The 143,523-nt window shown below is 46.1% G+C and overlaps 2 protein-coding genes across 2 annotated transcripts; one reads left to right on the forward strand and one right to left on the reverse strand.

Annotated features, from left to right (window-relative positions):
* Positions 1 to 624: 624 nt before the first annotated feature.
* On the reverse strand, positions 625 to 2,715 carry Slc18a3 (solute carrier family 18 (vesicular acetylcholine transporter), member 3). The gene has a single exon (XM_005412568.2). The coding sequence runs from the start codon at positions 2,410 to 2,412 to the stop codon at positions 820 to 822; it is 1,593 nt and encodes a 530-aa protein (XP_005412625.1). The 5' UTR covers positions 2,413 to 2,715; the 3' UTR covers positions 625 to 819.
* A 46,305-nt stretch (positions 2,716 to 49,020) lies between these two features.
* On the forward strand, positions 49,021 to 116,061 carry Ercc6 (excision repair cross-complementation group 6). Its single transcript, XM_005412569.2, has 21 exons — positions 49,021 to 49,123; positions 52,077 to 52,517; positions 54,242 to 54,362; positions 56,380 to 56,491; positions 61,655 to 62,387; positions 75,839 to 75,967; positions 81,181 to 81,339; positions 87,004 to 87,139; positions 95,350 to 95,520; positions 96,001 to 96,177; positions 97,701 to 97,817; positions 100,400 to 100,495; positions 102,152 to 102,367; positions 102,761 to 102,871; positions 103,271 to 103,390; positions 103,767 to 103,861; positions 104,681 to 104,826; positions 104,911 to 105,594; positions 111,699 to 111,888; positions 112,411 to 112,489; positions 113,433 to 116,061. Exons 2-21 carry the CDS (start codon positions 52,087 to 52,089, stop codon positions 113,853 to 113,855), a joined length of 4,446 nt encoding a protein of 1,481 aa, XP_005412626.1. The 5' UTR covers positions 49,021 to 49,123; positions 52,077 to 52,086; the 3' UTR covers positions 113,856 to 116,061.
* Positions 116,062 to 143,523: the final 27,462 nt, after the last annotated feature.

Consider the following 143,523-nt stretch of genomic DNA (forward strand, 5'->3'; position numbering starts at 1 on the left):
GCCCTGAAAGATGGGCCCCATTTTTCTTCCGTGGCGCATAGCTTCGTTCCTGTTCCTTTCTGGAAGCCTGGACGGGCTGGCGCGCGACGCCGGCCTGGGAGGGAAGCGCAGCAGTGGCTTCCCAGCGCAAAGGCGGGGTTCTGGGCGTGTCCTCAAAGGGCGGCCCGGCGCAAAAGGCCTCAGGCTCCCCCAGGCGGCACCCCTGGGCGCTGCGCTGGGCTTGGGGAGGAAGAGCTGTCTCTAGCCGAGGGGAACTTGTGCGTAGGGGGTCTGTATTGAGAGCCCCTGCGGGGTTTGCTTTCTTTGCACCGCTTTCCAGGCAGCAAAGCGTTTGCTGTTCTTCAGTGTTTGCTGGACAGGCCTGGCCTGGGCTCGAAGACCACTCTCCCTCCCCTCTGCCCGGGCTCCAAGCAGGCCTCCCACCCCCAGCAGTAAAGAGACTCGGCCTCCTCGGACAGACACAGTTTATTAATTCGGCCCGAGGCACCTTGGTGCGACACTAGTTTGACACTGGGAGGAACGCAAGGGAGGACAGACAGACGCGCGGCTCTACCCTGGGCAGCTTCTTGGCTGGCTCGCACACCGCTTCCCCTCTGCCCAGGGCACAATGGCTTCAGGGTCGCCAAGGCTCTACGTGCCCCATGGGCTCGAGAGAGAAATAGGGAGTGGGTCCTGAGAGGGGCTTTGGGCGAGCGAAAACAGGACTGAGGTGGGGTTGGGGTGCTCGCGGGAGGGGCCCTGAGCCTGAGTTGGCGCTAGCAGTGAAGCCACCTGGACCCAAGGATTAAGGGCGGGTGGCCTGGAGAAGGAGTGGGGCTGCTAGCTGCGGGTATAGTAGTAGTTGTAGTCGTCCTCGCACCCATCAAAAGGGCCGGGGGAGCTGCTGGGCTCGCCGTCCTCACTAGGCGCGGTGCGCTCACGCAGGCGCACGGCATCGTACAGGCCCTGCGGCGGCTCATCCAGCAGCACGTCGCGCTCGGAGCGGGAGCGCGTCAGGAGGCCCACGTTTCTCAGGAGCAGCAGGACGGGAGCGTAGAGCAGGTTGGCCAGGCCCATCCCCAGGCTGAGCTGCTCAAAGCCTAGCGAGTGCACGATGTGACCAGCCACTATGGGCCCCAGCGCATAAGCCACCGAGTAGGAGATGTCAGCGATGGCGTAGACGCTGCCGTAGACCGAGACGTGGCGCACGTCCACCAGGAAGGCAAGCGTGGGCAGCAGCGCCGTGTCGACCAGTGCGATGCCAAAGCAGAGGCCGCAGAGCGAGACTACGAGCGGCGCGAAGGAGCGGCAGGCAGGCACCAGGCAAGAGCTGGCGCCGATCACAGCCAGCCCAAGCGCGCCGTAGAGCCACTGTAGGTGCGGGTAGCGAGCCGCTAGGCGCACAGTGAGGTAGACGCCCAGCACGTGGGGCACAAAGGCAGGCAGCCAGACCATGCCCATCTCCCATTCGGACGCCGCCAGCGTGTGCTTCATCCACGTGGCGATGGTGGGCTCCAAGAAGGCGAGGGGTATGTTGCAGGTGGTGAGTGCGCCTGCCACCACGGCGATGTAGGGGTCCAGCATGAGACGGTGTATGGGCGTGCCCACCGGCAGGTTGGCCCGAGCTCTAGCGGCGGCCGAGAAGGGTTTGGCCACCACCAGCAGCAAGAGCGCGTCGAGGAGCGACACAACCGCCAGGACCAGGAAGGGCACGCGCTTGCCGGCAAACTGGTAGAGGATGCCCCCGAAGGGTGGGGCCACCAGGCTTCCGAAACTGATGAAGGCCAGGGCCAGACCCAAAGCGCGGCTGCGCTCGGGCTCCTCCGGATACTTGTCCGCGATCATGGCGATGCCGGACGTGTCAGCGAAGGCCGAGCCCAGGCCCTGCAGGCTGCGCGCGGCGAAGAGCGTGGCGTAGTCCTCAGCGAAAGCAAACAGGGCCGTAGAAGCGAACATGACGCCCAGCCCAATGAGCAGCGGCACGTCGTAGCTCATGCGGTCGATGAAGGGCCCACTCAGGGGGTTCACCAGCAGCTGCAGGATGGCCTTGGAGGCGAATAGCACCCCAATCTTCACGTCCTCGCTCTCCGTGGGGTAGCGGGGCCGCAAGGCTGACCAGGCCGGACCTGCCGCCGTCGGGGGCGCCGAGGCGTTGGCCAAGGAGGCATTGGCTGCTGTGGGCGGCGGCGGGGTGATTGTCCAGCTTTCAGGGTCCGGGGTGGCGCTCTCGCTGCCCCCGCGCATGTGGGCGATATAGTCCGGCACGATGGGCACGATGACCATGTACAGCATGTTGTCCAGCAGCAGTGCCACGCACACTATGACCAGCACCAGGCGCCGCTGCCGCCGGGGCTCCTGCAGCGCTGCGCCTACCGCTTCCGACAGCTTGGCTGCAGCGGCCCGGGCCTGATCCGCGGGCGCCTCGGGCTCCATGCCTCTGGCTCGATGTTCCTCTCAACGCCTCCACCAGGGTCAGAACGGGCGCCCCGCAGTGCAGAGAACCGGAGCCCGGGGGCGCGGTCCTCCCGCGCAGCGCCCCCTGCGCCTCAGGTGGCGGTCGGGTTCATGTCCGGCGCCCAGGCAAAGGCAAGAACTCGCGCGGCGAGGCGCAGCCGCTGCTCTGGGCCGATTGGGGCCTCGGGGCGCCGTAGCTGGGGAGATGGGTGCACAGAGAGGCGGGCCCCAGGGACCGGGCGCGCGGGACACCTTGCCGCTGCCCGCCGCTCGCTCGCCCGGCTGCCGCACTCCCCTCCCTCGCGCCGGCTCCTGCCTCCGCCGCCGCTGCAGCCGCCTCTTTTTTTCCCTTCCACTCGGGGCTGTGACGCGGCGAGTCCCGGCCCCCGAGTGGTGCCCGGCCACTTGCGTCGCTCATGCTAATGCGACGTGGGCGGGGCGGGGGCCGGGGGCGGGGCGCGGCCGGGCGGGGGTCCGCGCCCTAGAGGCGCCGGGGCTGTGGGCCCCAGGAAGGGGTCTGGGTGCGGAGGAGTCCTGGGCTAGCAGCTAGGGATGGGCGCGGTGTGGGCAGAGCTGGCGCTTCGTTTCCCCAACTCTGGACCGGTGGGGTCAACGCCTATTCTTCTCCCACTGGAAAGAGGGCGCGGCGGCCGGGTCCCCACGACCCCGCGGGGAGGGCGCAGCGCGGCTGAAGATCTCCGCCTCAGCCTGGATCTCCGCGCACAGCGGGCAGGGCGCCCCCGAGGTGAGCCGCGCCGCGTCCACCTGTGTTCTCAGCAGGCGTGCGGAGCAGAGACCTGAGGGGTGCTGGGCACGAACCCCCAGACTCTACTCGGCCCCTCCCTCTGCTCTTTCCACCCCCGGGGAAGGGAGGGAGAGGCTTGGAGACTCTGGAGCCGACTCCCACTGGTCAGCCCTTGGGCAAAATGTCACCGCAGCTAATCCCGACTGTGAGCCTGGAGGGACTGAGGCAGAGGTCGCCTCCCGCTAGCCCAGGGTCCGGAACATCAGCCCGGCCGCGCGCTCAGCCTCCCGCGCCGCCTGTACGCCCCAATCCAGGACTCTTTCTCTCCCCCGCTTCGCCATGGGGTGCCCCCTGCTCCGCCTCCTCTCTTCCTCCTCATGCTAACTCCTCCCAGGCCCTCTGCGTTCCAGCCCCGCGCCCTGGGCTCTGGGAGCCTCCGCCCACTTGCTACCCTCCCTAACCCCCACCTCCCAAGCCGCCTGGATTCGGGGCTCCCCGAAAGGTGCGGCCAGGGTCTCTCCCTAGCCTAGGAAGCCCCGCCTCAGCCCGCGACGCTCGCCAGCCAGGAGCCCTCTCTCTGCGGCCATCAGAGGCTGAGGAAGGAGGCTCACCTTCCCAGAGCGCTGCGCCCCCAGCCCTCTTCTCAGTGCCAGGCTGAGCTGGACCTGCCGCGTCCTCAAAAGAACTTCGGCCTGAATGGCACCAGAGCCACCCTGGGTGTTCCAGTCCCTGGGCTGGTAGGAGGGAGGCTGGGAGCTAGCGGAGGTTGAGGGGCTGGTGGTGTTGAAATTACAAGTTGTCTCTCACCCTGGCCCGGCCTTAACCCCGATGTAGTATTAGGCACAGCTGCATTTTCCAACCGTTTCTGGCCTGCAGCAGGCATCCGAGGTGGGCAAGGAAGGTGGGCTGTAGAGGCCAACAGACAGCAGGATTTCTCCCTGCAGTGCCACTCACTGCACGAGGGCTTCTCTCTGTCCCTCCCTCAGTTAGTTCACCTGAAAAATGGAGTAATAATGGCACCTGCCTCTTAGTGTGCATGTAGGGCACGTAGTAAAAGCAGTGCAAACACTTGCTAGTGTTGTCTTTATAAAATGTGCTGTCTTATCCTCTTCTTCCAGTCTAGGGTCTGGGGCAAAGCAGATAAAAGACATATGCATTCCCTGGCTGCCTGGTTGGTCTGCTGGCTAGGTGGGCACTGCGATTCCAGGCTGTGCCTGAGCTGGTGGAGGGTGGAGGGCACTAGGGAGTTGGCTTAACCGGTGTGATTCCAGGCTGAGGGCAGCTGAGGGAGGAGGTGATGGAGGCCAGGGCGTCAGGGTGAGAGGCAGCAGCCTTGCCCTCTATTGCTCAATCTCTCCATCCTCCAGGCATCCCAGAAAGGTACTGCCACATGTGCTTTACAGTGCCCAAGCTTCCTGTCCCAAGAGCGCCAACCAGGGGCCAGGCCTGGCTCGTGACAACCTTGGTCATAGCCCCCCTTGGGGCCCCAGCCCCAGTCTTTGTCTAGAAAGCAGTTGGATGAGAGCCCTCATTACAGCTTCAGACAGAAATGGCCCCTGCAGAGGACTCCTTTGGGTGGGAGAGTTACGTTAACTTATTTGATGGCCTTTATTGGGTGCAAATGAGGCCTCTGACTCATCCTACAACTGCCTCTCCCTAGCTGGCCCCACACACTTATGTCTCCTGTCTGGCTCTTCAGTCATTTGAGTTTAAGACCCATGAGGTCCTTGGCTCTCTCATTACGAGGCTTTTCAAGGGGCAGCCTCCTGGAGCAGTGCTATTTGTGCATACTTTGCCTGTCTGATCAAAAGCAGGAAGCAGGAAAGTACTTGAGGTAGAAAGTTTCCTACTTGTGGTTGGAGAACAATGGACTCTTCAAGAAGAGAAATGTTCCCAGTGTTGTCCAAGTGCAGACACTTCTCCAGTTCTCTGGTGTACACAATGCAGGGCCATTCCTGAGCATGGAGCCAAATTATCTCTGAGCTCTGAGTTCACTTCTACCTCTGTTGCTGTAAGGCAGGAAGTGGTCTTATTTATTAAGTCATTTCTGTGTGGCAGGGATGATGTGGGGCTGCCTTTCTGCATCCCCCTGGGTCCTGGTACATCTCCAGCTCACTAGAGGAGGAAGCCAGACATAGAGAACCTCATTATGCCCTCTCTGGTCCTTCAGCAAAGTGACATTCTGGAGTAGAATAGGGGAGAAAAGTAAATGAGGACTCATAGGAGAAGGTGCTGGACTCGTTCCTTCAGGGGGCTGGGGACACTAAGCTTCATTCCTCAACTTCCAGATCACAGGCAGCCCCCTCCCATCTTTAGCCTCAGGGATGGGGTGCAGGAGTCACAGGTATGTGAGGACCCACTTCAGCAAAATGCTCAGCAAAAAAAACCCTGAGCCCAGGTAGGACACAGAACAGCTCTGCTTCCCGAGCTGACTGTAGCTGTCCGTGGTGCTGACCGGGCTCACGTGTGCTACCCTGCCTCCAAGGGTGTCATCCCCTCTGTCTTTCCGTATCTGTGGTATCCTCTTCTTTAAACTCTGGCAAACTCTAGTGACTTTTTTATCTGAGCATAACCTACATACCAAAGGGAACTTCTCATCCAACCCCGTAGGACAAAATAGAAGCTTTTTCTCTCCTTTCTCCACTGGACACCTCAACTGTTTTTAGCTGGCACATATCTGGTGCCCAAGGTAAGTTGCATGGAAAGGAAAGAATAACTAATTATTGGACACAGAGAAGTGCTTAGGTGTGTCAGGCAGTTCTCAGCATTGTGCAGATATTAACTCATTTCATCCTCTCACCAACCTTCATATCACCTATTGATAGTCAGAGATGCTAAGTTAGGTGATTCAGCCACAGTCACAGAGCTGAAAAGTGCTGTGGACTTACTCCAGTGCAAGCAACCTAGCCTAACTCCAGCTCCCAGCTCTCAGTCACTATGCCATCCTCCTGCAGGAAGCCTGTGATAATGAAAAGACTTGCTCAACAATATCTACCAGTGCATAATGCTTAGTAGGAACTTCATTATATCTTTTATGCTTGGAGATTTGGGGGGACAACTTTGCTCCTTGTTTTCTCCAAGAGACACAGCAGAGGCCTTAGTTTGATAAACCAAAGTGTGTTCCATACTGAACCAGTGCTGTGCGGGAGTGGTGTGGGTTCTGGGGAGTCCTGGTGGATGGGATTTGGGGGAGGATGCGAGGACAACTGCTGTGTACCAGTGTCTGGGTGAGGTCTGGTGCATCGCGTAAGAGGCTCTTGGGCAGGTTGTGGAGTGGTGGGTACTGCTGTGGAGGGGTTACCAGCCTGGCCTGGCCTAGTTTCTGGGGAGGTCACAGGACAACATCGATTCTAGGGCTTTGTCATTTGTTGCTTCTCAGCGATGTCAGTCTCAGAGACCGAGTGTCTGAGAAGAAGCTGGGTGGTGTGCTGGTGGCAGCATGTGGGCCTGCTGCCTGCTCCTGATTGATTATTTCTTTGTCTCCCGGGAAGCACTTAAGTGCAGGCTTGGTTCCAAGGAAGCTCATGAGCCTCTTTGGATTCCAGCACTGGGGGTGGGGGTGCAGCATGCCTGGCCTCGTTATCTGTCCCTTTGCACTACCCTGGGAGGGCCTAGGGGCCTCAGCATCACTTAATTAATTTAGGCTTCCCCAGCCACATATTCTCAGATCCAAGGAACAGAGTGGCCCGTGTCAGCCTTTCCCGGAAACCTGTGAGCCTGGTGGCTGGGAGCCAGAAGACTACGTGCCTGCCCTTGGCCAGCAAGTCCTTAGCTCAAACCAGCCACATTGCCATGCATGAGTAACGATAGAGAGGGTTTCAGCTCCTGCACTCTAGCAGGCCTGCAGACCCCTCTCAGCTCCCAGCATGAGGTGCTGGCCCCCTGCCTTCCTTCTGGTCCTGACTCTTCTCCAGGATCACTGGTTGGAAGCAGAGATTAGCAGGATCTCAAGATCCCTTTGGTTTCCACCTTGCACTTATCTCCACCCAACCTGATGAGAGTCCCTCTCCTTCCTCCAGGGAGACCACCCCTTCCTGCCCAGCCCAAGATTATGTCTCTCCCCAACACTAGGCCTGCAGCACCTCCCAGCTTGGCTTCTGCCTTGCTGCCTGGATGATCCACCCCTGCATGGACACCAAACTTCTTTTCTTTGTGAAATTCTAGGCAGCTCTCATCTGGCTCACAGAACCCCCCAGAAAGTTCTGTGTTGCCAGGGACCAGAGCCCAGCCTCCTCCCCCTACCTGGTGGCCTTTCCATCTTCCTCTTTCTCATCAGCCCCAGTTTGTACCTGTGCACCTGGGAATCAGTGCTCTTGGGCTTCACACTCCTTCATTCCTGATATGTTGAACAGCACCCCCAAACCTTGAGTCCTGTCATTTCCTGTTCTTCTGGAAGTTATAGCATGCATCACTGGGGTGATTCTATTCCCCACTCTAGCCTGAGGGCTGGCTTTTTGCAGGGAAGTGGGGCACTGAGGATTGAACCTGGGGCCTTGCAAATGCTAGGAAAGCACTCTACTACTGAGCTACAACCCCAGCCCTTTTATTTTATTTATTTATTATTTCTTCCAAGACAGAGTCTCTCTGGGTTGCTTTAACTGTTCTCAAACTTGTGATCCTCCTGCTTCAGCCTCCCAAGTAGTTGGGATTACAGGAGTGCCTCTCTGCACCTGGCGCTTGAGAGCTCCTTGAAATAGTCTGTGATTTTTCTGCCATGCAATCTGTATAGCATTGGCTGTAGTACTTGATGTGGGATCCTAATGTGTGAGTGGTTTTTAAATTCATCTCTGTTTATTAAAACAAAAATTAATCACATATGTATCACAGAAACACATTTTTCCCATGGAAATTGGAATGTTATGAATGGCTGGTTCCCTCTGCCACTGTTACTGTTTTTATGTGTGTTTTCCAAGTCATGCCTCACTCTTTTCTATACATTCATAGGAGCTCAAATAAAATTTAACAAACAAAGCTGGATGTGGTGGTACACACCTATAATCCCAGCTACTTTGGGAGGCTGAGGTAAGGGGATCACAAGTTTGAGACCAACTACTTAGGGCTACTTAGAAGGACCCTATCTCAAAAATAAAAATAAAAGACTGAGGATGGAGCACTTGCCTAGCACATGCAAGGCCCTGGGTTTAATCCCCAACACCACAAATAAAACAAAGAACATCAACTAAGAACACTGAACAAGTATTTTTTTAACATAAATGTCACATACATATCATCCTGCAGTTTGCATCTTTTCTGCTCAGAGTTTTATCAACAGCAGTCCATATCACAAGAGTATGGTCTGCAGAACTGCTGTACAGTGGGGTTTTGTTATGAATGTACCAGTGCTTTGGCCTAGTGGCTGTCTTGACGTGTGGGTGATACATCAGTCTGGGATTCCTGGGTGAAACCGAGCTCTGCACACATTTTGCATTTTTAAAGGAGTCTCCAAGATGTCTTCCAAAGGGGCTGTACGGATGGCCAGCCTGCAAGCAGCTTGTGGGAGTGCACAGCCCCTGCCCAGGCCAGCAGTTGCTCTGTGGGTCTCCTTCCCTTTTGTTGGATGAGACAGAGAACTACCCACTCCATTTCAATTGCTGGATTAATTGGCTAAGAACTTTGTATGCTTCTGGCCATATGAACTTTTTTCTTTTTTATTGCAAAATGCCTGTTCCTTTTTTTCCTCATTTTTCTATTAAGTTGTTTGTGTTTTTTTCTGGGTCATAAACATTTTCAGTATTTTAAACTGGGGTATCTTCACTCTGGACACACCCATCATAGATGAAGATTACTGCCACTCCTCCACTACAGTTTGACATTTCCTTCCTGTTGGGCAGGATGAGCTGCATCAATTGAGGGCCTCCACCTGACAGGAAAGGTCCTTACAAGTCACCCTACTTTATGTCTCATAGGGATACCCAGACCTATGGCTAATCCCTTTGCCTTCTCTCCATTTAGCCTTGAGCAAACTTACTCAACTGCTGTATATCCTGGGCCTGTCTTTTTTATGTATTACAGGTTGTCCCTCCTTTGCAATTTTCTGTGCTCTGACCTTATGTAAATGACTTAGCCTCTCCAAACATTACTGCCCTTCTGTAAAATAGGTGTATTGGCAGTACCTCTTAGGGTTTGGTAGAGCTGGAATGTTCTTATTTGTAAGGCACACAAATGCTCCTGCTCCTGACACCCGCTTCTCTATGATCAAATCAAACTCCCTCAAATAAACCTGATCTCTCCTCACTCGGTGTCCTGACCATGTGTCTGGTACTGTGGGTATTGCCATTGTGATAATGTGCTCTGTCCCTTGGGGCCTGGCCACAGGCAGCCAGTCAAGCTCCCGGAATACATGGCTGTGGAATGGAAGAACGTGCCTGCTGGTCAGCTTTTTTTTTTTTTTTTAAGTTGGGCTTCTGCCAAAGTTTTGTCCAGCTTGGAATGGACTGGGGGACACTTAGTGGGAAGCTGATGTGTTACTGAAAAATACTCCAGAAATACCCTAGGGAGAACAGAAAACAGTTTCTTGATTTACTGTTTGGGTAGGCAATGAGATGGTGAAGGAAAACCACATTCTCTGTTGGGACAATGAAGAGCATAGAGCCAGCTGCAGCCACCCTCCTCTATCCCAAGGCTCTACTGATTGGGAAAGCAGAACTGATCAGCCAGCATCACTTCCATCTTCAGATGTGAAGAGTGCATTTGGGGTAGGGACTCAGGTGGTCAGAGCCGAGGGGATTGGCTAGGGAGGAGACATCTGCTGTATTTCTGGTGGTGCTCAGTGACAGTTATGACATAGTTGGGGGTCACTGTGGGATGGGGAACAGGAAGCATGCTGAGCTCTTGGCTGCTGCTCCTGAAAAGCATGATTTATGTTATCATCTGGGACAATCAGGGACTTAAAAGTCATTTTTGAATGAATTCTGACTCCTCACTGGGGCCTACCAATGCCCAGTAGGTAACCAAAAGCAAGCAAAACCTGACCATTTTATATCCTATGTTACTGTAAATCTTGGGTCAAATCTCTGCTCTGCATAGGGTATGTGGATCATTTAGGGAGTGTCTGTGTGGGAGCTGCAGGACAGGGTTGATGAGCACAGAATTTACATCATCTCATCTCCATTCAAGAAAGAGGACACCAAGATAAGAGGCTTACAGAGACATTCAGCCACACACAGGGGTCTCCTGCCATTGTCCCAAACCTGTGGTCACCTGGGCTGCCTGGAAGTCAGAGCAGCTGGGATAGGACAGAGACCCCCCCAGACAGAGACAGTCCTTTCCTGGGATAAAACTGTCCCTGCCTGAGCCAGAAAGATTCCAGAACCATGACACCAGGACAGAAATATTGACCAACCGAACCCCATGCCACTAGCTAACCCCTGAAAGCTGGCCTTTGCATGTGGGGTGGTCTGAACCCTGTTCTGAGTGCACCGTCTCCAGCCATCTAAACTTACATCCATTCCTACTTTCCCTTTAACTTTCTAATTAAAACCTTTTCCTATAAGTTCATACTTTAGTTTTAATTTCTATTTCTACTAAAGCAAGGACTCTTGCTAGCTGGTGAGAAACTTTGGTACTCAAGGTGAGGCTGTTCCAACCTGCTGTAGGACTCCTGTGGACACTGTAATGGACCAATATTGGATACCATGGAGGGGTGAGGCCCCAGCAGGAAAGTCAACTCTTCAGTCCATCTTCTGACCCTTTCTTCCCTTCCCCTGAGCCTTCCACATTAAATTTCCCTGGGGTGCCAGGGAATCAGTCAGAACTTTTGCTAATCAGAACTCATAGGCCCCATGTCAGTTTAAAAGGGGTATTGGTTCTTTTCTGAAAGTGCTCCTTGTTTCCCATTTTCTTGGCCTCTCTGTTGTGTTAGCTCCTGGGACACTAGGGAATGCTTTGATTCATACTTTTATTAATTGAGAATTGCAGGGCCCATTGGCTGTATTGGTTAGTTGCACATTTGTCTTGGTCTTTGGTTTTTGGTCTGGAGTGGTGTTAATTCTTTTCCTAAAACCTTTTGGGTTAGAGACAGATCTTTTGTTGGGCAGGGTGCCCAAATGCCTCTGAGTTTTTCATGTTTCTCTCTAGCTGCTGTCTGCTCTATGCCACCTCTATACTCCCACTTCTCAAGCAGGGAATTCCCTTTCTGGTAAGCTATAGCTTTCATCCCTTGGAAAATATAGATTCCCCAGATAATGCATTAATATTATCCTTTAGCTGTTGCAGAATGATCAGGTCCACAATCTCCCATACATATGTAAAGTGAAAGCTAAATGAAAGCATCAAATGATATGATTTTAGGGCTCCAGGAGGATTAAAACTCTCTAACAGAATTTGAGATTCTCTGGGGGCCAAATCAAAGATCTTCTCTGGGTGGTCCACATTTCTTTAGTTATCAAAACAAGGGAAGGGAATACTGAAGAAAAGCAGGAACTGGGAACCACTCAAGGACTTCTCCAAGTAAGACATTATGTTAATTAAGAACTATGCTATCTCCAGGAAGGTCTCCACCCAGGAGATGCCTGCACCTACAGTCGTTATCTAGTTAATTGAGGTTGGAGCCAGGCATCCTTAGCTGTGGCCTTGTCTTGTGCTTTGAGGCCTCAGGGCTTTGCCCCCCATGACAGGCCTCAGTCAGAACCAGTGACTCACCGAGGTTCACTTATTATGTGTCCACTGCCCATCTCCAGACAAAGGGCCTAGGCCTTGGACAGACTCACAAATAAACATGGAGAGCCAATTGGTTAATTTAAATCCTGCCCAGAGATGCTTGTAGTGGTCTCTATCACCCAGATTTACATGAAAATCTTGTACTACTCCTTTTCTTTTTTAATCTGGATCAGTGGACATCAACTCCCACTGTTTTGCTCACAAGTCTTTGCTTTTCAGTCTGGTGGATTCAAGTGGAAAGACTGGGTTCATGTGCACCTATCACCCTCTACAGTACCAATCATGCCTGGTTTATGGGAAACTTCTACACCCTACACCTCCTTCAGCTCCACTCCAACCCAAAACCCTTGCTTCAGCAGATTCCCATGATGGCTGGGAAAGCAAAAGACTGATTACTGCAATTGGACAACTTGTTGTCATAGTGGAGGAATTTTGGCTAATCATTGACATGGTAGGTAAGAATATCAATATCCTCTTAAGACACTGAAGCCGTATATTCAGTTTCATTCAGATGGCTAGACCTCTGTTCTCCTCCTGCATGGTCACAGGCGTAGATGGGCAGCCTAGAGTCAGAAGGTTTACTCTGTCATTGTCCTGGCTAGATGACACCCATATACTTTATCACAGTTTTCTTCTCATACTGGAATGCCTCATTCTCTTATTAGAAAGAAATATTGTGACAAATTAGGCATCACTATTTTGTTAACTTTTGAGTGGACTCATCCTCCCATGAAATGAACCACTCCACTGACTTGGGATGTGCTTGCCAGGGATTTGGAGATGGTGTCCATCATTTTGGAAGTGCTCTGGCCCATGAGCCAAGGGAGTTCCACCTGCTCCAATGCTCCCTCCTCCAATATGTAGAAGATCTTCTCATTTTAAGTCACTCTATGGAATTTTCTGATAAAAATACTACACAGGTCCTAAATTTTCTAGTTCAGTGAGGATATCAAGTATCACCCCAAAGGCCTAAATTTCCTCATAAGAAAGTCCCTGGGCAGATGTGAGGGTAATCTAGCTGCAACATCTCTCACCCCATTGATCACCAGGGTTTGTTTGGCTGATCTGGCTGTCTAGGCGGGTGTCCTCTTCCTTCTTCACTGCTCCATGTGTGGCCCTCCTGAAGCTGTGCCCTGGTGAAAGAGGAGGACTATTTCTTTGGTCAGGGGTGTATGAGTAGATATGCTCCCTTGCTCGAATCACCAAACAAGTTCTCAAGAAAGTTCCTGAGCTATGGACCTTGAGAAAAATGGCATTTCTTGAAGTACAGCATCCCCAAACTAGAAAGCAAGTCAGGGCTTTTTTGAAATGGCTGGCTTTTGCTGAATCTGGACACGTGGTTTAGCCTGGTAGCCCGGCCTCTGTATGAGGCTCTAAACCAGAGGAAAGAGAAGCATTAGAGTGGATCATAGGGACAAACTGGCTTTACACATCCTAAAGACCGAGTTTGCTCTTGCCTTTGCCCCAGGTTTACCCAATATGGAAATGACCCTGTATGTCTCAGAGCTATGGGAGGTGGCAATAGGAGTCCTTACAAAAAGGCTAGGCAATACTCCCCTGCTGGTAGCCTGTTTTCCCACACACTTAGACCCAGTGACAATGGATGGCCTCATTGTCTGACGGCAGTGGCTGCAACTGCCTTCTTGGTAGGAGAAGATACTGAGCTATCCCTGGGTCAATCTTTGGAGGTGCCAACCCCTCACCAGGTTCAAGCTCTCCCAGAGGCAAAAGGACACCAGTGAGTAATTGGAGTAACTGTTGCAGTGTCTGGCTGTCCTTTTGACTGCCCTGGTATCACTTTGAGAGTATGTCATTCTCTAAACCCAGCCTCCCTGTGTCCAGTGGAGGACACTCAAACAGAGACTGGGGCTCTTTCCTATGAGGGAGTGGGAGTTACTGAATAGATCTATTCCAATAGTATGGACCTAAAGGATGAACCCCTTGGCAACCCTGATTTGGATAGCTTACTGATGGAAGCAGTTTTGTTTTAGATGAGATAAGACAGGACATGCCATTGTCAGTCTCCAGGAAATGATCACGACTAGGGTTCTGTCTCCACATACTTCTTCCCCAAAAGCCAAATTCATGGCCTTGACCAGAGCCCTCTTACTAGCAAAGGACTTACAAGGCAACATATACACAGACCCCAGGTGTGGCTTCTCAGTTCTTCATACCCATGCAGCTATATGGAAGGAAAGAGGAATGCTCCATGCTAAAAATTCACCCACCAAGAATGGATCAGGGATTCTGACCTTGCGGGAGGCAGTACTCTGCCTAGGGAGGGGGCTGCTGTCCACAGCAGGCAGCATCAAAAGGAAGACTCACTTGTTAGTGAAGGAAAATCCTGGCTGATTGGAAAGCCAAGGCAGCTGCCCAGGAAACAGTGCCCTGTAGGCAGCAGCTCTGGTCCCCAGGACACCCCTGAGGATTTTCAGATTCAAGCTAGGATGCTTCCCTGACTCAGCCTGAGGACTTCATTTTGCTTCACACATGGAAAGAGGGATCCCCAGCAGACTAGCTACAGCCTCAGTGAGAAGGTCATACCAGGTTTCATTAAGTACCCCTACTACAGTTAAACTATAGGGGGGTCACTAATTGGATCCATAGCTTTAGACTCAAACCTGTTTCTTATAAGCCCATGCAGGATGTGGACAATGTGACAGCTCCCTTTGGTGTAAAGCCTTGCATGAACTCAAGCTTTTGTTCCAAAACAGATGAGACAAAAGGTCCAAGACACTCAGCCTATACATTTGTGTACCTGTAGACTGCAAGTGCCTGTTCAGAGGGCTGTCCTGCCAAGGAGAGAAGCAATGTGGGTGACATTGTGTCTGTGCATGTGTGGGTCTGCTCATTGCTATTCTACCCCTGCCCCTCTATCCTTGTGAACCACCCCTGCCCTGGGAGGGGGTCTCCTTTACCCTTACTAGATCTAATTTGGTCTTAACTACAGTCAAAATTCATGCTCTCTATGGTGATATTGCCCATTATCTATCTTATCTCCCTTTTCCCTTTGGCTTATACTTTTGGACAGCCCCCTCCTCAGCTCTGCAAAAGGGAGAAAGCTAAAAGATTGTTAGCCTTGTGCCCAGTGAAACTTCTCCAGGGATGGACCACTCTGGAGGGGTAGGAGCCCCATCGCTCCACACACTCCTGTTATTGTTGGCTTAGAGGGGCCTTTGATTTCCCTCTGTACACCTTGGTTAAAATGATGGAGCAGGAACTGGCCCACGACTATTGAAAGATCACCACTGGCAGAAAAGAGCCATTTTGGCTGTCCTGTCTGAGGTGTTAGTACAGGCACCCTCCTGACTGTTCAGGGTCTCCCCTGCACTAAACATTAGTTACTTTCCTTCTTTCTGGGACACAGTACATGTATTAGTCAGTGTTTGCAAGAGAACAGATTCAACACAGGACATAGAAATTTACAAAAGTAGCTTATAATAGTTGCCCACAGAGTCAAATGTAGAAGAGTGCAAGAGATCTGTCCTCACACTAGAGGATGAAGAATCTGCAATGGAAGAATGAAGGATCTGTGCCAGAAAGTCTAAGGGCTGGTATCGGAGGCTAGAGGATCAGAAAGGATGGTGCCAGAGGCTAAAGAATCCGTGCCGAGAACCAGGAGATGATGCCCAAGGCAAAGGTGAAGACCAGAGCTCCCAGCCAAAGTAAATGTCTGTACCAAAGGCCAGAACATGAGACTCCAAGTGAAGGTGAGAACCAGAGCTCCTTCCAAGAGAACAACAACCATTCTCAGCAAAAGCAAAGAGAGCCGTAGTTTCTCTGAGGGAAATCAGCATGACATCTTCCCTTCCTGTTCTCCTATTGTACTGTTCCCTAGAACCATGCTAACTCAATTCAGCTGGGCATTTCCACTCAAACGGACCACTAATTAACCACTGCAGTCTCCAACACCCACAAATTAAGAAGGAGAGGTTTATTCTAGCTCACACTTTGTAGAGATTTCAGTCTCTAGTCAGCTGGCTCCAAGGCAGGGTGACATTGCAGAGGAGACGCAGCTCATGGCATGGCAGCAGGAAGCAGAGAGAGAGAGATCAAGGGAGGAGGAGGGAGACAGACCATTCTAGGCCATGTTTCCCAGTGACCACCTCCCCCTACCACGCTTCGCCTCCCAACATCACATTTAGCTATAATCCACTGATGAGTATCAACCCCTCATGATCTAATCACCTACATATAAACCATAAAACAATCATGGCTAAGGCCCCTTCCTGGGAGTGCCAGGCCCCTCAACGTACAATAACCTTATTGAGTACACTCCTCCCATTCATGCCTTTCATCCTGTGAACAATCACATTGAGTATCAGGTGACTGCAATCTACTGCTCCCTTACCTGGGAACAGGCCAAAGAAAATGGGACAGCTAGCTGGGAGGAAGATGCCCTGTATTTAGTAGATGAACATGGTGGCCCAAAGTGGGGAATGGATCATTGGCCTAGAGTAGTCTGGTATGTTTCTTTACAGGCTGATAAACTTCTCCTGCACAAGTCCTATTGGTCATATTACATCGCAATTTACACTGTGACATCAATCACCCCTACCAGCTTCCTCATATGCCACCCTTTATGTATGGATGAATACATCCAGGACCATGAGCTCCTTGGGTCCCCAGGACCCTTCTCTTGATTCAGTGTGTTTCAATATTCCTACTAACCATTCTTACACCTAAGTCCTGGGACCAACAACGGCCCTTTCCTGGAAGGGCACAGGGTATTTCTTCCCATATGGCACTAATATCCTTCTAACTCGCCTCATTCCTGGAATGTACCATAGTTAGTATCCTCCCAGAAATTTACTAGTTAACTTCTATGGGTCCCTCCACTGCTTAATTTTGACAAAACTCAACTTACTAGTTGTGTTTCTTAAACTATTGTGCTAACTGGATTTTTTTTCCTCTTTTTATCTTTGTTTTACATTTTCCTTGTGAAATCTTGTAACAGTGGTCTGTTGATGTTCCTTACGAGTATGGCTTCTCATGTGCTCAAAGCTGGGGCTTTGGGAAGGTGATTGGATTATGGGGCTGATGGCTGGCTTGCAGTTAAGTGGGCTCTGGTTGGAAGGGTTTTAGCTTGGAGGGTTTGTGTTCCTCCCTGGTTCCTCACCTCCCTTTCTGCTTCCTGGTTGCCATGATCTGAGGCACTATCCCACTGCCAGGCCTCTCTGCCATGAGGCCCTGCCTTGGAGCCAGCTGACCACGCAAGGACTGAGACCGCTGGAACAGGAGCTAAAATAAACCTCTCCTCCTTTAATGCAAGTGCCATGTATTTTGTCCCATTGACAAGAAAAGTGGTTAAGGCAGCTGGGATAGGACATTGATACCCAATGAAATTACAAAGTATTAAGACTTATTACACTCACTTTAAGACTGGAGTAACTGGCCTTTTGTATGTTCAACAACTGAGGCTTAGAGGCTAAAGCTAAGGAAAGCAAAAAAAGCTAAGAGTATAGCGGGCATTCTGGCCCTTGCCCTCTAAGGTCAGCCATGACCCAGGGCACAACAGGATGCCTTTGAGGGGTCCTGCAACTCTGCTGAGTCACCCGACCTCCCAGGACGGGGGATTATTGGGCCCTAGAGCACAGGAGTCAGCCAACATGCATTGTGCTGAAAGTTCATGCAGTGAGGAGTGCCCCTATACTTCCAAGGGAAGTCATCTTGGCAGATGGCATCACGGGTAAAGAGCTAAAGAACTAAAGGCTTTTCATGTGTCCCCAGAAGTAACCCCCAAGGAAACCTGGGCTGACCTTAATAGTACAGAGAAGTCAAATTTGATTACCTACTCTATTTTAAACAGCCAACAGGAAAGTAGAACCAGAGAGTAAATAATTAATAACATAGAATAAAAAAGGATTTATTTCACTTATGAGTGTGGTCTCTAGTTGTATCCATTTACCTATAAAAGCCTCGAGTTTATCTTTTTTATAGCTGAGTAATACTCCATTGTATAAAAATACCACATCTTTTTTATCCATTCCTCAGTTGATGGGCATTTGTTTTTTTTCCAAGACTTAGCTATGGCACGTTGTGGGGCTATAAATATGAGTGCACATATATTGCTGTGGTATGTGCAATATAACAACCATTGGTGAATTCTTACCATCTTGCTTAGTGAGGCTCTGTATCATTTCTAATTTTTTTGTATTATTTTTTATTCTCTTTAATGGTTTGATTAACCTTACATTCTTACTTCTGGTAATCTAAGCAACCTCGTAGAAGATAACAATATGTAATATAACAAACACTGCTAATTCCTATCATTTTGCTTTGAAACTCTGCATCATTTTTACTGTTTTTGTGTTGTTTTGTTTTTGTCTATGTTGTTATTTTGTTATTCATTATTCTCTTTAAAGCAAACAAACAAACAAACAAACAAAGAATAAAAAAAGAAAGCGAGATCTTTTTTCTCTCCTTCCTTAAGATGAAGGAGGATAAAGTCTGTGAAGGGGAGCAACACAGTAGTGGCACAGTCAGCAACCACCAGGGTTGGGAGGAGGCAGAGCCCTGGGCACCTCTGCTGCTCCTGAAAAGCATGATTTGTGTTATCACCTGGGACAATCAGGGATTTAAAAGTCACTTTTGAATGAATTCTGACTCCTCACTGGGGCCTACCAATGCCCAGTAGGTAACCAAAAGCAAGCAAAACCTGACCATTTTATATCCTTTGTTACTGTAAATCTTGGGTCAAATCTCTGCTCTGCATAGGGTATGTGGATCATTTAGGGAGTGTCTGTGTGGGAGCTGCAGGACGAGGTTGATGAGCACAGAATTTACATCATCTCGTCTCCATTCAAGAAAGAGGACACCAAGATAAGAGGCTTACAGAGACATTCAGCCACACACAGGGGTCTCCTGCCATTGTCCCAAACCTGTGGTCACCTGGGATGCCTGGAAGTCAGAGCAGCTGGGATAGGAAAGAGACCCCCCCAGACAGAGACAGTCCTTTCCTGGGATGAGACCATCCCTGGGCCAGAAAGATTCCACAACCATGACACCAGGACAGACATAATGATCAACCTGACCCCATGCTACCAGTTAATCCTTGAAAGCTGGCCTCCTGCCTTTGCAAGTGGGCTGGTCTGCACCCCTCTGCGAGACTATACCCCTTGCAGCTCCCTAAACTGGAAGGTTCTCCTTCCTTTCTTCTTTGCAATTAAAGTCTTTTATCCCTGCAAACTTGTGATTCAGTTACATTTTCCATTTTTACTGAAGCAAACACCCATGCTGGCCAGTGCCATCAGAACCTGGGGCACTTCTGGGACTATGTTAGCACTCAAGGGGGTGGCTTGTCATGGAGCTAGTTACACTACCTGGGTAGGTCATGGCCCCATGAGCTTGGTCAGTGAGGCTGGAGGCTCAGGACCAGATGTCTGGGACCCTGGACAGATGGGAGGGAGGGGGGAATGGAGGGAGGGGGGAATGGAGGGAGGTGGGAATGGAGGGAGGTGGGCAAGGCGGGTGGTAGGCACGACAGCTGGAGCCATGGGTGGGAGCCTCATTCTGGGATCAGCTGTGAACAGGGCCGAGAATGGGCAGTGGTGGTGGCCAAAGTCAGTCCAGTTGCATGGATAAATGTCTGTATGAGCGGCTGGAGGTCAGCCTTTCCCACTAGTGGTGCTCTGTGCAGAGGCTCTGTGCCGTGATAGTCTGGAGCAGCAGGAGTGCCAGCCCCAGCCCCGTGTCATCCCGGGCATGGTGAAAGCACTCACTGTTCATAGCCTTGTGTTTTGTGACTCCCTGGGCAGCTGGCCCTCTTCTGGGCCTGTTCTATCAGCTGCAGGTGAGCAGTGAGGGCAAGTGGGGTAACTGCCCAGGTCAGGGGCCACCTGACTCACCCCCACCTGTTCATCTGCTTGGCCACCTGGCTTTGGTGCTTTCGGGGCTCTGAGATTCCTCCCTGGCCTTCAAAGCTCTGTTCCCCCCAACTGTGATGCAGGATCAACACTGCACCCTCCCCTGGGTGTTGTTGGTGGCCCTGCCCCAGGCTCAGAGGTGCAGGCACCCTGCCCCCTCCTTCCCCAGACATTCCGAGCTCTGCTCCTATTAGCTCCTGCTGGGACTGTTGCAGCAGCCCTTTGGAAGCTCCCCTGACACCAGATGACTATAGTTCTGAGCGCCCCAAAGTGCTCAAGAGTCAATTTCTTTTCTCTTGCTGATTATTTGTAGTATGCAATAATTACGTCCCTGGTGGGGAGACAGCGCAGGCACATAACACATCTTGATACTCTGTGCTTCACCTTGCCTTCCCACCTCCATCTCTGGGTCCCCTTAACACTTGAGAATATCCACTGCCCTGGTGCCTGTTATGGTAATACCTCAGCTCACATACGCTTCTGTTTGCAAACAATTTGATTTGCAAACAAAAGCGATCAGCAAAATTTTGCCTATTCTGCATCAGGTGAGAAACACAATTGTGGTCATCTTCCCCACACAAACATGAGCTCAACCATCTTCCCCAAAGTTAGGTTCACAAACTGAGGCCCCATTGTATCTGTGTATTATTTTAGTTTATATTCTATTTGAGTCTTTTTGAGACAGAGTTTCACTATGAAATTTAGGCTGGCCTTGAACTCACTTTGTAGCCCAGGCTGGCCTCGAAGTTGTGGTGATCCTCCTACCTCAGCCTCCTGAGTGCTGGGATTACAGACACGCACCACCACACCTGGCTGTTTTATTTTGATCATTATTTATACTTTGGGTTTCTCGTATGAGAGAAATCAAACTCATGTGTCTGATTTATTTCATTTAATGTTATAGATTGAAATTCCTAAAATAAATCTTCCCCATAGTGGTGCACAGGTAAACCAGTCAGGCGCCTGCTTCAAACTCACATTGCCTGGGGTCAAGGTCATCACTAAACAAGGCTCCAGAGGCCCCCACATGAGGTCCCACAATCTGTCCAGGATGCTGGGGCCCTGCTGTGCCTGCCCCACTGTGACTGCTTTCTGTCCCCCCCACCCCCACGCCTTGGGTAAACCCTCAGCGGGGGGCACACAGCCCCGCAAGACCCATCTCCCAAGCCCACTGCGGGGAGCATACGTGCGTGTGCGTGCACTTGCACACGCACTCACTGTTGAGCATATGCACACTCTGCGTGCTCTTCCCCATCATATTTATGTTAAACGCCATCATGAAGCCGCTGATTTCCTCACCAACCAAGGCACCTGGCCGCACTGCTCACCACCACCTTGTTGTGCCCATCCTGCTGTTCCCGCCCATATGCTCTGAGATGAAGGAGGTGCAGGATAGGAAGGGATCTACTTCAGGCCACACCTGAGGACAGAGCCCCGAGAAACGTCACTCTGATGTCTCCTAGGACAGGAGGCCATAGTGTGCCTGCCGAGGGTGCAGCTCCCACCCGCTGTGGAAGATGGCAGGAGAAAAGACTAAGCCGGTGTTACCGCAGCCCCCTCCCTGCCGGGTCCAGCATCAGCTGGAGGCATCCAGAGCAATGCTTCCATTCTGGGCATGTGGGGATGTGGGGACCATCACCTTGTGCAGAAACCACGGGCGTCGGACCTGCTCCTCTGAGCTCAGGGACACGGCTGGGACCGGTAAAGGGTGAGAGGAGCCCCATCAGAGCAAGACGAGGACCACAGCTTTCCCTGGGTGGGGAAGAGCACAGGCTGGTCAGGTTGGGTGCCGCAGTGAGACGACCTGACCCTCTCAGTGGTGACATGGGCAGGACTTGGTGCTGGAGACAAGATTGCAGGTGTGGCCTTTGTCCTTCCTTAGGTGGGGAAGGTCACTCTGATTTAGTCAGAGACAAGATCTGCTTTGAGTGTCAGGAGCAGCCAGAGCTGTTTCCTGGTGATTAATATGCAGCAAATTGAACTACATTTAAAGCTGGTGTTGGGCTAATTCCTGAAGATAACTTCCTTCGTGCCCCCGTCTCGCAGGAGCGTGCCTGTGTCCCCACGGTGCAGCCGCAGCAGGTCTGCCTGTGTGCCCGCTCCAGCTGCCCGCTGTCTGGGTGGCCGCCTGTGGGTGTGGCAGCCTCCATGCTGTTTCCTCACTTGAGCTCCGCCCACGCCATCTGGCAGCAGACTGTGCGACCTGAACCCCGATACTAAGCCAGGCCCAGACTCCCTTGTGGAATGTTCTGCTTGCACAGTGGTTGACAGCTCAGAAACCTCTGTCCCCCTCCCGGGTGGCTGGCAGGGCACAGCAGCTGGACCAGGTCTCACCTGGAGCTGCCCATTCAATGTTCCCAGTGAGCAGCAGGACTAAGCCACACGCGAGGGTTCAGGAGGGGCCCAGGCTCTGTCCCGCTCAGGACATCCAGAAAAGACCATGTAGGGGTGGTGGGAGTGAGGGGGGCCCCGTGGGAGGATGTAGAGAGGTTCCCAGGCGGGGGCATCTGCGGAAGGAAGCAGGGAGGGCAGGGCTGCTCCAGACCAGGGCACACGGAGGTGCCCCTCATCTGAATTCCACCTAGCCGCGCTTCTGCTCTGCCTCCCTGCCACCTTCCCTGCTGCGGTGCCCACTTGACAGCTTGAGGACTGGGTCTGCTGTCTGTTTCCCTCTCTGGAAGGCAGGGAGCAAAGTGGGGTAAAGAGCTGAATGTCAGCTAGAAATGGGAAACCTGGCTACCAGGGCCCAGGGGGGCCTGGGAAGAGCGGGGTGCTCCCTGCGTTGAGTACGAGGGCCCAGTCATGTGTGGCATAAAGCCCGGGCTGAGCACAAGGTCCCCTCTGCCCGGTGCAACAGGTGTTGCCTCTCAGAAGGGCTGGAGAGGGAGGGTGGGAAGGAGATGGTGTCCCCGAGAAAACCAGCATCCAGGAAAGCCGGGGTGGGGTGGAGCAGGCAAACAGCAGCGGGGTGGGTAGGAAAGGGAGGCCCAGCCCAATCCTGAGCAACCTCGAGAAGAGACACAGGGAGGACACTGCTGGGTTTCTGACTGCACCAAAGCACCACCCAGTGGCCCCACAGTGCCCTCAGCCCAGGAGACTGACCTCTGAACCCACAGTCATTGACCATCCAGACCTGGCTTTAGCCTGTTCATAGTCTCCAGGGAGCTGTCCCTGTGATTGTCCCCAGGTCCCTGCACCCCCTCTCCTGGGCCACATCAACCCTTTTAAAAGGATCCTGGCTTTGAGGAGCCAAAAGCTGCCAGCTGTTCGCCCCCCACGTGGGTTAGAAAGACACTCAGCCCAGCCTCTTTGCCCCAGTGCTGTGTCCCCAACGGCTTATGCAAGGAAGGGAAAGAGACACAGGACTCCAAGACCCTAGTGGTGGAGGTGGCGCAGGGTTCCCCTTTCTCTCTGCTGAGGAAGAACCAGAGGAGCAAGCCTGTCCCAATGCATAGGGGGGGGGGACTCAGGGACCTTCTCCTCCTCTACCTCAGTCTGCAGCCTCAGGCGTGGGGAGTGCAGGGTGAGGGGAGAGGAGAGAGTGGGACTCACCTCACACAGCTGCAGTCCTAATGGCCAGTGTGACGAAGCACTTGCCTCTATGTCACAGTGTCAGGTGTCCCCCACCACCTTCTGATCCTGCCACCAAAGTACCATGGATCCCTATCCTAGGCCCTAGGGCCTGTGGCTCTTGGAGCCAGAATCTCAACTATTTTAGAGATATGAGATGTGCATGTGCTGTGCATTTGGAACATTCTGTAGCTCCCCCATGGGGCCTGAGCAGCCCCGTCCTCAAATACATTCATACCTGCACAGAGAAATATACAGACACCCTGCTTTGCAGGATCAGTAAGGACCATGATATACTTGTCTCATTCCAGGTATGATTTTCTCACCATATGGCTTAGGTCCTGACAGGTTTTAGAGCCACAAGAGTCACAAGAAATCTTTTGGCTGTCAGTGCTCTGTAGAATTTGAAATGGAAAATTCTAAAGGAGGGACTGGGGATTTAGCTCAGTGGCACAGCGCCTGCCTGGCAAGCGCCAGGTCGTAAGTTCTATTCCCAGTACCAAAAAAAAAAAAAAAAAAAGAAAAAATTCTAAAGGACTGTGAGTCTGTCCTTGTCCCCAAATTGAGGCTCGGAGGATTTAAGGAAAGAGCTAAGGTGGCCGAGCTGGTACAGCCATCTGGGTTCAGAGGAGGCTCTGTGGTCTGGGCAAGGGGTTCCTAACCCATGCAGTGCAAAGCAGGGTACCTATGACAGCCACTTCCCCACGCTGCTAGGGACTTCAGGGTCCAGGCTGACAATCGTGTTCTCTAACGACACAGATGGCCGGAGACAAGCTCCTGAGTGAGGAGACAGCTCCCACTGCCTCTGGAGGACCCAAGCCACAGTATCCCGGAGGCTCCGAGAAACAGCTCCCATTCCACCCCCAGGCTGGGATTTCGTTGAATTAAACCTCACGCCTTCTGGGCCTGATCGGATCTCGCTGAGAACCACATCTGAGACGACTCCACTGCTGGTCTTTGCTGCCACCGTCTGGTCACTGTGGAGAACAACATGCACTTCCTACAGCCTAAATCAATTTCATGTTCGTGCATTTGGCTGTGCGTTTTAATTTTAATTTCACTAAAAGTAGTTTCACTGCAATAAATTCTTTTACTTGTAAATTCCTTAGTGAGCAGTTGATTTATCCCTTGACTTTAAAACTCTATGTTATGTTTTACCATTACAGCTTCTAAGTTTTCATTAAGGGCTATTGCTGTTATTCATTTGTCCAATTTATACAATTAAAGTTTTACCTGATGTAGTTTGTGTTATTTCTAATACATCTTTTTTTACCCTCCAAGTCAATTTGATCAGAATGTAGCTGGAGAGTAAATGGCAGAGTGAAAATGTCCTGCTTGGGTTAGGGACTGAGCTGTTTTTAAGGCAAATCAAGAAACTCAAAATCATCAAAATTGGAAGGCTTGGATCTGAATTCAGGATGTGGGCTTGTTGAGGGAATCTTGGGTAAATTTCTGATTTTCTATTTTTTGAAGGTTAAGTGAGATGCTGTCTGCAAAGCCCCTCGCACAGATGGATGTTGGGGGCTTGCCAGGACCTGTTGTTGGGCCGTGTCCCCTTTGGATTCTGGGCCAGACTGAACTCTGATGCTCTGTGCCCCCGCGAATAGAAACCACAGAGACTGAGTCACCGCCCTTCCTGCCGGGTTACATGCAGCACCCATGTGCAGGGACAGCTGCAGTGAAGGTTGGAGGTGACCACCCAGCCCTGCCCACAGTGCTGGCTGGACTCCTCGCTTGGAGATGGGGCTTTCTCCTGTAGCCGGGCCACGCCCCTGAGGACCACTGCACAACAGCAAAAGGTGAGGAATGCTCTCATTGTCCCTGGGGCAAAATTGTGTGTCAACAGTGACAGTCATAAAACACTTCCTTAGCCATATTTGGGATGTGAAGATAGAAATTTTTTTCACCCATTTTATTTATGGAGGCAGTTGTCAAAAGTAAGCAAATCTGATTTTAAAATGGGTTGTGCACGTCTTCATTTTATAACTCAAACTGGCCCATGAGTAGATTGAGCAGGGTTGTTTGTTGTTTTTTTTTTTTTTTTAAGAAAGCAAACTTTGACCTTGTTAGGCAAGGTTCATACCCTCTTCCCTCACAGCTGGTTTGCAGAGCACCTTTCAGAAGGCACACCCAAACCTCCCTGGTATGCCTCTCAGAAGGGCCAAGGTGAGGAGCTGTGGAGGTGCAGCTCCATCCACCTCCACAGCCCATTCCTGACTGCTACCTGCACACATGCTGCTCTCACGTGTAATTCGAGGTGATGAGGCTCCTCTTGCCTAGGCAATGTGGGTTGGGCACCTTAGTGTTGGGAGATCCCAAAGGAGCAAAGTAATCACACCTGTTTGGGAAGGGAGAAAAGAAATCACATTCAAAAGTGAGAAATCAAACCCAGGAGCCAGCAGCCTAAGGAGAGGAAATCCATCCAATAGAGTAGAGATGCCCTCTGGAGTCCTCAAACGGACCTGACAGCAAAGGAGCAACCAGATCCAGAGAGGAGGGAAGTGACTGTCCAGGTAGAGGGACAGCTGGTATGCTATGACACTGAGCAGACCTTGGGTATGTAGGTGGGAAAGATGGAGGGAGAGTGCATCAGTTAGCTTCCTGTGGCTATAGCACAGTATCTGAGGCAGCTACTATATGAAGAGAAAAGGTTTACTTAGCTCCCAGCTTTGGATACTGAAATACCAAACAGCACAGCACAGGCCTGGCAGGCTCCTGTTAGCAACATCAATTCAGAGCATGGGTGGTGATGTAGGCTGTACACACTGAAGCAACCAAGTAACCACACCTCCAACTAGGAGGAGAATGTCGGGGCGGGCGGGGGGCGGGGAGCAAACTTCAGCTTCATAGCAATCTACTCCTGAGAAGCAAGGAGTTCCAGGAGCACAACCTGGGGAGACCACACTTCCAGTGCCCAAATACCTCCTATGAGCCCTACCACTTGAGGTCCCTTCTTCCACCAAGGCTGCCCTGGGGACTCAGCCTTTGCCCATGAGCTGCTTGAAGACATTCAAGACCAACACCATAGCAGGAAGCTAATCAGGCCAAGGTCAGGTTGTACTGGCAGAGGGACCAGCCTGGGATCAGGGTGCGTCAGGCCTAAGTGGACAGTGTTAGAGACATGCATTTGCTCCTTGTGTTCCCAAGCCTCTGTGACCTTGGATAAACTAGCTCTATACAACCATTCACCCACTGACATTTATCCACCCTTCCACTCATCCATCGACCCATCCAGTGTGGGTCACTTTCTCTGCAGGGTGATGGGAACACAGAGGAAAAAGAGGTGTGTGCACTGCTGATTCCAGACCCAGCAGCCTTTGTCTGGAGAAGTCTCTCATCCTACACTCTACTGTCCATGAAGTCTGTTCACCAACCCAGGACTGTCCTTCATTGAACCCTCCTCTGTGAAGTACCTGCTACCAGCGGTAGGCAGAGTCTGTGGTTCTCTGCATGCTGCAGAGCTGGAACTGGAAAAAAGGGATGGATGAGCTGGAGAGGTTACTTCCTGTTTATCTGCTTCAGTAGACTAGAGGATTTTTCTGGTGGTCAAGGAAATGTGGGCAAAGAAGAAGGAAACCAGAGCAATTCATGCTTTTCTGCATTGTGTGGCTCAGAGATGAGACCAGCTACCAGCCTGCCCACCCCAACCCCATCTCAGGCCCTGAGCAACTGGAAACGTGCATGACTCCAGGGAGAGCAGACCCTGGTATGGACATGTGGCTGGCTGGTCTGCCCTTGCTTTTCCCTCCAGTGCACACCCTGCCTCTGCCCTCTGCCCTCTGCCCTCTGCCCTCTGCCCTCTGCCCTCTGCCCTCCGCCCTCTGCCCTTCTATCCATCCTGTGCCCAACAGCAAGGGGTAGGGAGGGTAGCCACAACTCAGGCATGTAAGAAATATGAAATGTTTAAGTTCTGGTCTCAACCTTGCAGAAGAGAGAGAATCTTAATCTCAGCCATGCAGTATCCTCCCCATCCTTATAGCTGAGGCTGAAACTGGGGAAAGAGAAGGTGCTGTGGTTTGAATGTTTTTCACTCAGAATTCATGTTTCAAACTTAATCCTGATAATCTTATGGTAATGGTATTTGGAGATGGGACTTGGAGAAGTGATTGGTCATGAGGGCTCTACCCCCCTGAATGGATTAATGGGTTGTTGAGCGAATGGGTTAGTTAACAAAAAAGAGTCTGTTGTGAAAGTCAATTTAGCCATATCTTGTGTGTCTTCTCACTGTGCAAAACCCTGTACTGCTTTGGGACTCTGCAGAGAGCCCCCACCAGTGAGAAGGTCCACTCTCAGTATAGCCCCTCAACCTTGGTCTTCCCAGCCTTGAGAACTGTGGGAAGAATTGTATTAGTCACTTTCTTGTCACTGTGACACAACCCCTCATACAACTGGAAGCAAGAGAGTTTTATTTTGGCTCACAGTTTCAAAGGATTCAGTCCATGGTTGTTATGGTTTTTCTATGTGTCCCCCCCAAAGCCTCATGCGGCCATGGGGCAGGCTTTTAGAGTTGATTGAGGTGTGAGAGCTACACCCACCCTGGGGTGGATAGTTTGCATATGTAAGGGAGAGGAAAAGAGTGCTTGAGGCCATTCCTCCCTTTCAGTGCTTGTTGCTTTTGCTGTGTTCTGCCACCCTGAGCTGTAGCTCTCTGCCATGTGCCACTCTGCCTTATAATCTGCCAAGTACAGACTGAAACCTCCACAAACTGTAAGTGAAATAAACCTTTCCTTCCTTAATTTTGGGAGTCGGGTATTTTGTCCCAGCAACAAGAAAAAAGTAACCAAGACAATGGTTGTCTGGCTTCAAGGCAGAAACATCCCGGCATAAAGGTGTAGCAGAGCAAAGAACCACAGTTCACGGCAGGTGAGAAGCAGAGGAGGAGAGTAGCACCAGTAAGTAAGAAGAATCAGATATAGACCCCAAGATCATGCCTCCATGACTCAGTCAAACACACCCACAAGTGTGCATTACTAATCCCTAGGTGACACCCAAGCCAGTCAAATTGACACAATCACATTAACCCCCACCTTCCACCTCTTATCAACTTGAAAACCAAATACACCTCCTTAAACCACACATAATCTCCAGATAAACAGAATAACAAGTTAATATATTACAACTATCTTGCATACAGTTGAGAATGTGAAAATCCCTTCCCTAAAGTCTTAAAAGTCCCAGCATTTTTTTCGAAAGTCCAAGTCAAAGTTTTTTCTTGGACTCAAGGAAAACTCTCAGCAATGATTTTCTGTAAAGAGCACAAAACAACTTACATGACCCTAAGTTATGATGGCACATGGTAAACATTCGTATTCCAAAAGGAAGGAATAGGGAAATAGGAAAGAATTGGACCAAAGAGAGACAAAATCCAAGCAGGGCAAACACTAAGTCCTGTAGCTCCACATGGCCTCTCTCTTGGGCTGGCTCTGCTCACATCTTGACATACGTTCTACATTCTTGGCATCTCTGGCTTGCTGTGTCTCCACTGCATCTTTTGCTTCATCCACACAGCTTCATGTTCTGCCTTCTCAGGGGCTCCTTAGGTTTCCCTTTGAAATCTAGGTGGAAGCCCCTGACCTATAACTCTTGCACTCTACGTGCTGGTAAAATAAGCATCATGTGGATGACACCAAGGTCTGCAAGCAGCATAGCCGGTCACCAGACTCACTTGGACCATGGAGATATCAGCCTCTGAGTGCTTGGGTGTCTGCGCATGGTGAAATGAATCCCAGGCAATCAATTCTCTAAAAGGCCCCTCTCATGCAGGGTGTCCAGGGAATCTCTTCTCAAGTAAATGCTACACATTTGCATGTTCGAGCCTTTGATGAGTGAGGCATTGATCCCTGATGTCTTTTGTCTCTAGAGGTCACAAGAGCAGAGGGGAGGACATCCTTCATGCTTGTCACATGACCTCTTAGGCCCAGCTGCTTTCCTGACTCCTTCAGCTTTGTCTTGCCCTGTGGCTCTCAAGGTTACTCCTGCTGTGAGCTTGCCCAGGGTGTTCTCTGTATAGGTGTCCAGTGCCATCATTTTCCTGATGACAGCCCCTGACACCGGACTGGGGTTGATTCAGCAGGCAAGCAGCTCGCAGACTCTACAGACTTGTCTGGGTTTAATGTCTCTATCAATCTCTGGTGAAGGGAACTCACAGAACCCTGTCATTAGGACCCCCTCAAATTTATACTGTCATTGTTCCCTGCTTGCTGGTAGCTTAGGGAAGAGCTTTATAATTGGTGACAGACTGGTAGTGGTGTGATCAGGAGAGGTGGTGGAATCTTTACTTTTCTCCATCATATTTTCCTCCCAAATCTATTGTCTGTGTCATGTAAGGGTCCTGTAAGCCTCAGAAACTCAAAGCCAGGAAGTTTCCTTTTCTAGTATGTTTGTGGCCATCCTCCTTCTGTGAGACCATGGTAACCTGTCTTAATCCACTTTCTGTTGCTATAATAAAATATCAGAGACTGGATTCTTTATAGAGGACTGAGGGTTACATACCTTATAGTTCTGGAGGATAGGCTGTCCAAGCGCCCTGGTACCTGTCTGGCATCTGATGAGGCCTTCTTGCTGCACCATGACACAGTGGGGGACATCACATGGCAAGGCAGAGCAAGTGTGCTAGCTTGACTCTTTATTCCTCTTATAAGGCCACTAATGTGTCATAGGGCCACCCTCATAACTCCATTGGTATCATTTTGATCTTGAGTGTCCCCCAAAAGTCTGTGTAGCAAAGGTTTCATCCTCAGGGGAGACAAGAGGTGGGGCCTACTGGAGGTCTTTAGATCACTGGAGGTGTGGCCTTGAAGGGACCCTCCCCCTCCTTGTTCTCTTTGCTTCTTGGCCATGAGGGGAATTCTTCTGCTCCATCATGTACTCTGCCATGCTGTGCTACCTCACTACAGGCCCAAAGCAGGGTCAACTGAACATGAGCTGGGATAAAACAAGCTTCTCTCTTGGTAAGCTAATTATCTCAGGTACAGTATTTCATCACAGTGGCTGAAAACTGATGAATACACTGACCTGATTACCTCTTGTTATGGTTTACATCCAGATGTCCCCCAAGAGCCTTATGCACTCATAGGTAGGGCTTTGGGAAAATGATTGGATTATAGTGTTTAGAGCTAACTTGTTATTAAGAAGCAGGGTCTGGTTAGAAGAGGTGGGTCACTGGGGTATGAGCTAGAAGGGTATATCTCTCCCCAGCTCCTCCCTCCATCTCTCTGCTTCCCAACCACCATACCATGAGCAGCTCTCCTCCACCACACCTTTTTGCCATGCTGTCTGCCTCAGAGCTAGCCAACTATGGATTGAGATATGAGTCAAAATAAATAAATTGTGGATGTCAGGTATTGTGTCCCAGTGATAAGAAAGTGACTAAGGTACCTCTAAAGGTCCTTCCTCCAAATATCATTAACACATGCTTTAAGGGCTAAATTTCCAACACAAGATCTTTTGGGGGACCCTCAATTAGTAGTTCCTAGGAAAAAGGCCTGATGTGGGTAAGGTAGTAGTAGTCAGGGAAGAGAGTCACCCTTCTTGACATAGCTCTGCTGCTCAGTTTCCTAGGCACCATGGCCGCCACTTACACCATGTGGTCCTTCTCAAATGCACAGCCATTGCTGTGAGATATATTGTGCCACTGCTGGAACCCAACCCTCTTTCTGTCCCTCTTTGCCTAGGGCCTCCAAATTTTTGTGTCGCCTACTCACTTCTTATCTCCCCTGCTTTTCAGCTCACTTGGACCCAGAATCCTTCCCTTCCTCCTAGTGTTTCCATCTCCTCTTAAGTCTGGAGCTCTTCTTGTGGTAACTGAGGAAGACCTTTAGGGCTTGAGCTGGGGTTTGGGTCCCAAGAGTTTAAACTGGGGCAACTTATCTAAGGGGACTTGGTAGAACCAGCTGGGGCAGAATGAGGGCCTGTTCCCTGCACTCCAGCATACATATTAAACTTTCTACTCACCAGTGCTACTATGACAGCTTCTAGCCCTATCCCTTTCTATCCCCTTATTTCTACTTCTCGAACAAGAATGTGTATCTTGTGCCATTAGATTCTGGAAGTGTTTAACTTCCTTTTCATCTTTACAGGGACTCACAGCTAAAAGTTTGCCTTAGATCTGAGAGGAGGACTTGGACTTTTCAGTAGTGCTGAAACTGTTAGGACTTTGGCAACTCTTAGAGATGGACTAAATGCATTTTGCATAAAGGGATCTGCATGTGTCTTTTGGGGTCCAGGGACAGAATGCTATGGCCTATATCGAGATGTCTTCCTAAACCCCTAAGCACTCATTGGGAGGGTTTTGGGCAGTGGGTAATAATCAGTGTATGTTAACTAGGTTGCTTTAGCATGGTTGTAGGGGACAGAATTACTAAAGAAGAAAACCCCACCCTGTGTGTTGGTGGCACCAACCCATAGGCTTATAGCCTGGATGGAATAAAAAGGGAAAGAAGGAAGGCAGGCTTGCTGCTTCCTGTTTGTCACACCATGGACTATTTCTCCTCTGCTATACTGCCTTGCCTTAGAGCCAGCCAACTATGGACTGAAATCTCTCCAAACTGTGAGCTGAAATAAACCTTTCCTTCTTTAACATGCAGGTGTTGGTTATTTTGTCCCAGCAAGGAGAAAGTAACTAAAACAATGGGGCATACAAAGGAGTGAATAAGTGGATAGCAGTTGAGTGGATGCATGGTATGTACATGTGGGAATTATGGCAGCCAGATTTTTGGTAATGTATTGTGTGAAAGTGGAGTAAACTTCTGGTAACTGTGGTCTGATCCTGCTTCATTTTATTTGGCAACTCCAGTAAGGAGTGTTACCAACTAAACAAATCCCAGCACTATGGGCACATTGCAGGTTGCTGTGATGGTCCTAAGAAAGAAATGACGTGGAAATCCTGAGGTATAAGGGGCTCATTCTTGGAAGAGTGAGATGAGCTGGTAGCTTGCAGGAGGCACTGAGGAAGCCAGACAAGGGGCTGGTCAGTGACATCAAGGTCTGTGTGTCATGCTGTGTATGGGCTACTTTTCATGGTTTAAGGTCTGCTTCCCACACCTCTTCCTTTTGGTACCAGAAGCCAAATCAATCATCGTTAGCAGCCAAGTATGCATTTTTAGTTTTGGGCTTTGGCCTTTTCTGTTTGAGTATGAGTGCTGTTATGGTTTGTGTCTGCATGTCCGCTCAAAGCCTTGTGCAGCTATGAGGCAAGCTTCTAGAGTTTATGATTGATTCATGGTCCAAAGTTGAGATTATGGGTATGAGTGCTACACCTGCCTTGGGGCAGGTAGTTTGCATACAATATAAGGGAGGGAAAGAGGCTTTCTCTTTCCACCTGCTCCTCATTTTTTGCTCTTGTGGCTTTTGCTATCTTTCACCACCATGAACTGTTGCTGTCTACTATGTGCCACTCTGCCTTGGAGCCAGCTGAGTATGGATTGAAACCTCCACAAACTGTAAGTTAAATAAACCTTTCCTTCCTTAATTTTAGGAGTGAAGTATTTTGTCTCAGCAATGAAAGAAAAGTAACCAAGCTAGATGCATTTGTGTGCATGTGGGTATGTGTATCTGCACATGTGTGCTGTGTTACTGGGGATGGGACCCAAGGCTGCTCTACTATTGAGCTACAAATCCATCCCTTTGCTATTTATTTATTTATTTATTTATTTATTTATTTATTTATTTATTTATTTAGACAGGGTCTCACAATATAGTCCAGGCTGGCCTCAAACTCACAGTGATCCTCCTGCCTTAACCTCCCAAGTGCTGGGATTACAAGCATGTGCCACTATACCTGGCATGGATTTTTTGTTTGGAGACCAAGTCTCACTAAGCTGCCCAGGTTGTCCTAGAACCTGGCATCCTTCTGCCTCAGTCTCCAGAGTAGCTGGGATTACAGTTGGGCTTTTGTCCCTTTAAGGTGATCGGATACTCAGGCCAGCTTGGAGCTCATCTGGATCCAAATCAGTGTGCATCATTTAATTGGGTTTTCTTTTTTCTCTAATATGGGTAATGCAATATGGGACTTTAGCCAGGCAGAGTTATATTTGCTATGTCAAATTTTAAGAGCCAACAGTCTTTTGAGAAAGAGAAGAAGTGATGGGGGAAGAAAGGAGGTTTCTCTGGGATGCTAGAATAGCAATTTTTTGCCCCAGTACTGGGGATTGAACTCCAGTAAGCTACATCCCTGGCATTTTTTTAAATTACAGTTTTTATCTTTGAGATAAGGTCTTGTTGAATCGCTAAGTTACACAGGCTGGGCTTGAATTTTCAATCTCCCTGCTTCAGCCCCTCTAAATGCTGGCATTACAGTTGTGCACCACGATGTCCTGCTAACAGTTTATCTTTTTAAAAGCAATCCTAATTTTTAAGGGTGTATTTTAAATTCTATGCTGCAGCAGGGTGCAGGGTGCTGCTGGTCCTGAGAATTTCCTCAACATGCCAGTATTGTGATGGAGCCTAAAGACTGAGGACACCAGGCGCATCCTGGCTGAGCCCTCCTTCCGACAACGTCCAGGAGCTGGCGCTGCCTCCCAGGGCTCCCTAGGAATGGGTTGTTTGGTTGGAAGCTAGTCCCCTGAGTCAAAAAGGGGTCTCCTGAGGCGAGAAGGGGCATGAATCCCCAATCCTGCCCCCCAGAACTCCCATAGCCTCCTCCCAGGGCAGATCAGTAACCCTGGGATGTGTCATCCTTCTGTCATTCCCTCAGGGCTGAGCCCAGGGTGCTCAGAGCAGTCCCCAGTCTTGCCCTTGACAGTCCAGATTCACTGCTTCTGAGAGCACAGACCTTGCCAGGCCAGGGTTTGTGTTTTTCTTGCTTCATGATGTAAAAGATGACTCATTAGGTCGGTGTGAGCATTACTGATTAATCTCACTTATGCACATGTCTTATTTCTCTCTGAGGGTTTCTGGGCGTGCTCATTTCTGCTACACCAGGAACAAAATCACAGGCAGTCCCTGGAGCCTTGCATATTGCCGACTCCATCTCTTCAGCCGTCCCCATTACTTTCCTTCAAGTGACATCAGGGGACTAATCTACTGCATACACACCTTTGCTTTGATGAAATTTTTGCTTTCACTTCTAATCATTTGTGTAAAAAGCTCTGGTTTGGGTTTGCTTAGACCTTTTGGGCCGGGAATTGATCTCTAAACCCCTTCCAAATTGCTTCCATGCTAGAAACTTGCTGAGATCGGCCTTTTCTCTGCTGGCCCAGAAGCTTCAGTTCTTTCATCAGTCAGAAAACAACAGACGCACCACACCAGCCATGATCCCAGTTCTCGTTCCCAGTACGGATTTTGCATTTTTTAATTAAAGCTGTGATCCCATAGTGTTAATTGGTTGAGAGACATTCAGAGCCTTTTCTTAAATATTGTTTTGTTCAGCTGGGATGCGTCCTGGGACTTTGCCAATTTCTGTACCTTGCCTGCTGCTCCCTACCTATGTCACCTCTGTATTGACTCCTAGGTTGGAACAGGTAGCTAAGAATAAAATGTCATATTTCTCTAGTGGGAAATATAAAACACAGTAACCTTTATTTTACTCACTTTTTTTTTTTTTTTTTTTTCAAGAAAGTGTCTCATTATATAGCCCAGCCTGGCCTAGAATTCACAATGCACCTCCTGCCTCAGCCTCCCAAGTGCTGTGATTACAAGCATCCACCACTATGCCTGGCTCAGAACAGTGTAACTTTTAGAAAAAAGCACTACCATGGGACGCCACAGCAGTTATTCTGGTGAGCAAGACACCCCAAGCTAATGGTAGGGAAAGTCAGGAGGGGAGGGAAATTTAAGGAAACAGCGATCAAGGTGAGAGGGGGAAGTCAGGAGGAGGAGGAGCTTTCCTGGAGAGAGATGGAGTCATTAATATGCCCCTGCTGTGGAGCTGGGAGGTGCACACTCCCCTGGAAGCTGGGAGATACCCATTTCCAGGGAACCCTGAGGATTCTGCTTCCAGGGTCATAGAGGGGGACTTAGGAATTTGTACTTAGTGACAACGTTGTAACAGAGAACATCTGATAGTAGCTGTGTGCCAGCCATTGACCAAGTTTCATGTACAGCTAGATGGCTCTGACTTGTAATGGATCCATTTGGTACTTGTGGACTTCATGTGGTGCAAAAACAATGATACGCAGTTGGTAGAACTTGTATTTTGTATTTCAGTCTTTCCCTCAGCCAGCGATATATGGTACAGTATTCCTGGGTTTGCTGGGCAGCAGCAGTGGGCTGTAGGTCCCAGTCAGCCATGTGGCCTGGAGAGGAAGCAACAGCTACTCTACAGCATACCTGGGATGCTTGATAAGTTGAGTGTACTTGAGGCACACTTAACTTATAATTCTTTCAATTTACAATAGATTTATTGGGGTGTAGCCTCATCCTGAATCAAGAAGCATCTCTGTATAAAATTATCTGATCTTTACAACAGTACTATAAAGTAGGGCCTTGTGTTGACCTGAATTGTGAGATGATCCCCAGGAACTCTTGGGTAAGTCCTTCTTTTTGAGTCTGGGCAGAACCTATGAATATGCATCACTCCTATGATTATGCTAAATTGTATGGCAAAGGAGCCTTGTGGACATAATTAAGGAACTAAATAAGTTTATCTTAAGAGAGGGTTATTCTTCTGGGTGGGACAGACCTAATCAAGGGAGTCCTTAAAATGGAATGCACTCTTGTTGGCAAAAGAGATTCTAAATGTGAGGAAGATTTGACATGAGAGAGACTCTTGTGGCTGGCATTAAAGACAGAATGGGTAACATGGCAAGGGTATCCTCTAGGAACTAACAGCAGGCCTAGGAATGGAAGCATTGGTGCTATGATCCTGCACAACCAGGTGACCATGGCCCTGGGCTCCACACAAGACCACAGGCTTGACCAACACCTTTATTTGAACCTCATGAGAACCTGAGCATAGAACCTGCTTATGTGGTATGAGGACTCCCAACCTGCAGAACTGGTGGCTGATGTGCGGATGTGTCCAGGGGTTAAATGTGTGGCACTTTGTTGTACAGCAATAAAAGTCCAAGGCAGATTTAGGTATTATAGAGCAAAATCACCATGAAAAGCACCAAAAATGTGATCATGGTTGTGGAGCCAGGGAACAGGCAGAAGCTGAAGGGATTTTGAGGAGGGTTTTGAAGATCATGATAGAGAAAACTTAAGTTCACTTTAAATGGACTTGGTAGCAATCTGGACCTCATGGTTGCTGTCCTGAAGGCTCAGAAGGAAGCAAGGAACTTTACCGGGAATTGGAGGGAAAGATTTAGTTATGCAGCGACAGAAAGCTCAGCAGAGCTGTCAACTCAAAGTTCCACAACAAGCACAGTTCTGGATATTCATTGAGAAGATCTTCAAGGGCTGGTAAAGGCGCAATCTGGGGTCTTCGTGCTGTCTGTATTACAGTGTGAGGGCAGAGATATGTTGAAGGGAGAACTTTTAAACAAAGAGCAATGAGTGATTTGGAAAATCCTGTCTATCTAGATGGTAGAAATTAAGAGATTGTGCATGTCAGTGTAGCATAGAGAATAAGCCAAGGGTGTGCAGTACAGCCTTTTGCCAAAAGCTCAGAAAGGCCAGAATGTCCAAGTATCTAGTCACACAGAAGACTTTTTAGGGAGTAGCAGTGTGCTTCATGGACCTCCTGGGTCAAATCAGAGGGCTTCTAGGAACTTCAGTGTTGCTTTCTCACTGGGAGGCAAGAATAGAGAAGAAACTGCCTCTAAACAATGCATGAATGTAGTTTTGTCTAATGGAGGTGAACCCAGGGTAATTCACATCAGACCCACAGGGTTCTAAGGAAGATTACTTTGGCAGAAACATAGCAGCTTGGACTAAGGGTTCTAAAAGGGACAAAGAGAACAAAAGCAAAGAAACCTGCTGGGTCCCCAAGATTATTGGCAGGGAGCAGGTAGATCAAACCACCTGGTTCTACCCACTTTCATAGTAAACCAGGAGCTCCAGGGTGGAGGGTGGGATACCACAGCCAGTTGGCTTTGGCCAGTGAGACAAGGCTAGGAAAGACAGAGGGTGGGCTCAGAGCCCCGGCTCCCTGGGTTGCCACGGGCAGGCCTGCTCCTGCTGGCTGCTTCCCTTCCTAAGGTCACAACTCCTCTCAGGAAGTAATCTCCATGACATGCCCATCTGTCACCGGGAGCTGATTAAGAGGTACTTACTAAATCAGTACAGCACGGTTTGTGGGCATGTCTGGGAGGGCAGTTCTAGAGATGATTGACACGTGGATCAGCGAACCGAGTGGGGAGACCCGCCCTGAAGGCCGCACCTGGACTGAAAGAAAGTGGAAGAAGGGTAAAGATCGCAGAGCCATAAGTGCTGTAAAAGTGTAAGCCTTCTTGGGAGGGTGCGTTTATTTGCTGCTGCCATTGCTTGTGGGCATCAGACTCCAATATCTTCAGCCTTTCGGTGCAGCCTTGCACCAGCGACTCTCCAGGGAGCTTCCAGGCCTTCAGTTTCGGCTGGGCTGTGTAGCTGGTGCCCATTGTTCTGAGGCTTCCAGCTTCTTGGACAGAGAAGCTAAGGGTTCCCAAGCTCTCCAGCATGCAGATGGAAATTAGTGGGACTATTTGGCCTCTAGCTTTTTAAGCCAATCTAGTAAACCACTTCTTACAATCACATACATTTGGTTGCTTCTGTTCCACTGGGGAACCCTAAGGACTGCAGGCCTTTTTTCTCTGTCACAGGAGCACCATGGAGACTTCTTGGATCCAGCAGTCCTTGGGCCATAGCCTCACCAGCAGGGGCTGGATGCCAGCCTGAAGACTTCTGTCAGACTCTACTTCAGCCCCAAGACTTTTGGCTCCTTCTTAAAGCTGCTATGGTGATATTGTTGAGAGTTCTCTCTTCTTTTTCTTTGTTATCAGCTAATTTGTTTTTCCTCTAACTCCCAGTTACATTAATAACTCATTACATTAACTTTTTCTTGATAAAATTATGGTGTGGTTTTTTGCTTCTCTGATTGGAGCCTAATAAAGAGCAGACATCAGGAGTCTTAGTCACTTTCTCAGAGTTGGAGCATGGTACTGACACTCACAATTGAAAGGAGCAAAGGTTTATTTTGGCTCACAGTTTGTAAAGGTGCAGTCCCTAGTTGGCCAAGAAAGAATGGCATGGTAGAAGCATCTAGTTGGGGAAAAGTTGCTCACTTAATGGCATCTGGGAAGCAAAGTGAGTGAAGAGAAGAGTCAGGGAGGGAGAAAAATAAATCCTTTCAGATCATGACTACCATGACCTGGCTCTTCCAACCAGACCCCACTTTCTAACAGCAAATCAGCCATAAGACCCCATAATCCAATCACTTTCTAAAACCACCACCACTACAGTTTCTCACCCCATTGCTATACTTAAGGCAATTCATATGCTCAGTGACCCTTAAATAAAGAAGCCCACTGAGGAAGGACCTTGCATCACTGCCACAAATATATACTATAAATCATATTACAGGCCTTCTCCAAAGGGATCTATGGCTGCTTATTAGAGTGACTGCATTTAACAGAAGGAAATTCCCAGACTTTTCCAAGATTACTAGGCATTGGCTCTGAGTTAATACTAATGCCTGGAGGCCTAAAACACTGCAGTGGATCCAAAACACTGTGGGAGTTCCTGGGGTCAGGTCTGGCTGTGGTCCAGTTCTTGAGTGTGTAATTGGAATAGACATACTGTACACCTGTGTGAAAATCCCCACATAACCTCTGACTTATGAGGTGCAGATTGCTCTGAGAGGTATGGTCAGGAACTCACATCTACTCTCTTCAGACGAGAAAGCCAGTAGTGATATTACATGCCTGGGGGAATTGCAGAGATGATGTTACCACAGAATACTTGAGAGAAGTAGGAGTGATGGTAGCAATCACATCCCTATGTAATTCATCAGTTTGGTCTGTGCAGAACCCAGAAGGATCTGAAGAATATGGGTTATTACATACTTAATGAAATGATGACCCCAGTTTCATCTGTCCCAGATGTACAGATTTACTAGACAAAATAATCACAGCTCCTGGAAGCTACTGGCTAGATAGTATCATTTTCTCCGTACTTATTGCTATATGGTTTGAGCATAATTTGAGTATCCCATGGAGGTCTTTATGTGAAATCTTGGTCCCTAGACTGGTGGTACTGGAAGATATTTGGACCCTTCAGGAGGTCCTTCAGTCACTAGGGGCATGACTCTGAGGGGATTGTGTGACTGCAGCTGGTCGGCTCTCTTTCTGTTCCCATTCATATAGGACTTCTTTCTCTGACATTACTTTCTCTGACATGGCAATGTCCCTGCCATTTCCACGGTCATCTGCTTCCTGCTGTTGGCTGCACTGTCCTCACCAGAATTGACCTGATGCAGGTACCATGCCCTTCAGTCTCCAAAACTGTGAGCTAAATAAACCTTATCTCTTTAAAGCTAGCCACCTCGTGTATGTCATTGTAGTAACGTGAGCTTGTTAACACACCAATCCATCAGGACCACTGGAATCAGTTTGCTTTTACCTATCAGGGCCAACAGTATACTTTCCCATGCTTATCTCAGAGTGAAGTCGATTCTGCCATGTGCCTTATCATAGTCCACAGAGATCAGAGATCTTGATCATCTTGACATTTGATAAAACATCTCAGTGGCCCACTGCATTGCCAATATTATGCAGATCAGATCTGATGAGCAGGAACCAGGAAGATCTTGAGATCCTTTAGCAAGATGTATTCATGGTCATGTATTGACATTCACAGTGGTTCTCAAATTTACCTGTACAATGCACCTGCTGCTATTAACAACTATTTCTTAACACTCTAGATACACACATACAAATAGTTTTTGAAATCAGTATGCCCTGGTTGAATAAAGCAGAAAGGAAATAATTTACAATAAAAGAATATTTCAACGTGTAGTTCCTTGGGCAGACCTACACTCAAAGACAACATGAATAGTAAGAGATATGTACCTGCATGTAAAATTGTCATGATTGTGATAAGCTCTAGAGCAAACTGATAAGTTGTGCTATACCAGGACTATAGATACTAGGAGAGGAGCTGCTACCAGGATGTGGTTTGTAAAATGCTGCCAAAGTCCCACTTTATCCCATTTCAGACAGTAGTTGCACTTTTGGAAAATGTCTTCCATCCTGTGCAAGAAAGGACTTTATGTTTGCAAGAAGTTTAAGTCTCAGCTCAAATAATTATAAACAGGTTTCTCATCTATGAGAATGTGTGGGAAAACATTTGAAAGTCAAAACAAATGTAGAACAATTCTTTTCTCATCCTACACATTAGGCATAATAGGATTCCCAAGCCCTTGCCCACCAAATGTGTACGGGTAACCCATCATTGTGTCTACTGCTCTCCTTCATGAGGAGTGAATAGTGGGCATCCTGGATGCCATCCTCTTTCTTCTGGGAGGGCCATGATGTGGCTTGAATGTTTCCCCCAAAATTCCTGTTAGAAACTTAACCCCCAATGCAAAAGCTTTGAAAGGTGGGATCTTTCATAGGCGATTTAGTCATAAGGGCTCTGCTGTCATGCATGGATTAATGCTCTTACTGGGGAGTGGACTTGTTACAAAAGTGGGTTATTCTGAGAGTTCACCTCTCTCCCCTGTCTCTCTTTCCTGCTTTTTTGTCCTTTCACTTTTCCCCCTGCAGCTATGTAGCAGGAGGTCTATGCCATGTGCAGCCTTTGATTTTGGACTTTTCAACCTCCAAAAACATTAAGAAATGCTTTCTCTTCATTGTAAATTACCCCATTTGTGTTAATTCTGTTATAGCAGCCCACAACAAACTAAGACCAGCCAGAAAATTGGGACTGTTCTTGCAGAATTAGTTACTAAGATACACCAAAATAGGGATTCCACAGTCTTACAAATTGTACCCAGGAGGAAGAGTGCTTTGTGATCTTGTTTCTGCTGCCCCTACACTTCTGCTAAAACACATCACTTGATGTGTGACACTTTCATTATTTACTGCTCTGAGGCACAGAGAGCAAAGCGGCTAGGCTGGTCTCTGCTCACTCATTCATTAGTTTTAATTAAACCCTCTAATTTTATTTATGCTGCCACAAACTGATTAACAATTTGCCAGCGTATAGCGGGAAGTCTTAAAAAGTACCTAGAGGAATCTGTGGGTCTCTAAGCACAGACTTTATAGAAATAAGGTGGGTTGTGGGGAGGGGCTCCTACCAGGCTGAAGGAGGCAAATTTTTGAAGTTTCATAGTTTGTAGAACCTCTGAGCAGCTGACAGATCAGAGAACTGGAGCCCCCAGGGGCTACTGTATCCCTTTGTCTGCAGTGCCCAGTGTTGGAGAGGGGATAGTACTGTGCATGGCTGAGGCTGTGGGGCACAGAGATCCCGTTCCTATACCAGTTGGAGAAGTGTACACTTACACAACAAACCCAGAGCGTCAAGGTCGAGTTGTTAATAGAAAAGAGGAGGACTTCAGACAGTTTGAAAGTAGGTGGCAGGAAAGCATTCTAAAAGGGCTGGAATCTGAGCTATACCAGGAGGATACAGAGTATCAGACTGACGTCCTAAGGGAGGAACATGGGCAAAGGCTCACACACTTATGTCTCTGCTCTCTGAGGGCCAGGCCTGGTGCTAGTTCCTAAATTAGGGGAGAAAAAAAAATAAATGAGAGATTGGAACAGGCTGAACTGGGCAGCTTTGATTGAGCAATGTGAAAATGTGATTCCTCTTTGCCTTTTCAGATTCTTTTTCTGTTCCGGAAAGTGGAAGGACAAACAAAACTACTTCTTGCTAGATAATATCCAGGCCAGTATTCTGATGTGGGGTTAAAACTTCCGCATCCTCTCATGACAACACTCAGTTTACTTGGGTCTTCAGAAGCAGCAAGCTTTCTGGCAGAGAACACGTGTCCTGCCCAGATATTCTCTTTCTTCTTTTCCTCTATTTCATGACTAGGTATACAGGGGTGGCTCTGGGCAGATCAGGTGTAGTAAGTGTATCACTTAGTCACTGGCTTTTGGTGAAAGGAACAGCTCTTTTTCTTGCTAGCTTTTTCCTGTATTACCTTTAAATGCTGGTGATCTATGGACTTTTGAGGTGCCATGGATCTTCTTGCTCTAATGCTGACTGTGTGTTAACTGTTGGCTGCTTTGTCTCTTGATGTAAATGGCAGGACCTCTCTGGTTCTGCAAGCCCTCATGGGAAGCTATCAGCTGTCTTCTACATCTTAGATGCTGGATATTGTGACTGCTTACTGGGTCACTTTCCATATCAGCTAGCTTTTGCTGCATAAATAACAAAGCATTTCAAAGCACACTTTTATGGGTCAGATAGGAATTTACCTTGCTGGCTTGGCTGGGCCTGGCTTGCTAGGTTAGCTTCACTTACACTTCTTGAGTTGGTTTGCTATCCACTGAGGTGCCAGAAGTGACCTGGACTCATTCACATGGTGGCTGTCACAAGAGTACCAGGAGAAAATTTTCATAGAATGCAACTGAGCTACTTTTCCTTTTGCTGCCCATGTTTTTGGTGTCAGGTCAAAGAAGCCATTGCCAAATCCAAGGTTAGAATGGTTTTTTCCTAAGTTGTTTTTATAAAAGTTTTATGGTTTTTTGTACTTACATTTAAGTTTCTGATCCATTTTGAACTTTTGTATATAGTGTGAGGTAGGGGTCCAAATTCATTCTTTTGCTTGTGGATATCTATCTATCTTGGTACCATTTATTGAAGGGACTGTTCTTTCCCCCACTGAATGATCTTGGCACTTTTGTTGAAAATTAATTATGCATTGAGGTATGAGTTTATTTCTTGACTCTCAGTTCCTATGTTGATCTATATAACCATCCTTATGGCAGAATAATCTTTTAAAAATGTAAATTCAATCACATCTCTTCTTCACTTAAAACCTTCACTAAATGTTTTTAGAATAAAATATAAACTTTGTCCCTTACTTATAGAGCTCTAGATATCTGGCCTCTCTGTCTCTGGGCTTCAGCCACAGAGGCCCCAATTTCTAGTCTTTAACTTTGCCAAGCTGTGCTCACCATCCTGTCTTTGCATCACTGTTTCCTGTTGGGACTCTTCTTCTGCCTGATCTCCCCACTGCTGTCTTATTCCTGTCATTCAGGCTGTAGCTGAGATGTCTCCTGTTTAGATACTGCTTCATATTCATGCAATTGTTTGAATTCCCTCAAGGCCCATGTATTAGAAACTTAACCCCAGTGTAGCAGTGCTAAGGTGGGCCTTCAAGAGGTGATGAGGTCATGAGGACTCTGCCCTTGGGAATGGATTAATGTTACCATGAGTATGGGTTTATTGCAAAAGTGAGTTCAATTTCCTATTGCTCTTCTGCCCTTCCACCTGCTGCATGGATGGTACATCCATAAGCACCCACCCTAGGTGCCGGCCCCTTGATTTTAGACTTCCCAGTCTCCAGAACTGTAACAGATAAGTCTATCTTCTTTGTAAGTTATCCCACCTCAGGAATTCTATTATAACAGCACAAAACCAATTCAGACATCCACTAAAAGATTGCCCAGTCACTCTCTGTTATCTTATTTCCTGTTTCTTAACAGTATTTATTATTATTTTTGTTTATGCATTATTTTCTCTGTCTGTTAGAATGCAAGTCTCATGACAGCAGGGACCCTGTATGCTTTGTTTACCTCTGTATGCCCCACAACCAAGGGAGGTTTAGATCTAAAATGTACCCTAAAATTTTCATGTATGTGGAAGGTGACTGAATTAAGAGGTGCTGTACTCATCAGTGGACTCATTCAGTGGCAGGTGGAGCTTGGTTGAAGTTGTGTCACTCATGCCCTGTATTCTTGTTCCCAACCCCTCCCTTCTCTCTCTGCTTCCTGGCTGCTGTGACATGAACAGCTTTCCTCTGCTCAGACTCTTCCACAATGCCATTTCTGCCTTGGAGACAACACACCACGAACTGAAAACACCACCCTTTAAGGTACGGGTGTTAGAAACTGTGTCCCAGTGAAAGAAAAGTGACTAGATATTGGTAGCGCTTTTTGCATTGGAGCCAGCCTATTATGGACTGAGTCTTCTAAAAACTATAAGCCAAAATAAACCTCTCCTCCTCAGAGTTGTGGTGTGTGGCACTTTTTCCTAGCAACAAGAAAGTGGCTAACACATCAAATCACTCAATGAAATGAACCTGTTGAAAAACACCCATCCACCCCTATTAGTGGATACTCAGGTTTCCCTATGACCATTTGTTGACCAGCATTCTCTGCAGGGAGCTATTCTAATAAAAAAAAACAAAGATTGCTCCACAGTTTACAGTATGCTCAAATCACATACTAAGATTTACAAATTTGATCTGTAGAATTGCATGTCCTGTAAACGTGTTCCCATCCTCAGGTTATTCTTTATTATTGCTACATACTTATGTTCATACTCTAATCAGTTAACATTGATCTGAAATACAGATCAACAGTAACTTTTCTTTTCATGTGTTCAGAATCGTCATAACTTCATTCAAAACCTCCTTCATGTTTAACTATACCTGTCAGTCACATGCTGTTTATTGATAGTAAATGCACAATGAGATAGTGGAGCCTGCTAAAATCAGGGCATCCTGAGACTGACCTTCACCATCGTCCAAAATAGAACTTATCCATATCTACTCTCTTCTTTTTAGACCTGCTTTGGGTATTTCCATAAATATATATACATGACCATGCTCCCACCAACAGAGGCAGCCACTGCTTTTAAGAGGATATAAGGCTGGGACTTGTAGTGCTCACCTGTAATCCCAGAACTGTGTTTTAGTTACTTCCTTATTGCTGGGACAAACTATCTGATACCCACAAGTTAAAGAAGCAAAGGATTATTTCAGTTCACAATTTGTAGGGGTTTCAGTTCATAGTCAGCTGACTCCAAGGCAGAGAGGCATAACAGAGGAGAAATAGTCCATAGTGTGGCAGGCAGGAAAAAGCAGCAGTAAACCTTTGTTTCCCTTTTATCCCATTCAGGCTATAAGCCTATTGATTTGGCCGTGGTGGGCCTTCCCATTATCCATGAAGAACTATGCTTAATCTATCACACACCCTTAATCTATATTCATACCGTTCCAGCTACCTCCAAAAAGCCCCATCTATGAACACATGAGGCTTTAGGGGGATATCTAGATACAAGCCATAACAGAAGCTGAGGGGGAGAATCATAAGTTCTATTCCAGCCTGGGCATCTTACAATTTAGAGAGACCTTGTCTCAAAACAAATGAAAATTTGAAAGGCCTAGGGATGTAGCTCAGTGGGAAGGCCGTGGGTTCAATCCTCAGTACTGGAAACAGAAGGAGAATATGAGACTAGCAGGTACCCATCAAGGAGGCCTCAGTGATATGCAGGCTGGATGCACCCATGGATCTCCAGAAATGGCCAGTATATTAGTCAGCTTGCAGTCACTGTGCCCAGTTACCTGAAAAAAATATCTCAAAAGGAGAGATGTACTTTGGCTCATCATTTCAGAGGTTTTAGTCCATGGCTGCTTGGGATCATTGCTTTCAGGCCTGAAAAGGCAGAAATACCAGGGCAGAAGCATGTGGTAGAGGAAACTACTCACCTCACAGTGGTCAGGAAGTAAAGGAGAAAAGGCCAGAGGGCCCAAGATCACTTCCAGCCCTCCGCCCTTGCTGTGAACTAACTTCCTTCCACTAGGCCCCACCTCCTACAGGTTCTACAACCTCTTAATGATGCCATAAGGCTACTGATGAAGCCTTCCACACATGGCCTTTGGGAGACACTTAAGACTCAACCCACAACACTGAGAGAGAGCAGCAGCGGGGATGTGAGTGGAGATGGGGCCTTTAGTATTCAGGTGGGCACAGCAGTCATCAAATCTGAGTTGTCACTGCTCATGGATCCTTATTACTACTGTAAGGCTGGAGAGTTTAAGGGAACTCGGCTTAGAGGAAGTAAGTAGATCCTTTAATTAACTAATTATGATTTATTTACAAAGCCCCACTGAATTAATAGTGACTTTGTTCTTTGGCCTTTTCCACAGTAAAGGCACACTAAGAATTGTGTGTGGGATGATGCACATCTTCAATCTGTTTCTCCAGGCCCATGCTCCATTTCTTTCCTCTCTGCTCTGTGTCCTGGAGGCTGCTGACCTACATGGTCTGGCACCAGGCTCCCTGGGCACCCAGATGACAGGTGGTTTTGACAATGAAATAATGGAGGCAAGTGAGAGTATTTATTTATCTCCATTCTGCTACTCTCTTCTGTGTCTTCACACTGCCTGTTTGCTAGGGCTGCTGAAACAGTATCACAGACAAAGATACTTAAGCAACAGAAATCTGTTTCCCACAGTTCTGAGGGGCAGAAGTCCAAGATCAAAATTTTGGCAGCACTGGTCTCTTCTGAGGCCTCTCAGTCTTGGCTTGTAGACAGAACCTCCCTGTATTTACATGGTCTTTCCTCTGTGCATATGTTCATGTCCCAATTTTTTTCTCTTCATGAGTGTAACAGTCACATTGGATTAGGGCCTTCCCTAGGACCTAATTTTACTTACCTCTACAATATACTTATCTCCAAACATGGTCACATTTTAGCTCGTAGGGCTTTTGCCCATGAACTTGGGGGAAGTTCATGTGTTCATTTCATTTCAGCCAATAACAGATGGAAAGAGCTCCTGGTCTCATGCTTGTCCTGAGGGTATATATGGACCCATCTTGTTTTCTGAAACACTTCCTGTATTTTTGTACAGATTATTTTCTTGAGCCACCCCATTTGTGTGTACCATGTTTCTTCTGATGGATACAGAGGAGCTCTCCTTAAATAGCATCCTTTCAGGCATTGAAACTACTATCCTACCAACTGCCTTTCTACCCTCATCCATATTAGGGATTGAATCCAGGTTCTCCTGGATGCTAAACACATACTTTACCACTGAGTTATATTTGCAGCCCTTGTCAATGTTTTATGTAAGAAATCACTGCAATTCTCCCTGTTACTGGCCATTTAGGTCCACATACTCAGGTTTGTTTGATCACCATTACCCAACTCAAAGGAGATCATTTATTTTGGTACAAAGAAAAAGGATTTACTCAAAGCCAGCTCTGAGGAGATGGAGGGCCTCATCACTCAAATCACCACCTCCCTCTGTACAGGTATGTTAGCGTCTTTTACAGCAAGGCACAGTGTGGGAGGGAATGCAATGAGATAGGAGACATGTTCAGGCTTGTTCCATTTCTTCCTCATGGAAAGGAAACTGGAATTTGACCTGCTGGTGCAGCTGTCTGCATATTCTGTCCATTCGTCTGGGCTGAGAAGTGGCACAGTTCATGCTCTAGGCCTGAGGAAGTCTGGAGAAATCACCCGTTTCTACAGGAAAAAAAAATCTAACTTTTAAAGTTACATTTTGCTGTGCAGGCAACATTACCTCCTTTTTAAAATTTAAGGCTCATTTTTATTTGGGATGATCAGAGATGGACAGAGGCAAGGTTGCTAACGGAAGTAATATCATCATTTATTGAGACCCTAAAGTCTCTTTTTACTCTTTTGTCCCATGATCTTCAGGCTTCAAGATGAGGAAGACACATTTCCCTACCAGGCCCCACAGTCACCTCTGCTTCCAAAGGATTTCCAGTCCCTGGGCCTTTCCCCAGTGCTGGCATCCCAGGGCTGAGCCATTCTGTCTGCCACAGCCACCACCTCTTTCCTGAGGGAAGCTCAGCTTCTCCCTATTCTAAACCTATAAGTGAACCTTATACTTCTTAAAAAGCTCCAAACTAAAATGCTCACCTTGTTCAAAATCCTCCCTACCACTGAGATCTGGGGACAGTTAAGCGATATCTTCACGCCATCAAGACATTGTATAGGTCCACCGTGGACGCACACACTCCCCGATGCCCAAGTGTGTGTATGTTACCAGGTTCTGAGGTTATGGGCTCTCCTTCCAGAGGTGGTTTTCTAGGTTCTACTTGTCTTGAACAAATAACTGGACATGTGAAAAAGACAGAGAGGTTTTACATTCATGAAAAGAAACATTCTGTAGAGTGAGTTTCGGCCAAGTAGGAGAAAAAGTCTACTCTACAGTTTGAGAGCAGAGGACCAGGAAGGAGAACATACTAGCACCCACCTCAATGGTGGCTGTCCTGTATCTCCCACTCATCAGGCTGATGTCTGGTCTATTCCACCCTAGAGAAAGAAGACTGGGCTGTCTGGTTGGTTCCACTGGCGGGTTTTGGGAACTGTTTTGCACATGTGTCCTGGGGCTTTGTAATTAAGAGAACAGGCTCACTTCTCTAGCCGATTTGTCACACCCTAATTTCCTGCCCTCAGGTGTGAACTAAGATTAGACTGGATAGATTAGATTGGAGCTAAGACTCCTTTCCACCCCTCACCTGTTTTGAGAAGTCCAGATGGCTAGGGAGGGAGACATCCACTGCACCGGGAACTGAAATGTGAGATACTCTGGGAGCTAGCTTGGCTCCCCACAACTCTATTCTCTTTCTGGTGTGTAGGTGAGGGCTGGGGATACAGTTCAGTAGTGGAGCACAGGCCTTGCAAGTGGGAGGCCCTAGGTTCGATCCCCAGTATCTCCCAGCCACTTCATGGGCTCATGAGTTAATTGTAAGCATTTACATCGGTAAGGGCTGCTCCTTTACGGCCCACCTCTTTGGGAACATCTCAGTGCTTATAACCGCCTTACTAGATAAATACTTTTCACCAGGGCGAAGCTCCGGGTTCCAGGCATGCCCGGGCAAATCCGGGCTTTTAATCCCAGCTGGCAGCCCAGCGCGTGCGCTTTCGGCCCCGCCGCGCAGCTGGGGGCGGAGCTTCCGGCGAGCAGTGGGCGCATGCGCCTCGCGGGTCACGTTTCATCCCTGGGAAGCTGGCTTCGGCGACCGTCGCAGCTTGGTTTACGCGTGGTGCAGGCACGCTGCCTGGGGTGAGTGTTAGTCAGCATGGCTGGCTGTGGGTGACGGGGTCTGGTGCGGCTTGGGCTTCCCGGGAGGTCGCAGCCCCGCGCCCGAAACCTTTGGCCGCCCTGAAGAAACCCAGTGGCTGTGCCGGCGGAGTTGCTTCCGGTGGGCGCACCTGTGGCCGGAAGTGACATCACAGCGCGCCCACCTGAGCGGCGGGCTGGGGCGCGGGGTCTCTGTCAGTGGAGCTCGTGGGGGGGCGCTTGCGCGGGTTGGGGGAGGCTGCTGTTTACTATGCGTTGCACTTCCGGGGATGCTTGAGAAACAGAGTCGGCTGGCGCACGTCGTGGGCCTGCGACATACTCGAATGAGTGTGCGAGAAGTACGGAGCCGTCGCCTCCCAGTGCTCTGACCTGGTTTCCCATCGCATCCTCTTCCCCTTCGCTACCCTGTTCCAAGCCGTCATTCTCCCAGAATATCTCCCAGTGTCGCCTCCTCGCTCCCTCTACAGCTTGTCACCTGTACCGTAGCTCCGCTGGGCTTCTCCAGACACAAATCGGGCCATGCCGTCGTCGCCCTGCCTAAAGATTAATATAAATCTTTGCTTTGGGGTGAGATTCAGGCTCGCGCTTTCTGGACCATGAGACCTGGCCCCTCTGCCCTCCCCCGCTCAGCCAGCCGCCGCACCAAAACTCAGCTGCTCCGGCCACGAAGCCCGGAGTTCCCTGAGGACAGAGAAGGGACAGTTGCCCCGATGATGAAGCTTGGCTGTGTACTGTATGATACTCCTTAAGATTTACAGCAGTGGGGAGGCCTCATCAGCCAACCCAAAGGAAAAAATTGCTTTTCCCCCCGGCCTTCTGTGTTCCCAAATTCACCAGCTCTTCAGCACTCACCTGTCCTGTCTCATCGTGAAGTGTTTATTGTGTGGCCTGATTAAAGCCTATTCTTGCTCCAGATGGGACCGAAAATGTTACTTCCTCAGAGAGGCCCCTCAGCCTCACACCTACCTCTATGATTTCAATTAGGTTTCTCTTATTTTTTATTTTCCTCAGCGTTTCCTTATATTTCTGTCCTGAGTATCTTCAATTCGGGGCCCTTTTGTTCTACCACTTCGATTCTGAGAATCCCTAGTGGTACTCTTTCCCTAGGTTTGCTTATTATTGGAGGAGGAAGTTATTCAATACTGGGGAGTGTTGGCAGTCCATGGTTTTCGGGGGCCAACTTCAGGTACCCTCAATGTTTGTTTCCTATCAGCTCCTTTTGTCCTCTGACATTTGTTTGAGACTGTTCCCCAGGACCTATCCCAGTTTTGACCCTTGACTCAGGAACTGCCCAGATTTCCTACTTTGTGAAACATTTTCTCTGTGGTCCAGTTCAGCCTCCCTCTGTACCTACACAGATTTAGGTGTGTCCGGAGTCTTCATTTTGCCTCTGCCTGAGAAAAGTGTGTGGTGCCTTTTGGTCTCTTCCACTCTGGTCTCTTGCCGATGCTCAGCTTTCTGTGTAGGTCATCTCCCCATGCCCGTGCCAGCCATGGCATTCTCTGGTTCTTCCTCCCTCATCTTCCACACCTTCCAGCAAACCCATTGTTACTTCATTACTCCAGCTGTCCCTTCGCCACAGCTAAGCTCCTTAAAGGCATGCCCACCCCGCCACCCCCGTGGTCTCCATTGTCTTGTGTCCTGCTGACTTCACAACCCGCTACAGTGTAGTTTTTGTCTCTGTTGCTTCATTGAAACTTCTTTTACTGGGATAACAAGTGACTTGCTAATATCCAGATCCAATGTACCCTTTCTGGCTTTCTTATATGAACATGCTCTGTTGTTTTTCACTTTTAATTATACTCTCTTTCTCTTTTATCATGAGTAGTTTTCTCCAAACTTCATCATTTTTAACCTTACCTTTATACTGCAGTACTAATAGTCTTGGCTGAATTGACTTTTTTTAACTTGAAAATAAATCCTTGTATGCATGCAAATAAGAAAAACAATGGGAGTGTTGAATTCCAGTTCGTAAATGGCTCTGAATCAGAATTCTGCCTTCTATTGGAAAGGGATACTGAGCTGAGCCATCCTCCTGAAAATAATCAGAAGGCCCCCCAGAGGAAGGATTTTCCCCTCCGATGTCCATCTCTAACATTTTCAGTGTTGCCCAGATGCTTGGCATGGGATAGAACCTTGGAAACCCTGGAGCTGCTGCTTCTGGTGGGGCACCTACTTCCCACCCAGACCTTTCTCTTGAGCTCAGATTTGCATTCTGACTAATGGGACAAGGGCTCCTTGCCAAGCCCCCCTCTCCTTTCTGCTTTCTCTCTCTCTCTCTCTCTCTCTCTCTCTCTCTCTCTCTCAATCTCTCTCTCTTTGTTTTTTTTGAGACAGGGTCTCACTTTGTAGCTCAGGCTAGCTTTGAACTCACTGTATATCTCAGGTTGGCCTTGAACTTGTGATCCTCCTGCCTCAGCCTCCTTAGTGCTGGGATTACAGACATGTGCCACTAGAGATTCTGATTTGCTCAGAGCTCCTGTTCTCTGGATAGATGTTCAGCCTAGCAGTTCGTAGTGTCAGATTCATGCTGGTGTTCTCCCCTTATTGCTCTGACCCTCTGTATTAGAGGTGGCAGTGCTACTCCAGTGCAAATGATTTGTGCCATAGAAAGACAGCAGCTAAACCACTCCAGTCCCTGGATCTCAAGATTAGGTTGCTTCTATTCTGTCACCTCTCAGCTGGCTGCCCAAGTGTCCTTTGTTGACACCACTGCATTTCTTCTTTTTTTGGTTGATTTTTTTCTTACTTACAATGAGAAGCCATATACTTTGGGTCCCTTAGGAAATTAATGCCTGGAAAATTGAACTTATGTAAGTAGGAAGGTTATCACCTGAGGATTTGAGAAATCAGTGCATTAATTATAAAATACTTAGGAAACTCTAATGATCAATGAAGCCAAGAGCCTTATCACATTTTTTTCTTTTCCTTTTAGTCTGTAAAGGATGCCAAGTGAAGGGAGTCCCCACTCCTGTCAAACTCAGGAGCAGGAGCGTTTGCAGAGTCTGACTGTCAGAGCTGATGAAGAAACGCGGATGGAGCAGGAGCATGGGGGTGCTGTGGAGGTGGGGGAGCGTCTGCCCTCTCCACCCTCGGCCCAGTCTGACACTGGACCATCCACCTCTGCCGAGGGCTGCACATCAGCAGCTGTGAGGAGAGGCCCAGCCCTGCTGCACATCGACAGACATCAGATCCCTGCAGTGGAGCCCAATGCACAGGCCTTGGAGCTGCAGGGCCTGGGTGTGGACGTCTATGACCAGGCTGTGTTGGAGCAGGGTGTGCTTCAGCAAGTGGACAGTGCCCTGCATGAAGCCAGCCGTGTGGCCCAGCTCATAGATGCTGAGAAGGAGTATCAATCGGTCTTGGATGACCTCGCGTGAGTGCGGCCCTCTTCTCTTTCAGAGTTTGTGTGTAAACATGATAGGGAAACTCAGGTAAGAGAGCTATAATATTACAGAGACTTAGGAGATTTATAGAAGCTAATCTTCAGGAGATGAGGTATGGCCAGCCCTCTCCTCAGGAGCAGCGTTGCCCAGTCAGCAGGCTCAGTCCAGCTCCTGTGCTTGTGTAGCATCCTAAAGAGAGGGCTGTCCTGGAAGCCCTCAGACTCATAGGCAGGTGGCCTCAGGAGAAGGGTGCCCCAGCTTCAGGAGTTTCTTGCTTGAGATACTGGGAGCATGTACTGCCCCTACATGACATCACATTTTGCTCTGTCCTCTCGTTTCCACCCAGCTTGCTGTCCTCAAGCTGAGTATCCAGTCCCTTGGCAGCTTTTCATATTTGTATTTTTAAATATAGTGGGGAAAAAACTTTGTCCTTTTATTTTCATCTATCCTTCTTTGGCTGTCAGGAGACATGAAATCCCATGGAGATGTCGTTTATGTCATGGAGCAGACATAGTGACTGCTTGGGGGGCAGGAGGACGCTGCCAGGCTGGGTGAGGATAGGGTGGGAAAGGTGAGCCCATTCATCCTTGCCACTGGGTATTGTTCTGGGCAGGATTAGACAGATGAGAGAGAGAAGCTGAGGCCTGGGTGTAGCTGGGGATGGAGGGTAGGAGCTGGCTACCCACACTACAGGTGGCTGTTGACACTTCAAGGTGCTTCCTGCTAACTGTTCCCTGGTGTCCTTCCAGCCTCTTATTTTGTTGTTGGCCATTTGAGTTAACAGGTGCTCTTGTGTAGTTACACATGACTTTGAGTGTGGAGGGCTCTACCTCCTAATAATGACACGTCTTTTACATTGATTTGGAATGTGTCCACTTCTACAGTAGTGACAGAGGAGAATACTGCGGAGGCTCAGGCAGGGTGACACTGTGTGGCAGTGACATTGGTGCCTTTAATTGCCAATACTTGCCTTGTTTATCCTGAAATCCACAAAAGATACAAACAGCAAATTATAGAAGCATCCAGAAGATTGAATTTGGCATTTTGGAAATTGTAAAATGTAACTCTCTTGTGTCTGTTTTAGCAGGAATTTATTTTAAATTGATTTTCTTTCCTTTCACACCACAAAATTTAACGTTGTAGTGAATGAATCTTCCAGTTGTGTGAAAGAAAAATACTGTCATAGATGTATGACTTATATAAGAAAATATTTAAGTGCTTCTTGAGACTTTTTCAAACTTTGGGAGATTTCCATAACAGCTTTTAAAACCCTGTGTCTGCCTTTCTTCATACAAAAGGATAACTTATTATGCATTGTCCTAGAGCAATGTTTTGAATAAAATAAATACTTAAAAAATACCTGTACAGGTGTGATGAGCAAAGTGTAGTGGAGCAAGTCTGAAACTCTAGCAGTCGGGAGGCTGAGGCAGTAGGATTGCTGTGAATTTTTAAAAACAAAAAACAAAAAATTCCTTGTGGAGGGAATGAATCTGTTCACAAATGGGCGTGAACTGATTTTAATTAGCCAGAGAAGAAAAATTTTTGTAATCTTGAACTTCTGACCTATTTGTGGGCAGTAAGAATGTGTATTCTTAGTTTTTTTCATCTTTTAGTTCATAAGAAGTAAAAGAGCCATGTTTTTAGCACTTGTCTCTATATTGTGCTATAAAAATGTTAACATAGTGGAAAATAGATAACTTGTCTTATTTTTCAGGTCATGTACGACATCTCTGAGGCAAATCGATAAAATTATTGAACAGCTCAGCCCTCAAGCTGCCACCAACAGAGACATCAACAGGAAACTAGATTCTGTAAAACGACAGAAGTATAATAAGGTGATTTCAAATAGTTCATTGAGTATTACATTTTTGAAAAGTCACTGTTAGCAAAAAGCACCTTTAAGTGCCAGCAGCCACCCGTACTTTGGGTATCCACCAGCTCCCACCTTCCATCCCCAGCCACACCCAGGCCTCAGCTTCTCTCTCTCATCTGTCTGATCCTGCCTAGAACAATACCCAGTGGCAAGGATAAATGGGCTCACCTTACCACCTCCCCACCCTGTCCTCACCCAGCCTGGCTGTGTTAAGCTCATTTAATAATTTAGAGTATTTATACCTATAAGTGCAAAAGCAAATATGTTTAGTTATAGTAGAAATTTTGAGTTGCTTTTATACATTTATTCATCAGCTATTTCCCTGTCACATCTTTCATTACACAGTATTTTTAAAAACCCACACGCACAGTGCACACATATACTCGTGCCAGTATCCCTGCATCCCTGTGTGAGAGGCTCCTGTGTGGCTCTGCGGCCTCTTCCCTCCTGGGCCTGGCACAGTCTTTCTGTCATCATGTGCTCGGCTCCTGCTCAGCCTGCTAGTCTCTCAGCCCCATTTCTGGTGGACTTTGTTTTTCTCCTCAGCTTTTGCTTGCATAGATTGTCTCCACTTTGTTTCTGGCTGATGTACCCTTCCCTGCTCACACACCTCTGCTTTCTCTCCTGAGAGGCTGGCCCTTCATCCCGACCCGACCTTGGCTCTTAGTTAGCACTGAGCCACACTGGGGCTGTACTCAGGGATGTTAAAGATGTTAAGGTGATATTTTGATGTGGTTTGAAACTTCTTTAGGAGCCGTGTATCCCTTTCTGGAAATACCTTGCAGTAGAAAGGAAGACTAGTTTTGATCATTTTGGTTCTGATGGCGTCCTTATGTCCCTGAGTTCCACATGTGTGGGTGTGTACCAACTCCCTTCAGGTGGCCCCCCTTTTCCTTCTACCACTGTCTGTTATCTTTACCACCTGTCTTTCTTACCTTGAGAGTAGCAGTCCAGAGGTCAGAGCCAGCAGTAGCCCAGAGCACACAGGGTCCCACAGACCAGAGAGGGGACATTTAGCCTCTCATGGGAGTATGTGAATTAAATTGATGGGCGGGAACCTTTGCCCTTTGGCTTCTGGTTGGCTGGGATTTCCAGAGTGGAGAGGACGAGGCTTGGCCCCTTGAGGTCCTGCTCTAACTTAATGATACTTTCCTGTCTTTCTTTAGCAGCTCTTCAGTGTTTAGAGATAGACTGTTCAAAGAGAAAGTGGATTGAGCTGAGAAAGAGGCTGATAAAAAACACAGGTGACTGGCAGGTACCGTTTATGTTTAAGGTTTCCCCTTGTGCCACATTCATATTTGGAGTTGAACTGTTTTGTGTGTATGTGGTGCTGGAGATTCAGTACATGCTAGGCAAGCACTCTACCACTAATGGAGTGGAAACTTTCTTTTCTCTGTGAAGAGGAGTCGCATACCCCAGGCCCAGTTAACTGGGAAACTGAGTTCTGATGGTATAAGGGAGACAAGACAGAGAAGCATCTCGGGTGAGTGTGTGATGAGGCGTAGCGGAGTGTGTTTGTCTTTGAAAGTTTTGCGGCTAGGCAGAATGCTGTAAAGGACATCATTACTGCAAGTTATCAGAGGGAAGTGACTCTTAATTGACATTCATGTTTGTGTTTCTTATCTCTCTGGCCTGCTGTTCTCCATAGCCCATTGGCTGGAGAGCCCAGAAACACAAGAAATTCTGTTTGTATCCAGTGTGTCATAGGGGACTGAGTAAGACAGTCATGCTTCTCTGGTCAGCACTGTGATGTGAGTGCTCAGGCACTTGGAGAGCTGGTGCCATGCCATGCAGAGGGACTTGCTTCAGGAAAGTAGGAGTTGCTCAAGTAAAGTTCTTGATAGTGATAGCAACGTATGGGGTTTCTGTTTCATTTTCACATTACTCATCATTACAGTTTTAAAATTTCATGGTGATACCATTTGTTAACAATCAATCCCTGCCTTACTGTATTCTGTATCTGGTATTCACCATTCAAGGAACAGCAGCTGAAGAAGATCACTGCAAAGCAGAAACGCCTCCAGGCCATCCTTGGAGGAGCAGCGGTGAGAGTGGAGCTGGACCACAACAGCCTGAAGGAGGAGGATGCAGGTGAGGATGCTGGCAGCAGTTTCCCCAGGGTCATGAGTTGATGTCTGTACCACTGAGTCAGTGCAAGGCATCCTTTAGTCTTAGCCTGGGCTTTGGGAAAACAAAACAAAAAAATGCATTTCTTTGCTTTAATGTCAAAATGGACTTACGAAATTTTATCTCCTATAGAATTGAACCTCTTGAATCATATGGAATTTTTAGAAAATACAAGTAAATTTTTAACTCTGTTCAGTGAGGCTGCTGACACACATTTTGTTTTACATTTAATAAACTGGAAATCTTAAGCATTCTTCTACTGTTAGGTAAAGACAACTAACATCTTAATTGAATTACATTCTGGATGCTTAGCATCATCAATCAGCGTCTACAGAGCTGCTCTTGCCTCTCTTTAAGGAGCATGTCAGCAGGCTTTCCAGGTGTCCATTCTGTTGTTTAAGAAAAGTCTTTCAGGTTAAAACCATGGCCACAGTTTCATTCACATTTCTGCATGGGATGATTGTCTTGGGGAAGAGCTTTTAGGATAATAAATCCAGAGCATAAGCTCTGGATCTAAATGTTTCTTGCAGGGGTTGTGTATGTGTGTGTGCTTGTGTTTGTGTGTTTAGAAATTACTGTTTTGTGCTCATGTAGTGCTTGAAATACAGATCAAGCCTTCTTAGTGTTTAAGATTTCTAAGCAAGTATTTTCTTCCAACTCCAGAGAGTTAATTGCTCAGACAAGAGAATTGTTACAAAGAACATAATAACAGGTCATAGAAAAAAATACTAGGTGTGGTTTTAAAGTTCAGATGCGCAAGATTTATTAGTCCTAGGACCAGGGTTTCTGCCATTGTGGTGTCATACTCTCCTTGGTAAAGAGCATTTGTTCCTGTCTAGCTGTGTAAAACCTACTGTATCTCACTTCTGTTGCTGCTTTGCTAAAACTTCATCCAGTGTTGATAGATGACTCCTCAAACCCAGGAGCCCTATTCACCCTTACTTCCTTCAGCAACTTGTCCATAATCACGGATGCTTCCTGTGCCTGCTGGAGCCTGTCTCTCTCCTGGGTTCCTTTACACACTCTCACCACTCCTGCATCATTATTTTTGGTTGCTTTTCTGGCATTACCTTAAATTGCTGATGTTTCTGAGGATTTCTTGTTGAGTCTCCTTCTGCTTCTGCTCCTTGAATAGTCTCCTTTATTCCCATGGCTTTTGCAGCCACCTAGGCTCTGACATCGTACAAATCTGCAGCTCTGTTTTGAGCCCCTGATTGCTGTGCTCTCTCCAGCTGGCCAACAGGCAGCGTTTGAGATTCCTCTGTCCCACTGCGCTCTCTCCTTCCCCCTGACTGCAGGGGCAGAGGAGCAGGCCTTCGAGCTTTGGCCTCAGGGGTGAGCTCTGCATTGCCAGGGGTGGGAGTTGGCTGCCTTCTTTAGCTTGTAAGTCTGTCTGAATCTGTGCGATGGTACACTGTAAGTGCAGTAGCCCCTACTGCTGTCCAGGGGCAGCAGCCTGCTCTCCAAAGGGTGATCCATTTCACGGGTGACAGCTGAGATTGCCTGGCAGTCCTTTTGGGGAGTAGGTGGGTGAGGAGCAGTTACAGATGAAAGGAAACTGCAGAGGGCGATGAGGCTGCTTACTCTCACTTTTCCTATTCCCCATTATACTGGACAGTGTAGGAGTGAAAGAAAAGAAGCACAGAGCATAAGGATGAGAAAGAAATGAAGTCACCATTATTCATGTAATACATGATTGTTTAGGTAGGTATTAGTAAGCTATTAGAATTACTGCGTGAGTTTAGCAGTACCACTGAGTACATGACTAGTATGAGTAAGTCACTTTTGTTCACCAGGGGGAAAAAACCCTAAAATTTAATAGAGATGCCAGCTGCAGATAAAACCAAATAACTAATCTGGGTGAGATGACGCATACCTATAGTCCTACCTAATTGGGAGGCTGAGGAAGGGGGATTGTAATTTCAAGGTCAGCCTGGGTAACTTAGTAAAACCCTATTTCAGAATTAAAAAGGGGAAGGAGTATAGCTCAGTGGTAGGGCGCTTACCTAGCATGCTCCTGGACCCAGTACACAAAAACAAAAACCAAAGAAACTCTATAAATAAACTTAGCAAAATTACAGTTTTCTTTTTTCTTGTTTTTTTTCCGGTACCGGGAGTCAAACTCATGACCCCGTGCTTGCCAGGCAGGCACTGTGCCACTGAGCTAAAACCCCCAGCCCCTAAAATTACAGTTTTCTGTAGTGTTTCTTACATTAAAAACTATATCATTGAAAATGTAAGAATACTTAAGTAAATGGAGAAGTATACTAGGATCATGGATTGGAAGATGCAGTATTATAATATTATTCTCCTAACCAGCTACAGTTTCAGTGAAATTCCAATGTAAATTTCACATTTTTGTTTTCTTAAAGGCAAAGGGAATGAAGAAGGAAGTACAGGTTGAGGGTAGAAGTCATTAACAAGCTAATTTTAAAATTTGTATAAACTGCATTGGGCCAAAAATAGCCTAGGTGATTGTTTGTTTGTTGAGACAGGGTCTCACTATACCTTGAACTTACTGTGTAGTAAGGTGACCTTGAGCTCCCAGTGATCCTCCTGCCTCAGCTTCCAGAGTATTGGGGCAGGTGATCTTGAAGAGGAACAGATGTCAAGATTTGTCATAAAGCTGTAGTCATCACAACAGTGTTTTTAGCACAAGAATACACAGGCTGACCAGTGGGACAGAACAGCAGCCCAGCCAGCAGGCCCAGCTGTACATGCCTACCTGACCTGTGACAAAGGTGGCCAGCAGTGCTGTCGAAAAGAACCCAGTTATGCTGGCTTAATCCACAGAAAAACAGTGAAACCCATTGCACTATGCACAGGAATATGAGTAAATTCTATTCACAGGATAGATCTGAATGTTAATGGTAGAATAAAGCTGTAAGAGTGTAACATTGAGAAAACATTTTTATGATTTTGGGCTAGGCAGAGTCTTAAACAGAATACAAAAATCTCTGAAGGAAAGAAGGTTAAGTGTGGTGTGTTAAAAATTAAGCCTTCTGTTTGCCTAAACATAACATTGAAGGAGTGAGAAGGTAAACTGCAGAGTGGAGGGGAACTTGCAAAATACGTGTGAATCAAGGGGCTTAGGTCTAAAAGGTTTGAAAAACTAGAAGACTTTTAAGGCAAACAAAGACCTCAGCATTTTCTACACGAAAGATCAGCAAATCTAGGAAAGGCACCTTGTTTCATTAATCATCAGGGAAATGCACATTACAGCCACAGTGTGGCCCCACTGCACCTACTGGAGTAGCCAAAGTGAAATGCAAAGGTTTGGACAATTGGAATTAAGACTCTGGGTGGAACTTAAAACAGTACCACTTTGCAAATCTCTTTGGCCGTATCTACTAAAGCTTAACAAACCCAGAGAATTGTATACATTTATCACCAGGGATATGTATGAGAGGATTCATAACAGCATTATTCATAGTAGCCAAACCTGGAAATCACCCAGATGTCCATTAACAGTAGGAATGGAGAAGTTACACCGTGGCCATATAGAATACTAATAACAGTTAACCAACTGCAGTTTCATTGAGCAAGTCAGTATGCATTGCTCAGCCTAATGCTGAGCAAAAGCAGGTGGAGACAGGAGCACACACAGGTACAGAGCCAGATGCAACTCATCCAGCGTTGTCTCTGGGTTTTCTGGTGATTCCTGTTACTTGATCTGGATGCTGATATATGATTATGTATTTTTTTCTGAGTATTTATTGAGCTTACAACTTGTGCATTCTCTCTTCTGCATTTTAGTACAAATTTAATGAAAAACTGGCTGAGGTACCATTGGGCTGCAAGACCTATAGATTTTAGAATACAGATTATTACCTATTTAGCTGGAGAGCAGTTTTACCTAATGACAAAGGAATGATTTCTGGGTGACTTTATACTTGTTGTGAAATATCTTCACATTTTACTTCACCTTTTCAAGTTGGTTCCCGTATCTAACACAGTGCTGTTTCCATATCTAACACAATGCTGTGAGGGGAGTTTTCTCTGTGTTGTCCGTGTGGCAGCCATCAGTCAGTATCTTTCGAGCACCGCAATATGGCAAGTGTAGTTGTGGAACTGAGATTTTAGCTAATCTAAATTTAAATAGCCATAGGTGACTGGTAACTACTGTGTTGAGACTGCAGAGCTGAAATTTTGCTTTTCCTGTTTAGGTATGTGCTGTTTCCTTAACTACCTGCTTTCAGTTTTATTGTCTCTCGAATTGAGGTCCATCTGAATGCTGGTGTATTAGCAACTGCATGGAAACTTGGGAGGCTACTGCTCAGGGCTACTCCTTGGTTGATAAGGAAACATAGTTAAATATACCTGCAACTAATTTATATACTAATAGGCCTAGCTTTGGATGTACAGAGAATATGTTTCTAATGTGATAGTTTTATTTGAATTTAAATTTATTATAATTGATACATAAAAAGGTAAGCATTTTTATATATATGGATACTGTGATATTTTGATGCATGTATATATTGTGTAATGTTTAAATGGGGTGCTAGATGTATCTCCTCAAACATTTATCATTTCTCTATGGTGAAAGCATTCAGACTCCTTCCATCTAGCTTTTCCAGATACATTATTGTTGCTGTGTCACCCTCCTCCGTGAGAGCACACCTGGACTTCCTGCCCTGACTGTGACTTAGTGTAGTGCCCCTAGGTCAGCAGACCCTATCTTTCTCTCCCGGCGCTCTCTCCCCAGCCCAAGGTAACTGCCGTGCCCCTCTCAACTTCTGTGAGGTTCCATATCTGAATGAGATCCTCCCTGCTTGTCTTTCTCTGTGGGCTTATTTTCCTTGACGTGATGATCTCCAGTCCCATCTGTGCTGTCCCAAATGAGAGCCCTTTGTTCTTGGTTATGGCTGATTAGTGTTCCATGGTAATGTATATGTACCACATTTATACAGCGTGATCTTTTGGAGAAAAGTTCCTGAGAAATCACGTTTATGAGCAGCAGTGTATTAAATATGGCGTGATAACTGCTACCATACATTTTACTGTTAAGATTTAGTGCACCAAATGTATGAGTTCTGGTAGTTGCCCGCTGTTGATTGAATAAGTGAACATTTCTTACTTACTCTGGGAAGTTTGACGCTGGTCCGTGTTTCCATTGTGTTTCAGAGCCGGGCCCGTCCTGCCTTGGCAGCATGCTTATGCCTGCCCAGGAGACCGCCTGGGAGGAGCTCATCCGCACCGGCCAGATGACACCATTTGGTACCCAAATCCCTCAGAAAACAGAGAAAAAGCCTAGAAAACTAATGCTCAATGAAGCGTCAGGCTTCGAGAAGTATTTGGCAGATCAAGCAAAACTGTCTTCTGAAAGGAAGAAACAAGCTGCCAATAAAAGAGCATCCAGAAAAGCCCCAGCCTCGGTCAAGTCTGAGCCAAGTGCAAGATCAAAAGAAAACAAACCAAAGCAGAAAAACAAAGTTCTCTTGAAAACAGACAGGCGCTTGAAGAAGCACATCAGGAAGCTCCAGAAGAGGGCGCTGCAGTTCCAGGGGAAAGTGGGGCTGCCCAGGGGGAAGAGGTCCCTGGAGGTGGAGGTGAGGCCGCAGGCCGAGGGAGACTCTGAGGGTGACGAGCCCCGATCCTGCCCCACGGAGGGGGAGGAAGAGGGAGACAGAGAGGAGGTAGGAGCCAGCCTGTCTGGAGATGGCGCAGACTGTGAGCTGAGGCCTGTGCTCAGGGGCCACAAACACCAGAAGAAAGTCCCAGTGCGGGAGAGTGATGATGACTTCTTCCCAAGTTCTGGGGAAGAAACTGAAGCCACAGAAGACAGAGGAAGACCAAGTCGCAAAATAGTGAGGTGCCGCGATGATGGTGATGGAGAGTATTATAAGCAGCGCTTAAGGTCAGTCGACAGCGCCTGGGAGCAGGTGCTTGCTTGGTGCTAGGCGGTAGCTTGGTACTGTGTAAGGATTCTAGATGCAGTTGACTAGACTCTGCTATACCCCATTAGTGCCAACGTGGGACTTCGGCAGCATGGCCTGCTAAAGCCAGTAGCCAAGTCCTCCCTGTGGCTGACGCGAGGGTTCTGGGTCTTTATTCAGATCAGAGCATTGGAGGAAGAGGTCAGGGAAAGGCTGGGGCAGGAGGATGGAGAGCACCAGAGTGTGGGCCATGTGGCCTTCACTCGGAGTGGTTACCCTGCAGTGAGTGTCAGGACAGGCAGAGGTTATATTGTTCGTAAGTCCTAGGGTGTTATTTTTGTGCTTTTGTTCTCCCTTTGAAACAGGATAGTGACTGCAGAGGCTTCAAGCTTACTTTCTTAAAGCCACCTTCCTTGCCTTGAGAAAGACAACCTTTGCAGAAGCATGACCATCATCCTGCCAAAAGTATACTTGGTATGCGCGGCATGCCTTCCATTTCCTGGCTGTTTGTGCCAGAACCTACACTTGGTGTTGACCCCTGTGACTGGCAGTGTGTGATGGTGTGATATAGGGAGGTCACAGGGAAGTGAAGGTGTGGAATGTGCAGTCACAATCACTGTGGCCATGTGTTCTGCAAGCCAGGAGGGCAGGTCTCACACTGCAGCCCTCTCTGCAAAGTCCCCAAGCATGTCACATGCATTAGCTCTAGGAACCCTGAGGAAGCCAGGGAAAGGGATCACAGTACTTTTTAAATATTTAACAAGGAAATGGCTTTTTCCTAATCCAAAACAGTTTTCTATTTCTAAATGGGAGGAGACCTAGTATGTTGTATTTCTCTTAGCTTTACACTGGGCTTCATGAGTAAAAGGCTGACTGGCTATTTTGTTTTGTTGACAGTTGCTCGTGACCTAAGTGCAAATCCAACCTTCTCAAAGCAAATGCACCAGTGTTGTTTAAAAATAATATAGGCCCCATGGCTTAAATCCAGCTCTTATGCAGTAGGAGCTGAGTGGCTGAGTGGCTGAGTGGCTGCTATTTGTCATTTCCTCTGCAGCTTTAGTTAGTGTACACTGTTAGTGTCGGTAACATTGTTTGAGGAATATTGTTCAATACTCTTGGACAGTGAGTAGTGTTGGTCCTTTTCTTAACTACCATAGAAGATTAATAAAAGTGTTAATTTTCACATATTGATTATAAATGGAGCAATATATATTCTCATTAAAGTGGGTCAATATTAAATATATTTAAAATATAACAGGATTTTGATCAAGAGCAATTTATTTTGATTGAATTTTAAGTATGGGTATAGTTTAATTTCAGGGCAATAAGTTTGTCTTAATAATGTTAAGATTGTAAAACAATTTATTATTTCCAAAGCCATATCATAAGCTAATTTTTTTCCTAAAATTACAGTAAAATCTCACATGAATTTCAGAAATATCAATAACTCTAATTGCCACCAAAATACGATAGCTCTTAAATTTTTATAGCTAGTTATTAAGGCTGTTAAGCTGCAGATACCACATTGAAATGTTTGTATTACATCTCCTTTGGTACTTTTTGGATTGGGGGATGTTAAAAGAAAATAAAATGTTCAGGATTGAGAAGCATATTAAGAACATTTGAGAACTTTCAGTCATTCTGTAAGTTGTTACTTGTTGCTGATCTTTGTAGGTGATTGAAATAGTAATGGCATTTCCTTGAGTGAAGGACTTATGATTGCTTATGTTTGCAATCTTCGATGACAGGTGATCACAGTAAAGCCATATAGTTTATGATACAGAAAATGAATCTTTCTTAGTGGTTAGAATTTAGAAGGATGTATCCAGGCTGGGAGCTTTGTATAAGACTTAACAAATACACATTGGTGATGGCAGGTTAGTTATTATGGTCTTTTAAGCTCTCGGAAGTGAGAATAGGAGACTGCTACACAGCTCATCCCCTTTCTTCTTTCAGCTTGAGAGTCACAGCCTTTCATCATCTCTGAGTTGTGCTGACCAGGTGCCTGTTTGACCAGGTGCTTTAGGTAGGAAGTTCTTGTCGGGCCTTTTCTACAGCATGGCCTTTCCTGCAGCGAGGCAGTGGCAATCATGATCTTGTTTTCTGTGATTCTACCCAGAACCTCAGATCAGTCAGTCTTGGCTGTCGTGACTACATTTTAAACTCCTGTGCACTTTCCTTTGCCATCCTCAGTGGTGTCCTCTGTTGGTTATTGTACTGGCTTTTAGCCAGGATGAACTGCTGCTCAGGAGTGCATGTTCTGTGGGTTCTTACTCATGAAGGTGTGTGCACCGTCTGCTCGTTTCCACTAGGGCATAGTTTTTTCTCAAAATATGTTGTGACTTTAGAAATCTCAGGCCTAGGAGCTCTAGGAGCTAGATGAGACCAGCAAAACTAATGTACATTCAGCATTTCAGTGGTATGTCTTGGTAAGCACCTCCTGTCACTTGACTGGTCCAGGCTGGAAGCCAGGACAGCCCAGAGCCACCCAAAACACTGAACTGTCCTCAGCAGGGTGGTCAAGGACAGTGGGTCCTGCGTCCAGATCTTGTTATGTTTGGTTGTTGACTGGCTGCCCTGTGGAGAGGGAGGTCAGCTTCCACGCTTCCTTTCTGCCCTACTGTGTATGTGCATGTCTGCACCTCAGGGCTGGCTTGGAGGGTTCTGTGCAGGACTTATGGACTGTTAGTATGTCTGTGGACTGGTAGGACCTGGCCATGCAGGGAATAGTAGACTCAGACTGAGAGGTTGGGAGAGGCTGGAGGAGGCTCATTCTGGTGCAGGACCTTGACTGTTGTGTGGCTCAGGTATGTTGATAAGGTTCTTGTGCAGGTTCAGAACTTTCCACATTTGCCCCCAAACTTCAGGTTCATCACTGAGAGGGAAAGGGGACACAGCATTCCTCTGGGTGGTCTGGTGGCTGCGACCTGCTGAGGGGCTGTCCACTTGAGGATGGAAAGGCGTGTGTGCTTCACCTGGCCTGCCTGTGCCCATCTCTGGGGAGTGGTCACCTGGCCAGTGGAGGCTGGGACCCTGTTTGTTTGCTGGGAGAGAGTGCCACATCCTTTGATGATATGTGTCCTGGTGCGGGGATCAGGGAGGGCACAGCAGCATTCAAACCAGCTGACCGTCAGCCTTGACATAGTAGAACAGAAGTGTCTCAGATTCGGTCCTCTTCCCATAGTGGTCAGCACTGCTTGGGGTGAGTCTCCTTGCTGGTGGGAGTAGGGTTGGCATTTATCATTTAGCGCAGACCCAGAAGTTATTACTTATGTTTGCACCTGCCAGCTATTAAAGTTGCTCAGGTAACTGTGCCTGCTTCTTAGCAAGGAGCATGGTCATGGACGGAAGCAAAGCGCTCAGCCCACGCTCTGATTCTGCAGGATTAAGGGAGCCCTGCCAGGGGAGGTGCTGGCTTAGGAGGCTCCCACATGGGGCTGCAGGACAGCACTTTGAGAAAGTGTGCCTGGGTTGTTCTTGTGCATGGTCCACTTTGGGAATTAAGAGATGTCTGTGAGTTGGGGTTTTTTTGTTTTTTGAGGTTTTTTTGGTAATTCTGGGATTTGAACCCAGGGCTCTGCACATGTAGACAAATACTGTACTGCTAAGCTACACCCAGCCTGCCATAAATTGATTTCATATACTTTTTTCCTTTCAGTTCTTCTATCAGTTTCTCTGGAGTCCTTTATGTGTGCTCTGTGCAGTGGGAGAGGGCCCAGAGCGGAGCCTTTGGGTCAGGTCATTCAGCCAACACTGCACTGAAGTCCACTAAGTGGATTGATCCTCTGTTTCTCATGCCCCCGAATGCCCAGCACATGGGAGCCTGGGCCCAGCTGTGGTCAGGGCTTCTGGGCCTGGAGGTGGCAGGCCACAGTCCAGGAGAGCTGAGTACTGTACTCGTGCTGCAGCCGAGCTCCACTGATTCCTCGATGGGGCTGGTGGCGGTCTCCATTGTCACAGACTTGTTCAGCAAGAGCTGCGGGGAATTGGAAAAGGGATTGTTGCTAAGGATGTTGGGGTTGGGGGCCGCTCTTTACACAGCCTGCAGCCACCCGAGGGGGCTGCTGAGGTGAACCAGCCCATCTCCCCACCCTCACCCTGGTCTGTAAGTGCAGTTGAATTCCGAGGCCAGCTCCTCGGGTGAACCAGTAGTGGGTGAAGCTGCTGAGATGCAGCGTGGAAGCCATCAAGGTGGAGCTGCTGCAGGGGGAAGGTTTTGCCCTTCCCTGCCTTTCAGCACTTCCAAGGGTCCTGGTTTTTAAGACTGTAGTGGTGTTATGTCCTGAAACTATGCCTCTATTTCTTGTTTATATTCTTCACGACGCTAGTCTTTAATTATGTGCACACCTATCTTCACATTGTTGTAATTATCGTAGGCAGTACAAGCACTGTACTGTAGCCCTTTCAAGGGAATCAACTTGCCCACTGTCTGTCAAGAGGTGAAGCTGAGTTTTGAAGCACAAAGCACCCTAGGAATGTTTCTTGCCTTGTGGCATTGGGAGAGGTGCAATATCTAGGTGCGACCACAAGATGGTGCCGAGAACCACCGCTTGGCTGCCTCTGTCTCTGAGGCCCTAAAACCAAACCCGAAACCTAAGCAAGAGTCTGTCTGAGCTGGAGAGATGGGGAGATGGCCAGGGAAACTGGAAGACCTGACAAGAGCAGCGTGGGAGGGGACAGTGTTGACCTCATGGTTTGATGTAAACTGAGTCTGCAGGTTGAGTGTCACTCTAACTTGCCGTTAATGTATTTTTGCTTTTAAATGTTTTGTGCCCCATTTTAAGCTTTATTTTGTGTGAATTAACTTTGAATTGGAAAAGGCCTCTAAGAACTCCACTTTTGTGGAATTCCTATGCAATATGCTCGGGTAGTCTGCATGGCTTTATAATGCTCCTCACTGTCCTGCCCCGTGAGCACCCGGCTCTGCGGCCAGCTGTGAGCTGGGTCCTGGATTGGAGGTTTGGTTTTATGCACATAGGATTCTGAGAGGAAGCAGGCTGTCAGCACCTTCACACGTGGGGAGGGGTCTGGCCAAGTGGCATAAATGTTGAAAAGAGACTTGTGCATTTGGAAGATGGCTGGGGTGAGAGGGGCACCAGGTGTGTGCAGGGGGAATGCTGCCATGGTTAACACACCTGAACGCTTGCACTGGGGGCGCTTCACCTCCGTGAATTAGTGGGCTCAGTCCCCGCAGCCTGTGCAGTCAGCTGAGGAGCCCTGGGAAGCAGAAGCAGGGGGAGGGGGGCCAGTGGGATCACCTGGCGGCTTGGTCTGCTGCAGCTTTGGGGACCCCTGTGGGGGCCCATTCTCATCCTGAACGGTAGTGGAGCCACACGCCCCCAGCCTGTCCATCTCTACCTTGTGTCTGCATGGAACTTCTTACTCTTCCTGCTGCCAGTAGCTTGCTTGCTCGGGATTGTTCCCTGCTGTATTCAGCAATTTTAGACCATACTTAAAACTCAATTTGTTCTTTTGTTTGTTTGTTTGTTTGTTTCCGGTACCGGGAATCGAACTCACGATCTTGTGCTTGCCAGGCAGGCGCTGTACCGCTGAGCTAAATCCCCAGCCTTAAATCGCAATTTGATTTGCTTGCATTCTTTTTATTTTGTAAATGCTTAAATAACTTGTCTGAAAATCAAGTAACTTCAAAAAATCAGAATGTAGTAAAAGTTTCATCTAGCTTTTATCCAGAAACCTGAAATAATGATTTGAAGATTGTTCTTGTTATCTATTTATAGAAGTTCATTTCTTTCTTAAGAAATAAGCCAAAGTTCTTTCTGATTTTCTTACTCTTTTTCTAAGAATCTGTATTTTAAAGAGAAAAGAAAAAGTTACTCTTGTTGTTTTTTTGGAGAGCACATTGGCTTCTTTTAAATGACAAAGCTGAGACACAAATGAAGACTAATTCTGCTTCCTGCACTACCCACACCTTTCATCCTGGGCTCCGGCATAATTGTCTGCATCAGTCTTAATTTACTCTGTGAGATCTGACTCCTAACTGAGGGTGTTTCATCTGCTCAGATGTACCAATTAAGTCTACCCAGATAGACCATAAAAAGGCAAATAAGAAAAGTAAAACACTGAGTATCTCAATTTAGCAAATTAGACTAATCTGTAAGGGATTCTTAGCTGTCTGAAATAGAAAACCTATTGCACTACAAAAATGCAAACTGTATTAAATACTCAGCTTGGTGCCTGAATATATTTTTAAAAATCAAATTGTACTCATTGTGCTGCTGTTGTAGAGTTTCTTTCATGGGTATTGCAATAAGTGGAGATGATTCTGAGATTGAAATTTCACTCTGTGTTAAGAAGGATTTAACCATATGATGTGTAGCTTCCCCCTTCCCACCAGTGCAAGTTTAAGTAGTGCAGGCTTGGTGGCTGTGTAACATAAAAGCTATGCAAAGACAGCAGTAAGGATAGTTTTGAATTTAAAGCACTTCAGCATGTGACTTTCTTGACGTTTTGGAGAGGTCCTGTTCATTTGATCAAATAATTGCATGCTACTCATATTTAACATTCTCATTAGTAGATACAGCTTGTCCCTACTGTGGGTTGGCATAGCAGTTGTATACTTGGTTTGTCTGTTATTAAACATATCTCATGGTGGTTCGATCTAGACCATCCATACTTAGGTAACTGTTAACCTGATTTTCCTGTTACTGGGAAGAGTTTGCAGGGGCTTTGACTTCCCTGGAATAGTGTTAAGTTGGGGAAGAAATCATGTTATTGTATCTCAGTGAAAGCAGTCCTCAGCCTTAGTGCTGATATTTTTTTAAAGGTAAAATTTGAATTGAGGATTTAGTTTGCTTTTGGATAATTTCATTCCTTACGTGGTAGTTAAGAGGTAATTAATAACCTTTTGGCTGGGAAATACCTTTTAAGGGACAGAAGAGGAGAGATCCCAGAGTCCAGTTATCTGGGCTGGAGTCTTAGCTGCTAACTTGTTGGTAATCTTGGGCAAGTGCCTTTATTTTTCCCTGCCTGCCTTTCTTTAACTGTAAAAAAGAGAATAATAGAGACCAGCCTGGACTACATAGTGACACGCTGCCTCAAAAAAAAAGGAGAGAGGGATAACAGTAGTACTTCTCTTATTGGATTGTAAGAATTAAATTGATAAATGTGAAATACAAAAATCTGTGCCCAGCAGAGTAAACATTTGTAACTGTCAGTCATTATTATTTAGTATTTGTTTACTGACCCTAAATTTAAAAATGTGTATGTATGTGTAATCTCAAAGCAAAATGTGTTCAGAGCTGGTCAGCTTTCCTCCAGGAGACAGCGCATTCCATAGGAGGTGGGAGTCACAGGCCATGGGGTTGGCATGCAGGGTCTCAGCCAGTTGCTGTGAGCACTGTGTGCCTCTTTGTTGGGGAAATAGGCTTCACCGCAGTGCTCTTGCAAGGAGGGATAGGGCTACAAAGGAAAATACAGCGGTTGCTTCATGACTGTTTGCTCCCCTCTCTCTCTCTTCTTTTTTTGGTGTTTTTCCTTTGGTTATTTTGTTTGTTCTTCAGACAGGGTGTCACTATGGTGCTTAGGCTGGCCTCAAACTTGCGCTGATCCTCCTGCAAGTAATCCCGAGTGCTGGGATCACAGCGCTGTGCCACCATGCCTGGCTGTTTGCTCCTCTTGTTTGCATGTAAACCACTGGCAGAGACGTTAGGACAGACTAATGTCCACAAGATCAGTGGTGATCATGAAGAAGAGCTTAGGAATGAAAAGTTTGTCATTTATTTCTCATGTAAAAGGCAGTCTAACAGTTGATACAGGCTTGCATAGCTAAACTAGAGGTGTTACAAACTTAGTTGTATGGATACTGTGCTTTTTGTGCTTTCCATTCCTTTAATATGATTAAGACTTCAGTATAAATGTTTATAGAAAGATAATCACTGTCTGTCAGTAATAGTTCTAGAATAGGGAATTATTTTTCCCCTTTGTACGCTAGAGGGCACTAGACCTCTGTTGGAGGACATTGAAACTGCATTCTGCTCCTGTGTTCCCGGGGAGGGAGGGAGGTTAGGCAGGCTTGCACTGTGGGTCCTCACAGTTCAGTGCTGAGATGGGTGAGCCGGGTTCTTCTCTGAGGCCCCTCTTGTGTTGTTGGCTCATGTCGCCTGGTTCCTGAACTCCTTGCACTCGTGGATGTGGATGGCATGCCTGCAGCATCCTGATCATCTTGGGTAGGCTTGTATGGGATGGCACCCATAATGGTCTTCCATGCTGGGGGCCAGATTGTAGTTCTGCCTGCCACAGGATATAGTAGCTCTTGTGACATTTGTTATTCACAGTTAGCCTGCAATGAACTGAAATTTCATGATTTTATGTATTTGTAAAGGTTATATGCAGTGTGCCAACAATTACAGGAGAGCATGGATAGCTTGCTAAAAGTATATCGTACAAATGTTGTTTCATTTGCTCCTCATAAAAATCCATCATTTGGCACATTTTGTGGTGGAGATAAATGCAGCAGTGGTAAGCTGGGTTTTTGAAAGTTCTGCCCCTCCCAGGAAAAGGCTTGTAGTATAGCTGTGGCCAGGTTGGGGTTTCCCTTCTCAGTGGTGTCTCAGATCCATGTTTATTGTTGGATTCTGCTCTAGTAGCTGCCACCGGAGTCTGACAGGGGCCACCAGAGGCGGCAGACTCTCCAGTGACTGGCACACTCGCTTCGTTTTATTTGCTTGCAGCTGTGACTATTAGAAATACAGAGAAAAGGGAAAAATTAAGATGGGAACATCAGAACATTATTCCCTTACTGGTGGTGTTGATATAGTTCAGGGCTAAACTCCTTTTTCCATCATAAGAATTCTTTCACGAACAGGCCAGCCTTTTGCCAACCTTTCCCAGTGGTCCTGGGTAAGTTTGGAACCAAACTTAGAGCTCTGGATTCTTCTCCCAAGCCAGGATGCAGAAACTGGGTTCATGACAAAGTGGACCTGAACAAAAGAGTCTGGCTTCAAAATAATTTAAACAATTTTAATTTTAATTTTATTGCTCAACATAATGAGCTTCTCCTGTCCTCCTTTGTCTTTTGGCTGTACGATGCTAAGAATTGCTCTAGTGTTGCAGTTGCCCTCTTGCATGGGTTGTTTTTTGTTGCTGGCCTCAACTAGGTTTTTCTCAGTGGCCAGAGCTGGGTGTGGGCTTAGAGGCACACAGTAGAGCAGTGGACAATGGGCAGGAGACAGGCCCAAAGCTAGATAGAACAGGAAGTTCTTGGAACCATTTCTGGGTGACCCACTGACCATGTTCAAGCTGTGCTTCTCTAGCTGTCTGTCTTAAACTACGTTCATTTATTTAATGGTGGTGACTGGCTCCAAGATGTCATCTTCGGGCTGCAGTGACGAGGCACCCTGGTAGGGTCCCCTGGTCCTGGAGCAGTTCAGCTGGTTATGCTGGACCCGGGTGGTGTCTGACAGCAGCAGCCCCAGGCCTGGCAGCCTGGGCCAGGGTCTCATTCCTGCACGCGTGTGGGGTGGCTGGGGAGCACTTCCTGTGCCTGCTCTGATTGCAATTGTACATTTATGGTTATTGCTGGCTTCTCCTCTGAGTGGCTGCCAGTGGAGGCGACAGCGGGCTGAACATGGAGGGGGAAATCCTGCCAGAGAACACCAGGCCCACTTGGTTTTATGTGGCTGCAGCTGTGACTATTACATATGTGGAGTGTTTAAAACGAGAGGATAGAGAACAGGAAAAAGTTAATTTCTTTTCTGAAAAGGTAAATGTTGGACAGTTTACTGCCCCTTCCATCTGTTCTCAGTTAACTGATACGTGCATGTGTATTTTACAATATATATAATATATTTTTTGGTGGGGCCATTCAGCCCTTTTCTGAAGGTCTCTCTCTGTTGCCAACTTGCTCAGGCTGGGCTTGAACTTGCAATTCCTCTGCCTCAGCCTCCCAGAGTGCTAGGATTACAGGTGTCACCATGCCTCACTCCATTCTTTTTTTTTTTTTTTTGGTTTTTCTCCGGTACCGGGAACCGAACTCACGACCTTGCGCTTGCCAGGCAGGCGCTTTGCCGTTGAGCTAAATCCCCAGCCCCTTCCATTCTTGATTTTTAAGATTTCAGCTCACTTGCACCGAGATCTGAATTTTAAAACAGTGCTATTTTTTCCAGTGGTTGCATAGTTTTAATTCAAATTCACAGGTCCTGGGAGTTCTGTTAAACATGATGTGCCTTGTGTTATCACATGGAGATCATTTCAGACTATTATTTCACCTTTCCTCCTCTAAGTCAACTTTTAATAGTGGCTTTTGCGGGATCCCTAGGAGAATTCCAACACCTGTATGTGATTACCTACGATCCTGTCTTAACTCATTAAGCACTCTTCCACTTCCCAGTGGAAGAAACCCAAACAGTTAACAAGGTTAAGTTCCATGCTGAAGGTTAAAGCATTAGTGAATGGCAGCAGGATTTGGTCCCAGCCAGTGTGTGCCCAGACTTTTGTTTGCAGGCAGTGCCTCTGTGTGTTCATAGCACAGTGCCCGCTTCGCTTGTGCTGCCTGCTAGCCTGTGGGACAAGCTGGTTATCACACTGACGAGGGTACCTGGGAGATTCTTGGCACCACCAGAGAGGAAAGGCTCTTCTCCACGTTTCTCTTTGTGTTCAGGTGGCTTTAACGCCCCCTCCCTGACCCAGGTGTGCCATGCCGACCTTGTTCCTGCACCTTCTTTCCACACTGGTTCAGTGGGAATTCCCAGATTGTCAGCTCTAAGCCACGTGAGGAAGTGCTACAGTGTATATGGAATCTCAGACTGAGCCACACATGCATGCGGCTCTGTAACTCTGGTATTTTCTGACTTTAATACGCGTATACGACTCTTCTGGGACGATTTGTCTTCACAATGATACAGGTGCTTGTAGGCCGTAATGATTTTCTCCACCACCTTTACTCATTCTTTAGCCAAACAGAATAAATGTTCAGTGCTTTTCATCTTCCTTTATGAAGCGGAAGGCGCTAGGATGCAATCATTTCTGTGGTGGCTTCTGTGGTTTCCTAGGTGCTGGGTTCTGTGGAGACATGATTCCCATATATTTTAAGAGGGAGAAAGGCAGCAGGACAAGAAGGTGAAACCTTGTCGATGCAGAGTGATGTGGTGGGAAATTTAACAGCCACAAAGATTTACTGGCTACGCCTAAGGAAATAACTATCCTCTCTCAGTGACGTTTTAATATGTGATACTCTCATATGGGAAATATATAATGGTTTTCCTGTGTCAAACTTCTAAAGCCATTGTCTTCTGGTGTTTTTATTTCTCTTCCCATGAAGTCACTGAGAAATTGAGTGAAGTCTTTTTAGGTGGCTGGCACAGCTTTTGTGATCTTTTGAGTTTCACATTCTCTGCAAATTTGCCAAATACAAGTGTCCTTGGTTATGCAAATATTTGATGCTGAGTTATGATGGTAAGGGTTTGTGTACTGATACCTCATCTGAAACTGCTCAGCTGCTAAATGTTAGGGAGTAAATAACAAGAATTCAGACAAGAGCATCAAGAAAATTTTACACATCTTTAGGTGTCTCAGTTCTGCTAGTAAGGGATATGTACATGTATACTGCAATTTTGACACAATTGATATGTGAGCGCAGATAGCTCTTTACTGGGGATGGGGGCTGTCCTGTGTGTTGTAGGTTGTTACCAGCGTCCCTGGTCCCCCTGCAGGCTGCCCGTCTCTCTCTCTCTCTCTCTCTCTCTCTCTCTCTCTCTCTCTCTCTGTCCTCCCTGTGCATCTGAACAACCAAGAATGCCCCTAGGTGTGGTCAGATTACCTGAGGGGTCAGGATGAGGGGGCAGAATTGCTCCCTGTTTATAACTGCTGTTGTACACCATTGCCCTTAACTAAATTGGCAAATAATGCAGAATTCCAAAGAAAAGCAAAGACTATTATAGCCACCTAGAGATACTTCATTTTAATAATTGCATGGGGATACTTTTTAAGGAAGAAAGATACTGATAAAAGGAAAAGATTGCCTTTAGAAGTTAAGCACAGAAAGGACTAAGTTTTCTATTGAAAGAGTATCACGTGTTGAACCTTATGGTTGTATGACCTATTTCCCTAAACTTGGCCGCATACTACTACTTGCACTTGCTATGGTTTGGGAATTACCAACATTGCCTTATTGATCTTAGTTATAACCTCTGTTACCACCCTGCAAAGCAGTTTGTGACTACCAATCAGTGCTTTCTTACTTATCACAGAAAAACCCCAGCAAGCCTTCTCTTTTGTGACTGTGAACTGCTGAAGTTTTATCAGAGGAAGGGACACCAGCAGCTCCTGGAATGGGCGGGCTTCTCACTCTGCCATGTGGCCTGGGTGCTGGTTTTGTTTTGGGTCCAGGAAAACGGGTTGTACCCCTGACTGGCAGTATGTGCAAGCTTGTTTTTGTGATTTCTCTCTTGCCATCCTCAGATATTCTGTAGTATTCTTGCATTGTTGGTGGCAGATGAACACCTTCTTGTGTAAGTTGCTCCTCTCTTTACCTTCCTGTGAGCTTTTCCATTGAAGTTTTTATTCCATTGCCACTGCTTTGTGACATCTAGAGCATCAGTTGCATTTGTGCTAAAAAACACATCCCTTTATTTTGAAAGTGAGTAGAATCGAGGCTATTAGGTATTTCTTTTTACGCAGAACATCAGGGTCCATTATTGTTACAGGAATGCAAAATTAGTCTGGTTAAATGGTTTCACCTTGGCATGTTGTGACACTTAGAACTTTTAGTGCCAATGTTTCTGCTAAACATATGTGGTGTCATGTTCCTGAAATATGTATGTTCATCTTATTTTAAGTCTAAAAGCATATTACTAAACTCACGACACTAGATTTATTTAATGAACATATTTTTGAGTGCTTTAATTATCAGTTCTTTCATATTGTTTGTGTCTCCACCTCAATTATGCACTTAGTAAAGGAATCTGATACAGTAATTTTGACCAAAGATAAATTTTGACCAAAATTTATGTCCAAGATACTGTTTTTAAGCTACTGACTATCCTATCTTCAGCACATAAGTAATGATTATAAATACAGTGCTTATTGTTATGCTAGCTGTCCATTTTGGAGATACAGTTGTTATACTGAGAATTTTCTGGCTGTGTTCTGGGACTAAGTTCGTGCTATCTCAGGAACTGGCACACAAATTTTCCCTGAGGGTATGCCGGAAGAAGAACAAGCTATTGATAATGAAGTGAGATCTTTCAGGAATACCTATTTCCAGAACACCATGATCATTGAGACAGGAATTAACTTGGGAAGGCAGGAATAAAAAAGAGTTTCTCTCCTTCGAATCTCAGTGTTTTGTGTTGTGATGACAGAAACCTGAAAGCCTATTCTAACTCGTGTGTTTTTTGCCAGTGCGTGATGTAAAACTATTTTAAGCTGTCTTGTAACCAAAATAATGGGAATAAGATTTTTATTTTTATTGCAGGAGGTGGAATAAACTTAGACTGCGGGACAAAGAGAAACGTCTGAAGCTTGAAGACGACTCAGAAGAGAGTGATGCAGAATTTGATGAAGGTTTTAAAGTACCAGGTTTTCTGTTCAAAAAGCTCTTTAAGTATGTACCATGTGTTCAGTCCTTTAAGCTTGTCGTCAAGCCATTGTGTACAAATTAATATTTTAGGAATTACACAGTAGTTACCTATGGGCCCTTAAGGTACTTGCAGCAATTTATTGCAAGTAGACACACTGTCAAATGAAATTTTAGCCACATGCTGTTCATTAAAATTAGATGATAATAAATTGACTAAAGTGAGCATTGGGTATGTTTGTAAACTGATGAATCTATATGGACCTGCCTCAGCAGATGAAAAGCAATGCTTTTAAAAGCCTCTCCATTAAATTTTTTTGTTGTTGTTCTTAATAATTTTAAGGGACCAAACCTCTAATTTCTTACATCAGATTAGTAAGAGTAGTATATTAAAATTAGTATCAAGAGTTGTATATTATAATCAAACCTCAGGGAGCTTTCCTTTGTTGTTTGTTTTGTTTTGTACTTCTATGTAGAAGTACAAAATTGTTAGGTTATTTTCTGCCTGCCTTATATTGTACCTCCGGGTATAATACTTTTGAGCTGACCAAATGTGCATCTAAATATTTTATACAGATGTCATTCTAATGTCAGAAGAGAGGACATAGGCCGCATCTAGAGGATTATGTTGCTATTTGAAGCTGACTTAAGTTCTGTGTGTAAAGTGGCTGAGGACTGTGGGCAACTGTGCCACCTGGCAGATGCAGACTCAGGGTCTGTACAGGCTGGGCCAGGGTCCCATGGTGACTATAAGCTGAACACCGGGGAGCAGTTCCAATCTCCTCACTCCCAGGATTTGCTTAACAAGATGCTTTTGGGAGGCTTCTTAGATACATGTAGGAAGTTAAACTATTACATAGCTTCTTCCTGTCTCTTTTGTATCAGCAATTCATTGATAGTTGGGAACAGGATGTAAACTTCTTTTGTGAGATGATTTAAGTTTAATGTCCTTTATAGATTCAGCTGTCAACCATGCCTAAACTGGTGGATGATGTGTACTTAAAAATAGCATGCCCTTTATATTTCCTGTTGAAGGACTTATGTGCATACATAAAACACACACACACACACACACACACACACACACACACACGGACACTTTTGTGGTGCTGAGTATGGAAGTGAGACCTTGTGTGTGCTAGGCAAGCGCTCCACCTCTGAGCTGTACCCCTAGTGCTGTATCATAGTTTTCGTTTCTGTCTCTCCCGGTAGGGGTGGGGGAGGTAGAGAGTAGTTATTTATTTCATCCCTCTAAACACCTAGCAAAGCTGAACCCTAGTGGTGTGAATCAGCTGGGCTGGGTGACCCTCACTGGGCAGAGGAAGAATGGTGTAGAAGGTAAAATCTGAATCTCAAGTAATTTCTGCAGATAAATCACTTCATAGCCTGGAGAGGTGGCTGCTTTGTTTATTGCTTCTCCCAAATGAAAATTAACTGTGGAAAGGTAAATAAAGATAACATTTATTGGCAACTCTTTTCATTTTCTCTAAAGTGATTGCATATTACAGAACAGGCCAAACAGTATCAGTCTTGTGCTAGCAAAAGGAAGGCATACGGAAATTATAGATTTAATTGATTTAACAAAGATGATACATCTGCATATATAGTGATTGGGCAGATATGCTCAGGAGTCAGATTGAATGTGTATTTTTGAATAAATGTCAGGATTTCTAGTAAAGAAATTTCAGAGTTAATAATACCAAACTTTGCTTGGTTAGAGGGCATAGGAGCTGGTGTATTGGCTATTACTCTGTTATAGTTAATATAAATATATGTTCATATTTCTAATTAGCCTTACACACAGCCTTATACAAACAAAAGCATATTTTATGTTTACAAAAACAGGGTTTTAAATATTTTATGAGTGTTGTGAAACTTCTGTATAAGAAGATTAATAGGAGGGGGAGTCTCTATTTTTCTTCAGTGGTTATGCTTTAACCAGGCCTTTTTTTTTTTTTTTTTTTTCAGTTTTTTTTTCCAGTACTGGGGATCGAACTCTCGACCTTGCGCTTGCTGGGCAGGTGCTGTGCTGCTGAGCTAAATCCCCAGCCCCTAACCAGGCCTATTTACTTTTCTTTTTCTTTCTTTCTTTCTTTCTTTTTTTTTTTTTTTGTCTTTTTGAGAGAGGGTTTTACTGTGCAGTTCAGACTGGGCTTGAACTCACTTTGCCCAGGCTGGCCTCAAACTCACAGTGATCCTCTTGCCTCAGCCTCCTAAGTACTGGGATTACAGGCATGTACCACCACACCTGGCTAGGCCAGTTTACTTTTAAATTGTAGATATATTTTTACTGTATTCACTGCACTGTCTGGAATTAAATTAACAGGGCATAGAGTTGTCCGCAAGGGAGTCAGAGGTACAGTTATCCATTTAAGTGCTATTTTTTGTAAGATAATATTTAACTTCTAAATTTCTATTTTGAAAGTTTGCCCAGTAAATGCATCCATCTGTATAATTTAGCAATCACATGACAGGTTTCAGTCTATTGCCCTTCTTTTCAGCCAAACTAGTGCATGCAGTCTTGGGTTTATGTGACACTGCCAAAATATAACAGTTACTGTGGTTATTTTATGCTGCTTCTTCAGTCTCAAAGGGGTGGCCAGTAATTGCCTTACAGCGGTACAGTAGTTTGGAACACTCTTTAACTTTTTCTTAAGAGTAAATTTTACACACATTTCAAAGGTTTTGAAAACTAGATTCTCCAGCCTGTTTTCATTTAAACTGTGAGATAGTTTTTAATGTTTATTAAGGGAAGTAAAGCAATAAAACCAGAGCCAGTTAGTCAGCTGCTGGAGCCAGAGTCCAGGCCCCCACACTCCTTTGGCGAGTGCGTGTGAATTTCTTTCACCTGCAGTCTGAGGGCCTCCCTGTACTGGTGGTATCGTAGAGGTGCTGTGGCGAGCACCAGCCATCCTGCACCCTGCTGAACTTACAGAGCTGCCTAGTCAATGTTGTTCTTAAGTCATTCTTTGAGCGGTTTGAAAGCCCTTGTTGGTTAGGCTTGGAGATGTGGTAACACTCAGCACACTATACTGCTTCCCAGAGTCATGTGAAGTCCAGTGTCCCAGCTCTCAATATCCCAGTCTCTTGGAAACCATACTGGTTACAGTTCTTTTCATAGTTTCCTAATTGCTGCTTTCCAAATTCTCCCCACTTTAAGTAAGTTTGGGCCCCAAACAGAGAGGTGTTGGCCCACGTTGAGTGGATGCGGTGCGGTGTGATGTGATGGCAGAACTTGAGGGTAGTCATGGGAGGTTCTGGTCCCCGAAGAGCTGTTGCTGTAGTTCTTCTGTACCTCGGTAAGAGGAGGTCCATTGCAGTAACTGTAGAAACTGAATGCACATCAGTTTTTGGGGGGCATTTTGGAATGTTCTTTTTTAGAAGTTGAGGTAATTTCAGGGTAACTAGCTTACAAACCAGCTTCTGTTCCAGATGGGTTTTTTTTTCCTAAAACCTTGGCATCGTTGAGACTTGGGGCCCAGTAATTTGTTATTGTGGGGACTTTCCTGTCCATTGTAGAGTTCTGAACAGCACATCTCCCCTCTGCTCTCTAGATCTCACTAGCACTTCCACTGTAGTAATAAACCTTTCTGGCCATTGCTAGATGCAAGTTACCCCAGTGGAGCTCCTGGTCTGGGTTCTTTCCAGAGAGAAATCATTGTGGAATAATGCAGTCTGGATTTTGGTTCCAGTCTGCTCACTCTTTGGCATTGTGACCTCTGTTACTTAGCTACGTGATCCTGTGCTCTCTAGCTGTAAAATGTGCTGATCACTGTCTCTGCAGGTTGATTGGGAGGCTGTGTCCAAACCACCTGGCCTGGTGCCTCCCATCAATGGCTTCTTAAGTGGTAGCTGTTACTTCTGATTACATTCCGCATATTTATGGGACTTGTCCTTCCCAAATTAAATGCCCTTATACCTATACTAGGCTTTCCAGTGTTTCTAGTCCTCTTCTCCATAGTGCATCTCCAGTGTGCAATTACAATTAGAAAATTTAAATAAGCAGCAAAATTCTCAGTTTTCCTTATAGATGAATGGCAACAGCTAGAATCAAACTTTTAGAATTGATTTGCAAAACACCAGAGTAAAGTTAATTATGACATATTTACTGAGAGAAATTAGCTCAGCAAGAACTGAGGTCCAAAATGAGGTTTATGTAGGCATGCCAGATAACAAGTAGTAAATATTTGATTATCAAAACAACAGTAGTAAAACCACCTTTCTTGACAGTCAGTAGCTCATTACTCTTGGTATCTTCTCTGGGGTGGGATTAGGGATCCTTTAGCATGTATCATTTTTTAACTTTACTGGTTTTGGCTTTAACTTTTTAATATTGCATGTAATCTTCATTACCATTCTATAATATTAAACCTTTCTCTGTCAAAAATGTTTTTGCATTGTTCCTTTTCTAAAAAATTGCTTTTAGATTTATAGCCTGGGCAGTTGATAGAGAAATGAAAATACTACTGCAATTTTTTGGGGGGAGGAAAGGAGATACATTATTTCTCTTTGACCAGTATTCCTTATTTAAAATTTTAATAGCTCCAGTCTTTTTATACCAATGAAAAAATGCCTGAATCAGTTTCTTCTTTAAAATATTAAAAACACCTTTTGTATTGTTCAGTCTTTTTTCTCTTTTGCATCTGCTAGTAATATGACAGAATTGTCTTTTATGTACTAATTTAGATAGTGGCCCTTCAGACTTGTTTATGGCCTTAAAATTTAATTTAATTTTTCCTATAAAAAGATAACCTGATTACCAAGTGACTTTATAACAGTGTAAGCTATAAATTGTGTTTTGTCTTGCCTTTTTAATGCTAAGATTGAATAAAATACACAGATTATCTCTTTTTGTAGAAAAATTTATGGAATTCTGTATAATAAAAATAGTTGGAATTTTTTCCCTGAAAGAAACTAAATAAAAGATAATAAGTTTATGCTTGTTTACCAAGCTATTTCTAATGTTGAAAAAGAAATGAAATAGTCCCTAATTACTCCATCTATCAGTTTAATTAGAAATGTGTTAACATTCTGTAAAGAAAAATTTGTGACTTTATGCCTAGGTGATCAAAAATGCATGACCTTATAAACATAATACTCATGTAAAACACACATCCAGCGCGTTTTTCTGATTGGTACTAGAACCTAACCAAATGATTAATTCATGAGTGCTTTCGTTATGATCTGTATTATCTACCATTTGCCATTTTCTCTTTTCTTGTTGGTGTTTGTTGTTGTAGGTACCAGCAGACAGGTGTTAGGTGGCTGTGGGAATTGCACTGCCAGCAGGCAGGAGGAATTCTGGGAGACGAGATGGGATTGGGCAAGACCATCCAGATAATTGCCTTCTTGGCAGGTCTGAGCTACAGCAAGATCAGGACTCGCGGTTCAAATTACAGGCAAGTGCTCCTCTGCAGACTGTCAGTCTGTGGAGCTCAATTAATATTTCATCAGATGTATTGCTGTGGAGGAGGGTCTTGTGAATTATTGATGACATTTCAATTACAATATTCCTTTAATTCTTTTAGTGGGGGACATCAAAGGAAAAATTTTACGAGACAATGGAGCTGTAGGGCAGGAGAAATTAAACATGTAACACTTTTAATGAATTCCAGGCATTGATGCTTCATTTTGCAGATGAGCCCCACTAGATATTTTGGGTCAATACAATGTCTAAGGTTAGCTCCTGCAAATGGATTGTTTACAAACTCAATTATGTTAATATCAATAGTTTACACAATATGGAATTTTAAATTAGACATAATACTTTTAGTTCCATTTATTAAATTTTACATTAAAATATTTGTTTTGGCAGGAGACCAGGTGAGCATTACAGTAAGAACAAAGTCTATTCATGGGGAAAGTTGGAGCTTTGAAGAAGCCATTCTGCCTAATTTCCTTCATAGTCAGAGTGCATGACAGCATTTGCAGAGAGCACTTGGGTTTGGTTTTTTGCTTCTGTTTTTTTTTTTAATGAAGTTACTTCTCTGCTCACTATGGCTTCAGCCTCTCTCAGTCTTTACAACTTTTATATATATATTCTGAGGCTGAAGCCTAAATGACTGTCTAAAGAGATAGTATACTATGTTTAGATTTTAATCCTTATTTTCTGTAGAAGATTAAAAAATTGTTAAGGCTTAGTATCCCCAAAGAGTGAACGTCCAATCTGTTGCATATGGTAGCACTGAAATACTTGATCTTGAAATAAAGAACCATAAGCATTTCCATTCTTAAGCTATACATTGGTTTTATGGAAACCTGTGTTGGTAGGAATAATACTAGGTAAATTATGTGGGAAGTTTCATCCTGAGCCTAGACAATCACAGACCTCCTCTGGTCTCAGCAGGCTTATCCAGTGGGTAACAGTGAGGTAGCTACCAGATGGCTGTTTCCTGGGTACCTTGGGCACTCACTGCACAGAGCAGTGGTGGCAAACCTGTGGTGCATTGCCATAGCAGGCTGTTTGTATCATTGAAAGCTCTAAAGGGTTCATCATCACTGCATGAGATCTGGAAAGGCCTGAAGTCAGTGACTGCAGAAAGTTACCACCCTACACTCCAGGGTCAGTAGAGATGTTTAGCAGAGAGCCAGATAGCACAGAAAACTGGAGAGTAACGACCACTAGTTTTGGTGTTTAGGATTTAGTGCTTTGCTTGTATTTCTTATTCTCATTCACTTAGAAGATCATAAGAAGTGTTTGAAGTTTTAAAAATATTTTCAAAATCCCAGGTGCATTTATATAAATGTGGGAGTGGGGATAGTCATTGAAAAAATGTTACATATTTTGTTGTACTTTCAAGAAAGTTGTATTGAAGCAGAGAATTCTCTTCAATATTAGAATTCTCTTCCGTTTTACCTGGAAATAAATGAAAACATTCCAGGCCAAGGCAGAAGTCAAAGTTGAAAACTGGACATTTAAGGGGTTCTTATCTATGAATGACATTAGTTTAGTATTTGCAAAAATACTTTCTCTGTTCTAAATAAGCTCTTTGGTAGGCTTGGTCTCTGTTACACTCTTGGGTTTTTTGATAACTGGGCTGCCCCAGATGGTTTCTAGAACTGTCTTTCCTTAAATGACTTCTGGGATTTTCTCATTCCTACCTCTTTCTTCCCTTCTCTTCCTATTATCAAGAAACTTGCATGGAGTCTAATACTCTGGGCCTGAGAACCCTAAAGTCATCCCTGCAGTGTAGTTGTGATCTAAAAATTAAAACATGCTCTCTCGAGTGGTGACAGTGCTACTAGGAGCAAAGTCAGGGCTAATAGCATCAGCTGTAATCAATTAACTATCAATGCTCATATCCTCTTTTCTGTAATGAAATAGTGCAGGACATTGGACTAGCGCCCAGATCATCTTTATTAAAACGGTATTGGTGGAAGTGGCTTTGGAGAATGTGGTGATGTATCAGCCAAACAGCTGGGCTCTTTTGGAGCAGAGGTGTATCATTGAAAGCTCTAAACTGTTCCCCATCACTGCACAGGGAGGGAGAAGCTTAGTTCCCCCCTCTTAATGTGGCCCAGCAAACTGAGTAATACTTTCCTAATAGTCTTACAATGTGTCCACCTCTGAAGCCAGGTGAGCTTGTGGTTCTCTTCTGTGTTTATCCTAAAGAAAAATATCCCTTGAGGTCAAATCCAGTCTTTGTGAAGTGGCATTGCCTTGTTGCCTGTATACTTTTCCTCTGAAAGGTGGCAGGCTGTAGGTCTTGGGGTTCTAATTTGATATGGTCTTAATGTTGCAGTTTTAAGGTCCATGAACATACAGTGTAAGTTTCTATGATACCAAGAGACTTCATGGTATAACTTTTGTTTATAGCCGAGCATCGTGGCATATGCCTTATTCCCAGCTGCTTGGGAGGTTGAGGAAGGAGAATCACAAGTTTGAGGCCAGCCCGGGCAGCAAGACTGTCTTAAAATAAATAGCTGAGGATGTATCTCAGTGGTAGAGCTCTTTGCTGCCATGCACAAGGTGCTGAGTCCAATACCCAGTACTGGAGAAGTTTGTTTTATTGTTTTTGTTTTTAATGTATGTGGTAGGTCTGTTTATTTTCAGGAGAGAAGTATATTGCACAAAATAAATTTAAAAATCACTACTGGATTTTGTGTTCCCAGTTCATAAAAAATGTCCTGCTTTCTTTTTACTTTGTCATTCTTATTGTAATAATGGGCCCCATGAAGTTTATGATGAGAGGAAATGAATTACTGATCTTTCAAATTCCATTTAGTACTTTGGTATCTTGGTTATCCTTTTAGTTAATTTCAGTTTAAGAATAAATATTCTGAAAAAGTTAATCCGCTTTCTGGGATAAAAATTCCTGGTAAGATTCTAGGCTGCAACCAGCTGCTTTCCAACTGCAGGTTGAAGTATTTGGCCATGGAGCTACTGGTATGTCCTAAATTCATTAGGTAATCAATGATTATCAAAGATGAAAGGGACTAGAGTCTGTTTGGTAATTGATGCTAATCACTGTAGTACATTTAGCCTGTCTTAGGCTCATCTCACTGGTATTGAGGTTGGAAAAGGGCGGTACAGTTGATGTGACTGTTAATGGGCTTGATTGCCCCTTCTGTGGTCCAGGAACAATCTGTCTTGCTCTGAGATTTCAACTCAGCGTGAAAACCTCCCTATGCTTCTAGAGGGAGAATAGCAGAAATTAAAGGGCATAATAATACCAGATAGATGTGCAGCCAGAAGAAAATCGTAGCCTTAAATAATGAAGTGTGAGTCACCAATATCGAAGCTTGTGGAAGGTTACAGAGAGAGAGAGCTGTGCACCCTAAAAAGGCATACGATGAATTAGTGCTTATCTGTATAAGTACTGCGTGCTGACGGATTGCACCACTGGAGCTCCAATTTGTGCTTATCTGAATGTCTTGGATTTTAAATATTTTAGACAGCTTTTGATTGGTTGTTCACTAATCCCTTCTAAGTGAATATTGATAACTCTCTTTCATTACCCTTGGAGGATGTAAGGAAGCTGGTGCACTTAATCCTTTAAAAAAGGAAGGCCATCATGGAAGGGGCTGGGGGCAGAGTAGAGTGCCCCTCTCCTTGGGGAGCTAAGGGGCCCTGCCTTGGAGATGTGCTCAGCTTGGACATCTGTAGGAATTGTGGGGTCTGTTATGGCTTCTAGCTCCTTCTGGCACCCCGCTTGCTCCCCAGCCAGGGGCGAGGGGCTGTGACATATAGCAGGAGATGGGAGGGTTCACTGATGGACGGAGACATCTTGTCATGCTGGAGTGTAAGAATGAGCCTGCTTTCACTTACGGTTTTGTCATAGTCTCAATTTTCTGTTAGAAGCACCAGTTAATTTTCCTTTGTGTCGCAGATGATTTAAGTTTAAGCACTGTCTCATTTACCCTTAAGTTCAGGAGGCATTTATTGAGCTGTAGCAGGAAATCAAAAATCAGACATAATCCCCAAATTCAGAATAATGTCTTTGAACACTTTAACATATTTTACCCCAGTGTTTAAAAAAATGTTTTCACGTAATAGTGCTCATTTCTTACTTGCTCTGCTCAGAAGGAGCTAGGAGGGGTGACAGGATAGGGTCCTGACTGGCCTGGGTGCACCAACGGAGGGTCCCCTCCAGGAAACAGTGGTCTGGATGGTGAGTCGGAGGTGTCTGGGAGGGGGAGAAGGGTAAGGAGGAAGTGAAAGCTAGACTCAGAAGACTGTGGCTTGGGTGAACTGAGGCCAGTCCCAGCAGGTGGGGTTCTGGCCATGGGTAAGTGCTGAGGGCAGCAGTGAATGGGCGAGACTGAGGTGAGCAGAGGTCGAAGCCTCCAGGTCTCATAGCCTGGGCCAAGAGCTGTAGGCAGTCACTGGAGGTGTTCGAGTGAGGGGATGTAGCATCAGAATTTGCTCTTAGAAATTATCATGCTGGAAGGTGCCATGACACAGATGAGAGTTGGCACTGGAGGAGTTATGGTGTAGGGTGAGGGGCTGCTGCCTTGGAGAGGGATGGAGGCGGTAGAAGTCACAGGAGTTTGGTGCATGTTGTTTGGAGGGGAGGTCAGGAAGTCTGATCAAGGGGCAAGGTCTGGACTTCCAGTTCAGGCCCCAGAGAACAATGATGCTTCTGTACACTGGGTTGGGAAACAGGGCAGGGTGGGTGACGTGCTGTCCTGCACACATCTGTGTCAGCACTGAAATGTCCAGGGAAGGTCAGGAAGCTCTGGGAAGGCCGTTTAGCATCCCAGGTGTCCACAGAGAGTCAAAACGGGATTAGTGAGATGGCAGGAAGAGTAATTCATGTGCACTTGTACTGGGACACCGCGTCATCAAATGATTGCTGGTGAGGTTCCTGCTCTGTCTCCTCAGCTGCTTCCACATATACCATTGTGTGGCTCTGAAATCCAGTGGCATCACCATGCCATGTTGTTGTCAAGGGGAAGTAGGCAGCTCCATGTAGAGAAAGCAGGCAGCATAAGCACCAGACCCCCTTCTCAGCAGTCCTTCGTCTCCTGGGGATCATGTCACCTTGTCACTCCAGCCCCGCTGAACCCTTGAACACCCTGCCTACTTGCTTTCTGGGACAGTGGGGATGAGATAAAATTCTGTGAATTGAAAACTCTCAGTAAACCATAGTGCACTAGTGGTAAACCTATGGCACGCATGCTGCAGTGTGCTGTTTGTTATCATTGAAAGCTCTAAAAGGTTCGCCATCATTGCAATAGAACTCCAGACAGATTTCAGGTGTTACGTTTACTTAGGTTAAGTTATACCCTATAAAAGCGTCACTAATCTAGAATAGTGAGGGCAAGAAAAGTATTTGTTACATACATAGTTGTTTCATTTTTTCTTTGCTATGGAAAGTTTAATTTTCTCTTCATTCCTGCATCCAATAATTCGTGAATGGACTCCTACAGACTTTACTTACTAGGTTTTAACCTCAGTAGCTTTTTTATTAATGAAAATAAAAATATCAATCAATTCTCATATGTTGTATTTTCTTTTTGGAACTGTTAGGGGTTTTTGTTTTTTGGTGTTTTTTTGGCAGCTGATCACCCAGTATTGGATCTTTCATTGTTGTGTTTTCTTCCTGGACATTTGGGTGCAGGTTTGAGGGGCTGGGCCCCACTATGATTGTCTGCCCAACGACAGTGATGCATCAGTGGGTGAAGGAGCTCCACACGTGGTGGCCTCCCTTCAGAGTGGCGATTCTACACGAAACTGGCTCTTATACCCACAGAAAGGTAACAGTGTGATGCTTGAGTATTGGCTATGTGTTTCGTTTAAGGTCCTTCATTTGACATATTTGCTTTTATCTTTGAATCATGTACTGTAGGGTTAGAGATATAGCTCAGTGTCATAAGCACCTGCCTGGCAAGCGCAAGGTCCTGAGTTTGATTCCTGGTACCAAAAAAACCCCAAAACAAACAAAAAGCAAAATGCATGTACTGTATATTCCCAAGTTTCTTTTTGTGCATTTAAACTTGTTTTATAATTATTTTGAACTTGTTTTATAATTATTGCCTTAATGTAGAGCTCTGTATCTTCACAACAATTACAAGCACTGGCTTTGTTGTTCTGACAGTCTCTGATGGCATTGTGACATGCTTCTTGTCCAACAAGTCACAACTGAGCACAGACAGGGTACCACAAGCCCGTGTATAAGATCAGAAATCTCATAGCTTCTGACAGTTAACTGGAGGGACTGTGAGCCTGAGCAGCTTGAAACAGCTTTAGGATAGTGACGACAAAAAGAAACTTGTGGGTTGAGCATCCCTAACCCAAAATCTGAAATGCTTCCCAGTCTGGACTTTTTCGAACACTGATGCAGCACCATACCCAGGAAACCCACATCTGACCTCATGTGACAGGTCACAGTTAAAACAGAATTGCTAAAAGTGTTGTATAATGTGTGTATGAACCGTAAATAAATTTCACGTTTAGACCTGGCTTCCAGCTGTGGGATATCAGGGTGCATCTAAAATCTGGGAAAAATCCAAACTCTGAAGTACTTTTTTAAGCATTTTGGTTATAAAGTATGCATATCTGGTAAATGACATTTATTAATACGATTTTAAATCATGTTCTTGATGAATGGAAGAAACACCTTGCTATTTTGAGAATTTTGTAAGTATTATTGCTTTTTAGTTAGGTTGCATTGCTCCTGAATCTGGGGCCATTGTGTATTGAAAGTTTTTTCCTCCCTTATTCCCAGTTTGGTTAGCAGCTGCACTGTCAAAAAGAACGTTTATCCTTGCTCCTATGGGCAGTGTAGGCAGGGATGTTACGCGTTTCTTCTTGCAGACTGTGCCCTGTAGAGTCGGTCCTGTGTCTAACTCACTGTCCCAAGCAACCCAGGCATTTTCTTTTTTCTTTTTTAAAGAGAGAAAAATAATAAAAACGATACAGAATTTCAGAACAAGGAGATAGGATATTAACAATGGTTATTATATTGCATATTATTATCTTCAAAGTAGTTGCTCAGATTACCAGGTTCAGGCATGCAAAATTGATCAAACAATTGTTATAGTTGATACATTGTGTCAACTTGGGGAGTCTAGAGGTTTGGCTAAGTGACTCAGCAGGAAGCCAGGGTGCTTACTTTGTATACATCCTGAGCCTGTGGAAGAGGAGGGCATGGAGATCATGTGAGAGCTACACTCCCCTTAGGTGGGGGTAGCCTGTTGACAAAGTAAGGCAGGGAAAAAGAAGCTGCTTGCCACCATTCCTCCGGGTTTGCTCTGGCTGTTTGCTGTTCGGCTGCCATTCCCCCCTTTGCTCTTGTTGCTTTGCTATCTTCTGCCTCGGAGCCAGCCAAGTATGGACTGAAACCTCCACAAACTGTGAGCTAAATAAACCTTTCCTTCCTTCATTTTGGGAGTTGGGTATTTTGTCTCAGCAAAGAGAGAAAAGTAACCAAGACACAATATAAGCACTAACTGTTCCTTTCAATGAACTAACAGAAATTAGTACTACAATTATCTTAGGTATCTTGTGTATATATACATATCTCTTTTTTCTCCTTCCTTATTTTCTCTTTTCCCCCATCCCAGTTGTTCTTTTCCTTTTGAGCAGTTTTCTTCCCTTTCACTATATCTGTTGTACCTTTTGGATCTTAATTACTCTTTCAGTTTCTTACTCTAGGGAGACAATACAATGTTTATACATGTGGGTCTGATTTATTTCACTTATGAATATGGTCTCTATTTGCATTCATTTACCTATAAAATCTTCAAGTTTATCTTTATCCGTGAGTAGTGCTCCATTATATAAAAATATCACATCTTTTTTATCCATTCCTCAATTGATGGACATTTGGGTTGTTTCCAAGATTTAGCTATTACAAATTGTGCTGTTGTAAACATGGGTGCACATATATCAGACAAGATCAGGATGGTATGGCCATAGACTGGATGAACATATATCACTATGGTATGATTTTTTTCATTTCTTCTGGGAAAATACGCAGAAAGTAAATAGCTGGGTTGAATGGGACCTTAATCCTAGTGTTGAGTAATCTCCACACTGACTTCCACAGTGGTTGCACCAGTCTACACTCCCACCAGCAGTGGAGAAGGGTTCCTTTTTCCCAACAGCCCTGCCAGCATTTGTTATTGGTTGATTTCTTGATGATAGCCATTCTTTCTAGGGTGAGATGGAATCTCCCTGGGCATTTTCTGAATAAGTAATATTTACACAGCTTCGCCAAAGGTTGCAGGTTCCATGACTGATAAGAGGTGGCAGTTGGCTGTGAGTTCATTCTTTCTTTCCTGAGTCTTCTGAGGCTTCAGTGAGCTCTCATGCACCCCAGGCAACAGTAGCCACTGTGGGGACCATGGAAGGTTCCCCTGAGTGAGAGGTCTCAGAAGGTGCTCAACTCTGGAGTCTCCATAGTGTACATGTTTTCCTTTTAGATTCTTGTATGTTTGTGATCATAGATCAGGAGAGTTTCTGACAGGTTCAGAGTTTCTGAATCAGGAATATCTATAATTTGGTAATACAAGTGATGTGAAATGGTATCTTGCTTGTACTAGCTGATACTTTTAAAAGCAACTGACTGCCCAGAGTTTTAAAAGGTACCTAGAAAACAGTTAAGAGAATAATGAAATAGGGTGAATGCTGTGATTTAAAGGAAAGTAGTTTTTACTTATGTGAAAGTGAGTTCAGTTTAGGTTGTTTCTATTCAAACTCTAAATTGCAACTATCCCCTCATCACCCAAGTGAAACTTCTGAATCTATCAACATCTTGTAACATTTTATGTGGTAAAATCTTGGATTCATTAGTGGATGTTTGTTTTATGAAGGCAGATTTTTTTTTAATGTCCCTCTTCATTGGTTTTTCTTGGGGGCGGGTTAGTGAAGCATGATATTTCACACCTTCCTTGGATGTGCCTGCCTGCAGTCCTGCTGTAATTACAAGCTGAAGAGCACTTTCCTGTGATACACACACACACTGACCATTAGCACAGAGTGACATGACTGTGAGCTTGGTGATAGAACTTCCTTCCCTTTTTGGAGGGCAGAACTTGAAAGAAAAAGACATTACACTTTGGGTGACAGTGGTTCCACGGTTACTTGTTGGTTTTTCAGCTCCTTCCAGTTTACCAAGGGCTTTCATTTGGAATTTCTTACTGCTAAGGAAAAGCAGCATTATCATTTGTTTATGTTTTTGCTCTGCTGCTTAACTCCCTACTGTTCTTTCTCCTTTATAAAATATTTCAGATCTCTGTAGATGGAAGATGTTAAAAGATAATGAAGAGTGCTTTTGTATCTTTCAAACTATATTCTTGATCTAGAGAATGATGACCATATTACTTATTATTAATGTTACTATCAGTTTATATTTCTGGGGGTGACGTATTTATACATGCAGATCTCTATCATCATCTCACACACAACCAGTAGCTTACAAATGTATTGGTAGAGTGCAGTAGAATCTATGTTTCTTACTCATGTTTCAGAGAGTCTGTCAGTGCTGGTCTGGTCTGTAAGCCAGCATTTAATGCCAAGCTTCTTTTCCTCCCTTACCAGCTGAGATTTCTTTTTCCGCAAGTGGGCTTTCCATACCTACTGCTGTCCTGCCTAAAGTGTGGCACTATGGCCTTAGGGACATTTGATACTGGACAAAACAGGAGTGAGGAATTTCTCTTGAGAAAATTTTAAAAGAGTAATAATGCAGTTGTTTTCCTTATCATTCAAGTGAAATATCTTAATTTTCCTAATGCTTTGTTGTAGTTGGTCCAACATAAAAATTTCAGATATTTTTCATTTAGAAAACATATCATACAATCGGTTTCTAAACTGGTTCACATCTACCATTCTTCTTCCCTAAATTGCATTTTAGCTTCCAACCTCTTTCACCATTTAATACCAGATCATCTTTGTTAATAATGTCTTTGATTGGCAGCATAATTTAGAATTGTCAAATGCACATCCAGCAACCGTGCAAAAAACTATGCATCTAATAGTTTCACGTGATCAAGTCTGACAAAGAAATTTTCAAAATCTCCTTTAATGGCCAGTGGAAATCTCATTTAATAAACATCTTAAGTTTTTTTTTCCTCATTATGATTTATGAGCCCTTTTTTCTAAAGTAGAAAAACTTCTACGTGAATTGCTTAGTATTTGTTGAACAACTCTAAACACTATATTTCAGATGTTTGATAGTATTAGGTTGACAAAAAATGAATATGGTGGTTTTAACTAACCTTGAAAAGCCAACTGTTTCATTGAGGAAAGAGAATATATGAAAAGATAATGAAAGGAGGCAGTCTTGTGATGCTTATTCCATGTCTCCCAGTAGGTGGTGGCATCATTAGCACTGTGTTATAAAGCTTATCTAATGATTAAGAACCCTTTTTCAGTGTGCTGGAAGAGGTATAGTGCTAAATTGCTTATGTTCTGACATGGTTATCACTTTTTCTCTACTACCTTTTTCTACTGTGAAAGATCCAGTGATTCTGTGGACTATTTTGGGTAATCCAAACAACTTTGTCTTATTTTGTTCAAGTCCTGACATTTAGAGGCATAGGAGAGGCAAAAACAACCATGGCACTAACTTTTAAGGGCAGTGCTTTTGCAGTTACTACTCCAGGGTGTGAGTCTCAGATCTGCCATTGTATAACTTGTAAAGCATCAATCAACTCACTTTGTTTCTCAGAGCCTAGTTTGATGACCTGTGAAGTGGGATTCTCTGATAATTTTGTGAGGGTTTATATGGAGTAAATGTGTGTGCGTGAAGAGCTCAGTGTGGCCCTGATACCTAACTTACTCTGGTGTTTCTTACTTTTGTTAGGAACAACAGGCCCCTTCATCTCAGAAGTGGAGAGAAGATGCCAAGAAAGGCATTGCTGCCAGGTTCATTTTTCAGGCTAGATAGGAAGTTCACCCCGCTTTACTAGAAGCATTCTTAGTTATTCTGGTTTTCTCATGTCAAGGTACATTTGTTCCTAAAAGGAAAGAATGAAATAGATATTAAAATTCTTTGTGGCAAGTGCAGGGTATGGTTAAAAAAGCAAGCCACACCGAAATTTGGCCATCTGATGACCATTGTATGCTCTTTAAAAAGGTCCATTTTCGGGGGTGGGGATTTAGCTCAGCGGCATAGCGCCTGCCTGGCAAGTGCAAGGTCGTGAGTTTGATTCTCAGTACCAGAAAAAAATACCAAAAAAATAAAAAAATAAAAAAAATAAAAAGGTCCGTTTTCTATGATAGTAGACCAGAAAGACTTGACCTTTTTAAAGGCTGAAAACAGGCCAAGTAAAAACAAGTATAAGTGGAAGGGGAGCCACACAGTCCCTCAGGTGTCCTCAGTATTTCAGACCCATTCCAAGTGCACAAGTACAACCCAAGGTAGTACAGTTCCTATTAACTTCAGAGTTGGTGTACACACCTGACATAAGAACTGATAGATGCTCGGCTTGTTCTCAAAGATGTGTTGTAAAATTGTGTTGCTGGAGTCCCTTTTTTTTTCTTCATTGTCAGCACAAATCCTTGTTTATTAAAGATTTAGCTTGAAGGAAATTTTAATTAATTACAGGTGCAGTAAATCCTGCCTGGGAAGCCAGGCTGTGTTTGCCGTGAATGGCCTTCATGTGCCTGTGCTTCATCCGCTCCCCACGCCTGACAGTGTGATTTATGGCTGTTGTTTTCCACCAGTCCACTGTTTGCCCTCTAGGAGGGATTGGTCTCCTGAGCCTCCATAATAACAGCAGCACTTCCACAGACATCCTTTAATGACAACAGCCCTGCATTCAGTAAGTCAGGCTAATTGCAGATGTACCCTATTAATTGCAAAAACTAGGAGAGGTTACATATTTTACAAGCTTTTAATTTGAAACCGCCCGAGATGATTTGTCTTAAGTGTTTGGATAGAGACGTCTATAATATTCAACAACTCACCATTATTGAAACTCTAGTCTAAGCAGTCACAGAATTCTGAGATTGAATCAGGTGAAGACAAATAGTCTTGGATGTGTTGCTACCCAGTGGCTAAGTGGAAATTATATTTTCAGTGGGGACATTTTGCACAATTTCTTATTCTTTCTATGAAAGCCTCTTCTCAATTCTTGTGATTCATTGTATCTCTTTCTGAACACAGTAGGAACTCTATAATTTCTATAACTCACATTACAGAGTATTCCAGATAAACTTCGATTCTTAAGCAAGCAGGAGAAGCTACATGTCACTGCAGTCGGGTACATTTGAGAGGCTCAGTGTCCTATTTGTCTGTGGTGATGCTCCCATCTGCACAGATAACATCCAGACGCACCTCTGGATGTGTCCTAGAAGATAATGGGGTGACTGCGGCAAGGTTGTGCATCCAGGGGCCAGCAGATCCAGAGTGCTGAGCAAGTGCAGCTGTATTTGCAGCATTTGGCTGTGCACAGTGGACATTTTATAATGTAGGTGCTGGTGTAACTTTGCTGTTTTAAGCCCAGGCAGCTGTAGTCGCTGTCCTCTCTCTGCCTTTGTGTACAGCTCACACCTACCTGGAGAGGACTCAGGCATGGAACAGTCTTGTGGCTCACTTTGCTGCGGTCCCTTCCCCCGCCTGCTGCCATGGCTTCTGGCAGCTCCCCTTTCCCGGAGGGAAGCATGAGGAGCTACTGCCTAGAAACCCATAGAAAATTCAGCTGTGGACACACTGAAAAACAGCTCTAGCTTGTCAGAGCCAGTGCCTGGCCAGTGAGGTGCTGGAGTGCTGCCTGCTGCTCTGGGCAGCACATTTCTACACTGGGCATCAGCAGCCAAGGAGTAGAGTGGGCAGGGTCAGGGAGGTACAGGTCTGCAGGGTTCTACAGCCCAGTGTGGACTGCTGCAGTTGTCAGAAGGTCAGATCAGGGAAGGATTACATCAGGTGTGGCCTTGTTGTATAAAGTAACTGTAACATGTAACACATGTGCTGAAGCAGTAGTGATTCTGCTCTTGCACAAGGGTTGCCATGGCACTGTCTGAGAAGTGTGTAGGGCCGTGGGGATGGCACTGCCCTGGTTCTTCCAGAGGGCCAACCAGTGTTCTGCACATCACTCTGTCTGCGTTGTATACACTCTGGCTGGCAGCCTCCAGGTGGCTTGTTTTCTGATTTCTTGTCTGAAGCTGGAGTTTGTTTCTCCCATCAAGAATGACACCTAGTATGGATGGGTAGAGAACATTTAGGGCCTAGAGTTCTTTCCCCCACTAAGAATTAAGCAAAGAATTTTCTCTCTAGCTGCGACATCTTTAGTGTAACAGAAAAGATGTTCAGCGCAGGCAGTTTTATTCCTCTGAAGGAAATCTTTTCTTTTTCTGTTTTTTTTTCTCGCTGGAAGCTCTTGCTTTCTTGCTTTCTTGCTTTCTTTTTTTCCCCCCATTTTTGGAATTTAGAAATCCTGTAGGATGTGCCTAGGGATAAGTCTTTCTTGGTTTCTGCCTGACATGCTAGAATGTTTGAATGTTTTTCTCTGTAGAAACCTAGTGTCTCCTCAGTGTTTGGATAATTTTTTTAAGTCATTGCTTTTATATCTTTTCCATCTCAGCCACCTGAAATTTGTTTTATGTCTTAAAAGAAGTCCTGGATTTATCTCCTTTGTCTCCTTGGGTTATCTTGGTGCTATTTTAAAATAATCATCTTGCATCCACTTACTCGTTTTAAGTTTTGCCCAAGGATGGGCAAAAATGTTTTAGAAAAATAAAAACTAGTGAAGTGTTTGGTTTTATATTTTATTTTTATGTCATTTGAAACCCTCCCCCCACAGTGAGTCTCTTAGGATTTTCTACCTCTCAGAGTAAACAAACGTAAAGTGCATTTCCCATGCTGATAACACATTAGAATTGTGTATCTGATGTTTGTATTTGCACATTTTTAGGAAGTGCTGTCAATTGTGCCATGATTGAAAGGGCATCATTTTAAATCACGTTCATTTTATTTCATTTCTGACTTAAAACTGGGTTTACTATTTCATTGTGTTTTTAGGAGAAACTAATTCGAGACATTGCTCATTGTCATGGAATTTTGATTACTTCTTACTCCTACGTTCGGCTGATGCAGGATGACCTTAGCAGGCATGACTGGCACTATGTGATCCTGGATGAAGGACACAAAATTCGAAACCCCAACGCTGCCATCACCCTGGCTTGCAAGCAGGTATGACCTAACACGGGGGCGGGGGTTCCAGGTGGGTGATAGAACTCAGTTAGGAATAGGCTGCTGCTTTCAGTAAAATCGTTCACTGTGTCTTTCCTTACGCTCTGTAAGGAGTTGAAAATACACATTTTGCCTCAATGCAGAAAATGCTTTATACTTGCCCATAATCACGTTTTCAAAATTATGATTGCACACATTATAAAATATCTCTTATAAGGGTTAATTATTTGAATGTAACCAAATCCAACTCTTGTCCTTAATAGTCAGTTTAAATGATAAGATACAATATTTCCCCTCTTCTCACCTGTATGTAAAGAGGGAATTATAATTGCATAAAGTGCTTGCATTTTGGAGAGAACCAGTGGCAAAGAGCTGAGATGTTGAATAAATGTGTTGAATAACATTACATAGGCATGTTTTCAGGTAGGGACTGATCATCTGTGAGAGGTAATTTCATAGGTGATTTTGTTCCCAAAACAGTTCCGCACACCTCACCGGATCATCTTGTCTGGCTCACCGATGCAGAACAACCTTCGAGAGCTGTGGTCGCTCTTCGACTTTGTCTTCCCAGGAAAGTTGGGCACCTTGCCCGTGTTCATGGAACAGTTCTCTGTCCCCATCACCATGGGGGGATACGCAAACGCTTCTCCTGTGCAGGTAACACAGCAGGTGACAGTGGCACCTCAGTGATTAAAATGTTCTTGCTACATAGTATACTTTGTAGCCAAGTCCTTCACAATGTAAAAAGAATGACCAGGCTTACAAATTGGTATCCGATAAAAGTCAGAAAATTATTTCTGTTGACGGATCATATTTGTCCAGATCAGTTTTATTAAAATCATATGACATATTTACTCAAAGGAAACCCCTAAAATAAAATTTATCTTTGCATAATAGAAGTGATGCGGTGTGGTTGTTCCTGGGACCTTTCTGTCAGATAGGGAGTAAAATGATGTCATGTGTGATCACATAATCAAAAACCATGAACAAAAGCCAGTGCATTCTGGACAGCGTGCAGTGCAGGGCAACTTGGACAGTGCATCTCATAAAGTATCTGGAGGCTGAGGACAGAGATGTTCAGGAAGACAGAATGAGACTTACCCTGTGTCCAGGTTCTGGAAAAATGGGCTATGAAGAGTGAGGCCTTCTGGGTTAGGGCAGCAGTGTGAGCATGGCCATGTTGTGTGGTGGGGCAGTGAGAGACCTGCTGGCCTGGACTGTGCTGGGGGTGCTTATTGGGGTGGGCTGTGGGAAGGTGCAGGGGCAGCAGTCCTTGGGGCAACAGGAAGGGCTCTAAAGCTCTCAGGTTGCTCAGGCTGCAGGGTTATCACAGGAGGGAGGGTGGCACTGAGGGACCTGCGGGGCCATTAGGTGAGGGTGGTAAAGAACTGGACCTGGACCATTGTGGTGGGTGGTGGGATGAGAAGGACAATAGGGAGCAAGAGACCCAGGTGGCATTTGTAGACAGGACAAGCAAGGTATGGAAGCTACCAGAATAAATAAAATGGAACAGGCATGATGGTACACACCTGTCATGCCAGCTACTTGGGAGGCTGAGACAGGAAGATTGGCCTCCTGTATGACTATGTTATTATGGCACCGTATGGCCTGTCTTACGCTGAGTGACCTTTGATTTCAGGATCACAGGTTCTTGGTCATGCTGTTCTCCAAGATCTCCAGTGGGCAGTCATCTCTGCTGCTGCTGCCTCCTCCCCACACTTGAATTTCTGATCTTCATCTTGCAGAGTAGTGGTTGCTTTGTAGCTTTTTAAGAGTATAAGATTATAAACAAACTCTTTTGAAAGTGGTTTTTCCCCTAGAGGGGGTCAAGACTTTATTTTAGGATCTAACTGTATAACAGTAACTCAAGTAAGTGTAGAAGAAGAATAAGGCACAAAATTAGCAGGTTTTCTTTGATTGTACATTTTGCTGAGATAAGTTTTTGCATGGATGATATTACTATGAAAGCTATGGATTGATATTACTATGAAAGCTAAGATAAGCCATTGGATTATACCGAATTTAGGTGAATTTTTCCAAGCCATTTTCAAATCATTGTTAGCCAGTTTTATACAATCATTTATCTTCCTTTTATTCTTAAGCAATGGAATCATTTGAAAGTAAGAACGAACACATTCCTTAAACATACAGTAATTTCCTCACCCTTTGTTTCATTAAAGGTCAAAACTGCTTACAAGTGCGCATGTGTCTTACGAGACACCATAAACCCATACCTACTGCGGAGAATGAAGTCAGATGTCAAGATGAGCCTTTCTTTGCCAGATAAAAATGAACAGGTCTGTAGATCCAGAATGTCACTGGGCTTTGCTCAAGCACACACAGCTGAGCCTGACCTGCTGCTTCCCTCCAATTTCTCCATGAGTACTGACTAAGCCAGTAGGCTGGTGCTCCACACACAACTGTGTGTGGAAGCTGTACTTGCTGTGGCATCTGTCTTTAGCAGGACTTTTCCTCTAGGCTTCAATCTCCGGTGTTACCAGATACATTCCTACAGCTGCTCTTCTTAAATGTCCGCTGCATTTCCCTTCAGCTCCCAGTTCATTCATGCTACACAGTATATTAGATCTCGGCCACATGTCTGGCACGGTTCTAGCTCTGGGACGTAGCCGTGAACACAGCAGGTTTTGTTATCAAGGAGCTCATATTCATTCTGGAGGGGCAGAGTCACAAATAAGATGGTTAAGAGTGGAGAAAAAAAGAAGAAATGGGTTAGAGGGGTAGGGAGTGCTGAGGGCAAGGATTTGTGGAAGGGGGGTTTTTTTTGGAGGGGTGGGTTGGTGGTACTGGGACTTTCATGCTGAGCTGCATCTCAAATCACTGTGTTGTCCAAGCTGAGCTTGGGCTTACAGTCCTGCTTCAGCCTGTCCGAGTGCTGGCATCACAGGCATGTGCCACTACAGCTGGCTAGGAAGTGGGCTTTGCATAAAGGATGGTCAGAGACAACTATGATTATCTCCCATTTGAGTAGAGATCTGAAAAAGGTTCAGAAGCAAGTCGTATGGATTGTGGAGGAAGATGTTGCAGGTGATGGACTGGGGTAGTGCATTGATCCACTTGCAGAGCAGCAGGGAAGCCGGTGTGGCTGGGTCCCTGCATGAGGAGAGTAGCAGGGGAGGAAGTCCAGTTCCTGCAGGAAGAGGCCAGATGATAAGCACCCATAGTCTTGGAGGAGACTTGATTGTATTCCTGCAGTGAGGAAATTCATGGCAATATCTGAGCAGTGGAGTGATGTCATCACATGTAGGTGTTGAAAGGACTATTTGGAGAGGGCTTGACAAGGACTAGCTTCTGAGCAAAGCTGCAGGATATGAGGCAAAAGACTCTCCAAAGACTATTTGGAGAGTTTCGACAGTATTAACTTGCTCATACCCTTATTTGTTTAGGGGCTGTTTCCTAGTTAAAATTGCAATACCCTGTGATTGCAGCCTTAAACCATGAGTTTTGCTTTGCACTTTAGCTTGTGTGCCAGTGGTTTGCTTTTGAGTCACACTCTTCTAACCCCCATCCTGATGTTCTGCAGTCTACTCACTGCCCCAGGCAAATGTATCATGGGTTGAGTGGTGGAACTAAATGGCCTTGCACATGTATGGTCAAGGCTGCTTTTCTCGTGCCACTTCCCCTCCCCCCATGCTCATCTCCTTGTCAAGCCCTTCACCATCACATCCTCTGGGTTCTCCTCTTGCTTGCTCAGCCCTCAGGCTGTGGCCCTCTGAGCTGTGTAGTCCAGATCAGCCAGTGCCCTGGACACCTGTGTCTTTTATTCTCAGTCTCCCCTGCCTGCCTCATATCCTGCAGCTTTGCTCAGAAGCTGGTACTGTTGGTCTCTGGTGGGCCTCCTTCCCACCAAGACTCCCCACTCCACCCAGTACTGTGCACTGTTGCTGAAGCCATCTCCTACCAGCACGCCTGCGCTGTCCCTTGCCCACTGCCTTCTTAGGATTGCTATCTCGTTTATTTGCACCAATTTATTGTCACCCTGTGATCCCAAACTGTCCCTTCGTGCTGTGGCCTGGGCATATCCCTTCTGTTTTCCTATGCTGTGCCTGTGTTCTGCCACCCTCACCACATCCCCGATGTGCTCATACATGTGTATGTGTGCCCACCTGCACACAGAGAAGTCCCATCCTAAGATCTCCCAGGCTGTCTCCCGACTGGACATTTATGGAGGTCTGGCCATTGTGTACCCATCTTAAGGTCTCTTGTAACTGCTACCTCAGTGATTTACAGACAGAGCTACCTGTGAATAATTGTATAGATAACTTTGTACTTGAAGGGAAGAGCTTTTTCTCTGTTGCCATTGTAGTTGAAAATCTTGAGTATGAATTTAAGAAATGAAGAATTGTAAAACCTCAGATTCCTATTTTAGGAAGATGACCAGACCATGCGTGAAAGCACTGGGCAGGGAAGAAAGTCGATGCAGAAGGGTGAAGTTGGAGGAAGAGAGAGGACTAAGGGGGAGAAAGTCAGCAAACCCATTGTGTGGGCTCCATAGCGTGGTCCGGCTGGGTGGAGTGGTTGCCATGGAGCTGAGTCCAGTGCCTTGTGAAGCCGGGGGAAGAGGGGGTATTCCAGGTGGGTGGGTGGGCATGCAGGCTGAAGTGAAGTGTAGTTGGTGCACCTAGTTCTGAGCTCAGATGTGATCAGGAAACTAGTCTGGAAGGGCTGCTGGGCCTTGGGGCGGGGACATAGGTGGTTAGACACAGGTGGAGACATCCCTGCGCTTGGGCCATGTCAACAGTGTTTGTTGTTTTAATAAGAGGTACATTGTTAAGTTGCATATATTGTGTCTTTTTTATTAGAAACATATTGATGTTCTAATAGTTGTTTAAGCTGTGATTTGTTTTTCTTTCCCCTGTAGGTCTTATTTTGCCGACTTACAGATGAACAGCATAAAGTGTACCAGAATTTCATTGATTCCAAAGAAGTTTACAGGATTCTCAACGGGGAGATGCAGGTCAGACAGAGATGGAGCTGGAAAGATGAGCTGTGGACCAAGGGAGGCAGGGTTGCGGGGGATCTCCATCATTTCATCTCAGTTTACTCATGTCGGGCCCATGGGGTGAACACGTAGCCCCGCTACAGCATTCAGGGGCAGAGGAGGAGCAAGGCCCCAGGAAGTGGCAGCCCTGAGCTCAGCAGGGGGAGCCCAGGACAGCCAGAGGCAGGGGTGAGTGTCAGGTGAGTTGCTGGATTTTACTGGAATTAGAACCAAAATCCTCTTTTATAAGGAAAAGGTCATGAGGACTCGAGTTTCGTCAGTTTCTTAGAGAAGCCCTGTCCCCTACAAATTGCTGGGCAGCCCTGCCATACTTCACATGCTTTGTACTGCATGTGGCTACTGTGTTAGGTGGCACAGGTCTGGTGGGAAAATACAAGTTAGAGAAGACTATTTGGAGAGTTTCGACAGTATTAACTTGCTCATACCCTTATTTGTTTAGGGGCTGTTTCCTAGTTAAAATTGCAATACCCTGTGATTGCAGCCTTAAACTATGAGTTTTGCTTTGCACTTTAGCTTGTGTGCCAGTGGTTTGCTTTGAGTCACACTCTGAAAGCTATGAGTGCCCATTCTTATAGTTCATTTAGGGCCCTTGGTTGGGTACAGGACCAAGGCCAGGGCTGGAGCCAGGGTGTGCTCATTTTGTGCTTCTGATGCACAGGGTACCATCCCTATCTTCCCACACAGATTCATTCTTTGATACAGAGAAGATAAATGAGTTTTAATTTCTGACTCACACCTTAAGCTAACTTCTAGTAAGGTGCTTATTCACTTGATTCATCGTATGTCTGATTTCTCCAAAGTTAGGTTGGCATGCATGATATTTCTGATCTGCATTTTCAGGGTAACTGGGTGTATTGCTTTACTTTCTGTTGCTGAGGCAAAATGCCTGACATGTATCATTTAAAAGAGGTAAGGCTTATTTTGGCGCATGGTTTTAGAGGTTTCAGTCCATGGTCAGCTGATGCCAAAGCAGAAACATCATGGTGGGGGAGAGCTGCTTACCTCATGGCAGCAAAAAGTAGAGCCAGCAAGGGGAAAGCCAGAGAAGAAGGGCCTGGGACAAGGTATGCCTTCAAGGTGCGCCTCCAGTGACCCGCTTCCTCCAGCTGCACCCCGCCTCTTTAGCCCATCAGCTATGAACTCATCCGTGGATCCATCCGCTCTTAAAGTCTGCCCCCTCCTGATCCAGTCACCTCTCTAGGCCCCTCTGAACGTCTGGACATAGTGGATCAAGCCCTCAGCACATTAAGTCTTTGGAGGACATGTCATATCTAAACTGTAACAATGGGTTTTTTGTATCAAGTTTACAATGCTGTGAACTGTGTAACTTTTTTTCTAGTGAGGGGAAATGAGTTATTGGCCATTGAATATGACCTCTACTGTGGACATGTTCAGTCCAGTAGAGCTGTTTTGTTTCCTAAGAAGTTGTCTTGACTGGGGAAGATGAATGAAAATTAATTCTCCCAACTTCTAATAATGCTGTGATTAGGGAAGAAGCTCAGAAAAGAATGACTTTAATCCATGTCACATACGAACATCCTCTTTCTAGTCCATCTTTCCTCACTATATTTGTAAGGTAATCAAGTGTACTTACATTGTTTTGCACTGCAGATTTTTTCTGGACTTGTAGCCCTAAGAAAAATCTGCAACCACCCTGATCTCTTCTCTGGAGGGCCCAAGAATCTCGGCAGTCTTCCTGATAATGAACTTGAAGAAGATCAGTTTGGATACTGGAAGCGTTCTGGGAAGATGATTGTTGTTGAGTCTTTGTTGAAAATATGGCACAAACAGGGTCAACGAGTGCTACTGTTTTCTCAGTCGAGACAGGTGAGAGTGCAGACTTCAAGAAACAAGTTGATTCATAGGACTTACGATGTTTAATTTAAAAAGTAAGCTATAACCTAAAGGAATGCTTCCAGAGCAAGTCTGCCGTGGATGCTAAGTAGCAACCTGCAGAGCTCTTTGCAAGGCTGGATTCTTCTCTGGAAGTGGTTGACTTGACTTTTTTAAAAAGCCTGTGAAGTGATTCTGGTGTCCAGGTGAGTTTAGACCTGAGTTTGGGCTACTTAACAAAAGTTGTAAAAATTAAGTGTAAGAAATACCAAAAATATTCTTGTAGCAGTTTCATTTCTCCACTTTAGAACAAAAATCTCTTTTTGCATGGGCCCACTGGGGAAGGCACGGCTATGGACCCAGGTGTACCAGTCTTCTCTCCGCTAGATGCTGCATATCCTTGAAGTGTTCCTGAGAGCCCAGAGATACTCCTACCTCAAGATGGATGGCAGCACTACCATCGCCTCACGACAGCCACTGATCGCAAGATACAATGAGGTAGTAACAGCCATGAGGGAGGAGATAGGCAGTTTGGCTTTGTGGCAGCCATGGCCACCTGGGCTGCCATCCTCTGGGGCTGGGCAGCAGGCAGCAGGACCTTCTGCCTTTATTGCTATGCACTTGGAGATCGTGGGGATGTTGCACAAGGTTTGTGTGTGTGTGTGTGTGTGTGTGTAAAGGAAGTGTTTTCCTTAGAAACCGAGTTTGTAACTATTCCTGACAGAATTAATATTAAAAGTGGGAGCTGTGAGATGAGGTCTGTCTTCACAGAGTTCTCTAGGCCATAATCACCGCTCTCCCTGGGAGTGGCACAGGCACCCTGGGTGTGGTGTGAGCAGCCCAAGGCTCAGGGCTGGGGCTCTGACACTCCCATTGAATCTCATGTCTTGCCTGCAGGATGCATCCATCTTCGTGTTTCTTCTGACCACGCGGGTGGGTGGCATAGGCGTCAACCTGACTGGGGCCAACAGAGTAATCATCTACGACCCTGACTGGAACCCGAGCACTGATACGCAGGTCTGTCTCGTACCTTAAAACGAAAACAAAGGAGAACAGTGTCGTGGTTGTAGTTATCCTCCCATGTTCTAGTTGGCTCCAGAGTACCGTCTGCACTTTGGGTCTGCAGCAGTTTATCTGCAGTGCCCACTCCTAGGCATGGGGTAAAGGGACCACATGCAGAGCTGGGAACTCAATTTTCAGATCCAGGTGTCTAGTTCTGTTCTGTGAGTGGCTGTTTGTCCACACGGGTGGGTTTTAGGATGTGCATGGCCTTGACCACACTTGCCAGAATTCTGACTCTGCAAGTGAAAGGCAGCAGTCCTCCACCTTGATGTCCCTCCACCATCATCCCCTCCCAGCAGGGTCCTTGCTGAGCTGTCTCTGTCTGCTGCAGGCCCGGGAGCGAGCCTGGAGGATAGGCCAGAAGAGGCAGGTGACTGTATATCGGCTCTTGACGGCTGGCACCATTGAGGAAAAGATTTACCACCGGTCAGTGAGATACTGCCAAGCCTCCACTTTGTGCATCTGGGGTTTGAGTGGAGACAACTTTAAAGTGTTGTAAAATAGCTTCCATGTTAGACTATTTGCTGTAACTTAAAAGATAGAAATTTTTGTTTTGTTTCGTATTTTTTCTTTGCCATTAAAATAAACTTAGAAGTTATTATGAGCTTTTTAAAAAATGCTTTTAAACCTGATTGTTGTACCTGAGTCTACTTTAAGGGCCACTTATGTGTAAAGTTGATATTCACTGTTACCTGAGAGAAGTGTTCCTCCCTCCTGTAGAAAAATTATGAAAGATGCAAAGTGGAAGCTAGCATTTTGGCACTTCCACACAAGCACAGATGCTGTGCTACCTTGTAGAGCTACCTGGGCCACAGGGCGGCAGGTGGACCTTTGACACAGCACGGTGGAGACAGGTCAGAGCGAGGACCTTGTGAAGCCTGGGTGAGAGTTTCCTGAGAGGGCCCTTTACCAGGGCCAGGGAGGCCAGGTCCTCGAAGCCCAGGGAGGCTATGGGCCATGGGCTCGTGTGTGAAAAGGCATTTTTTGAAATGTAGTGATCCTTGCAGGTTCAAAAAACTCATTGAACAAAAACAACAAGTAGTATTTCTGATTGAATTCCGTAAAACATTAACCGTCTGAAGCATTACATACTTGCTGAACTGTAATTTCTCAAGGCTGAAAATTCAGGCATTATTTAGCTGTTCGTTCAGCTGCAGCTATGACCTGTCTCACATTGTTTCATAATTGAACTATGCAAGTAGAACTAAGTATTGTTCCATGTCCGCTTAATTTTTATCCTTTCAGACAAATCTTCAAGCAGTTTTTGACAAACAGAGTGCTAAAAGATCCAAAGCAAAGGCGCTTCTTCAAATCCAACGACCTTTATGAGCTATTTACTCTCACCAGCCCTGATGCATCCCAGAGCACTGAAACAAGTGCTATTTTTGCAGGTACTGCAGAAAGGCCTTTAATGTAAGATAATAAGTTACATAAGAATTGTACACTTGGAATCAGCTGTGCTTTCCCTTGTATAGGAACTGGTTCAGATGTTCCAACACCCAAACGCCATTTGAAAAGGAAAATTCTGCCAGCCTTTGGCACAGACCACGATGTTCCAAAATGCAAGAAGTTCCCAGATTCTAACACACTTGCAAATGTGACCGCATCAGCTGAAGATAAATCTAAGGCAGCAGGGCCTGAAGTAACTTCCAGTGCAGGTAGCCCTTTGAAGGGTGACCCCAAGCCAGGTGGCAGGGTGACTGTTGGTGATGGGGTTAGAGAAGAGACAAGTGCAGTGTCTGGACCAGAGGAGCCACCAGTGACCAGTGGAAATGGGAACTGCTCCAATTCCCCACAAATTGGAAGAGCCCCCGGGCCATCTGGCGAGGAAAGCGCTGCTGCAAAGCAGGGCCCTTCTTGTGATGGAGACAGCAGCCAGGTTCCAGCAGAACCTCCCTGGGAGAATGGTCAGGTGAGAAGTCCTTCCTGTAAGCACAAGTCAAAAACAAAGCATCAGGGTGTGGTGGAAGAGGGAGACCTGGAGAAGCAGCAGAAGCCTGAGAGCACCAAGCACTGCAGAGACGCCAAGTTTGAGGGCACAAGAGTGCCACACCTGGTGAAGAGGAGGCGGTACCACAGGCACGACACAGATCCCGAGACGGAAGCCAGGGCCCGCAGTGGTGATGACTATGTTCTAGAAAAGCTTTTCAAGAAGTCAGGTAATGTCCTTGGTGCCTGCGCCATGGGGTGCAAGGCTGTATGCAGCCTGGCAGCCAGGAGTATTCTCCTGAATTCAGATTTGAAATGTTGTGATGTTCCAAAGACTGCATCAATCCTCTTGCTGTATCTGAAGGAGTAGGTTTTTCTTCCAGGTATTTCTGTACAATGAAGCAATAGTAATTAACATACAACCACTTACAGGAGAAGAGTGAGGCTTTGGATGGATGTGTACACCTTCCTCACCTGCTATATAATCTGGTTTTCCAGCCATGGGAGATGACACTGTAGGAGTATGGTGAGGGGCAGACATTCTGGATGTACAAGAGCTGATAGTACAGTGTCCAGGGAAAACACTAGGGGAGGTTGACATAACACTGCTCAGACCATGGTGGGGCTGAGCCCTTCCATGCTTAGCCATCTCCAGGACGGCCCTCTTCAGCTTAGTGGCCACCATGTCCACATGGCGAGAGCTGTCACCACCAAGGGCTGCAGGTTCCTCTGAGAAGACAGATGTGTGTGGCACTTCAGAAAGACTTATATTTAACATGATTACATTGCTTTCTTAATTTTTTACCTTGAGATAGTTTCAAACTTAGTTGAAATAGTGCACGCAACTCTGCTGTTGCCTTACTCCATGGTTAATGTTTGCAGTGTTTCCTTACCCTTCACGTGCATGTGCGAACATACCTGGGTCCTGGCAGGAGACCGCAAAAGTGGTAGTATTCCCTCTCATATACCTCTCAGGAGCATGTGTTGGTTTGTTCTGTCACTGGCTAAGGTCACCTAGTTGAGGTGAGGTCTGCCAGATTTCTCAGCTCTAATACTTATTTTCCTTTGTAATTAATATTCTTTGGGGCCATGTAGACGTTCTGTTCCTCAAACTTTCATTGACTAGCTTTAGAATCCATCAGTGACTCTTCCTCAGTCGATTAGTACTGGTGTGGTTGCCACACGGTGATTAGCATCCCACTGTAAAGAAGGTTTTCCTCCCCACTGGTTTGTTTCTTTATTCAGAGGGCTGGGGATGCAGCTTAATGGTAGAGCATTTGCCTAGCGTGCATCAGACCCTAGCATGTGTTCATCCCCAGCACCCTCCCACCAAAAAAAGGATTTATTTTTCTATCAGTGTGACACCTATACATTTTCTTTCATGACTATAATCTCTTAATATTACTGTGGTACAGTGTTGCCTTAGATTTGCCTGCCAGAGCTCCGTTTTGCTCTCCTGTCTTGGCCTTTTCTTATTATTCCTTGAACACCTGCTGACCTCCTGGTGCCCCAAAGGTTTTCTGAGTTCCACTCTTACTTTTCTTCTCACCCCTAGCATCAGTCGCTTTTGCAGGGAACCCTGGAGAATAGTTTTTGGAAAGTAGGATCTGGCTTCTCAGAGGTTCATTGCTAGTGCTGTCACTGCTTCTCTGCAGAGCTGGCAACACATGCATGTATAGGTATGTTTATGTGTGTTTGTATGCACATGTGTACATGTACAGATATGCACACACACATCTGTCTGTACAGCCATGACTTTGGCTTCCAGCGAGGATGGAATAGCACTTACTCTCCCAGTCGGAACCACTGAGATGTGGATAGGATCTATGAGACAGTGGTTCTCAGGTACCAGAGGGCAGTCGGTAAGTGATCTTTGAGAGATGGGAGGTGAACTGAAGCCTCCAGTTGCTGCTGTTTCCCCAGCAGCCTTGAGAGGTTTTGGGCTGACGGAAGAGGGGAACCAGACAGAGCCCCATACTGTCTCCATGCCAAGAACACAGAGTGGAAGGAGCTGACAGGACAGAGTACAACAGAGGACCCCACCCACCTGCAGAGACTCTTCGTGGACCTCAGCTGAGTGCTGCTGGCACTTTGGTGTGAGGGAGCTCCTGAGGCCTGCACAGGATGGAGGAAGGATGAGGACTCAGTTCCCCACCCTGCCCATGCCCACCAAGCAGCCCTGGAGCCTCAGTGTTCTGTCGCGCACTGGGTGGTATTAGAGGAAGGGTCCTTGCTGTAGGAGTGGTTAGAGTTAGCATTCTCTCAGCCTCACCTGGGCCTTTCCAGGGATGTGTGAGTGCCCAGCAAGATCGGGTCCACAGTGGCTGAGCCAACACGTGCACTGCTGTGTGGAGAGATGGAAAATGTGGTGGGAAAGGAGGTGAAGCTGGCCCAGACCTGACAGGGCCTCTACGCTGCCTGTCCGGCTGGTGCCTCCGCAGACTCAGCCAGAGCTCGGTATCTGCTTTTACTTGTTGTCCTCAAAACACGTGTCTTTTTTTTTTTTTTTTAATTAAAAAAACTAACAAAACAACAATGAAGACAAAATCAAGACAACACAAAAACAACAAAAATGATACATGACCTCAAATCAAAATGATAGGAATCAACAATGGCTGCCACATTACAATACTGTTATCTTCAGCAAAGTTGCTCAGTCCACCAGGCATCAGAATAAAACACATTTTGCAGGGTATTTAGCTCAGTGGCACAAGCGCCTGCCTGGCAAGCGCAAGGTCCTGAGTTTGGTTCCCGGTACAAAAAAAACAAAAAAGAATAAAACATGTTTCTTGAACTTCCCCTTCGTTGTGTTTCACAGCTGGTAACAGTTGCCAATTTAAAATAAGTTTCATTCATTTGTTTCTGTATACATTGTTGACTGTATTTTATTTTACTTCGTGAATTTGTAGCATTAACATAGTTACAGAAGGCAAAACTATAGGGAAAGGTAGCTCAGAGAAGTGTCACCTTCCATCCTACCTCCACCCTTTCTCTTCAGTCCCATCAGCTTTTGGCATTTCCTCCAGGGGTTTCTTTCTGCCAGAATAAGCAGGCACATGTGTATAATTTCATATTCCCTGTACAGTAATACTTCAGTTCATAAACACTCAGTTTGGTTTGCAAACAGATGCATTTGGCAAAATTTTGCTTCTGTTTGCAAACCCCAGATCAGGTGATGAACACGGCTTCCCTGCCATCTTCCTTGCTTGAACACAAACATGGCCATCTTCCCCAGAATCGTGAAACAAATTAAGTTCAGGAACCAAGGGATCACTGTATGCTCTTCTGTTCCTTTTTAAAAACATCATGTATCCTGACAATTGCTCCATGTTTGTTCGTAGAGCTGCTTCCTTATTATTCACAGTTGAGCATTTCCATTATCCGGTTTTTTCTCAATCGTAATGCTGCAGTAAATCATCTTGTGTCTACATCTTTTAGTATTATTAGAAGTTTACCTCCCTCAGAGAAAATTCCAAGTCGCATTGCACCTATGTAGAAATTTTTGGGTTTTTTGAGATAATGCCCAGCTCCCTCGCATATGTTGATAAATCAAAGTGAATTGTCACCAGCATTGCACAAGTGTCTCTCCCCAGAGCCTGGCAAGAGAATGTTACGTTTATAGTTTTTGCCAGTCTGAATGGTAAGAAATATGAGCTCATCTTAGTGCTAATTTTGCATTTATTTTGTAATAAATGAAGTTGAGTAACATATATAGGGCCATTTGTGTCTTTTTTTTCTTTTTTCATGTGAGTTGCTCTTACATCTTTTTCCTACTTTTTAAGTCAAGTTTTTGGTCTTTTCCCTCCTTGGTTTTTTTTGGGGGGGGTTCTTTATAAGTTAAGAACATTAGCTCTAATATCTGTATTTATTTTATTTTTCATGTAATTGTAAACATTTTCTCTGTTTGCCTTGTTTTACTTACAGCAATACTTTCCCATAGAAAAGTTAGTTTTAAAAATGTATTCAGATGTATCAGTCTTCTCTGTTGTTAATTTTAGTCATAGTTAGCAAGCCTTTTCTATTCTTAGCTAATACAGGAATTCTCCACATTTTCCTCTGCTGTGTGGATGGTTTTTATTTTCTGAATTGTGACCTCTGTTACATTTGAGTAACAATTCGCCAGCTTTCCTCACATTGTGTATTTAAATCCTTTTTTCTCACTGACTCTCCTGCTCCTGGCAGTATCATCCCTTGCGTGGTAGCATCTCCTTCTGCTCTTCGCTGTCAGTCCCTGCCTCATATGTCTGTCCTTCCTCACACAGACCTGCAGCAGAGCCCACTCTCTCTCCATCTGGCACAGCTTTACCTTTTCATGGTCTTCCTAGAGATTCGCACCAGTTGACTTCTCCAGGCAAACTTCTGTATTTGCCTATTAGCTGCATGAACAAGGTTGTTGGTACCTTGGTAGGATGGTCCTAAGCGTGTAAGTTAGCAGGAAGAGCAGTAGTTACTGAGTTGCCTGGTCAAGCACAAGTGAAGTCTTTGCATCTGTTCAGGCCTAATAAAATGCCCTCCTGGGGAGTATTGTAAAATTCTGTCCATGTAAGGTTTGCAAATCTCTTGGGTTTATTCCTATTTTATGTTACCTGCCATTGTATAGGGGGTTTCCCCACCGCCACCATTTTACCCTTTAGCTGTTGTGTGTGAGTGGGAAGGCTATAGGTTTCTGTAGGTTAATTTTCTGTGTTGTCACCACTGACTTACTAAGTTTCACCATTGATTTTTTTTTTTTTTTAGGGTTTCTAGGTGTATTAGTATTTAAAAATTTGAAAAAGGCTGGGTGAAGTGACACACCTGTAATCCCAGCTACCTGGGAACCTGAAGCATAAGGTTTGCAAATTTGAGGCCAGCCTGAGCAACTGAGCAATATCTTGACTCAAACTTTTAAAAAGGTGGAATAGGAGGTGTTGGAGGTATAGGTCAACGGTAGATTGCTTGCCTGGCATGAGCAAGGCCTCAGCTTTAATCCTAACCATTTTTTAAAAGCAAAAATAATTTTTTTTACTTTTCAATTCACATCTCTAAGTCCAATTAAATGTTAAATAGTAAGTATTACAGATAATGGACATCTTAGCTTTCCCAGTCTTAGTGGAAATAACCTCTAGTGTTTCCTTACTAAGATTCTGATGTTAAGCCTAAGGTATAAAGCAACATTGATCAATTCCCAATTTTTTGAGTATTTTCAAAGTTTGTCAAAGGTATTAGAATTATCATGTGTAGGGCTGAAGGAACAGCTTAGTTGTAGCATGCTTGCCTAGAAATACCACCTATGGATGATACTGAAACTAATATAATATTAGATAATGGATTTCTTCAGATTGAACCAACCTTGAATTCCTAGATGATGCCTATTTGTTTATATATAGTGTATTATTTTCTTTGTTGTTGAATTCCATTTGCTAATGTTATAACTAATATTTTCTCATTGATGTCCATAAATGATGTTGCTCTGTAGTTCCTGTTTTATGTTTATCACTGGTAACTGTCTTTGTTTCTTCTGTGTTATGGTCTATTTTCCTAGAAACTTGTCTATCTTGTCTACTTTTCAAGTTTGCATACTTATATATAAGATACTCTTAGAAAGTTTTTTAATTTGCTTCTGTTTTAAGACAATGCTTTCCTTGTCATTTATAATCATATATTTATTTTTTTCTTTGATTAAGCTAAGATAGAGGAATAGCTAGTGTGTGATTTTTTTTTTTCCAATAAGCCAGGATTTTGATTTACTAACTAGATCTATGGTAGTTTGCTTTTTTTAAAAATTACTTTTGCTTTTATCTTTATTACTCTATTCCTGCTAATTTGTTCATGTTGAAATTTTGGTGGCTTTTTTAAAACATAATTTGTTCTTTTTATAACTTGTTCTTGGAAACTTAACTCACTTTTATTCTTTCATTTTCATTGATATGTCTTCAAGGTTATGAATTTTCCACCATGACTACATTAATTTTATCCCAGTTACTCTGACATGTTACTCTTTTCATGATCATTATTTTTTAGAAATTCTGTAATTCTGACTTTGATTTTTCCCTTCATTGAAATGTTAATGGGAGGCACTTGCTTTTCTTCCTAGGGGCAGGAAAGAGATTAAGTGTTAAGGTTGTGATTAAAGCCTTCTCTTGGGTTATTCTAAAACAGGGATCACATCTAACTCCCCAGTGGGGCACTTGTGTGAGTAGAACCTGCCTTTTCGACATTCTCAGGTCGCAGCAGAACTCCGGAAAGAACAGTTCATGTGTTATTTTTTGTCTCTCACAGTGCGAGAGCATTAGGAAAGGGGCAAGGCAGTGTGCATCCGCAGTCTTGCTCACACTGTTTCTTCTCTCCCTGCTAGTGGGTGTGCACAGTGTGGTGAAGCACGATGCCATCATGGACGGTGCCAACCCAGACTACGTGCTTGTGGAGGCGGAAGCTAACCGAGTGGCGCAGGATGCCTTGAAAGCCCTACGGTTGTCTCGTCAGCAGTGTCTGGGAGCCCTGTCTGGTGTTCCCACCTGGACCGGCCACAGGGGCACTGGAGTGAAGTGAGAGCTTCTCCCCACTGCATATACAGGGTGGCCAGAAGTGGGGGCAGGCTACAGTCAGGGCGAGAATGCACACTCAGACTCTTACTGCAGCAGTGGAAACCTGGGCCAGTATGGGTTTGGGTGACTTGGGCATGCCACTGTCACTGTACCTCCCTCACTTTGTCCCTGGCTTTCCAAACCAGACCTTGAGTGGGAGAAGTGATCAGTTTTGTTTGAGAAACTGTGTTGTTATAAATATTAGGAGCTACTGAATAGTAACTAAACTTTTAAGTTCGGTTTGATCAGCCAGTTTGAAGCAGTAGCGAGGCTGTTGAGCAGCCCTTTGGAATCACTTGCCTGCAGCCTGGCTTCCCTGGCAGAGCGGGGTGAAGGAGCCCAAGGGGTGAAACAGCGCAGCTCTGGAAGAACAGCCACGGAGATGAGTTTTCCCGGAAGAGTTAGTTGTCAGTAAATGAACATTTTGGTCTCTTCAGTCTCAAAAGCTGACCTTTATCTCCTGTGACTCTTTTCCTTATTTAGGAGTAGATTTGGTCAGAAAAGGAACTCTAACCTCTCTGTGCAGTGTACTTCGTCGTCGTCATCAACAGAAAAATGCCAGGTAACAGAATAGCTCGCTTTCCACATGTGAGACATGCTTGATTGCATTTCATCCCTTTGTGAGTGTGAAAGACATGGTTACCACCAGTGCTGACATCTGTGTTGTGGGCTCTGATTTGTGATGTGCTTTCCCTGGAATCTAAAAGGGCCCTTGACGGACTAAAACCAGGGCCCGAGTCAGCATCTTTGCCCTGTGCTTAGAAAGCTGGTACAGGGACAGGCGTGCCACCTGAGAGTACATCCTGCCTGTTTCAGGGGCCGGCCCACTGCGGAGATCTCCACCTGGTAGAGTGAAGGTTCAGGAAGCCACCTGGAATGTGCTAGCCCAGGACCAGGGAGCGGCCGGGTGGAACTCCCTGCCTCCCAGCTCTGTAGCACCCCACATGCCCCCAGTGCTTCCGGGACAGTGAACTGGGTCTCAGGCCTGCCTCAGCACTGTATTGCTAGTGAAGGTTGTGTTAAGGATAAAACTTGGAGATTCCCAATTTTAGATGACTGTGAACCTGTTCCAGAATCAAACCTTTCTGACCTGCTACGTTCTGTGCTTTTAGCGGTAGGAGTCTAGAGCGCTTGCCAGGTGAGATTTGTGTTGCTGTGAGGTGTAACATAGAATGGATGAGGACTGGTGAGTGAAGGGAGAGGAAAGGTGGTGTGGTGCCCCTCTGTGCCCGTCCGGGCAGCCCTGCACCTCCCTCCACCCTCACTCAGCGCGCTGCCCGGGATGTGGCCTAGGAGCCCTCTTCTCTGTTCATTTGCTGTGTTAGGAAACATTAATATCTGCTGGACTCTGATGTCAGCCTCTCCTTGGGCTGTGATACATAGTGTCCGTCTGAGGTCCCCGGCCTGGTGCACAAGTGATTGGGGGTCCCTCACTGCCTCTGGGAGCGAAGTGGATACATAACATTGAAATCCAGTGTATCAGTGCAGCCACCTTCTTTCTGCAGGACGGTGTGGTGAAAAGGGAAGGAAAAGAGCGCGCGTCTGAGCACTTCAGTGGAAAAGCAGAGGACACGGACTCTTCCTCTGGCGCCCCCACCTCCTCCTCCCTCTTGGCCAGGATGAGAGCAAGAAACCACCTGATCCTGCCCGAGCGCTTGGAGAGTGAAAACGGGCACATACCAGAGGTGTCTGCGCCGCCGCCCCACACCACCGAGCATGATGACCTGCTGGTGGAGATGAGGAACTTCATTGCCTTCCAGGCCCGCGTGGACGGTCAGGCCAGCACCCGTGAGATCCTGCAGGAGTTCGAGTCCAAGCTGTCCGCAGCACAGTCCTGTGTCTTCCGGGAGCTGCTGAGGAACCTGTGCACCTTTCACAGGACGCCCAGCGGGGAGGGGGTGTGGAGACTCAAGCCGGAGTACTGTTGAGCCCAGCGTCCTCCCTGTCACTCGCAGCACGGGCTTCTGAGCCTGCCTGTGCTTGCAACCTGCTCTTCCTTCACTCGGCATCTACCTCGTGACCAGAACTGAGGAAGGGGACTCTTTTCCTCAGGCTGAAAAGTCCTAATAATGCTGACTACAGAAAGTACTGGGCTTGGGGGTGGGACTAGAAATTATGTTATAAAATCAGGGACCTAGCAGTTGCTCCTTGCAGCACATTTGTTCCTTTGCCCAAAAGTGGCTCTCTGGAAGCGCCTTGTGGTCCTGGAGAAGTTTGTGGGCAGGTGTCTGTTTTCTTATTGGTGCTAGAAACATGACTTCCATTCAGTTGACCTGTTCAGTGCATTAGGCCATCAATATTTGACAGCAGCAGTATTTTGCTGCATAACTTTTAAATGCTTAAATTTACCATTTGTCACCCAAAAAAGATCAGGTTTGTTTTCTTACAAAACGATTGCCTTTATAAACAGTCTCCTTTTAAGCTACTATTACGTTGACAGGTTTTTAAATTTTCACTTTCGGTGCTGAGGGTTGAGAGCAGGACCTCACACACGAGTGCAGGCTCTGCCCCTGGGCTGCCCGTCCTGCTGCAGGTGTTTCCAGGAGTAAAGCAGGAAGTAACTTTTTAATAAATACCAAGATGTCTGTCTGGAGAAAGTCATGTGGTCAGTTTGTCCTGGCAATACTTTAAGCAAAAAGTGTCCTTTCCCCTCCTACAGTAACTGTTGGTTTTGGGGAAGTTGAAATGTGTTACCAAGTTTTAAAAATTAAATGAAAAATCTAAGCAGAACCACTAGTAAGTGCACCAGGCAACGTGTGCCCGCCCAGGAGTGTCCCTACAGACCACAGCCAGGGCCCTGGCCTGTCCCTGTGTGGCAGGCATCCCGTGCACTTGGCCTGCACATGTGCTCCCCTGTGGTGGAGCCGGTGCCTTCATACTTCAATGCTGTTTGGTGGTGGCTTCTCCTCTGTCTGGCTGCAGTCACCACCCCATCTTCCCCTGTGCTATGACTCTCCTACTTGAGTGGTTTGCTTTTCACTTCAGTTTGTTGTACCTGGATTTATGGATCTCTGGCAGTGCAGCTTTACTTCTATCCCTCAGCTTTGTTTCTTAGCATTTCAGCTAATATACGTATTTGGGGAGGAAAATTATATTACTTTCTTCACTTTACCATAGAAGGGATTACTAAGGTCAGTAAGTCCCAACTTTCAGTACCTGGCTCAGAGGAAGTCGAAACTCATGGCTGGTTCGCTTCTGGGGGGCTCTCCATTATTTTTATGTTTATAATACTTAGCCTGTAGAAACATTGTGTCCCTTTGTTCTGAAGACTTCCTATTTGTAGTGTCAGAAGTTTAAATCATACTGAGCTAGAGAAGGTGTAGCCTTGTCTTCAACTAAAAATATCTATCACAAGTTGCAGTGCATTGAGCGTGAGGCTGTCTCCGTGCAGCTGTGCCCTGTGCCCTGATTTCTGGGGGTTGTGTCAGGCTGGACATCTCTGAACACATTCCCATGCTCCTGGTGGATGGACAGGGAGCACAGTGCTCTATGCAAGTGGTTTTGACAAGACAGAGTAACTTATTTAGATAAAACCTAACTTTTAGAACATTAAATTCTTTGTGCAATATAAATATATTTAATGTGTATATCAATATGAATAAAAGATTTAAAATTTTTGTCAGATTTTTTTTAATTAGTTACTACACAAGTGTGCAAGGGGTGATAAGAATATACAGTGAATGTCAGCCTTCTTGGATTGGTAGCCAATGGTAGCCATGCAGCAAATTCCTAAGTGGGGTGATACAGCACTTCCACATGGGGTCATGTGTGACTACTGGGCTGTGCTCCACCCTGGACAGCCCCTGCTTGCTGGGTGGAGCGCCCCAGGACCTTAAGCCTGCCCTGGCATTGCAGCACATGGTGGACCAGAAGATGGAGGGAAGGCTTGCCAGGCTTGGACTGTTGTCTTTGACCTGTTACTGTAGAGTAAAATGTTGCTGACTTGTTTAAGCCACTAGCTTTTGGAGCTTCTTTATTTAGGTAATTTGCTTAGGTAATTGACACTGGTGTGTTTTTTTAGGTAATGGATACTAGTGATTAGACCCTCTGTATTGTGCCTAACGTTACCTGTAAGACATCTTTTCATTCCTCTAAGAAAGCTCTGCTTTCATGAAAGTGCTGGATTACAGATGACATAGTTTGTTTTGTTTTGTTTTGTTTTACTTTTTTTTATTTTAAAGAAAATAGTACAAAAAGAAAAGAACAATAGCAAAATACAGACAACACAAAGCAAGGACATTAAAAATGATACAGGGTTTCAAACCAAATGATAGAGATAAACACTGATTGTTATATTACATATTGTTAGCTTTTTTTTTCTGGTAGCGGGAATCAAACTCACGACGTTGCGCTTGCAAAGGTGCCAAGTCCATTCAAAGGAAAAGAAATCTTTTCAACCAGTGGTGCTGGAGAAACTAGTACATGAGGAAGAATGAAGTTGGACCCTTGCCTGGCCTCACCTGCCAAGGTTAACTCAAAATGCATCAGACCTAGTGCCTGTACATAGAAATGAAACTAAGCAACTCTTAAGACATGGAGCTAAATTGTCATGACTGTGGATTTGGCAAAGCATTCTTGGATTCTTGACCCCTAAAGCACAAATAACAAAAGAAAAAACTAGATATAACTCACTTCATCAAAATGTAAAGTTCCTGTATCTTAAGGGGTTCCAACAAGAAAGTGAAAACACAACCCCCAAATTGGAAATATATTTGCAAATCATGTTTCTGATAAAAAACATTTAAGTGAATAGATTAAAAAATGTGGTATATTTACACAGTGGAATATTATTCAGCTCCAAAAAGGAATGAAGGACAGATACATGATACAATGTTAATGAAACCTGAAAAATTTGTAAGTGAAAAAAATCAGTCATGAAGGACCACATAGAATACAATTCTATTCCTATATAAGTTCAGAATACATTTATACACACAGTAAATAGGTTAGTCATTGCTTAAGGAGGGATGGTAAGAGCTAAAAGGTTGACATTTGTTTTGAGCTGATGAAAGAGTTTTAAAATTGATATAGTAATGGCTACATATATTTTTGAATACACTAAAACCTGAATTTTACTCTTTAAATAGAGCTGTTTGGTATATGAATTTATATCTCACTATGTCTCTTAATAAATAGCATAAGTTACAAAAGAAACAGAGTTCAACAGCAAAAGATAACCTAACTTTAATAAATGTGTACTCTGGGTGTAGTAGCACATGCTTGTAATCCCATCACTCTGGAAGACTTGAAATAGAAGGCACAAGTTCAAGCCTAGCCTGGGCAACTCAGTGACTTAGCGAGACCCTGTCTCAAAATGTGGAAACAGATCTGAGAATGTAGCTCAATGTGCAGTCCCTGGGTTCAGTCCCCAGGACCACATATACAAGTAAAGAATCTGAGTAATTTCCCAAAGAAGATACACGAACAGCCACCATGTATATGAAAATATCCTTGGCATCATTACTCATCAGGAAAATGCAAATTTAAAGCACAATGAGATATGTCATATGCACTGGAATGGTTATAATGTAATTTTTAAAAGTCAAAATGTAGTGGTAGAGATGTGCAGAAACTGGAACTCAGATACTGTTGGTGAGAAAGTTTTTCTTTTGTTCTGTGGCACCAACAATTGAATTCAGGTTCACACACTGAGCTACCTCCTCACCCCTTTTTATTTTTTAAGGCAGAATCTCTCTAAATCACTAAGTTGCCCAAGCTGGCCTTGAGCATGTAATCTTCCTTCCTCAGGCTTCCAGTAGCTGGAACATGAGCCACCATGCTCAGCTTGGTGAGACTGTAAAATGGGGTGGCCACTGTGAAACAGTTTGACCATTCTTCACAAAGTTAAACACAGAATTGCCATATGACCCAGAAAAACCACTGTTTGGTGGGATGGTCCCAAAAGAATTGAAAGTCGTTATTCAGACAAACACTTACATGCATATTCACAGCAACACTGTTCCCCATAACCAAAATGTGGGAACAACTGAAGTGTCCGTGGACAGATGAGTGGATAAACAACATATGGTCCATCCATCCCATGAAGTGTCCTGAACTATAAATAGGAATGAAGCTCTGATGCACATTGCAAATGGGTGAGCATTGTGAACATGGGAAGTGACAGATGCCAGACACAGAAGAGAACATGTTTTATGTCTGCACTTACAAGTGATATCCAGAACAGGGAATTCTACTGGTGGAAAGTGGGTTCATAGTTGTCAGTGGTAGAGATGGGAAGGTGCATGAAATGTGATTTCCTGCTTGCTTTGGGGTTCCTTATTGGGTGATGAAAATACTTTGGTACTCATAGAGGTCTAATTGCATGTATTTGTGAATATACTAATGGCTGCTGAATTGTATGCTTCAAAAAGTATTTTCAGGTGTTCAGTATTGATTTCCATAACTTTGGGAAGTTTTATTTTTTTTCAAAAATTGCCTACTTCATCTAGATTTTTTAAGTTATTCTGTAGATATATTCTCTTTGTCCATAGTGCTCTGTATTTTGCTTTTGTTTGTGTGGATTTATTTTTATCCTGTGTGGTATTTGTGCTCTCTGAATTTGAGGATTCATGTCTTTCTGCATTTCTAGAAACTATGAGCCTTATTACTTTGCACGCTTCCCTCTCCATGCTTCCTCCTTCTGCAACATCTTCCTTCTAACCTGTTTAAACTCTCCACTGAATTTTCAGTTTTATAATTACAATGTCTATCTCTAAAGCTGTTCTTCTCTCCCTGTGACCATTAATGATGATATGTCAACTTGACTGGATTCACAAACACCTAGCAGATTAATGGGGCAGAGTTCTGAGTGTGTCTGTGGATGGCTGATATGTAGGCCAGAAAGTGAATCTTAAGATCCACTGTCTTAGTTACTTTTCTTGTTGCTAAGACAAAGTACCTGACACCCAAGTTAAGGGAGGAAGGTTTATTTGGCTTACAGTTGGTAGAGGTTTCAGTTCATAGTTGGCTGGCTCCAAGGCAGGGTGGAATGGCAGACAAGCGTTGCAGAGGAGAACAGTTCATGGTGGGTAGAATATAGCAAAGCCAGCAAAGGACCTTCACAGCTTCTTTCTGCTCCTTTTGTACTCTAGCTAGGCTACTGGCATTAGGATGGGGCCAAATTAATCAGTGGACTGATTTAGTAATAACACACCTTTAATCCCAGCATCACACACTCTAGATCTAGTCACCTCTGAAAAAGTCCCACCAACAACTGCATGAGGCTTTGTGGGAACATGGAGACACAAGCCATAACACCCACCTTGGATGTGAGTGGCACCGGCCAATAGGATTGTCATCTGGATGGAATAAAAAGGGAAAGAAGAAGGAGGCGTTCCCATTTTTGTTGAAGAGCTCTGGTCACCATCACATTTGGACACTGATCTCCAGGTCTTCAGCCTCCAGTGCAGACTCGCACTGGCGACTCTCCAGTGAAGTCTTCAACCTCAGACTGGTGCTGCATCCTTGATCCCTCTGGTTCTGTGGCTTCCATCTTCTTAGGCCGAGTAGCCTCTTGATCCTCCGCATCTCCAATGTGCGGACAGCTGTTGTGGACTATTTCACCCCTGTTCCTGTAAGCCTGCTTAGTAAATCCTCTTGCGTAGTTCTGTATATATTTACTATTGATCCTGTTCCTCTAGGGAACTCTACTTTCTCGTTGCCAAGGTGCAGTACCCACAATGTAAATGTTAGGGTAAACCGAGGCACAGTGGAGACCTCTGAGACAGGTAGAGTTTAAACAACTTGCAAGGACTTTATTTCCAGGCTGGGTGCAACCAGGCCAAGGTCAAAAAGACTGTTGGCCCCATACAAGGGGTGAGGACATGTTTTATAGGGCAGTTTAGGTAGGGGAGGTGGGCACTGCCGAGGGTGTACAAAATTTTGGGACTCTGAGTAGGGGGCCTAGGGCTAGGTGATAGGGCAGTGTTGGATACAGGGAGTGCTGGCAGGCAAAGCATGTTTCTTGTGGATTTTTGCAGAATCGGCTCTCTGTAGGTTGTGTAGGGCAGCTGAGAGCTGGTTGAGCTACATGGGAGACCTGCTGGCAGATTAAACTTTCGGGGAGGAAGAGTGTGTGGAAGCTGCTGGGTTTCCTGTTGAAGGCTGAGCTCTCGAAGGTGTGAATAACAAATCTATTTGGGGAGTTTTTCTTTCCTAGCAGGGTGGGGGTCTAGTTTGGAGACCTGACAGTAAAGGAGGAAAGATTTATTTTGGTTTGTAGAGATTTAGTTATTCTGTCCATGCCGTGCTGTTTTTCTTTAATTCACAGCACACTGTTCTCTAAAGTTTGCTCTCAGTCCTTCTTTCATCATCTCTGGTCTCCTTCATGGTGCCCGGGCTCATCTAGTCCTTGAGTACAGTCCCGTATTTAAGATCCTTCGCTTCTCCACCCACTGTCGCCTGGGCCTCCTGCACCAGCTAGGTGAGTTGGAACTTTCTTGGAGATGCTGGTTCCCTCAGACTTTGGAGAATTTCTCGCTGTGTTTGCCTCAGTGCAGTTGAGCCCCCACCTGCCTCTCTTGGGTGCTTCTGTTGAGCCTAACCTGTCTCTGTTCTGTGGAGAGCTGGGCAGTGCTGCCTGGTGTGTGTGTGTGTGTGTGTGTGTGTGTGTGTGTGTGTGTGTTCCATGCAGCATCAGGTGGATGTGCAATCCCATTTCTCCCCATTGTTTCCAGTCCTGAGGGCATGGCAAGGTCTCTGTCAAAACAGCTGCACTAATGGCAAAGCCAGGGCAGCGAAGATCCAGGCCTTGGGTGATTCTAGTGCAACAGCCTACAGTGGCCCCCAGCACTCCCCTCCAGCTGCTCCTGCCTGGGCAGTTGCTGCCTCCTTCTGCTGCATATGTTTGCCTTTGGAGCCCCCATGCCAGGATTTCTGACTCACAACCATCCTCCTTTTCTTGCCTTCTAACATGCACAGAGATAGATAGATAGATAGATAGATAGATCGATCGATCGATCAAGTATTTATGAGTTTATGTATAGTGTATCTTTTCTATTGTCTTGAAATTTCGTCTGGGATTAGGACACACACATTTATACTGAGCCTGTGTCTTGGCCCAGTCTTCATCTAATGGTACTGATTTAACTTTCTTTAACCTCAATTTGTTGACATTTAATTAAAGCACATAATTGTGGAACATTTTTAATTTAAATCTTTACTGCCCAAATGACAACAGTTTTTTTCAAAAATTTAAGTGAATTTTCCTGCTCAGTATCTTCTGCTGGTAAATCACTAAGAATGACACTTTTTCAAAGGCAGAGGGGAGGTGATCCCTGCTGACTAAATCAAGTCAAGGGTACATTTCATAACTGCATCCGCACAGGGTCAGAAGTGAGTGTGACTGAAACTCTATCTGGAGATTAAGAAGGATACTAACATAACTACTGAAGCTGTGTTAATCCTCAAGTTAATGGTCCAAGTAGAATTTTGACATTATTTTATCCGAAGAATAAAAGTTGTATTTGCTGAGCAAGTTATCTGAAATTAACATGGAAAATATTTTTCATGAAAAAATGAAAATGAAACTATGGAGAGAATAATGCAAGAGGAGAAGCAGGGTGTGCTGGCACACACTGATAGCTGAGCTATTCAGGAGGCTGAAGTAGAAGGATTGCTTGAGCCCAGGGCTTCAAGGCCAGCTTAAGCAACCTGAGGCCGTGTCTCAAAAATGTCACCAACAACGAAAATGAAAACCGCCACTACCACAAAAAGAAGAATTATGCAAGAGGGATAGCAAAGCAAATTTTGTCCGTGGTAGGAGAAATTCGTCTTAGTCCTCTGGCCTCCACAGCTCTGTGACTTCCTTACTTCTACAGCTGCCTGAGCAGCCTGTTCCAGGGAGCAGGACTGCAGGATTTTGCAGTCTCCCCTTGTGTGTGTGATTGCCGCTCTGCAGTCCTTGCTCTCCACGGTTCTGTTGACCTGTATGGTATATTTCAGATTTGAAAAACAGCTGAATAAGCTTCAGTTAAGATTATTGTTTGGAGTAGTTTCTGAATTTAAAACAAAAAATTCAACTACTACTTTGCACTTTGCACAGTCACTGCCAGAAACTTTTGCATTGCTTGTCAGAGTGCTCTGCTCGCAGCCGAGCATGGCAGTGCAGGCCTGTGACCCCAGTCTGGGCACCTTGGGGGCTTGGCCAGACTTTGCCTGAACACAGGGGGTGTGGTGGGATGTAGCTCAGTGTGAAGGACCTGGATTCAGTCCCCAGCACTGCAAAATGATGATGGTGATGATGATGGTAACTACAACTTTTGGCTTGCAATGTCTTAGCTTTATACTTCGATTTGACAGACAGTGCCCTGGACTATTAGCCACTGCAACTGATCGTTGATGTCTTCACAATGAGTGCACGTCCCTCTGTCTTGAAAGTATTGCAAAAGTGTAGAAATATACAGCCTGCAAACTTACTGTTTGTTTTCAAGATAATCACGGTGGACCAGAGGCTCAAGCCCGCCCCCCTCTCCGAGGTGTGGTCCCCCCAGTGAGCGTGAACTCCCATGGGGATGGTGAGACCAGTGAGGTAAAGGAAGCATCTGTTCACTGCTCTGGCCAGGGCAGAGTTGGTGTTGCAGCTCTGGACTGTGGGGTCTGGGGAGGCAGAAACGTCTGGGCAGGGTCTTGCTGGGCCCAAAATACCCTGGGTGGGAATAGGAATGTGCTAAGGCCTGGAAGAAGACTCCTGAGACAGCTTCAGGCTGGCTTTCGGGGTCTCCCCTGAGAGCTTCAGGGCTTCTCTCAACAAATTCTCCCTTTCTGAGTTGAGTACCCATTCCCTTGCCTTCCTGTCTTCCCTCCCAGTTCTGCCATGTTTCTGCTTCTGTTTTGGATTCTTAGTTGTTGGTGAATAGTAGTCAAAGAAAACAAATACTTTTTTTTTTTTTTTATTTCTCAGTACTGAGGATTGAACCCAGCGCCTTCACATAGAGCTATGTCCCTAGACCCTTTTAAAATTTTATCCTGAGATGTGGTCTTGTAAATCACTGAGTTGCCCCATCTGGGCTCAAATTTGCAATCCTACTGCCTCAGCCTCCCAGAGTGGGGCGGGGGGATTATAGGGCTGCATCATCATGTCTGGCTAACCACAGTTTTTATACCTGTGACACCAGTGAAATATCTTTGCAAGAACTCCCTGATTTGTCCATGCTGGGCGACACCTGCAGTGCACGCATTGCTGCAGTAGCGGCGAGTGGGTGTGGAGATTGTGGCATCTGTGCTACAACGTATTTTGCTGTTAAGAAACAGGATGCAACGCTGCACCCCGCGCGATGAGTCCAAGGCCAAGGAAGAGGGGGAAATGTAAACAGCTGTTCTGATCTTACTTAAGAGGGCAAAGGTGAGTCAGTTTTTCATTAGTCGTTTGATTTCTCGTGTTGATAAGAATCCCATTTAAGAATAACTGTAATGAGCATAAAAGGGAAGTGGTTCCCTCCTACATGTGATGACCATAGTTCAGAACCTGCAAGGTCTAGAAAAACCACCTCCCATGGGCCCTCCGCTGTCCCCCATCTGCAGAACAGCAGGGGCATGTTCGAGGGATGCAAGAAACTCACTTGAAGGTGTCCCGGATTTGTGCATGCTGAGCATCCAGGTAATGGATTCTAACCCACTGAATAAAAAGAATCCAAAAGTCCATGTGGCAACCAAGTGCAAGGATAAACGATAAGGAGATAGTAGAGGAGAAGGAAAAGTTCTTTGCTCCTGTAGCATGCCAGCCAATAAATGCAGAATGAACGATGGAGTGAGAAAAAAGTCCATTTGGCAACTCTTGTAAAAATGGAGGAACCGTTAATGGATGCTAAGTCTGGAGGGTCTTTTTATAGTCTCAAAGTATCCTCCACAATTACTTATTAATTATAAAAGGCAAAATTATAACTACACAATGGAGATGTTGAGCCACTCCTTGACCAAGTAATTAAAACCAGTACCAGCAATGGGGTTCATTCAGGCATCGAGGGTGCGTCCTGCTGGGCCTGGAGACAGCCGTGTGGAGGCTGTAACTCAGCCAAGGGCTCAAGGAAACCCAGGCTATGGGCTGAGCACAAAGCAGCTGGCCTGTCGTCTGCACAGCTGTCAGTGTCAGGAAAGGGGTGATAGGACAGAGTGCAGTTCTGGGGACGGACCCCCAAATGCTGTGTGGGGGCCTGATGGCACAGGGAGAGGTGACTGCAGGGGCAGTAGCCAGGATGAGGTTGGATGCCACACGGATACTACGGCTCCTGGTGTCGACAGCTGCACTGTGGGCAGGTGACAGAACGTCTTGTCCCTAGGAAACTCAGTTGCATGCTCAGTGATCCAAGGGCCATGATGTCTGCAGCCTCTCTCCCATGGTTTAGCAAAAGCTTCCAGTCTTGGGGAGGGCACCGGGCAGTCCCTGTTCTGATGCTGGGCTCCCAAGGTCAAGGGTGGAGCTCGGGCTGAGGAGCTGTGCAGGGCAGGCTTCTCTTCACCATTCAAATCTCTGCTCTGAGGGGCACTGGGGCCTACCATAGCTTCATGTGAATGGCCTGGAGACAGCAGTGCCTGGGCTGGGAAGCCACGAGGATCCAGGAGCTGTGGTGAACATGCAACTAGTGATGTGCGGGAGTCACAGACACAGCAACCACCTCCTGCTCACCCCTTCCAGGAAACCCCTTCCCACCCAGGCTGCTCTTGATTACTCCTGCAACGGGGAGCTCCCTCTCCGGAGAGCAGTGTTCTGTTCCCGCTGTGCCTCATGGGGTGATGAGGCCCTGGCCCCCAGCCCTGTGCAGCACAATGAGACCTGAAGGAGGGGACATGTGGGAACCCCTACAGGAGAGTACAGTCTGGCGGTGTTACTGTGTGGAGCCGGGGAGCCCCACCCTGTGGACCCCAGCCAGGTCCAACCAAGGCAGGCAGGTGGAGGACGCAGGCACCTTTCAGCAGGAGGGAGCAGGGCACCTGGAGGGCTTTAAGAGCCCTTCAGTGGGTGACTAGGCAAGTTCCTTTTCCTCTCAGGGCCCCGCGCTCTCCTCTGACTGTGTCTTGGTTCTGGTATCATCGCTCTGTGCCGGACCTGCCCCCCACCCCATGGGCTGTGTGAAGTCCTTCCAGTCTTTCCCACCCCAGCAGGCCTTCCTGGCTTCCAAGTGACTTGTGATAGTTAATTGTGGTGTCCACTTGAATGGATTAGTGGATTAATAAGTTAGTGGAGCACAGTTCTGCGTGTGGATGACTGACACATAGGGCGAGATTGACACATAGGGCGAGGAAGGAAGTTGTAGCTTTGCTGGAATAAAAAAAGGAAAGAAGGCAGTCTGGGCTCTGCTTCTGTGGAGGAGCTCTGGCCTTTGCCATCACCTTTGGAATATTCACCTGCAATTCCTTCAGGCTTCCAGTGAGCCTTGGGCTGGTACTGCACTCTCCAGTGAGCTGCAAGCCTTTGAACTTCAACTGGGTCCTCTGCCTCTCCAGTGTGAAGATGGTTGTTTTGCTTCTTTCTACCCTCAGTTCTGCAGGTAGCCATTGTAAGTGTACTTTTTAAATCCTTTATAGGTCATATAAATATATATTTTATATTGTCTGTTCCTCTAGTGAACCCTCCTGCTATGTGCCTCCTCTTCATGTGAAGACATGACGCCGGGCTCAGTAATTAGGTGAGCTGTCAGTTACAGGTTGGTCACTGGGCTGGGGCAGGAGGGTTACCACTCTGGAAATCAGCCTGGACCTTGGAGACAACCCAGCAGGACTGAACAGCTCCTGGAAGGAGGCCAGAGATGGTGGCCCAGGTCCCTCAGGCAAAGGACAGATCAGAAAGCATGACAGTGATGCAGGTGATAAAGTGTCAGTGGCGCATGAGAAAGACAAGTGCAGCTTGCCTCATATCTGTGCAAATTAGAATTCTGTGACTGCATCAGACCCCCTGAGACAGCCAGCTTACCAAGAGGAAAGGGTAAGGGTCAGCCCACGATCAGCTGGCCTTGTTGCTTTTGGGCCTGTGGAGAAGCAGCAGATTATTTGGGTGAGAACATGAGGTGGAGGAAGCCCCTGCACCTCACAACCAGGAGGAAAAGCAAGGAAGACACCATAGCCCACCATGCCCTCTGGAGACACAGCCTTAATGACCTATGACCCTCCACTAGGCCCTGCCTCTTAAAAGACTCCACCACATTTCAATAGTGCCACACCGAAGCCAAAGTCTTTTAGCACAGGGCCTCAAGAGAGACAATTAAATCTAACCTATTGCACTGTGGGGTCCCCAACTATGGATTCAACCAACTTTAGGAAAAGCAATCACTTCTGTACCTAAACACATACAGACTTTTCCCCACCTCATCACCCCCTGACAATGCAGTAAGTAGCCATCCACACAGCAGCTGCAGGGCAGCAACTCATACAAGAAGCCTGGAGTGGCTTGGTGTCCACAGGAGGATGTGCATGTGTCGTACGCACACCACATGCATTTCAGGGTAGCTGTGGATTTGGTTTCCTTGGGGTGAGGCTAAAACCAGCCCCTCATGGACACCAAGGGTCCAGTGCATATCATCGAACCAGAGTGGGGCACAGTGACCCCGTGACACATGGAGTAGGCTATTCTCTACGGGCCAGGAAGACAGGCTGGGCTGGGCTACTTCATGAATGGTAAGCACACATCTGGAGCACTGCAGATCACTGTAGATAATCTTGTAAAATAAATTTCAAACTACAGATCACATATACATACATATATATATTAAATTATATATATATATATATTTTTTTTTGTTACAGGATCTTGATACTGTATGTTGCTTAGGCTAACCTTAAACTCACAGCCTTCCTACCTCAGCCTCCTGAGTAGCTGGGATTACAGGTATGCACCACCTTGTCCACTAGATTAAAGATCTAAATGTAAAAACAAAACAAAAGTAGAAAAACAACAGGAAAAATTGTTGGGCACTCTGTATAAACCTAGCCTGGGAAAGGCCTTCAGAGCAACGCACACAGGAGAGGACCCAGAGGAAAGGATGGGTATACTTGGTTCCGACACCCGTAGCTGCTGTAAGCAGAGAGCACAGACAGACAGGTGGCACGGTCCCGCGGCCTCGCCATGGATTCACAGCTGGAGCGTGCAGAGCCACGCAGGGATGCAGGAGGGTAAGAAAGTCCGCGTGACCAGCAGCAGGGAGCGATGAACAGCTGCAGCTCTCAGAGCAGATAATCCCCAAGGGCTGTGAGATCCACATGTATCACCACGATGTGGGCAGGAAGGGGGCACACAAAGGAACAGGTACTTCAAGCTGAGGGACACAGAGGCCAACACCATGCATGGAATGGTTATCCTACTGTGTCTGAATCTCCACAATGCAGGACCTCCATTCTGGACATTATGGACAAAGCCCATGGGCAAGACCCTCCCTCCCTCTCTCCTTCCTTCCTTTTTTCCTTCCTTCCTTCTTCCTTCCTTCCTTCCCTCCCTCCCCGCTCCCTTCCCTCTAAACCAGGATCCTCCATACTGTCTTTATTTACATGCTGAGATGCAATTGAAAAAGAGCAGCTCTTCTTTCCTGATACAGAAATAGCTCACACAAATGAATATATCTCTAAGTGAGAAGTTTGTTATGAAATGATACAAACAATCTGACACTTGCTGTTTTCAAAAGCCCTTAAAAATTCTGGCCTGCATTCTTCAAGAATGTCCATGTCCTGCAAACTTCTTAAAGGCTCTTCCAGATGGGGAGAAACAAGACACAGGACTGTAGGCAGACAGACTGTGGAAAACGTTGCACTTGCAGTAGAATGTGGACTTCGGATCTCTTTTTCATTTTTTTTGTTTTTGTTTTTGTTTTTGTTTTTTTACAAACCCTGTGTCGAGGGCTGACTTTCAATAGATTTCAGCGAGGGTGCTGCTCTGCTACTTACGAAACCCCGACCCAGAAGCAGGTCGTCTACGAATGGTTTAGCGCCAGGTTCCCCAAGAACGTGCTTTCCATGATGGGTGACAGGGCGGCCCCCTTTCCGGCCGCACCCCGTTTCCCGGGACGAAGGGCTCTCTGCACCGGACCCCGGTCCTGGTGCGCGGGTCTCTGTTTTAATTGGTGTTTAATAAATGCACATATTTATGGGACACAGTGATGTTTGCAGTCCCCTCTGAGTCCAGGAAGGGGCTGTCTTGGGTGGGGCTATTGATAGTCCTCAGAACAACATTGGTAATTAGGAAGATTTCCCGTATGGAGTCACCCCCAGAGGGCAATTAAGGCTGAAGGCAGAGCTGCCCGGAAGGGGATCCGAGATGTTGGCCACAACCAGTGTTGGACTGTTTAATATTCTAGAAAGGCAGCAGGCTGTCTCCAGGAGAAAAGCTCTAAACCCCTGGGTTCTCTTTATAGTATGGCTTCTCATTCTGAATCCCAATCAGGACAGAGCAGAGAACTCCATTGTGAGGACTTGCAAAGTCCTCCTGTGCTGGGTGACCATGGGCAGCGGCTCCCAGAATCTCCATCCTCCATAAATATTCGCCTTTGACCACGAGTGACCTTGAGCAATAGGAGTGTGACCCTGCCCCTCCCTGGACCCCTCACTCAGCATGGCACCTCCACTGTCAGGTGAAGGGAGTGGATCCTCACAGCAGAGTCCCTTAGAGGGACATTATTCTTCCTTTTCATGGATGGCTGAGCTCAAACCAGGAGCCGGGTGTGACACCCAGTGGCACAGGCAGAGCGTGGGATTCAGCAACTCCATGACCCACGCTGGTCCTTCTTACTAAACCAAGTCACACTTTGCTCTTGCAGTTCCCTTAAGTCAAAGGGACTCAAGCTTTGGGTTTTAAAAATATTGGAAGCCTCTCAGAGTTTTCCATCTTTTTTGCGCTTGGTCCAGAGTGGGAAGGAGCCATCGGGTGGGTGGAGCTGAGTCCCGCAGTGAGCCGGGTGAGCTCAGGTACCTGTGTGATTCATTACTCACAGCCGTGAGGGAAGTGTTGCTAGTCTCTCTTGTGCAAAGAAACCCAGACAGGCATTGCTGTGTTATGACCACTTCTGGAGTGCAACATTTTGTCCTGAGCTTTGCAGGGTTGTAGACCTCAGGCCCATGGCCCCCAAACATCTCTGCAAGTCTTCTCTAGAAGAACAAGGGCGACCTCTTGGAGAGCCACCAGGACACCGGATACTGACTCCATAATGTCATGGGGACAGCGCCACACTCAAGACCTTTTCCAGCTTCCCCGCTGTGCCCCCCTTAGCTACCCCACCTGTCTGTGCAGGACCCCACACTGCACTTGTCATCCTCCTCATAGTCACCTGAGACTGGGACAGTGCCCAGGCTGTTCTGGCCCTCGTGTCCATCACAATTAGGAATAGGCAGGACTTTTGCGCCTGTGACGTCTCCCTGAGATCAGGGTTATGCTGAGCATGGTTGGACGACACAGTGTGGTGCCTCACTGGGGCAGCCTGGGACAAGGGGACGTGCACCCACCCTAGCACTGTGACGCCCTCTGCCTCCTGGGTACTATGTCTTCTTCAGGCCCCTTTGGTGTCAGCTATCTTCGTCTCCTAGGAGCTTAATGAATGACTTGTGATGGCTACTTTTGAGATCACATGGGTACCTTGCTGCTCACCCCACTTTTTCCCACTGTCTTAACTTCATTAATGATTTTTTTCCTAATTCCATTAGGACCATGGTGGCTGCCAAAGGATTTTTTTTTTTTACTTCATTGTTCCTTCTCTATTTATTATTGACATTTACTGGAAAGAAGAGCTTGCTCTATTATTTATTTACATCAGAATAAACCATGAACTCCTATTTTATTTGTGGATTATAATCCATTTCGTATCACCCTTTATTCTGATGCTCAGATTTTCCAGCCTTGGCTGGGGGTGCTCTGAGCTGGATCTTATAGCTTTCACACGTCCCATGGTTTGGGGTCACTTCCTCATCTCCTGGCCCTACACGATGGCTTGGGGGTCTAGCGTACTTTCTCTGCCCTCACTGGAATCTGCCATCTTTCTAAGGAGTCTAGATGACACCCCTAAAATTCTTTACACTGAGATAATTTCAAGTGTATATATAACTTTTTCAGGCCTGGTCCGGTTTCAATGGGGAGTGTAATGAGAAGTCTGGCTCTGCACGTGTCATTGCTACTGGGGTATCACTTGTAGCAGGTATTCACATTACACTTAGCCGCATGAACTTATGGATACTAGGTTCATAAGGGTATCATAAATTGTCCATTTATTATGAATTGCTTATTACTACTGAAGGCAATTGTACCACCTTTCTGTTGTTGGAATAAAATAACTGAAGCACACAGTTGGAAGGAGAAAAAGTTCGTGTTGGCTTATATTTCAGTCCATGGTCCCTTGGCCCCAGGCCACAGACATCATGGCAGAAAGGCACGGCAGAGAAAAACTGTTCATCTCATGGCAGTCAGGAAGAGGACAGAGACACGGAGAGATGGAGAGACAGAGAGACAGAGAGAAAAAGAAAGGGGCGTGGGATAAGATACACCCTAGTTCCTCAGTCTGGGCCCCGTCTCCCAGTAGTGTGTTCAGTGATGAACGTATCAGTGGTTCATCCACTAGTGAGCTCAGTGCCCTGTGACGCGATCGCCTCTCCAGGACACACCCCTGACCCTTCTTCACTGTGCATCAAGTCTCAGCGTGTGAGCCTTTTGGGGGATGCTTCATATTTAAATGGTAACGTGCTGCCCCAGGCTTCCAAAGAGGCATGTTAATCTAAGGAAAATGTGTGTAGTCCATCTCCAGCAGTCTCCTAAGTCTTGACAGTTTCAGCATTACTCTAAAGTCCAACTCCAAATTCTCTGAGATTCAAGGCAAACTTTTAGCTAGGAGCCCCTGTAAAAATGAAAACCAAGTCACATGCTCCCAAGACACAGCAGTACAGGCTAAACATTCCCATCACAAAAGGGAGGAATGGAGGAACAGAAAGGAAGAAGACCAACGAGCAGCTGAAACCCAGCAGGGCAAACGTTGAGCCTGTAGCTCCACACCTGGCATTCAGGGCACACGGTGGTGAGATGTGAGCCTCTCCCAGGGCGTTGCAGGTTGCAGTCTACCTGGCCTTTCCGCTGGCCTTGCTCTGCCTGCCACCTGCAGCTCTCCTTGGTAATGTTTCATTTTCTGCCTCCCAAATGTTCTGAGGGCTCCACTGCAGCTTTGGCTTCACTCCCATAGTTTCATGGGCCACTGTCTAAGGGACTCCTCTTGGGGACTCTGACCCTGTCACATATTACCTGACCTCCCAGACTTTCCTCTAAAATCTGGGTGACCTGCGCCATCTCCCAGAACACCAGATCCCCTGTTCTTAGGGAAGTTGGCTTGAGCTAAGAAAGTTGATTAGCTCATCCATTTTCAGCCATGTGAGTGTAACACCTCAGCATACCTATGACGTGCACACCATCATCACCACTATTGCATAGATGGGTAAACTGAGGCATGTAAAGTCACACGGTGAGACGGGTCTTACTCAATCTGTAACAGGGGCCAGGGACTCTGTTTTGAAGTGTGGGATGTTAAACTGCACAAACTTAAAGGCCGTTTGCATGGCTAATGTTCAGAAATAAAATGTGCATTGAGGTTATGTTTCCACTGCAGTTGGGCATGGGAATGGGTGCCCGGAGGTGGAAAGAGAGGGCTCATCCCTTAGGGGAATTCATAGATACTACAGCTCTTCACTTCTCTCCATATTTATTTTAAAAAATCTTATGTATTTATCTGTCTTGTTTTTATATATTTACATTTAATTCACACATAATAAAATGTATTTATGGAGTAAAGTGTAATTTGCTACTTGCATGTAATGTATTTGATCAAATCAGAGTAATTAGTATGTCCATCTCTTATAATTTCTTTGTGTCGATAAGCTTTATGCTCCTCTTCTTGACTTTTATAAAACATACAACAAACTATTGTGAATCAGATCCCTCCCCACATGTTGTAGCACATTCAGACTTAAGCCTCCTTCTAACTACTTTGGCCTTCTCAGTCTCCCTCTGCCTCTGCTGCCCAGCCTCCAGTGGCCAGTGTTCTCACTGCTTCTATGAAGCCGATGTGTGTGTGTGTGTGTGTGTGTGTGTGTGTGTGTGTATTCGCGTGTATGTTTGTTGCTGAAGATTGGACTCAAGACCATCACACTGATATATATCCCTGACCCTTTTTAATTTTTCATTTTGAGAAAGGGTCACACTAAGTCATTAATTTGCTCAGACCTGCTGAAATGAAGTTTTTAAACTTCCATGTATGAGGAAAAACACAAAATAGGTATCTTTCTGTGTCTGCTTATGTTACTTATAATGACCTCCAGTTCCATCCATGTTGCAGATGACAGAGTTTCACTCTCTTATGGATGAATAATATTCCATTGTGTACATGTCTATTTCTAAGTCTCAGATTCTTTCTGTACAGATGGGAATCAGTACAGCACTGACTTCATGAGGCTGTTCGGAAGCTTGGTTGGAGATAACACACTGGAAGTGTCAAAGGCCTGGCACACAGGAAGTTTCCTGTGCCTGTAAACCCTTGGTAAGAAGGGTCTGCAGCCGATTGGAGCATGGCCTGAGTCCAGATGCATGGCTTTAGGACCGTTCTGACTCCTGTCCACTTGCACCTAGTCCAGCTGACACCTGGATCCACGAGAAGGCCACCAAGGATATGACAGCTATGGCAAGGCAGAGTGAAGATGAGATGGCAGGACAACAGGACTTCTGTCTGGTAGATGGAACGACAAGAACAGGACAGGAGGATCTTGGGAGACAACCCTTTCTGTCCTGCCCACAGGAGCCACCCCAGGATCAGCCTGAGTGGGGAGGTCCTGGGTAGGTGGGAGATGTGACCATGTTCTTGGTGTCAGGGCCTCCTCTGAGAGGCGGGGGGCTTCAGGAAGGGGCTTTGTATGTTTTATAACAGAGAAACTGAGGCAGAGGGGACAGAGTGAAGTGCCATCATGTAGTGATGGACTCCAAAGCCAGGCCATCCCATTGAACTCCTGCCCACTTAGTCCCTGGCACAGATGCTGGTGTGGTGAGTGCAGATGCTCCAGCCAGAGCCTTGTAGAGGTGCAGCCACCCTACATGAAGACAAAGTGAAGTCCCTGCTGTGAGGACAGAGGTGGTTCATGGGGGTGGGTGCAAGTGAGGTACTGGGTACATCACTCAAGGCTAAGTGGGGACCTGGGCTAACCTCCCCTGAAACTTTGCCAGCTACCTGTGAGCTAGAGTGCCAGCCCTGCAGAAGCCCAGCAGACATCACTGCTGCCACCCAGGTGATCCCACAGTGGGAGAGGCAGGAGACCTGTGGCCTTCCAGGGTCACTCACTGTGATAGGCAGTGGCGTTGGTGACTGTCATGGAAGCAGGTCATCTGCAGAACTGAGGCCCTGCACTGCTGGGGGCCATGCACTTGCTTCCCTGAGACAGAGCAGAGGAGGGAAATACCTCTCTGGTCCTCGGCGCCTCTCCCTGACAATCCTCCAGTGTCCCAGGTAAGACCACTCAGGGTCTGATAAAATTGGAGCAAGAGCCTCACCTTGCCAGTAGGCTACCATGTGACCCAGCTGGTAGCCTTCTCTTCTGTCCATGTGGGAGCTTATACTGCTCATCTTAGAGGGAAGCAAACTTGAGGGAGAAGATATCCCTGCCACTAAGTCCTATAGTAGGGCATCAGTGAGAAAATACTTATTTAAAACTTTGGAACAGGTGTGACTTAAATCCCCATCTAGAGAACTAATTGGTGAATGAAGGATTTCATCTATCCATTCACCCACCCGCCTGCCCATATACCCATCCATCCATCCATCCGTCTATCCATCCATCCATCCACCCATCCATCCATCCATCCATCCACCCATCCATCCATCCATCTGTCCGTCCATCCACTCATCCATTTATTCATCTATCCATCTACCTATCTATCTGTCCAAATTATAAAGAAGACATTGACAATGATGTTCACAGAAAAGATATATAACAAAATTGTTGGATAATACAAAGAAGCCAGGCAATAGAAGGCTTCATAACATGACTCCACAGGTACAGAAGTCTTTACAATCAGATTCTTTGCACTTTAAAAATTGGCACAGAAAAGAAAAAGCAAACACCAAAAGGGACTACAGTAAAGACAACAACAATTTTTTTCTGGTTAATAAGATCAGATGTGGCTTTTATTTTCTTCTTACTTAGCTTAGTTTTCCTACATCTTATGCAAAAATGTATGTTAATTTTATTAAAGAGGAAATGCAATTAAAGCTGTTTTTGTGTTCTGTAATTGCTCAGATTTGGGCACCTTGGACCTCTGACCAGAAGAGCTGTGTGTCTGGGCAGACCCGCTTTCCACACTGTTCTGGACTCCGCAGTGCACTGTGAAGCTGGCACCAGTAGGGGACACTCAGCATTTGGCAAACAAACAAACAAACAAAAAGGAGGTGATGGCTGAGAAGAAAACTTAGGCAGGAGGTGGGAAAAATGTGGTGAGAGTGAGGGTCAGGGTCTTCCCATGAAGAAATGACTTTGAACTGAGATAGGACAAAGGGAGTACTGGAATCTGCTGACCACCCAGGGATATGGTGGGAGGGTGCTGAATGTGGCTTCCCAGGCCATGGTGGGAACTGGGTACAGGGAGGTGCTCTCACTGACTCCTCCAGGGGATATAGCTGCTGGCTGAAGATACCCCCAGTGACCTCTAGCTCTCTCTCTCCTGACACAAAGGCAGACCTGATCCCTACCACTTTATGCAGTAAAGATCTTCTTCCACATTCTGGAGCTCAAGTGGAGTCAGGGGCAGAGGCATTGGAGAAGGGATGTTCTTGATGACCCAGGGCACATTTCCAATTTCATCTCCAGGGGCCACTTAAAGGAGAAAGGTGACCACTCCCTTATGGGGAGAAATCAACTACCATCTACACATCCATCCATCCATTTGTGCATCTATTCTCCATCAATCAATCCATCCACCCACCCATCCATCCATCCACAGATCCACCTATTCATCCATCTGTGCATTTATTCCCCATCCATCCATCCATCCACCCACCCATTCATCCATCCATCCATCCACTGACCCAACCTATCCATCCATCTGTCCATTTATTCCCCATCCATCCATCCATCCATCCATCCATCCACTTACTCACTCACCCACCCACTTGTCCATCCATTTACACTTTCTCCAAGACCCCACTCTGTGGCATCTGGAGCCACAAGCACCCAAATAAACCAGTCAGGGCCAGCGCCTTCAATAGGAAGCTGCCTCCACAGCCAGGAAAAGGAGCCGCTCCTTTGCAGCCTGGTGCCACCTAGTGGTAGTTGTTGGCTCAGGCTGGAAGAGATGGTGTGATTCTGGAATTGGGCTGCTCCTTGTGACTCAGGGTAGCCAGACGTGCTTCAGAGATTGCCTGTTTAGTTATTGTCCCTTCTGCAGTTCTGTGTGAGGAAAGCAGGCTTGGAGAATCCAGGGGCTGCAGAGATCTCTCCCTTCCCACCGCACTGCTTCCCAGGATGTTTACCTGCATTACTGATCTTCCTGGGAGGGTAGGGGCTTTTCCTTTGGGATACAGGTTGCTACTCCAAAATGACATTTTATGGAGTTTACAGCAATGCTTAGTGGCCCAGGAAATGTGGCAGCTGAAAGATCATTCTGTGGCCTATAGGCAGAGAGCCCCATCTGCTGGTGACAGCCCTCGTAGGCCTGCAGGACGCACAGAGTGGGTTTGGGTAGGGGTCATGAGGACTGGACCACGTGCTGAAGGCCTTGCCTGGGGAGGGTCAGCCAGTGGCCTGGGGCAGGTCTCCCTTGGTGCTGACTCTGTGACTGTCATCCTCTTTGACCGCATGCCTGGTGGTTCCAGGAGCTGCCTCTGCAGCCTTCCAGTCCCTGGCCCAAAGTCCTTTCCTCTTGGGTTGCCTACTTGTGACCCTTGTCCCCAGCCAGCCTTTCCCAGGTGCCCCAGATCCAAGCATCTGCCTGGAGCTCAGGGCCTTCCCTCCGAACTGTTGGCCCCTGGTCCTCACCAGTGGTTCATCAACCTTGTCACCTGTCTCTGAAACCCTGCCTGGCTCTGGCTGTGCTGCTGGCTGGAGAGGGATGGCCCTAGGCTGTGGCCCTGCATCCCAAATGTGGTTCCCAGTGTGCAGCTGAGTTCACTGACCTCTGACCATGCCGTCTGGCTCCTGTTAAAAGATGGGAACTAAAAGGAGCATAAGGTGGAGGGAAAACCACAGAAAGGGTATCAGACACCAATGGGTCTGCCCAGAAGTAGGGGTAGGTGTGAGGGACCCTTAAGAGTCAGTTATCCTTATGATGATAAAATTGCTTCTCTACTGAAAATGTAAGAAAATAACAATGGATGCATGGATGTCCCACAAGATTCCCCCCAAAACAAAACACAGCTGTGTCCGATGCTGCCATTAGGTCCAGCATCTGTCTCCTGTGACAGCAGACCCTGCTGTGCCTACTCTGGCTTCTAAGTCTTCACCCCGACAGACAGAGGGTGTGGCCATAGCTGTGGCTGATGGGACGACAGGGAGGGCACAGGCTGCTCCTGGGTCTTGGAAGGGTATGCTCTTGAGGGACCTCACATCCTTCACCCTGCCTCCCCTAAACTCATTGTGGCTGCAATGCAGGCTGAGCGAGGGGCCTCTGGATCACACGTCAGGTGCAGTGGAGAAATCAGGTGAAAGGGGGTGCTGATGTCCCTCACAGAGCTGAGCCTGTGTGCTTTAAACAGCTGCACCAGAGAAATGAACGGTCTTACCAAAACCCGTGCTAGCTCTGTGACTGCAAGTGGATGAGCAGCCTAATTGCTTAGAGAACACTGTGGAAGATGGATTATTAAGTAAGAAAACCATACCCTACAAAGCCAGGAAGTATTGTGACCTTGGTTTTTGTCTTTTTGTTTTCTCTTTTGGTGGTGGTAATAATGGTAGGGGGGCGCTGAGACAGGGCTTACTATGTAGTCCAGGCTGTCACTGAACTCACTATGTAGCCAGGCTGGCCTTGAACTCACATTGATCCACTGATCCTCCTGCCTCGGCCTCCTTAGTACTCGAATGACAGGTGTGCATCACCATTCCCAACTCAAATCCCAGTATTTCCTTAAAAATTGTGTACCTAACATGTGTACAGAAAAACCTGGGAACAGGAGGGTAGCGGTGACCACCCATGGGCAGTGATGTTGTAAGTGGTTTTAATTTTTTAATCTGTGGGCTTTTTCTAAAAAGCCATTTGAACATTAAATTCACTGATTGATTAACTTCACTTTTAAAAAACTTATTCTACAGAGTACAGTAAAAGGAAAGTCAGCCCCGAACCTAGCACTGAAAACAATCTTTTCAAGGATCACTCGCTCAGGGACCTCCAAACAGCAGGGAGGAGTCCTTGTAACGAGAGATGTCACAGTGGCAAGGTGTGGAAGGCAGCAATTACATTCTGTGTGCTGAGCAATTACATTCACATTTTAGATAAAAAACAAACATAGACATGAACAGAACCATCTCTGTGACCAAACAAAACAGCTTTTTGCCTGGCTGATGCCTGACCCTCACCTCTCGTTTTATGGAAGGAAGCCACACTTGCTAACCATTGCCACCTGTGCATATTTTCCCACTTTGTTAAGTCCTTCTCCCTAGATGGGAGTCATTTCCAGTTTGCAGATTAAAAAAAAAAAAGGACACTCCAAAAGGTCCAGTGACTCTGGGACCCGGAAGTAGCCACAAGGAGTTGGGACAGGCTGCAGGGCTGGGGATGAGCTGGGGACAGGCTGGGTCATGGGTTTCAGATGGCCACAGCCTCTCTGCTGGCACTGCATAGAGTGTTCAGTGCTCTGCAGACCCTGTGTCCCTCACGCCCCCTTCGGGTGGCTCTGCTTGCATGCCCTGGGCAGCAATGCAGCAGCAGACACGTGAGAGAAGAGGATGTTCTCCGTGTAACTCGTGGGCTTGTGAGCCATGGCTTGTCCTGAGTGCCAGAGGACATAGGCTGGGAAGCTCCTTACTGTCTTGTGTCCGTGGGCTCAGGGCCAAAGGTTTTGCTCACATCCCTGTCCCCTGCAACTGTCTCAGTGACTGCTGCTCCTCCCGGTGTCACCCCGGTACCCGAGCTGATCCGCTCTCAGCCTTCCCAGCATGCACAGTGTGTGTGGAGCTAATATTAGTCAAAAACTCACACAGAAACATTACACCCAAGGTAGAAGTGGTGTGAAAGCAGACATGGTAATTCCTGCTGCCCTGGCACATGGCTGGCACAAGCATGGCTTTCTGTGAACACCTGTTCCAGGAGGAAGAGGGTGAGGAGAAGGGTGTGTGGTCCAGAGTGACCTCCTTCTTCCAGCCCAGGAAGGCTGGGGAGGGGGATGTTGGTCACACCCTCCAGCTGGCACTGCCATGCATAAGACCTGCTGTTGGGTGGGAGGTTTAGCTATGGTGAGCTACATGTGTCTCCTGGACAGACACCCCACCATCTGAAGACCTGAGGATTTTGTTTCCCAGAGCATCTCCTGGATGTCAGCTGCCCACAGCTGGTGCCACCAACTCTGGAAGGACCCGAGGTAAAGGCAGAGACAGGTGAATGGGGAGGGTCCCTGCATGTCACCAAGGGAGGAAACTGCAGGGCCAGAGGGTAGAATCCAGAGAGAGCAGGGTCTTGGTAGGGTGGCACATGATCACGGGTGGAAGTGGATACTTTCATGGAAAGGGGCAGGGTCAGGAAAGTACACAGAAAAGCATAGATATAAGCACCTATTGTGTGTCTGCCATGTGTGTGAAAAAGAATATGAGAGAAAGAACAGGGAATGAGGGAGAGAGAGAGAGAGACAGAGAGAGAGAGAGAGAGAGAGAGAGAGAGAGAGAGAGAGACAGATAGAGACACACAGAGAGAGAAACAGAGAGAGACAGAGAGAGAAACAGAGAGAGACAGAGAGAGACAGAGAGAGACAGAGAGAGACAGAGAGAGACAGAGAGTTAGAGAAAAAGGAGGGAGAGGAGGCAGAGGGGAGAGAATAACCTACTGATGGCCAGGTCAGCTACCAAAAGCCAGGCACTGTCAATAAAGGAGGTTTAAGAAGCCAGATTTGACCCTGAGTCCCCTAAGTCAAAGCCCACCCCTCCCACTGGGGCTGCTGACAGAATCCAAATCCGTTAGACACAGGAGGCTGTATTGTGTTTACTAATCATTCATGTAGCAAGCTTACTTCATTCGTTCAATAGTCATTTCAATTAAATTCTGCACATTTATTGAGCACTTAGCCTGGGCGAGCAGCTGTGATCATTTTAAGGGAACATGTCTTACTTCAGAAGGTGCAGCAAGGAGTGGGGGGCTCAGGCTGAGGAGCTGGGCACCACCCTGCTTGTGCTGCCCCCATCCCAAACCCTCACTCCCCAGCACCCTGCACAATCTCATTCTGTGAGTCTCAAGGAGAAGAACTGCTTCGCATTCAGGAGTTGACCTTGAAAGCTATTTTTTTCCTGAAGGTTTATTGGTGAGATAATTTAGACCTGGAGACTGAAGTCTTCCTTCTATTTTTGGCTGGATCGGATTTGAAATTTCCTTGGATTGATTTAGTTTTCTTATTAGCAATTCATTATTGCATCTTAATAACAGTCAGCTGGACTTCTCCACGAAGGGTGTAGGAAAAGATTTTGCTCTGCATTGGTGACGGGAGAGTCTATTGGAGCAGTGGGCATTGGCAGGATGCATCCAGGTGGGTGTGGGCTCCAGTCCTGGGGTTTCACTACAGCTGGAACTGGGGAGTGGGGGGCCCACAGGAGATCTGAGCCCCATGCAGATCTTGGACTCTGGGCAAGTGCTGGGCCCAGGGGACACTGTCTGTGGCTCTGCTCTGTCTGAAGCCCAGGTGGGTACTGAGGACAGGAGTCCCTTGGCAGAGGGAGGGGTACATTCTGAAAACTGCTTTACCAGTGGCCCCCAAGTCCCTGCCTCTGTTCCTAGCGAGGTCTGTGTCCCCTATTCATCTAGCACAGAGCAGGTGCTACAGAAGCATTTGCTGAAATGGACTGGCATAGACCCCTTCGATGTCCCCCGAGAGCCTCACGTGCTCAGAAGTGGGGCTGGTGGAGGTGATTGGATTATGGGGCTTGCAGCTGACTTGCGGTTAGGAGGCCGGGTCTGGTTGGAAGAGGCAGGTCACCGAGGGTGTGGCCTGGAAGAGTTCATCTCCCTCCCCAGCTCCTCCCTTATCTCTGCTTCCCGTCTCTGAGCAGTTCTCCTCTGCCATGTTCTCTGTCATGCAGTCCTGCCTTGGAGCCAGCTGAGCATAGACTGCAACCGAGAGCCAAAATAAACCTCTTCTCCTTAAAGCTGTAGCTGTCACATATTGTATCTCAGTGACAAGAAAGTGACTAAGACCCTGAAACACCAGAGGTGTGGACTCGGTTTCCCTCCACACACCCTTTTTCCATTCTGAGTTTTGACAGGAAGTCACCACCTGTGTAGAAATAATAAGTGTCACTCAGAATCTATGTCAGGGGTAGGAAAGCCAAGTGAGTCACATGGTTGTCAGGGTGCACAGTGCCAGGCCTGGCCCTGCTGGAGGAGGAGGGTATGCAATGATGAGGCCTGTGGCCAAGCTATCAAAAGTTCCTGTAGCATTCCTGTAACCAAACAGCACCTGTAATCCAGCTCAGTGGCCCTCAGGCAAGACTTTGTAGCTGAATATGTATACAGAAAAGAGGCCAGGGAACTGGACAATGAAGTGTGGAGCAGGAGTCCTGGAAGGAGGGAAGCTGCCTGTGAAAGGACGAGGTGCGAACCCGGGGTGCCCTCCCCATGCTGCGCTGCTTTGGCCACAGGGAGCTTTCCTGGGCATGGTCAGGAGATGCAGGTGCCATTTGCAGGTACACAAAGCACATCTCCAGGAGGGTGGCCCCCAGGGGGACTCAGACCCATAATAGAGCAAGGCAGTAACAATGACAGTGATAATAAACAGTCCCAGCAGCATGTGTGGACTGCCTGCTTCGTGCTGGGCTTTGTACTGAGCATTGTCTTTTCAAACTTGTTTCTTAATTTTTAAATAGTCTTTTTTTTTTTTTTTTTTTTAAAGAACAGCTTTCCATGAACAGAACAACTGAGCAGAAACTACAGAGTTCCTGTTCACCCCGACAGGTGCCCATCGTCTCCTGTAATCCATGGTTAGCACTGGAGAGGTCCATTTGCTGCAATGATGAATCTGCCATGACTTGGGCTCATCATTTAGTCTCTGGTGTACTGTACAGCTGGGCTTACGTGTGGGGCTAGACAGGAGTCCACCTTCACTGTAGGATGCAGAATGGCTTGAACATCCTACGCATGTCCTGCCGTGGTATTTTCATCCCTTTCCTTGCCAGCATGTGATGTACCATAGCTGTCCCACCTCAGAGAATGAAGCACAGAGGTCCCCAGAGAAGAGGTGCTGGGCTCCAGTTCACCCAGCTCCTGTGACCAGAACCTGCTTGGCTGGAGCTAGGGATGTGTGCATCTTTTGGGCAGCTGCCTCCCATATACCCTGTTCTTTCCTTGGGGAGGTTGGGAATCCAGGACCACCCTCCAAGGTCAGCAGCAAGACAGGGCCAGAAGCTGGACCTGAGCTGTGGACCCAGGGGCTGCAAGGGCATCCACATGATCCTGTAGCCCTGGGACAGTCACAGGTGAATTTAAGGAGCTTGGCTTGCATTTGAGCAGCTGCTATTACTTTTACATGACACTAGAGTGATAGGGAATTTCCAAGATAATAAAATGCACATCTATCCCTCGATATATATATCTATTCATATATATATATATATATATATATATATATATATATATATTCATAAGTCCCCTGTTCATCTGGAATTTCAATTAGCTTCTTCCTTTTTAAAAAACACATTCTATCATGTTTAGCAAACTCAGTTTTATTGGCAACTTCCAAAACTCTGATATGCCGGGAGATTTGCGGATAAGCAGTACTCACACCAAGCACACCCACATTCTTCCTCTGTGCAGAAGGGATGGGTGGTCACTGGGGATTATACTGAGAATCTTTTTTAAACAAATTAGCATCAAAACAACAATACAAATCATACAAATCCTCCCAAAACACATAGTTAAGAATCTAATGTGGTTTTTTCCTCTCCCTGTTAATTGAAGTATGTTGTCTACTTTACCCCATTATTATGGACTTAAATCATGTTTATGGAAATTGCTTTTTCTAAGAAAAGTTTTAAGAGGGAGGATGGAAAAAAATCTCTTCTGGGCACTATGAAGATGTCAAGTGCAACACATGTTCAGGTATTTGGGCTCAAGTATGTGCACCAAAGTGTGTCCAAATGTTTCCCCAGTTTTCCTAAAGCAATGCTAATTTTCTTACCAATGCTAAGAAAGAAATTCTGTGTATAGGGGGTGGAGATCTCAAACCTGAGCTACAAACCCCTTCATTTTCTAGGATTTAGGATTCTTTTCAGGAATCAATTTCGAATGACTCATCCTTCAGCTGAGAATAATTGAAGGCTTGCATGTATAGATGTTCCCATTCCCAGCATCTTATTGCTGCTGTCAGTGTTTTTGTGATGACAGTTTTCTTTCATAGAACTGGCTTAAAATTAGAAAAATCAAACACACATTAGAGAAAGCAGATTTACTCTATTAACTGATACAGAGAAGTAAAGCTCCCACCACCTGGGTAGAAGCCCTGTGCTTCCCCAGCAGACTGCCAGAGTCTTGAGCCTGGGTCGCCAGTGGCCACCCACTGGGCCCAGGATGGAGCTGAGTACCCTTAGGAACGGAGCACTGAATTCCAGCAACAGGGATGTGTGCCCAGGTAGCTGTCTGCAACACATCTGCCCATAGTCCTGGGCTGTGTGTGTTGCTCATCCCACTTTATTTTTCTAAACATGAGTAAAATTGAAAGCTGAACTCCCTGCCCAGTTCTGGCTTCACCCTACCCTGGTGGACAGCAGGAAGTGTGGCATAAGGAATGTGGTGACCAGAAAACGATTCTTATAGAAAAGAAAGCTTCTGTAGTGGCCACAGATTAAACAGGGGAAGTGGGAGCCTCCAGGACCATAGCTGTCTCCTTGCAGAGGTCAGAAGCCACCCAGGAGGGGTGGGGAGGGTGAGCAATAGGAGAATCTGTTGAAATATGACTCCGTGGTTTTAACTTTAAATAAGCATTTCCGTCCTAATAGAAGCCCCTCTAAGGTCTCCTGCAGCTTTGATTTTGGAACACGTCACATTCCTCATTAAAGCAATCACTGTTAAAACATAAAGCAACACAGGATTTATTTCTTCATTAAACTGATGATCCGTATATAAAGCCAATTAACATTATGAGCCTGGTGAACATCAAGTGTAAAGAGGTTGGAGAAAATTAAAAGCAGTCACCTTGGTCTTTAGATAAAGAAAGTACACTTTCAGGTTGTAAATTATCAGAGTGTCCAAGCGGGACAGATCCGCAAATTTGGTTAATTGGAAAATACATTTTATGGCACAAGAATTAAGGAAAAAAATGACCGTTTCATTATTAAAGCTTGTGTGTGTGTGTGGCGGGGTGGGTAGTGAATACCTATCAGTCACCTTCTCCAGAGTCCCAAGTATAGGCTACCATCAGGGGCAATAAAATGGCTCTGATCATAGTTTGCGAAGCTTTCGTTTCTGAGGTTCTTGGGTGGCTC

The sequence above is a fragment of the Chinchilla lanigera genome, unplaced genomic scaffold (genome assembly GCF_000276665.1).
Source record: "Chinchilla lanigera isolate Chin_1 unplaced genomic scaffold, ChiLan1.0 scaffold00155, whole genome shotgun sequence".
NCBI lineage: Eukaryota > Metazoa > Chordata > Mammalia > Rodentia > Chinchillidae > Chinchilla > Chinchilla lanigera.

What these genes read in the sequence shown, in the direction of transcription:
- Slc18a3 (XM_005412568.2), bottom strand. Translation starts at nt 2,412, where the DNA reads ATGGAGCCCGAGGCGCCCGCGGATCAGGCCCGGGCCGCTGCAGCCAAG.
- Ercc6 (XM_005412569.2), top strand. Translation starts at nt 52,087, where the DNA reads ATGCCAAGTGAAGGGAGTCCCCACTCCTGTCAAACTCAGGAGCAGGAG. An exon ending in TATTATAAGCAGCGCTTAAG is followed by an intron (nt 62,388 to 75,838) that starts GTCAGTCGACAG and finishes TTTTTATTGCAG; the next exon opens with GAGGTGGAATAAACTTAGAC. An exon ending in GCTCTTATACCCACAGAAAG is followed by an intron (nt 87,140 to 95,349) that starts GTAACAGTGTGA and finishes TTGTGTTTTTAG; the next exon opens with GAGAAACTAATTCGAGACAT.